The 141327-nt window shown below is 42.6% G+C and overlaps 10 protein-coding genes across 13 annotated transcripts; 3 read left to right on the forward strand and 7 right to left on the reverse strand.

Moving 5' to 3' along the window:
* The first annotated feature begins 1874 nt into the window (after nucleotides 1–1874).
* On the forward strand, nucleotides 1875–17180 carry hook2 (hook microtubule-tethering protein 2). Its single transcript, XM_080044495.1, has 22 exons — nucleotides 1875–2045; nucleotides 2924–3006; nucleotides 3499–3571; nucleotides 3715–3765; nucleotides 3873–4005; nucleotides 4493–4560; nucleotides 4885–4950; nucleotides 5071–5151; nucleotides 7819–7976; nucleotides 8207–8347; nucleotides 9821–10022; nucleotides 10208–10318; nucleotides 11099–11186; nucleotides 11493–11559; nucleotides 11938–12075; nucleotides 13094–13181; nucleotides 13783–13817; nucleotides 13909–13991; nucleotides 14087–14190; nucleotides 14775–14882; nucleotides 14980–15051; nucleotides 15260–17180. Exons 1-22 carry the CDS (start codon nucleotides 2001–2003, stop codon nucleotides 15386–15388), a joined length of 2124 nt encoding a protein of 707 aa, XP_079900621.1. The 5' UTR covers nucleotides 1875–2000; the 3' UTR covers nucleotides 15389–17180.
* Nucleotides 17181–18706: 1526 nt separating this feature from the next.
* On the forward strand, nucleotides 18707–20494 carry trir (telomerase RNA component interacting RNase). Its single transcript, XM_080044796.1, has 3 exons — nucleotides 18707–19511; nucleotides 19895–19963; nucleotides 20047–20494. The coding sequence occupies exons 1-3, from the start codon at nucleotides 19224–19226 to the stop codon at nucleotides 20155–20157; spliced, it is 468 nt and encodes a 155-aa protein (XP_079900922.1). The 5' UTR covers nucleotides 18707–19223; the 3' UTR covers nucleotides 20158–20494.
* A 148-nt stretch (nucleotides 20495–20642) lies between these two features.
* ubn2b (ubinuclein 2b) lies at nucleotides 20643–31295 on the reverse strand. Of its 3 annotated transcripts, none has more exons than XM_080044332.1 (17): nucleotides 30664–31295; nucleotides 29146–29277; nucleotides 28919–29020; nucleotides 28026–28157; nucleotides 27769–27872; nucleotides 27123–27609; nucleotides 26535–26605; nucleotides 26314–26443; nucleotides 25678–25784; nucleotides 25479–25589; nucleotides 25217–25360; nucleotides 24996–25046; nucleotides 24841–24883; nucleotides 23393–24679; nucleotides 22008–22209; nucleotides 21475–21543; nucleotides 20643–21241 (listed from the first exon to the last, which is right to left on the reverse strand). In XM_080044332.1, the coding sequence occupies exons 1-17, from the start codon at nucleotides 30988–30990 to the stop codon at nucleotides 21195–21197; spliced, it is 3546 nt and encodes a 1181-aa protein (XP_079900458.1). In that variant the 5' UTR covers nucleotides 30991–31295; the 3' UTR covers nucleotides 20643–21194. The 3 variants fall into 3 exon arrangements, with proteins under 3 accessions (XP_079900458.1, XP_079900457.1, XP_079900459.1); XM_080044331.1 differs by having other exon boundaries at nucleotides 27769–27875; XM_080044333.1 differs by lacking the exon at nucleotides 21475–21543 and having other exon boundaries at nucleotides 27769–27875.
* A 3584-nt stretch (nucleotides 31296–34879) lies between these two features.
* Nucleotides 34880–37509, reverse strand: rpsa (ribosomal protein SA). Its single transcript, XM_080044445.1, has 8 exons — nucleotides 37455–37509; nucleotides 36723–36894; nucleotides 36497–36615; nucleotides 35965–36210; nucleotides 35511–35639; nucleotides 35260–35419; nucleotides 35130–35153; nucleotides 34880–35022 (listed from the first exon to the last, which is right to left on the reverse strand). The coding sequence occupies exons 2-8, from the start codon at nucleotides 36853–36855 to the stop codon at nucleotides 34925–34927; spliced, it is 909 nt and encodes a 302-aa protein (XP_079900571.1). The 5' UTR covers nucleotides 36856–36894; nucleotides 37455–37509; the 3' UTR covers nucleotides 34880–34924.
* Nucleotides 37510–38942: 1433 nt separating this feature from the next.
* LOC307263502 (mitochondrial glycine transporter B-like) lies at nucleotides 38943–43209 on the reverse strand. Its single transcript, XM_080044650.1, has 8 exons — nucleotides 42836–43209; nucleotides 42378–42471; nucleotides 41506–41630; nucleotides 41224–41308; nucleotides 40780–40959; nucleotides 40344–40512; nucleotides 40034–40194; nucleotides 38943–39856 (listed from the first exon to the last, which is right to left on the reverse strand). The coding sequence occupies exons 2-8, from the start codon at nucleotides 42390–42392 to the stop codon at nucleotides 39734–39736; spliced, it is 858 nt and encodes a 285-aa protein (XP_079900776.1). The 5' UTR covers nucleotides 42393–42471; nucleotides 42836–43209; the 3' UTR covers nucleotides 38943–39733.
* A 1246-nt stretch (nucleotides 43210–44455) lies between these two features.
* On the reverse strand, nucleotides 44456–79850 carry LOC307263076 (myosin-9-like). 2 transcript variants are annotated; one of them, XM_080044114.1, is made up of 41 exons: nucleotides 79616–79850; nucleotides 65966–66297; nucleotides 63462–63618; nucleotides 62201–62228; nucleotides 61963–62056; nucleotides 61277–61297; nucleotides 59761–59853; nucleotides 59584–59647; nucleotides 59369–59467; nucleotides 59115–59258; nucleotides 58893–58988; nucleotides 58468–58739; nucleotides 58141–58314; nucleotides 57788–57961; nucleotides 57483–57597; nucleotides 56135–56322; nucleotides 55445–55566; nucleotides 55280–55349; nucleotides 55028–55188; nucleotides 54405–54513; nucleotides 54154–54285; nucleotides 53747–53953; nucleotides 53488–53625; nucleotides 52893–53016; nucleotides 52579–52750; nucleotides 52177–52389; nucleotides 51930–52074; nucleotides 51615–51821; nucleotides 51243–51347; nucleotides 50688–50840; nucleotides 49543–49791; nucleotides 49229–49441; nucleotides 48925–49137; nucleotides 48289–48450; nucleotides 48019–48147; nucleotides 47838–47926; nucleotides 47597–47720; nucleotides 47181–47389; nucleotides 46659–46767; nucleotides 46255–46427; nucleotides 44456–46154 (listed from the first exon to the last, which is right to left on the reverse strand). In XM_080044114.1, exons 2-41 carry the CDS (start codon nucleotides 66290–66292, stop codon nucleotides 46037–46039), a joined length of 5892 nt encoding a protein of 1963 aa, XP_079900240.1. In that variant the 5' UTR covers nucleotides 66293–66297; nucleotides 79616–79850; the 3' UTR covers nucleotides 44456–46036. The 2 variants fall into 2 exon arrangements, with proteins under 2 accessions (XP_079900240.1, XP_079900241.1); XM_080044115.1 differs by lacking the exon at nucleotides 61277–61297.
* Nucleotides 79851–87528: 7678 nt separating this feature from the next.
* On the reverse strand, nucleotides 87529–92232 carry txn2 (thioredoxin 2). Its single transcript, XM_080044387.1, has 4 exons — nucleotides 92167–92232; nucleotides 90548–90828; nucleotides 88506–88629; nucleotides 87529–88411 (listed from the first exon to the last, which is right to left on the reverse strand). The coding sequence occupies exons 2-4, from the start codon at nucleotides 90826–90828 to the stop codon at nucleotides 88295–88297; spliced, it is 522 nt and encodes a 173-aa protein (XP_079900513.1). The 5' UTR covers nucleotides 92167–92232; the 3' UTR covers nucleotides 87529–88294.
* Nucleotides 92233–100674: 8442 nt separating this feature from the next.
* Nucleotides 100675–108896, forward strand: LOC307263308 (CCN family member 1). The gene is made up of 5 exons (XM_080044436.1): nucleotides 100675–100783; nucleotides 102102–102315; nucleotides 103338–103781; nucleotides 104735–104913; nucleotides 106350–108896. Exons 1-5 carry the CDS (start codon nucleotides 100733–100735, stop codon nucleotides 106653–106655), a joined length of 1194 nt encoding a protein of 397 aa, XP_079900562.1. The 5' UTR covers nucleotides 100675–100732; the 3' UTR covers nucleotides 106656–108896.
* Nucleotides 108897–109653: 757 nt separating this feature from the next.
* On the reverse strand, nucleotides 109654–116297 carry LOC307262479 (ATP-dependent RNA helicase DDX39A-like). The gene is made up of 10 exons (XM_080043369.1): nucleotides 116183–116297; nucleotides 115040–115256; nucleotides 114712–114839; nucleotides 112503–112779; nucleotides 112274–112392; nucleotides 112008–112139; nucleotides 111364–111473; nucleotides 111014–111158; nucleotides 110657–110804; nucleotides 109654–109882 (listed from the first exon to the last, which is right to left on the reverse strand). The coding sequence occupies exons 2-10, from the start codon at nucleotides 115245–115247 to the stop codon at nucleotides 109866–109868; spliced, it is 1284 nt and encodes a 427-aa protein (XP_079899495.1). The 5' UTR covers nucleotides 115248–115256; nucleotides 116183–116297; the 3' UTR covers nucleotides 109654–109865.
* A 3588-nt stretch (nucleotides 116298–119885) lies between these two features.
* On the reverse strand, nucleotides 119886–124919 carry LOC307262384 (volume-regulated anion channel subunit LRRC8D; the record flags this gene model as incomplete). The annotated part of the gene is made up of 5 exons (XM_080043249.1): nucleotides 119886–121008; nucleotides 122047–122424; nucleotides 123155–123405; nucleotides 123530–124105; nucleotides 124569–124919. The coding sequence occupies 5 exons, from the start codon at nucleotides 124917–124919 to the stop codon at nucleotides 119886–119888; spliced, it is 2679 nt and encodes an 892-aa protein (XP_079899375.1).
* Between the last annotated feature and the right edge of the window lie 16408 nt (nucleotides 124920–141327).

A 141327-nucleotide genomic window follows, 5' to 3' on the forward strand; every position in this document is an offset into this window, starting at 1 on the left:
CTAACTTCACCACTGAGCCCCCCTACCCCCCTGGAGTCATGAACCTCACTTCCTCCCAGGTGTCTTAATCCGGGTATAGTAAACTTGAGATACGACGTCGTCCAACTTTTTCTCTCCTGAAGCAAATATGTAAACAACCATCCTCAAGGGGCCGCTGATATCGATATTTACCTCAATAAAAAACAGTGTTTCCACTGGCAGGTTGTGTGGGGCTCGAGACATGTACAGACAACTGCAACTACAATTAACTGAGAGATAACAGGAGCCAGTGTGATTGAGGTGTGAGTTAGTATTAACAGCCATTGGAGAGGAAATGGGTAAACATGTGCTTTCCTCCGGCAAGGAAGACATCTAGAAAAACAGGAACTCTGGTCAGACAAATATGGTTAAGCCAGATGTAAGGAGGTGTTGTAACCCGACTGGTTTTGGAATGGCCGGAAGCATAGCACATATTTCATCTTGTGCAGGTGTTCAATGAGCACAGTGGGCAGTGGCACACAGTCACTGGTAAAGGTTTGCCAGAGCAAACAGGAAGCAGTGGGCAGGGTGCTGCTATGATTGGTTGCTGTAGTTTGATTTGCGACGGCGACAAAGGCCGCAGGAAGGAGACTTATGTGGACGGGGAGATATGCAAGTTACAAGGGAAAGGGAGTAGGCTACGTGCGTAACTTCATGTCAATAGTACGAGAGGGAGGCCTCTGGCAGAAACGTGCATGCTAGAGTTATGTCGAAGCTGCAAATGACAAGAAAGTGTGAACTGGTCAGGATGGTCAAACTGTGGAGACGCTCTGGTAGTCCCTATTATAAGGGGGTGGGGGGAGGGGGCGGCAGACAGAGCAACATCATATTAGAAGTTGTTACACACATTCAATTAAAAAAACAGCCAACTGTAAACTAAAAAAAATTATGTAGGCATATTTGCTGTGTATGCCATTGTTGCTATTTCAAAATTTACATTGTTGCTCTTCAGAGAATGTCTCTTGAAAAGTTTGACCAAACACCTGTCATGCTTTGTATGGTTTGTGACAGCCAGTTGTGCGTCAAACTGTTGTCTGTGGCTATTTGTTAACTAGAGCCATCCAGTGGTGCTTTCAGGAACTTTGAGCAAAGTGCAAAGAAAACATGGGGCCTTCAACAGAAATATATTATTGGCCAACATTGATTGTTGGGAAATTAGGACTCTTTTTCTGTAGTCATAGCCTATAGGAAATAATTATGATTGATTTAGCCAATTCATCAAAACCTGTAGGCCTAATCAAAACATAAAACACATTCCTCAAAAATGTAAGCTGTTTCCTTTAGCCTATATCCTATATCCACACATAAAGTAGAAACTCGGTGCTGTCTCTGCTGTCTGTCTGTTTTTTTTAGGGTAGGCTATAGGCTAATTGTTTTTAAATATAGGCCTAGATTTTTTATTTTTTTATTTGAATTGCTCGTATTTGGGCATTCTATATGCCTAGCTCTTGGCATGTTTGAAAGTGCCATTTGGAGATGTTTAGGATCAAAGAAAATGGGAACAAAACAAGTAGGCTAAGCCTACTAGTCTGTCTACCCTACCCTTAGCCTAGCCTACTTTTTTTGTTTCCAATTTATTTATTTCTGATTTTTGTGTTTTATATTTTATGTTTTTAACTCCGTTGTTGGTGCTTTTAAAACAGTGATTTTCGCAATAGAGATGGTTAATTTACGGGCAAATATGCAAAATGAGAACAATGAGAGGGATCATGATCATCACTGTTATTGTTATTTATTTCCCATGACCCAGTAACATAATCCGTTTCCATGGGAGCGCTCTTAATACGGAAGCCCGCTCGCATAACAAGAGCTGTAACGCGAAGGGAGCAGGAGCAGTAGTCAGCAGGAGGCCCGGACAATGACTGACGTGGAGAGTGCCAGGAGGTACTAGAGTCAGTAACTTCAGGGGGAAAAAGAAGTGCAGAGGGCCAAATCCTTTCGCTCCCGTGTTAGCTGCTGAGGGGTTCGCTTGACACAGCAATATGAGTCTGGACAAAGCAAACCTCTGTGACTCTCTGTTGACCTGGGTAAGTTTGGTGCTAGCCAGGCTAACCGCCCGGCTAACAGGTGACAGCAGGTGTCGGCAAAGTAGGAAGAAAAATATGGTCGCTTTGTAACTCAACGCCTTGAGTTATAGAAGAACATATACTTTTATGAATAAGTAGGTTGACGAGTAAGCTGTCGGCAGGTGTGCAAATTGTGCGACTTGTCTGGAAGCTAACTGTTACTAGCGTGCCAAGCTAACTAAACTAACTAAGTAGCTAGGTAAACATATTGGACGTTGGCTCCTGGTGGTCTGTTTCACCTTGTTATCTGCACCACACTGAATGCGCTGTCAGCGTAAGTGGACTGCCGGAGAAGAAAAAAAACAACAACCCAAAGAGCGAAGTGTAAACTGAGAGACTTATGCACTTCCATAGTAACTTCTCAAGCCCAGGGAAAGTCCACATGATTGGCACTTTCCCCGACAGTGCCAAGTGTAGGACTAAACTAAGACACCAACTTATATTATTAGCTCACTTAGTAGGACAGTAATCCCTTACAACTGCTTACCATCTGTCTGTTAAGTAATTAACATGCACCATCTGTAAGTGGTTTAGTAGATATTAAGATAACTTTAAAATAGTTTTTTACTTTAGGTGCCAAATGGCTTTATAACATTATAGATGTTTCTTCCATTTCGCAAGGTGTGTTCTTTGCCAAGAAAGTATGCACTTGTTACGATTATTTATTCTGAAGGAGGATTTTTACGCATACTCGCAGATTAAACTCATGGTAACCTTTTCTTTAAATTAGCAGTCTGGTTTAGTAATCAAATATATCTTTGCATCAAGCTTCTGCTATATATTTTTTTCAATCGAAGGATACTTTCTTGATGATTTAATCTTCATGTCTTCATTTTCAGTTGCAGACGTTTCAGGTGCCATCATGCAACAGCAAGCAGGACCTCACAAGCGGAGTGGCCATTGCACACGTGCTGCACAGAATGTAAGAGGCATAGCTACAAGTGGCAAGCGTTTAGATGTATTGTGCCATATTGATTGTCTAGTGCCCGAAATAAAAAAAGCAGAAGACACAGCTGGTAAAACACATTCAGATTTGCTTATCTGCGTCAGATTTGCACAAGGCCACTACATATGCAAAAATGTAAGAGTAGAGTCTAGATTTGTGCGGTCACCTTTTTTTTTTCTTTTCTTTTTTTTTTTAAACATGGCTGCTATTTTGTGTAAACCTCTCTGTCCAGTCCTCATGACCTTTTGTAGCTTGTGGGATATTTTAAGTCAAACCCCACAGGTAAAAAAGACAACAGAACTATTTTTTAATCAACACAAAGGTCACTTTCAACAAGAACCCCACTGCTGCGGCACATGAGTTTTCTGCCCACATGTGACTGTTATGAACTCCTATCTAATTTCTTGATGTCGGGAGATGTGTCATCCTTGTCCTAACTAGAGTTCTCTCTTGTGCTCTCATTAACAGAGACCCCTTTTGGTTTAATGAGACATGGCTCGGCAGGATCAAGGAGGAGAGCGGGGCCAACTGGCGCCTCAAGGTAATTTAGTAGAACAGCGGGACAGAATACCCTGTGGTAACCCGAATGAGCAAGAATCTTCAGGCGTTTCTTCTGTGCCTTCTTTTTCTCTGAAATAAAATGAGGATTGAGATTGTACCTCCTGGTCTGTTTTGTTCTTTCAGGTCAGCAACTTAAAAAAGATTCTCAAGAGCATGATGGAATATTATCATGACGTAAGAATACTTCAATATTTCTACAAACTTTGGCACTTCTGTGACAACTTTCTCAATTTGTGTAAAGGTTCGATCCTAATGTCTCCCCCTTGTTCTCCTTTGCACAGGTACTGGGTCACCAAGTGTCAGATGATCACATGCCAGACGTGAACCTCATAGGAGAGATGGGAGAGGTCACTGAACTGGGCAAGCTGATACAGCTCGTATTGGGCTGTGCTGTCAGTTGCGAGAAGAAGCAAGGTAAACTGTGAACTCTGAAAGAAAGAAAAAAACATTTGGATTCAGCCATCCGTGACAGCAGAAAAAGACAGGATTAAAACCAAGTCAAATCACATGGTTCTTGGCCTGATCATCACAAGTTGATAAACTGACCACATGCTCCCCCCCTCCACACACACACACACACACACACACACACACACACACACACACACACACACACACACACACACACACACACACACACACACACACACACACACACACACACACACACACACACACACACACACACACACACACACACACACACACACACACACTTTAGAGCGTTTTACAAATTAAATTTCAGAAGAAAAACTTTCATTTAACATCAGCTTAAAGAGCACTGTTTCTCTGAAAATACTGGTAAATCCAGTGTCTGTTTGATTTTTTTTAGAAGGGTATTTGTGTTAATCTGCATTTGGCTGCCCCTTCACAGCTTTATGTTGTCTTCTCCCGAACACAGAGCAAATCCAGCAGATAATGACACTTGAGGAATCAGTCCAGCACGTTGTGATGACAGCCATTCAGGAGGTGAGTGAGCCCACTGGTTCTCCCTGCTTTGAATTAATCCCAGCTCTTAGTCATGGTTAATTCACAATCAAAGAAATCCGCATAAGCCTTAAGACTGAACAGAGTCCCAGAAACCCTGCTCTGAGATATTTCAAGGATATCTTTAGTGTTTCATTGGCACCCTTGGGACTGGAGAATACAAATTCTAACTCTAATTAAAACTCTTCCAGGTGTTTCCAAACAAAGTTATTCAGAAAACCCCAATAAACCTACTATTTAAAACACATTCTTGTGCTTTTCCTGTTTAAAAAAAAACTGTCTGTCTTCATTATGGCTTTGTTTTAGCTCTTAGCAAAGGACCCTTCGTCTGAGCCAGGAAGCCCAGAGACCTATGGGGACTTTGACTACCAGGTGAGGCCTGAAACACATTCATTGTGTACTGTTCTTGGCACAGCAGCCCTGTTACATCCTTCTTTTGTGTTTGCCCTCACCCTTTCATTAAATTGTTCTGTGTCTGTTCCGTGTCTGCAGTCCAGGAAGTATTATTTTCTAAGTGAGGAGGCAGACGAGAAGGAGGACCTGAGCCAGCGCTGTCGAGACCTGCAGCATCAGGTTGGTACACCAAATGGAGTCTACGCCTCACTTTGCAAACTTTTCCTCAGACCTTTTTAAAAGTAAAGAGTCCTCTAGGTTTCAGTCCAGGTTGAATTGGCAACAACTCTCATTTCTGGCAGTAACATTAAGTGCATTTTAATAATACTGATGAATACCCAGAATTCTAGGGCCAGCAAATATTCCTTTTGAACAGAAAACAATAGCGATGGCACCACTGGTCGTTTTCAGTGCAGTGACATTGGTTTAATAAAGAAGTCAGTCTATAGTTGGCCTTTTCCCCCATAATTTCTTCAACAGCGACAATTTGATTTTATGCTGCACAGTTTAGAAGTAGCTTTCCACACAACTGCAGAAGGGCAAAGTAAAGTTGGTTGTATGGCTGTTTATTTATTGTTTATTTGATCATGGTGACAACAACTGCACTGAGTTACCTGTGATTGCTCTTCAATAAAAGCCACAGCGTGTTCTGCGTGCTGAGCTCTTAACATGAAGAAGTAGTAAATAAATGTTGGCTTAGCATTAGCAGTAACTAAAAACTGCTTAGACATACTGTTGGTAGGGTGAATAGCACAGTGACGCTGATTACATGTGGATTTGTTTCCTGTGAAACCCTTGAGTGCATGTAGAATAGTCAATCCAGCGTAACGGCCTCCACACACATCCTACCTCTACTACGCGTCTACCTCGCGTCTGCGTCTGACTTTTTGTCACTGACCGTGTAATCAACCTAGAGTGGGCTGGGCACACATCCAACCTCAGACGCACTGCTGATGCGCGTCGGAGGCACGTCTGCAGCGACGCTCCCCTTTACCTCAGGAGGCTCGCCAATTTTTTTCTGAGAGCCGCGCGTCTCTCTCGGGTCTCTCTGCTTTAACTGATAGAGAAATACTCTGCTGAGAGTCATATTGACTTCATACCGGCAGCTTTCGCTGTAGTTTCACCATTTCCTGGTGGGTCCCTTTCAAAATAAAACTTCCAACAAGCGAAAATGTGGCAAAAAAAAAAGGCAATGGGGCGCACGGATTACTGTCCAGACTCAATATTAGACTCAATATAAATCATATGCATCATAAATTACACGAAAGAACATCATTTTTAATGGGAATTATCTATGAAAACTCTATGTAGAAAGATAGGGCTTTTAGAAGCAGCGCTGCAGCAGCAGCTGCTGAGACGTTCCATGTGTGTCCGAGAAAAGTCCGAGAGACGCAGCAGTAAGGTAAGGCGACGCGCTCCAGAGGTAGACGCAGGATGTGTGCAGAGGCCGTAAGAATGGTGGACAATGAAAACTACTATACACTATAGGGAAGTAATGCGTTAAATATAAACATTGAATCGCTGTTCCTTAAAAACCATAAATATTATCGAACACAGTTTGATTTCATGAGAAGCTTGAGAATTGTACTTTAAGATGACATTCTGGGGGTTGGGTTTGTCTAACAGAGCCGTTAGCAATGTGTCAAAAAGCAAACTTTTGTGTTGTTTCGGAGTAGTACAAAACAATATCCTTGTATCTACCCGAGTTTCAGATTCATTGAGGTCTAGTTTGGCTGTACTGTGGTTGCATGTTGTGTGTGTGTGTGTGTGTGTGTGTGTGTGTGTGTGTGTGTGTGTGTGTGCCTGCCTGCTGCTTTTGTAGTCCGTCCCTTATTGATTATTCTGCCTGAAACTTTGTGTTCCCATGGCTTGTTGCCGACTACTAACTGAGAGGGCACTCATTTTGTATTTTTTTTAAGATACATTTTAGTCAATAATTGCATAACATCAAAATAAAACCGACACATTGCCTTGGGACAGAGCGGTAGCCAACAATAATTTGCACTGCTCTCAGCCCACCTGTTCGTTTACTTACTAAGCCCACGCATAAAGCATTAGTCATTTGTGTTGTTTTGAAAGCTATTTACTGTTCCTGGTCCTGTGCTAAAGCATGCAATCTGTCCTTAAAGTTCAGTGTAGGGTTTTGCTGTATGCAAACTGGAAAGATGTCCAGCAGGTAAGAATACACTCCCCCCCCCCTTTTTTTTTTTTTTAAATACTGGAATGCCAGCTTGTCTAACTGTAACTTCACTTAAGCCTCACAAACATTTTGTGAGCACATTGTTGCAACTCTAAACTGTCTCTTTCTCAATCCGACCTACTAAATCGGCTCCCGCTGAAATATAACATCATAACCGATGTAGTCCTGCTGCATATTCATCCATTTATATTGTAAGAATCCCGCTTTGACCCTGAGGGTAATGCTAACAACTTCACCATTGAGAAAGTTCCATTCGCCCGAGACCATTGCACACCAGCTGACTAACTAGCTTTGACGACTTGAGCATGTGAAGTGAGAACAAAAGCATGTGTTCGAGGTCCTCTTTAAGCATGAAAAGTGGTGAGTTTGTCGCTGCATTTCTGTGAATCTGTTGTACGCCAGAAAGATGCCAGTTTCTTCAACTTTCTTGACATGTTCTTTAAATCCTTTGTCAAGAGACTTTTCTTATTAGCTATTTGTCTCCTCTCTGCTTCCCTCCCCTTTAAACAGCTGTAGATGTGTCACTTTGTGCATATTGCTCACACCTCTCTCAGCAGTTCATTTACTCGTATCTCATTCTTTTACGATGTTTGTCCTCTGTTCTTCTTCTGTCTCTGTCTCTCTGTCTCTCTCTCTCTCTCCTGCAGCTGTCAGTGGCTCTTGAGGAGAAGTCTTCCCTACAGGCAGAGACTCGCTCCCTGAAGGACAAGCTGGGCCGCTGCGACTTTCTGGACACCGCCATCACTGGCAAGAAGCTGCTGCTGCTGCAGAGTCAGATGGAGCAGCTTCAAGAGGAGAACTATAGGTACAACTGGCGCACACACACACACACATAAAGAGTGTGAGCCTTAACATTATGGACATGTTGCCATTTACGTTGTATGCTACATTTAGATGGAGATTTTCTAAATATTTAGAAGTGATGTTTGAGTTAAATCCATGTACATTTGGGAATCGGATGTTGTTGAGCCTTCTTGTTGTCTCACAATGAGTCCATTCAGTTTACTCCACTGCACTTCCTCATGTACATCTCAGACTGGATAACAGCAGAGATGACATGCGCGTGCGGGGAGAGATCCTGGAGCGCGAGGTGACGGAGCTGCAGCTACGCAACGAAGAGCTGACCAGCCTGGCACATGAGGCCCAGAACCTCAAAGACGAGATGGACATTCTCAGGTGAGGCATGCGCTATCATTCTTTTCAAAACGCCTAACTGGAATGTTATTTTGGAGGACAAAACGCTGCAGGCCTTCTCACAAGAAGAACCTCAGCGTTTATGCTTAGCTTAACTGCAGAATGTCGAGTTCGGTTAGCATTAAATCACATGGACACTGAGGCTTTGTGTTCTCTGCTTTGTAGCTTTCCAACAGAGCATTTGTCCATACCATGTGTGTATGCTGAAAAACAAATCTGGTGTTAATTCACAACCTAGGCTCTGTAAATGGGCATGTTGCTAGCGAAGGTGGGCCTCCTTTGTTTACACACCAGATCGTGAGGAGATATTCACTGCTTCTTACAAAGTGGTTTTGACAACAAGCATGGAATTGCTGATTCCACTTAACAGTGTCTTGCATTCAAAGACTTTCCCTTTGTCAAAATGTGAACTATATTGTAAAAACTGTCTGATAATTCCTAATGTGCCACTTGTTTAATACTTATGGAATTGTTGTAAATAAAACAACTAGATTACTTTTCAATGACACAGGTCTATAAATCACGATTATGTGTGAATGTTTATGTTTGTCTCCTTAAAGGATATGTATGATAACTTTTTGGAACCTTAAACGAATATCCCATGAAAAGGCCCAAACCCACAATGAATTGATTCCTCTAAGTATTGTTTGTGTAGCCATAGCCCACTGTAGGATATTCCTCTGTGCCATAGAGCTACATTGTTACACTGGGTTGCATGATCCCTGGTCACCATGAACTCAGTTTATATTGCCAATCAGTCCTCAATATATTGTTTGGAAATAGGCAGCGCATATTTGTTACTTTTTAATAGTAACAAAAAAATGCATTGTGACAAATTTCACTCCCAGCTGTTTTCCTTTCTGGAAGTGTGTGTGTGTGTGTGTGTGTGTGTGTGTGTGTGTGTGTGTGTGTGTGTGTGTGTGTGTGTGTGTGTGTGTGTGTGTGTGTGTGTGTGTGTGTGTGTGTGTGTGTGTGTGTGTGTGTGTGTGTGTGTGTGTGTGTGTGTGTGTGTGTGTGTGTGTGTGTGTGTGTGTGTGTGTGTGTGTGTGTGTGTGTGTGTGTGTGTGTGTGTGTGTGTGTGTGTGTGTTCTATTTAAAGGGAAGTTGAAAAGTATTTAGAGACAAACTTAACATAACGTTAATTTTGATATTTTCTAGGGACTTTTTAACCATCCCCAGCCTTTTTCCTTTTTAAAGCAGTGGTTCATCTTTATTATCACTTTAGCCTGACAGAAACAACTCTCACACTGCCCACACACAGACGTCCATTCAGCTCCTCTCTCTGACATCTGTGATGGTAATGTGAATTTCATGCGTTGACAGTGGCTTGCGTCAGAGAGTTGTCGCTGTTCAGTAGTTAAGTACATAATATCCACATGGACGTATTGTGCGTTGTGTGCGTGTGCTGGTACAACAACGCGTCCCACAGTGTCCCTGCCTCCTCCTCCCCCTCAGGCACTCGTCAGACCGGGTGAACCAGCTGGAGATGCTGGTGGAGACGTACAAGAGGAAGCTGGAGGATCTGGGAGACCTGCGCAGACAGGTGCGCCTCCTGGAGGAGCGCAACACCGTGTACATGCAACGCACCTGTGAGCTGGAGGAGGAGCTCCGCAGGGCCAACGCCGTCCGCAATCAGCTGGACACCTACAAGAGACAGGCAAGCTGTGGGATGACATAGTGAGGGAGAGTGAGACAGGCAAGCTGTGGGATGACATAGTGAGGGAGAGTGAGACATTGTGATGTTAAACACAGTCTGGCTCGCGCACGTGTTTTGGAAAACTTTTCAATTTTTATTGAGCGCTCTCGCCAACGCACACTGTCGCTATGCTCTCTGACTTGCAGGCTCACGAGCTTCACACCAAGCACTCTTCCGAGGCCATGAAAGCTGAGAAATGGCAGTTTGAGTACAAGAACCTTCACGACAAGTTTGACGCGCTGCTGAAGGAGAAGGAAGTGAGTTGGCGACGATTGTCGGGAAGTAAAAGTTAAACCGAGGTGTGGAAAGAATGAGTTCAAAAAGAGATGCATCAAGATACAAACATAGAAAAAGTATCGCACAGTCATGGAAGCTCCATACATTTATTTTTTTCACTCGACAGGATTCGACACATTGGGAAAGAATGAGCACATTCAAAGTTTTTTCTTTGCGGTTTTATTATCTTTTTAAGCGGTTATGTCTCCTGTCAAGTTGACACATAAAGCCCTGTCACATTACTAGAAATGATGCAGTAATATATCATATTTTACTCCAGAGTTGGCAGTCCTGTGGGGATCAACACTTGTTCTAATTTTTTCTGGACAACCAACATCCTTGCAGGAGGAATGGTTGTCAGGCATATAGAGTACTATTATTCAAACACCCACGTCCTGTGTCAATTCTAGCACCTTCTGCAATCTGACAGGAGTGATTCATGTCCTCGCTGAATTGTGGGAGTAATTAAGAAATACATACTGTACTGACATGAAGTGTACATTGACTTAACGCAACTTCTAGGCACTGTGTCCGAGGCTGTTCTAATGAAGGGTTAGGGTTAGTTAAAAATTTGCATTTATTTGAGAATCAATTAAGACAGAATAAGCAAATGTAGAGAGGGAGTGGATATGAGTAATGCAACTTACCTTTCCCACATTTTTACAGATTCCATCAGTAACCGAACAATTTTTTCAACACATAAACTAAAGCAGTGTGAACTGAAGCTGAAGTGTGTGTTGCGTTGTGCTTTTGTGCTTTAGCGTCTGATCTCGGAAAGAGACACACTGCGGGAGACGAATGATGAGCTCCGGTGTGCACAGGTCCAACAGAGGTGTCTCAGTGGAGCTGGTGAGTTGGAGATGGAAGTCAATCTAGAAACAAACGACTCAACTGGAATAAATACAAATCCCAGTTATCACATTTATTTATTTATTTATTTATTTAATTAATTAATTAATTAATTAATTATTCATTTATTGGGAACACAGTTGGTGATGGACCATTAATCAGCCACATATGTTTACATGTAAAGATGTTCTGGGAATGTGAGATATGTTTTTTTTCTCAGATAAACAAAAATGACACAAATCGGTCCGTTTAGAATAATATGTAAAGTTCTTAGGTGACACTTAATCTCGCCCTCTCTCTCTGCAGGAGGCTTGTGCGACAATGGTGTCACAGTGGGGAACCTGGCTTCAGAGATCATGCCTACGGAGCTCAAGTACGTCTTATTATGCTGTATCTGTGTGTATAAGCCTTGGTGTGTGTGTGTGTGTGGGTTCATGTGTGCTTAGTGGCCAAATGGAACCGTAACAGATGAGATTTTCCTTTTTATAAACCTGCAACAGACGAGCATTGGTGTCACTATCAGTATCCCACTTGTGCCCTATAATAATCTTGTATTGTATAAGGCCCAATCGGCGCCTGAAATAGCGATGCATACCAGTGCTGCACATTTGGCCGGGGCGTTGTCAGAAAGGAGGCTTGGCCAACTGGGCAGACTATTTTTTACCCACGCCACTCGTTGACCCATTTCATGTCCTCCACTTGTCTTGCTCCCCCCTCACATCTCTTCACATGGTTCTTTCCCTCTGGACAGGGAGACAGTGGTGCGTCTTCAGAGTGAGAACAAGATGCTGTGTGTCCAGGAGGAGGCCTACAGGCAGAATCTAGTGGAGGTGCAGGCTGAGCTGGAGGAGGCTCAGCGCAGCAAGAACGCCCTGGAAACACAGAACAGGTAGGGCTGTGAGAACTAGGTTGCATTTACGCCAGCATTGTTTAGTATGGTTAAATAGAACCCTGGTTCGTTTAACCCCTTGATGCGGTTTGTTTGGGTTGGTTTAACCACAGCCTGAGACCACTGGTGCGAACTGAACTAAACCGGACTCTGGTACGCTTGAAAGGGCTGGTCACCAGCCACTTGCAAGTGAACTGTGGAGTGTGTCATCTCTGGTGTGAACCCCATCGATGTAGGCTATGGTAGAATTTGTAATGGGATTTTGCCTTTTTACCCACTTTACTGTCTGACCAAACCATCTGAAAACCGAAACAATGGATTTAACTCACATCTGGTTGCACCAAAGAAGTGGACTATTAGGTGTGAACACGACCTTAACTTACAGACCCAGTATTAAGTAATGGTTCCCATTCTAGGTCACCATACTGTGTGTTCCTGGACACTAAGCTGCTTGTTTAGCTGACGGTAGGAGTGATATCTGCCTAAATGTCAACTCACCCTCTGGACTGTGTGCTCAACTAAGCTGTGTGGGCGGGGCTGGAGGACAGACAGCAGAAAAGCCAGATTGTCCCTTGACTGACTGTGTGTGTGTGTGTGTGTGTGTGTGTGTGTGTGTGTTTACATGCCTTTGGACATTTGGACATGTGGGTGGACTGCGTGTGTGTCCATGCAACACCAGGCCCAGGGTGTGGGAAGCATCCTCAGCAACAATAACAGGAGGAGAGGAGCGCAGTGAGCATGCTCAGTGGAGTGGAAGCCATGAATGGCCGGCCAGCTATGAGTGAACACTCCCTGAAGCAGATGTACACTGATCCACATAACACTTTGTAAACATCTTCCACCCACAGTGTCAACTTAATAACCTCGTGTTTGAACTTCACCCTCTGCCTCCGTGTTCTTTGCTGCTCTGTCCACAACGTTCCTTAAGCCTTTTCATTTTCTCTCTGTAATTGGTAACTTTTTTTTCTCTTTCGCTACATAACTTTACTTCTTGTCTCTTCCCTATTCCATTTCCAAGATTAAACGAGCAGCAGATCTCAGAGTTGCGTGCTCAGGTAGAAGAACTCCAGAAAGCACTCCAGGAGCAGGACAGCAAGACTGAGGATGTGAGTGGAGACTTGGTGACATTTTTGTTATAACATCCCCCGATCTTGAGACAAAGCTGGGCGAAATCAACATTTCTGGGCATATTTTTTATTATTTCAAATTTGTTTTACTATTATTCATTAGTGTTCATTGTTTTCCCATGAAAACGTATGGCTAATGTATATCTCTGACACTGTGAATTTGTCTCATTCATAGAACTGATGAAGTCAAAATAATCCTAATCATTTGAGGCTGTAACATTTCACATTGCCCTGCCTCTGTGTAAAAGCAATGTTTGCGTGGTGCACTGAGAATGTTGAGATTACCGTTGAAACACTTTGCTGTGGAGGACTGCAGTGTTGGTTGTTGTGTGATTTGATGTTTTAACCCATGTTTGCCGTCGTTAACGCCTGTTTGTGTCTGTCTCTCTCTGCCTGCCCCCGTCGACCAACCCTGCCAAAATCAGGCCATCGTAAGTTGCTCACCCTCTGTGTAACTGGCCTTTTGATTTAACTTCTTTGATCGCTTCAATTTCACAGCATTCACTGTGTTTTGCGTGTGCAATTTAAAAAAAATAAATAAAATAAAAATTTAAATGTGTTTTTTTTTTCTGCCTTGAAGTCCTCCTTACTGAAGAAAAAGCTTGAAGAGCACTTGTAAGTACTCAACTGCTGCTTGCTGATTTATTTATTCATGTGGGCTACATGCAAAAGTGGATTTAGACTCTTTGATATGTGGTGATTGCAGAGAGAAGCTCCATGAAGCCCAGTCAGATCTCCAAAAGAAAAAAGAGGACATCGATGACCTGGAGCCCAAAGAGGACAGCAACAGTAAGTTTTAAACATAAGTCATTCTGAGCTCTCTTGTACAGTGTCCACTCCTCTTTCTCTCTTCTCAACACTTTCTCTACCTCTGTCCCTCTCAGTGGCAAAGAAGGTAGACGAACTCCAGGAGATCCTGCGCAAGAAAGATGAGGACATGAAGCAGATGGAGGATCGATACAAACGCTATGTGGAGAAGTACAGAACGGTCAGTCCTCGTAAACAAAACGTGTTGTCCTCGTAAACGGAACATGTTGTCCTCAGCATAAAAAAGGGTTGTTTCCACTGCTTAAAGGGGAACTCCGCCCACTTTAACAACATCAATGTTTGTATTCAGGTCTCGGGGAGTACCACTGCATATGTGAATAAGTTGTAAAAAGCCTTTTTGTGACTTTAGATGGAACTGTTTGAAGTCTGATAATTTGCCTCAAGTGAAGTAATTTGAGTTAGTCAGTTCGAAATGAAAAAAAAAAAATGCTGACATGGAGTTGGAAAGAAGTCAAGCTTACCAGCCCTCTGTAGCCCCTTCTTATGTCTGCTTGAGTCTATATAAAAGACACCGTTAGTCTCCAAATCATCTCTTGGTAGTCAAATTGCATTGTGGGTATTTTAGTCAGAATATGTTGAAAGGAGGAGGTGTGAAATAAGAAAGATGATACCTCTGGTTCTACTGCTTCGGTTTGATCTTTTTCTTTTTTGACTGGCTACCATGAATCTGACACTGATATATTAGAGAAATGCTATATCAGTGGAGCTTTTCTTTTTAAACTAAATGTCCTTGTGTATGTGCAGGTGGTCAAAACCCTGGATCCCAAGCAGCTTCCGGTGACTGCGAGCCCGGACATCCAGGCGCTGAAGAACCAGCTGACGGAGAAGCAGAGGAAAATCCAGCACCTGGAGGTATGAGCATTTTGACATGAGGAAGTCACGTCGGGTCACTGTAGCTCCTTTTTTAAATCATCTCACTAATGCATGGTGACCTGTTCCTCTTGTGCAGCATGACTACGAGAAGAGCAGAGCCAGACATGACCAGGAGGAGAAACTCATCATTAGTGCATGGTACAACATGGTGAGTGACTGTACAAATGCATAAAGATCAGTTTGAAACGCCTGATGGCCTTTTTATGTGATCCTAGTGACTTGCATGATCGTCTGTTTCTACCATATGCCATTTTATTTTTTTTTATTTTTTTTAACTGGATGGAGACTATTTACCCGAGACATAAGCCCTTAATCTACACATTCACACCTGATCGTTCACTCGTCTTTCTTTTAAGGGGATGGCGTTCCATCAGAAAGTGTCTGGCGACCGGCTGGGTCCCTCTAACCAGGCCATGTCCTTCCTGGCCCAGCAGAGACAGTCCACCAACGCCAGGAAAGGCCTGACCAGACACCATCCAAGATGAGAGGTCCAGGTGGGACAACAAGTCTCCTGAAAAGAAAGCATAGAGAAGATTGAGGTGATCTATGGTGGCCTCCATCTGAACTGGCTGGACCTTTTTTTTTTTTTTTTGGTTGCCTTTTTATGCCTTCACTGGATCGCTGCACCTCAAGAGAGCAATCCTCAAGCTGCTACTGCCCCCTGCTGGCTCTTGATGGTACAATAATGTTTCCTATCTCCGTGGCGCCCCTGGGGAGAGAGAGCCAGATACTACTGTGTTAAACTCTGTTGATTGGATTCAGAGTTAACCCATACAAACAGAAATGAACGGAGTAGAAGGAGTTGTCGGGCCTGAAATGACTCACCTTTTAAGGTGACTTTTATTGTATTTTCTCTTAAGCCCTTTTTGACTCTGTCCCATTTCTTTTTAATATCTATTTTAAACCTTTTTTTTATCTACTTCTCGTTATACAGTTGGATGAAATGTGAACTAGTTTTTCTCAAGGCTACCGTAGAGGAATTATTAGAGGTAATATAATTGCTATTGGAAGTGCTTAAGAAAGCCCAGAAGCTAACACAGGCCATTGAATGTAAACGGATTATCACATTCAGTCTTTAGTGCATCTCCTTGGGTTTTTTTTCATTTGCTTAGAATTTTTTCAAAGCTCTTCATTTCTGTCTTCTCGATCATGTGTTTTGAGGTGAGTTCTTTACTTTTTTTTAGTTTGAAAAACCTCAAAAATATGTGAAGACCATAAGGGTGTGTTAATGGCCTATTTTTTTTTTTTTTTTCAGTTCAATAATTTCTCTGAACTTAATATTCATAATAATAATTAGTTAGAAGTTTCTCAAGAGGCACCAAAGCACTTTCCATAAAGGGTGGGTTTGTTCAGTACCTCGCAGAATATACATTAAAGAAAAGAAAACTCTACAGATAAAACTACAAAGTTCAGTGTCTGTCCCTTTTCCCCGTCTCAATTGACGCTCATAGATTTTTACTTAAAGTAATTATGACATTTTCTTATGGCTGGTGATAACTTGATTTCGATACATGGTTTTGCTAAACAATGTTCTCATTTATTGTTGATAATGTCATTTAATTATTACTTAAGGATTTTTTATTTTTTTTTCATTTCCCTCTGCCTTCCCAAAGATTGAAACAGGGTTGGTTGTGGTTAGGACCTAATTGCACTCCCCACTTTAAACTCCTAACGGATGTGAATATAGGCCTCCTAGTTTATCACAAAGACTGGAAAAACAAATACACAATATGACAACGCTAAAAATAATAACACTGGCTATTTACCTGCCTCTGCTCAACCTCATTCAGAGTTTAACTCAACTGGAATGTAATGTATTAATCGATAAGCTGGAATTGTGTTTGTTGGAGGTGGGTGTAAAGGGTTGAGCCTTTAATAGACGGCGCAATTGATCAACACTACATCTGCCTTTTATTTAGGCCTACTACTGGGTCATTTTCCTTTTAAACAGATGTAGTCATTTTAGTCTTTCCCAGAGCTGCTGTCTTCTGACTTGTCCTTGGTCCCAGTGAATATTTGTGCTAGAGTCTACGCAGACCAGAATCCTGCTGTGGTGTTCACGTTATTATTTTTTACCGATGTTTCATTATTTGAGTTGATATTTATGGTGTTGTGTTTCTATCTATTCTGCACATTTGCATGGCTTGAAGGTGTTAACTTTTAGGTTGTCAGTGTTTGTATCATGTAATGGTCTACTAGATTACAGCATAGTGTACTTCACACAGGGATCTGAGGCAAGTTTCAAGATTTGTAGTACTGTCCTGCTCCACTTTTGCACTACAAATAAATGGGATTGTAAAATATAAGTCTTATGTCCTTTTTTTTTTTTTTTTAGATTAATTTTCAGGTAACATAAGAACCACTTTACAGTCCGTACTGACTAAAGCATGTATACATACTTGTCCAAGAGGAAGATCCAGGAGACCGATGACTGACCCATGTTTTATCATCATGGTCCTCCTTCTGGCTTCCTTTTCATGTCATGATCTAAAGGCCAAACTGACTAGTCAGACTTCTCACGTCCTCTGTGCAACAGCTTGAGCAGTTAAGTGAAATGCCAGAAGCATTGTCTCAAATACTTCTTAACACAAATACCTAACCTAAACAAAATCATGTAAACTTCTTTGGCTGACTAACGGTATGCTTAAGACAAATACACTGCACACTTTATTTTCATAATTGTATACATTTATTTTGCCTTTGTTCTAGTGAAATGATCAGAATTAGAAGTGTAGTTCTTCTAGCTTTAAAATACCTGAAATACTCTGAGGGATATTATACACCCCCTATACACAAGTCTACCATACCTTATTATTCTCGGCACCTGTAATCCCCCCCAAAAAAACAGGGACAAATAAACATAATCAAAGATTCATAATGGAGCGATCTTTAGCTTTCACACATTCGGAATGGTCTTTCCAAATGTGGGACAGCAGGATGTACCTAATTTGGGACAGTCATTTAAATTGGGGAAATACAAATGTAGGAACATTTAATGTGCAATATGAACCGTATTCAAGATATATTAGTCAAATAGTGTTATAAAGAAAGCAATCTGAAAGCAAATTAAATTTAGCTCAATTCCGTAAATAGGATATAGTAATTTTCTCATATCCTATATTAACTGAATGCAATGTATAACTGGTAAGGTGAAAATGGCAAAGCGCAGAGCAGGGAGAGGAAGCCAGGGCAAGGAAAATATTGTTCTAGTTGAAACCATCAAAACGGAGTATGCACATTTGACCATGTGTGTTTATGAGCAAATAAGTTTGCCTTGCAATTTTGTTTTTTCTATGCATAATAAAGACTGTCCCAGATTAAACTGCACACTGTCACAGTTTAGAGCAAACGCATTTTCTTTAGCAATTTTGCACATGACACACTAATAAATGTGCCATTTATTCTCTTAGTATGATATCTGAATTATTTCTTCTTTTTTCATTAGCCGACATCTTGGAGATTTCAGGATGGTATCAGATATGGGTCAAATGTTTTGGCTTCATATGGTAATATAATATCGTACATATTTGCCATTGCAATTATTGTCCAACATTAGGGCAATTCACCCTATATATTATTGGTGTGCATTGTGAAGGACAACGCTGAGTTTATATTTCAATGTATGAAGTTCATCATGCTTTAACGTTTTAACCTTGTTTCCGAATCGATAAGGTAGGCTATTTCGGATTCTGATATTAAACCGTGCAGGCACAGCATGTTCTTTTAATATCAGTCCCTGCTGTGTCAATTCCGGCAAAGCAGGGGGCGCCATAGGCGCGACGTCATCAGGGCGTAATCAAACATGGCCGACGGCAACTGCTGATGGATGGCGAAAGTTAGCGAAAAGCGTTGGTAAAATCCGCGATTTCCCTCTCTGTGCTACAGGTATTCATACTTTTTTGGGCATTTAAATTGTATCATTATATGTGGATACATCTCGCACATTAACCGGAGGTTCAAGTTGAGGTTCCTCGTCCGTGAAGGCCTTTAACAATCCAAGCCCGAAGTGTTAGCCGCGTTAGCAGCCAGACCAGCGCCTGCTTTTGTTTTTGTATGGGGCTATGCGCTACACGGCAGACGGTGAGAGGCAGTTTTTAACCTTTTTATTTCGCCTTTTTTCCTAATTTTCCTTCAATTCGGCACTGGACTGTGTTAACTGCGGAGCTTTTTATATTGTTTTGTCGGTGGCATCCAAGTCTGTCTTGCAGTCTTGAAAGCCAACTTCGCAACCTAGCCATACGTTTTCAGTCAAAGGACACACACTGCCTCTGAGCGACTGGACTTTTCCGTTTACAACCTTGAACATTGCGCCCAGGAAACATGGATTCCAAGCGCTCGCACAGTAAACCTCAAACAAGCGGCGGCGGGGGTAGCAGCAGCGACTCCAGCTGCGGCAGCCCCGCGTCCCCCTCCAGCAGCCCGGCGTGCAAAGCCTTGGTGCCCGGGGCCAACGCGTTCGCTAACGACGGCAGCTTCATGGAGATGTTCAAGAAGAAGATGGAGGAGGAGCAGAGGAAAAAGGAGACTCAGCAAACAGGTGGAGACGCGACAGCCACCGAGCAAGGACAGACACCAGTGGAAAAGAAGCCCCCTCCCGTGACAAGCTTTGTAAGGGGTTTGGCAGAGTTAAAGATGAGATAGTAGCTCAACACACATCCAAATTGAACCACCATGCATTGCACTGATTGACAATATTACTCTAACTGGCCCTCAGTTATTGCATCCTTAAATAAGGGCTTTCTTTATTGATTGCCAGTAGCCTTTTACGCACACATATGACAGTGCTGTTTACACTTTCTTTTAAGAGCACATTGTGGGAGTGTGTAGTATTTGTAGCCCAGTCAAGGCTAGGGTTACTCCTCACTGGTGACGGTTTCGCTGGTGTTGCGACAAGAGACTAAATGTAGACCTGCTCTGGTGTAGTCTCCTTCATTGGCATTCCAGCTTCAAGGGCTCCTGTAACGGTTTCAGTATTCTATCCCCTAACCCAGGTGGGGAAGCGGCGAGGCGGGGTGTTCCTAAAGACCGGCATGGTTGCGAAGAAGCTGAAAGATGAAGATGTAAGTGAAGTTGGCGGTGGGTGTCTTTTTGGAGTTGTGTATTTTTTGACATCACTGTTAATTACCTTGAACTTCCTCTACAGGCGCCTGTGCCGGGCAGGAGCGATGCTTGGTCAGCCTACATGGCTGAGGTAAAAAAGTACAAAGCCCACCAGTGTGGCGACGATGATAAGACCAGGCCTCTGGTCAAGTAGGGATTCCGAAAGGCGAAAGGGAAGCAGCAATGTTTTGAGGGGAAACCCATCTGGGAGAAGCTCCGGGAGGGCCGGCCAGTCCTGACCTTCTCATGCTGCCAGTTCGAGTTACCCTCCACATGACTGTCTTTCACAAACTGCTTAGATTGATGCCTTTATTCCTCCTTTTGTATTGTTTTTGTCTTATTTGTTGGACTGTTCATTTGATCTGGTGTCTAAAGGTGTTTCAGAAACTTGGCATTATTGATCGTTTCTGTAAAATATTTTCAATTTTCATGTATGGGTTAAGTTAGGGGTCTTTCATTAAAATTGATTTAATAGCCAAATTAAGGTGTCAATTAAATCTACACTGCCCATTCATGTGTGGTGTTTTGCCTCAGCTATGTTAGATTCTGTTACTCATGTGTTGCAGGGAGTCCAGAGAAACTACACCTTAACGTGAGATCCCATTTAAGTATCATAAACTTATATCAAATGACTTCATCTGAGGGGAAAGATTTTAATTCAAAGTTGGTTCGAATTCTATAAAGACAAATTCATTCAAGAATTCAGGTACAATGAAAAAGTGTACAGCTAAAAAAAAACGCTCAAATTCAATTTGCAGTTTACATTTTTTACAGGTATCAGTGATAATTACATTATGATAAAAACAGCACCAAATAGACAAACTGACCATACATCAGAGAGGGAGACGCACAAAGGCACACTTTCAGTCCCACACATTCAGACCACCAAGCACGCGCACACACACTCACCCATAAATCCCATTTATTCCTTCTCCCTGTCCACAGTGATATAGGTCTATTTTGTAAACATTGACAATCTGTCTTTTGTCATTTCATTTAACAATTCTAAGAATAGTATTTAAAAGTTACCAAAATGTTTCAGAAAAAGGTATATTCAACTGTGGAATTCATGAAAGGTTGAAATGATCTTCTCAGGTCAAGTGTTCTAAGTGTAACCCAGTCCTCTTCTGAGACCACGTCCATCCGTCACGTCCCAGCAGAGCATCGACTGGGAGTTGAAATCCTGCTGTATCATAGCGTCTTCCTCTTAGCGTCTCCTCCCTGGCTTTGACCGACATCTGGACAGGAATAATAAAGTTCATTGAAATGTCAGTGAGATGCATTGGTAGACAAAATGCACATTACGGACAGCTAAAATGACAACATTTAAAAAAGGCATGCTGTCACCAATAGACGAGCAGAGAACAAAAACGGGACCAGACAGAAAAAGGGCAACCCGAGACAAAACATCAGACACTTGAAAAGAGAAAAGGAAGGCGGGGGAACGGGTGGAGGGAGGGGCACATTTTACCTGAGAAAGCGAGCTGCAAGTGAGGAGGCAGAGCAACATGAGACCCTGACTGGAGACTCTTATACAGATCTGAGGAGACAGGACAGGGGAACAGGGAGGGAGGTGGGGAGAGGAGGGACAGATAGCAACAAAACATGGAGGGAGATGAGTAGGATGGAGTATAGGTCATGACAGCCAAACACAAGAGGGGAGATAGAAGTATAAGTGGGGAATGGAAAGGAGAAAAGGATTGGCAACATATATGTAGGAGAGCGGACAAACAGGAAATGGAGAAGTTTGGGGGAAATGGAGCAAACAAAATGAAATAATGTCAAACAGGAGAAAAGTCACGAGTACATCTGACACACAATATGGTGATAAAACAAATGAGACTAACGTACACAACACAAAACAAGGTCTATACAGGAACCCCCTTAACACAGAGCACCTGTCTGATGTCAATGAAAACACATTACATTGTTTAAACTACAGGCCACCAATCTGAAAAGCTACGTGTGGTGCATAGTTCAGGTCAGAGAATCCATGTCACTCACTGTGCGTCAAGGTAGAGAACGCTGCATTGCTACTGGCTGTGGAGGCACCGGGCGCCGTATTGGAGCCTGCTGTACCCAGGGGAGGCAGGTTTAGCAGCTGGGGGAACTGGAAGGGCAAGGACACAGGCACCAGGCCGCCCAGCATCCCAAAGCCCAGAGGGAGAGAGGAGGGCGAGCCGAGCAGACCGCCTGCCGAGGAGACCTGAACACAAACAAGAGGGCTGATGTTGATGGGCCGACACAAACTCAGGACAGCAAAGTGGACAACTGTGTCTCTATGATGCTTTTAGTCTGTTTACTCAGCTTACTTGTTCCCAGCCTTGCCCCATACATGACTTACAATTCACTATCAGATATTTTACTACCGAGCAGAAATGGAGCAACTACTAAGACCATGAATCAAGTAAAAATAGCAACCCCACAAAACAACAAGTTAAAGTCCTGCATTAAAAACTTCACATAAGTAGATGTATCCCCAGTAGTTATAGTATTATTAGCCAAAAGTACTCATTATACAGCAGTAGTATTTGTTCCCCAATTGTGGAAAGGCTGGAACCATTGAATGTTTTTTGCATGAATGATGAAGGGACAGATTAAAAAAGCTTTATCATAATTGTTGCTGAATAATGGACAAATTGTTTCAGCTCTATAATAGTAAAATACAATAAAAATATATAGGTCAATAGTGTTTTAATGCTAATTGAATAACAGTCAAGTAAATGTAGTGCAGTAAAAAAAAAAATCCTCTGAAATGTCATGGTGTAGAAGTATAAAGCAGCATAAAATTTGAAGAAAAAAAAAACACGTCTTTCCATGCAAATCTTTCAAAACTAGATGGCTACACTACTCAGGGCAAATATAAACTAGGGTTGGTCAGTGGTACGGTAATACAGTATACTAGGGTATTTAAAAATAGCAACGTATTCCTTTAATTACAGTAAATAAATAAAAACTGCCGTTTAATGTGGGCATGTTTATTATAAATGCCTTAAGATTGTGTCCTTTACAGCAGAAGTACTTATGCCTGTGTACTATAAAAGTGAACTCCTGTAAATGATGGAGGCCCAACTTGTTAAATAAAGAACCTGCCACATAAGGAAAAAGCTATTTTGAGTCGATCATACTCGCAAGTCATGTGGCAGCTTCTAGGCGGGAAACTTAAATAAATAAGCTAAAGTTGAAGTAGAAATAGGTATTACCCAACAGTACCGGGTACCGGGGGAGAATTATGGGAAAGTTATCAAAAATCAAAAACAGCCTCTTAACAGCTCTATATTCGGAATATTCCTGACACCTGTAATCAATTTACTTCAGTGCATGTGAATGTGCTGATTAGTAAAGCATATAAGATATGTTATCAATCTGGACACACTAGCAGTACAAACCTGTGGCAACTGAGAGGAGACAGAAGAGGATGGGACCGACACGACTGGCTTGGCCCCCTGAGGTGTCCCAGCCCCGGGCCTCTGACGCTGGCCTGGGTTGACCGAGGCCACTGTGGGGGAGGAGGCACTGGAAACTGAATGCTTGCTTATGGATATGGTGTTAATAAGGCTGCTGTTGGTGGTGCTGTGGTTGTTGGGGGTCTTCTGGCTGCCTGGAGAAGTGTAGATGCCTTGGCCCGGCTTTGCCACAACTCCCTGGGCACCTGAGAACGGCGGGCGGAACCCTGCCAGGGTTTTGGGAGAGTACTGGTGTATGGACGGGGGCGCCTGAGACCGGGGGCTTTGACAGATGACGGGGGAGGTCGAGGTTGTCGTGGTAACAGTGGGGTTGGGGGCGCGGGCGGTGAGTTTGACGATGGGTGGGATGCTGCTATGTGTGGACTTGGTGAGCGTGGCGTGCATAGGGGTGATGAAGTTAGACTGCGGCTGGGGCTGGACTCCAGGGAGCATCTGAGAGAGGGAGAGGGAGAGGGAGGGTTTACTCTGCGGGGACTGAAGGCGAGGGGCCTGGAAGGTTTTAAGAGTCATGTGTGACGGGAGGGTGTGTAGCCGAGACTGAGGCGACGTGATGATTAGAGTGTCACCGCTGTTGGCTCTGTTATTATTATTGCTGCCTTTGAGGAGGCCAGACGGGGGAGTGGAAGCCCCCATCTTTGAACCCGGGGCCACCAGGGGTGACGCGGTGGGCGGCGGACGGGGTTTAGGTGATGCTGCCGAGGCAGCCATATTGGATTTAGCCCCAACTACAACCAAAGGTCTCTGAGTGTTCAGCACCGAGTGTCTGTGAACCTGCACCGTGCCCTTAAGAGCCCCCATGCCATCCACCCGCGCCGAGGAAAGAGGAGAGGACGCGATGGACGGAGGCCGAGACAGAGGGGTGGAGGGAGACGAAGAGGTAGAGATGTAGTGAGGTGCGTTGGAGCTTGAGGAGACCCCGGAGTTCTTCTTCTGCTGCGAGAGGAGCGGCGAGGAATGGAGGGAGGCAGGGTTGGTCTTAGGTCTGTCCGGGGACGGGGGACTGTCCCCGTGAGCCAGGCCCTTGGCTGCGTTGCCCAGGATGGCCAGGGCTTGGGAGATCGAGTCTAGGGAGGGAGCAGTCAGGTCCTCATCAAGGGAATCCAGACAGATGGGCTCAGCAGGTGACTGGGGCAGTCGCTTGGCAACCTGGGCCGCGGGGGAGGGCGTGGCACCAGCCGAAGGTGTAGGTCGCTGAACCCACACTGCCTCCTGGAAGTACACGCATAACATTGTTATTAGGCAAGTGTATCTTAAATGACTCACATGTACAACACTTTTTAGTTGCTTTAAACATTCCTCTTTTCCTTACTGCATTCATACACTGAGACAAAGATCAAATCTTTATGGTTGATTTAAAAGTTAAGTCTAACCTTTGGCCTGGCCTTGGGAGTAGAGACCATCTTTTTCTTTGCTCTGGAGCAAAAACAAACAAAAATAAACAAACAGAATTCATTGAGAAACAGCTAGACAAGTCATAGTTAAAAAATGTGTATAAAAAGAATCATAAAAAAGTCATATGACTCACGTGTAGCCTGTGAGGTGACCATGGGCCATGATGCTCTCTTTAAACAGCATCCTGTGAACAGAAAAAAACCAAGGCGGAAATATCAGTTCAGTGAAAATTCATGAAGGAATTCACCATTCAGTGATCATGTTAGTAACTTAGTTAAGTCTATTGTTGGCATACAAGACAGAAAGTAGTTATTTGAAATCCTCTCAAACTAAAGAATCTAGCAACACACACACCTGGCCTGCATCCAGCCTTTAGGCCAGAGAAGTTTAACTTCTGTCTCCATGAAGGCTTTGAGGTAGTCCTCCAGAGACAGCGTGTTCTTTCCCTCCAGCTCGTAGCAGCCTATCTTCACCCGCACCAGGTTACACAGCAACAACCTGCAGAGCACACACAATCTACGGTAAGCTCTTCGTCGCTATTGCGTCCTTTACATTGGTGCATGTACATTTACGGTCTCTTCAAGAGAATGAGTCTCCCCTCCTCTGTAAGACTGACCTGAGTTTGTCGTCCCAGACAAACTTCTTTCGAGGGCCCATCACCCTCTTCCCTGGTTTCTCCTCATCATCGTCCTCCGACCCGTTCTTCTCTCCCTCTTCAGACTGCTGCCTGCAGACAGAGACGTAAAAATCATATATCAAATCAACTTTAGAAATGACAGGGAGAAGAAAAAAGCTTTCTCAAGAAGAGCCCGTACTTTGCCACTTTAGCGATGCAGTCCATGTTGTATCGAGCAATCTGCTCCGGCATCACGCTGCACACTGCCAGTTTCAGCTTCAGCAGCGGTGCTCGCAGGCGGTCGTCCTGCAGCCACCGGGGTACAGCACAGTTAGAAATCACACAAAGATGCAGGGCAGCGCACTCACAAGTTACATATAGTTGGATAACTGGCAGATTGCCAGGAGACACAGCTGTTGTAAAAACAGTGACTTGGCTTTCACACAGTTACATTTAGAGCTGATTACGCATTGGCTCTCACTGCTGAGGTACTGGATGACATAAGCCTTTAGGCATCAGTTTCTGTTGGCCAATTTGAAGGTGGACTAATACACAGCATAGGCTCTGCAAACGGGCATGTTGCTATCTCCGGTGGGTCCCCTTTGTTTCTATAGTAAATAAGTTTACAGAGCCTACGCTGTGTAATAACACCAAATTTGTTTTCAGCGCACACATAGAGATAGGTAGTGGATCGTGAAGAGATTTTAAATGACTAAAAATGATTTGACAACAAGCTTTCATTCAGAATACTGACTCCACCTGCAGTGAAACAAACTTTGCAAAGTGACGAGCAGTAAGTGACCATTTGTTTAAAAATAATATGGCTCCCACTAACCTGTATGTTGAGGCTGAGCTTCTTAAGGCGTTTGAGCAGAGCTTCTTTATTACAGGGCACAAAGGCCTCCAGGTGACAGTAGACAGCTGTACGCACCTCTGCAGGCTGCTCCTGAACCTGCAGCTCAATACTGACACACACACACAAACACACAGATGTAAGAATTACATACATCTAAATTTGCTTTTACACCCGTTTGCAAAAATGCAAATGGTACTCACTCCAACAGGATGTTGTTCATGTCCAATGTGAAGAATTTCTTTCTGCCCTCTTCATCAAACAGGCGGGACGCCTGTGTCAAGAGACAAACATAACACGGACTTAAGCAACGCCTTTGTAAATCTGGTTCAAAGAACCCTTCTAAATGTTTTACTTTTTTGTGCTAAATACTGTCAGGATGCTTTTCTGCAGCAGTTGCATTAGAACAAGCAAATGATTTGTGTCATGAGTCTCCCTAATCAGATTTAATTTCCTCCACAGTTTCAACAATAAGAAATGTCATCTTATATTGTTTTAAAAGTCGAATAATCATTTATCTCTGGTTATTTAAGTACAATGTTTTGGGCTCTAGGAAATACACACATTTCATAGAAAACAAAAACAAACTACCCCTGTGTTGTATTTTGTATTGTCCTGTGAGTTTGTTGTCTTGTGGTATATGTATATGTTGTCTGTGATTGTTTTGTTTAAGAAAATAATACAAATATTATATATAAAAAAAAAAAACTACTCAAAATAGTCTGCGGGTGAATCCTTAATGACCATTCGAATTCTAAACATATAATGCAGTAGAATATTGAAGCTCTTACAGCTCTGAGGTCATCGATGCGTTTTGAGAGCGGTCCTGGGAGTCCATTGGGCAGAGGAGGCGGGGCCATGACGCTGCCCTGTGACACTCTGCTGCCTCCCGCTTTATGTCCAAAGGAGCCGTTCTCTCCCTGCAGCGGGCTGGACGACTGAGGAGAGTCCAGCATTCCAAAGTCCAAGTCGCCCATCATGTCCTGCAGGATGTCGTTATTGGTGGAGCCCAGCAGTGACATCACAGACGGGTCGGCGGACAGGTCGGCGATGTTGCAGTCGCCGGCGGCCTTGGGGTGGGCGTTGAGGAGGCCGCTGTTGTTGGCGTTGGGCACTTTGGCGTTGGGTCGGACCAGACCGGCTGGAACAACGACCTTCTTGCGGATCTCCTCCTTCTCGCGGGTGAAGCGCCGCAGCATGTTGGCCAGGTGGATGGAGTCCTTCATCAGCTTCTTCCTCTTCTTCTTCTCCGGCCGATGGACGCCAAGGGCCAAAGCTCTGTGAGGGACAGGAGACACCATGAGGAAAAGGACATTTAGAGATCACGCGTTGAGTTAACCACACAGACGGAAAAGCGGAAGTTTTGTAAACGTGGAAAATATCTGAGAAACAACAAATCTGAGAGGAACCGCTGAAGCAGACCAATTTAAATCTTACCCGGACTTTGGTACTTTATTCTTTCGGGGCTTCTTCTCCTCCAGAATTCCACCATCTTGCTTTTTCCGACGTCTTTTTATCACTCGCTCTTCACCATCTTTCATCTTCTACGAACAGGTGCAAACAATGTGGTATTAGAGCAGTTGTTGACCAAAACAATTAGAACATTGACACGTTGGACCATTCAGTGTGTACAATCTGGCGGCACATATAACTTTACTACTTCTTTATACAAGCAAAGAGAAGCACAAAGCTACCTTGAAGTGATTATCCTCCTTCCCTGCGTTTTCTCCCTCGGAGTCGGACGCTGCTCTGAACTGCAGTGTGCCTGTGTTGATGTAGAAGCCTCCGTGTTTTGTGGTGAGCGAGGCCGGTACCAGCTCATCGTACTGAGGCCAGGAGAGAAGTATAATTAGGGTTTGTTTTCTTATATTACTGTGTGCTGTGCCAAGCCTTTACCGCTGTTGTTGTCCTAAATATATTCTGTGGAACATATCTGGGACAACATTGTAATCAATATTTAAGGTGTGCCGTTTCTGCAGGTAGGACACATCCTTAAGTTCATTACTTTCTAGTTTACTTATAGAAAATGGTACAAGCCAAACTGTAACTTGTGAAGATGAATGCTAAAATTAAACTAATGACTCTTGAAGACTTAAAACGTTATTCTTTGTTCTAAAAGAACCAGTCTTAATGTTTTAACCAGTGAGCATATCATTTCATTTGCAGATAAAAAAATCCACAATAATAAAAATCTAAAAATACATTATGCAAAACTGACAATTTGGGGTGTATTTCAATGTTTTACTATTCCAGAGCGATCGTATGACAAACTCAAATCAACTTAGAAATTGTATGTAGTAACATGAACACAAAGTGCAACTTTGTGTCAAAGAAAAATGCAGATCAGTGATTATAAGATGAAGTGCATGTGGGCAAAGTAAACAACAGTTTCAACCCAAAACAGAAAACCTAGAGAACATTCTTCAGACTTTCAAAAACAAATTAAACCTCAAAGTAGAGTGACAAGCTTTTAAATTAAAATTATATGTTTTTTTTAAAAGTGTGCGCTGATAAACACAAGGTTAGTATGTCATTAAGTTTGAGTAACCAAAAAGTGTGTCTGCTTTGGCAAAAAAATGGAACTCACAGCCTCTGAATTGTCTATGAAGGGGTCAGTGTCATCATAGCCATAGCCGATGTCGATGAGATCTTGCAATCTGTCCCTTTTCTTTTTCTTTGGGGCTCCACCCTGCAAACAGGGGGGGGGGGAACATTACAAAATATAACAAGAATAGACATCCCTCTGGATGCAAAACATTCACAAACGTACAGCTTGAACAATAGATGTGTATATCTTGAGACTTTAAAACTCACATATTTGTTCTCAAATTTCTTGGCCATCGCTTCCACCTCCCGCCTCTCCCTGTCGTCATCAGCAAAGGGGTCGTTGGGGTCCAGGGGAGGGGCGAGTCCTTTGGGGACTGTTAAAGCTGGAGGACGCTTTACCTGAGGAAAACAAAGAAATTGGCATAAGAAGGAAATGGCGAGCAAGAGGCCTTAAAGGTTTTCCTTCACGAGTGTCTATAAGCACAAATGGGTATGACCCTCAACAGTCATTCTTTAAGGGACAAACTCCCCCGATCCAATTTTACACATACAGGGCCCTGTTTACTTTTAGCCTGTGAAAACAGTAGTAAAATGTTTTCCTTGGCTGTGAGGGCAGCGGATAAAAATCTGAGAAGGTCTGCAGAACAAAATGAAAGGTCTGCAGAACAAAATGAAGCATGACGTTATAATATTGCGAACCGTTCATATCAGAATGATTGTTATAAGATTCCCATCTGTAAACAGGGTTAAAGGAATACTTCACCCATACGGAACAGGCGTTCTATCATTATAAAATCACTATTATAATATAATGAATTAGGTTTTTCTCCCCTCTGTCTTCCCTCAGCCTTCCCTTGGCCCAGCTGTCCTGTTAATCCTAGCCCTTACTGTGATGTCACAGTAAGGAAAATGTAGGGTTAGACAGTGAGACCATAAAACACTCGTTCTGCCTTTTCACACTTATACTAAATATGATCTCAGAATTCAATGCACCTTCATATTCCCACCGGTGAAGTAGGTCTTTAAGTCAATATCCAAATGTAAGAACAGCAGTGAGTGAACCTTTGTACTTTTCTGAAAGTGACAAAGCTACCAACTTGATCAATCAGATAAGATAACTTTATTTATTCTGAAGGAAATTTCTGAATACTTAAGTGCCAGACAATTGAGCAAAGACAGACACTGACATCAGATAAAGTAATATAACATATATTGCTGTAAATGCACAGTACTTATAACTCGCACACAATTCTGTAATCACACAACTGAGTCTCCCAGACTCATGAACTCTTGCAACTTGTACTCTTCCATCTATTATCTATTATCTATTACCTGAACGCATCATTTACATGGCAGTTATCCAGGCAGAGAGGGTCTGCATCCAGTGACTGTGGAGTTTCACTTTCACACGTGACTAAACTTCAGTTTATCTAAGCATCCTTCAGCCTTATCAAATTTCTGTCTGTCTAGAAACGCAGAACCAACATCGCAACTTTTCATCCTAGGCACCGATTAACTTACTGTCTCAATTTACCCGTTTGTTCCAGACTCATTATAAACATACACATAAACTACTCGGCTTAATAATAGTAGTTATTCACAGTCATCGTAGAGTACCTCATTTAACACCCGCACGTGCACAGTTAACAGTTCAGAAAGTAACGGCGGTTTGACAGCTCAGCCTCGCGCACCAAACATTGCAGCGCTCGCGAGGTGATGCCAGGTTAGGCCCCTTCCTGTCGGTGCACAATAGCTTACATGGTGTCTGTCTACTTTTCTCCTAACCTGAGTGATAGTTGAGTGGACCAGCTCGCCGTAGTTGAACTCGGAAGACCCCCGTTCGTTGGGCTCGCTCAGCGGGAGGTTGAGGCGGACGGTGGGCTTCTTCTCCTCGTTGTCGGCGTCGTCTCCTTTCGCGTTACCGAAGAGCCCTCCGCCACCTCCCCCTGACCCCGCAGCTACCGCCACCGCCGCACTTCCACCTTCGTCTTTCCCAAAAGTGATGTCGACGGCCTCATCTTCTCGGCGGCGCTTCTTGCCGGACTCCAGGGTCGTCGGCGAGGTGTTGAAAGATGAGATGGTGACGAACGGCACTTTCCTCGGCTCTGCCATCTGACGTTCTCCGTCCGTCCTGGACCAACGTCCCAACGTCCGAGTCAATGCCGCTGACTGGAGAGCTGAACCTGGAGACGGTCGACAAGTACGGCTAGCGGGAGTGCTCTGCTAGCTAGCTTTGCTTCGGAATGAGTGCTGCGGGCGACACAATCACTTTTATCTCCTCCTAACCCGAGTTAATCCATAAAGTATTCTCCCCGTCACAGACCCCGTCGCCTACGAGGGACTTAAACAGCGGGAAATCGCAGTTTTGAGCGCTTCCATGAAATTGGTGCTTGGCTACCGCAAGGAGGATTCTGTAGTAGCCATCTTGATCATTATTATCATTATTCAGTGGCTGGGCGTGCGTATGAAAAGAAAGCGGAAGCCGGGAGGAAAGGGGACAGCGGTCGTCCAATGGCAGAGCAGAAACACGCCCACCTGACACACAAGCGCGAACGTGCAGGAGATGATTGTTCTGCACGGGCGGGATGCCCGGACCCCCGAGAGTCCGTCCAATGTTTACTACTGACAGGAAAAATACTGTCTGGTGGCTTTTGTACGCTGGCTGCCCGTGAAATATGTAAGGAGAAAAAAAAACATCTTATTTCCCCTGTTCCTATAAAGCTAAATAGGTGCATTTAAAAATTATTGATGAAATTAACTTCCAACCAATCAGAATCAGAAGGTATTTTTATTATTTTAATTAGTAAATGAATTAATTACACACACTAACAGGAAGACAATACACACAGTTAAAACAATACAACACTTTATAAAGTGAATTTTGCTATTTTATTATGCCATCATCATTACCCAAAAAAAAACCTAGGTAAATTGTTTTTATTTAATTTTAAAGTGAGTCCAAGTGGTGTGCACAAAAAATGGTTACTCTTCTCTCTGTATATCAAGTTTCTACAGTTGACACACGACACTATTTTCTGCTGCAAATGCAGTGTTTTAATAGCACTGTAAAGTTAGGTGACAACCCCTTTTTGAATTAGATTAAATACAATGAATCTAATTGACCCATAGTGTCACCACAGCAGAATAATGTCCTTATACCCTGACATTATCCTGACTTTACCCACATGGTCGCCTAGTACTAAGTCAGGGTCAGGAGCGGGGGGTGGGCAAATGTGTTTGTGTGTATGTATGTGAATATGTTTCACACCTACAACCTTCTGCAGTGTGCTGCATGTAAAATTGTAGATTTGGACATTACCCGGTTGAGATCCTCCGGATAATGTCTGGAGTTCATGTCACACATGATTCTGACAAGTGATTCTCAAACTGTGGCCCTTTAAAACAGTAGTCAACTCATGGCCTTCAACACATGTGAATAATGTAAATGAACTGAGTACTTACTTACACAGAGCAATGAGGGATTTACTATTACCTTATCAGGTAATTAGATTCATGAATATGAATATTTGGCTCATGAAAACATTAATGTAAGGAATCAGTGTGACAGTACTTGCATAAATAATGACATCACTTATTCATATAGTCCAAATCATGTATTTCCAACAGAGCTTTAATTAAAAAGAAAAATGCAATATAATTGTTCCATAAAAATCAGCACTTTTGTTCAAACCTTGCAAAGATAAGCTTCTGGCTGGTTCCCCTAACCGTTTAGGTTCTCTACTTACAGTAGCTAGAAGAAACTTTGTTTCTGAAAGTTTTTTTTCCCTCCGATGGTCATAAATGGCCTGTAACAGGAAACAAGACGAGTGCAAAGAATGCTATTTTCATATTGTATTTCTAAAAGCCTTTGTCATGGGTACGCTCACCCAGGAATTACGGCTGGCAAAGTAAAACCACTGCTTTTGTCCAAAGGGGGTGCAAGAATTAACCGAAAGTTCCTCTGAGCACATTTAGGTCAATCTGACATTTAGCAGAAAGTAGGAGTTTGTGTGGACTAATTAACCAGTAATTGAAGACAATTCTGTGTCAAAATAATTCACATTATGCAGCAGCAGCAGCAATTCCAACTTGACATGTAAAATGTTGCAACTAGAACTACAGGTCCTTCTCAAAAAATTAGCATATTGTGATGAAGTTCAATATTTTCTGTAATGTACTGATAAACATTAGACTTTCATATATTTTAGATTCATTACACACAACTGAAGTAGTGCAAGCCTTTTATTGTTTTAATATTGATGATTTTGGCAAAAAAGTAAAGAAAAACCAAAAATCCCTATCTCAAAAAATTTGCATATTTCATCCGACCAATAAAAGAAAAGTGTTTTTAATACAAAAAAGTCAACCTTCAAATAATTATGTTCAGTTATGCACTCAATACTTGGTCGGGAATCCTTTCGCAGAAATGACTGCTTCAATGCGGCGTGGCATGGAGGCAATCAGCCTGTGGCACTGCACTGCTGAGGTGTTATGGAGGCCCAGGATGCTTCGATAGCGGCCTTAAGCTCATCCACAGTGTTGGGTCTGGTGTCTCTCAACTTCCTCTTCACAATATCCCACAGATTCTCTATGGGGTTCAGGTCAGGAGAGTTGGCAGGCCAATTGAGCATAGTAATACCATGGTCACTAAACCATTTACCAGTGGTTTTGGCACTGTGAGCAGGTGCCAGGTCTTGTTGAAAAATGAAATCTTCATCTCCATAAAGCTTTTCAGCAGATGGAAGCATGAAGTGCTCCAAAATCTCCTGATAGCTAGCTGCATTGACCCTGCCTTTGATAAAACACAGTGGACCAACACCAGCAGCTGACATGGCACCCCAGACCATCACTGACTGTGGGTACTTGACACTGGACTTCAGGCATTTCCTTCTCCCCAGTCTTCCTCCAGACTCTGGCACCTTGATTTCCAATGACATGCAAAATTTGCTTTCATCCGAAAAAAGTACTTTGGACCACTGAGCAACAGTCCAGTGCTGCTTCTCTGTAGCCCAGGTCAGGCGCTTCTGCCGCTGTTTCTGGTTCAAAAGTGGCTTGACCTGGGGAATGCGGCACCTGTAGCCCATTTCCTGCACACGCCTGTGCACGGTGGCTCTGGATGTTTCTACTCCAGACTCAGTCCACTGCTTCCGCAGGTCCCCCAAGGTCTGGAATCGGCCCTTCTCCACAATCCTCCTCAGGGTCCGGTCACCTCTTCTGGTTGTGCAGCGTTTTCTGCCACACTTTTTCCTTCCCACAGAGGTGCCTTGATACAGCACTCTGGGAACAGCCTATTCGCTCAGAAATTTCTTTCTGTCTTACCCTCTTGCTTGAGGGTGTCAATGATGGCTTTCTGGACAGCAGTCAGGTCGGCAGTCTTACCCATGATTGCGGTTTTGAGTAATGAACCAGGCTGGGAGTTTTTAAAAGCCTCAGGAATCTTTTGCAGGTGTTTAGAGTTAATTAGTTGATTCAGATGATTAGGTTAAGAGCTCGTTTAGAGTACCTTTTCATGATATGCTAATTTTTAGAGATAGGAATTTGGGGTTTTCATGAGCTGTATGCCAAAATCATCAGTATTAAAACAACAAAAGACCTGAAATATTTCAGTTGGTGTGCAATGAATCTAAAATATATGAAAGTTCAATTATTACTACATTATGGAAAATAATCAACTTTATCACAATATGCTAATTATTTTGAGAAGGACCTGTACATGCATCATGTAACTTCAGTTTCAGCCAACTCCTTCATCCATTGAAACGGCTTGTTACAAAAATGTATTAAAGGTTATAGCCTTGCCAAACTTGTGTACAGAATTTGGTAAAAGATACATTAAATAAAATTGCTAAGCCAGTATGTAAGGCCCTGGGAATATAGAAAGTAATCTACTTAAGGCGCAATAGCGGACTCATGTCATTTTTCCTAGTGTCACAAGTTCCACCTTGTTTCAGAGAAATGTTAGGTACCTTATGTAAATGTGAAATGAACAACAAACACATAGTCAAAGTGTAAAAAACACTGTTTTATTGTTGCCAGAGTCAAAGCTTTAAGACCAGTCTGAAGCAGCGGCACCACCCCAGTCAGATGCCTGGGCAGTGGGGGCAGCGGACCAGTCCTCAGTAGCAGGTGTAGTACTCCAGTCTTCTGCACAAAGGAATAGACATGGACATAGTGAGCAGAGAAACAATTTCATCTTACATGTTCAAGTCAATTTGAGATGACGTTCATGCTAATCAGAAAAAAAAACATACCTGTTTTCACAGCTGGAGCAGCAGCTGTAACAAAGACATGAAACCAAACGTGAGTGCCAAACAATGTACAAAGCTCACTGCAGTTCTGACATCCTTACTTTGAATAAAGTAAACGATCTATTGTTCTTACCTGCAGGGAACTGCTGGATGGGCACAGATGGCACAGCAACACCCTCAGACCAGTCAGCCACCTCAGGCTGGGTGAACTCAGCAGCGGGAGCGCTCCATTCACCCTGGAACTCTTCCTTTCCAACAGCCTTCTCAGCTGCAGCCTGCTCCTCCTTCTCAATCTGCATTGAAAAAGGTATGCATTAGTGTGAAACTATTTAACACAGCAACATGTCATTTTGCATATCTCAAGGTGCACTGCACTCATCTTACCTCTTCAGGGTCCCTGTAGAAGTACAGATCAGGCATGACCTCCCATGGGTGCTCCCTGGAGATGGTTCCCCTCATCCTGAGCACCTCTCTGGCCAACATCCACCACATCAGACCAACAGAGTGGTGACCCTGCAACAGTCACACATTGGTTATGGATAATTACAGTACAATTCCAACTGCAGTGATTGAATCATATCTTGTATGTTCAAAGTCATTTAAATGCATGAAAAGCAATCAGTTTGCGTTTTGTGGCGAGACCTAGACCCCATCCCCCTGTGTGGTTGAGAGCGCGGTTCTAGGCCAGGCACTTTTATTTAGCACATGTCCTACACCCCGCACTGCACTGACAGGATAGCGCCGGGCTCTAACGATGTGCAAACATTTACAGAAGAATCAACACAAAACATCTTGTTGTCACAAATACTCTACAATTCTTTTATGCAGTTGGTCTCACCTTGTTGTTACACGGGATGGCAATGTCCACGTATCTCACTGGGGAGTCGGTGTTGCACAGGGCAATGGTGGGGATGTTGACGTAGGAAGCCTCAGTCAGTGGCTGATGGTCAGCACGGGGGTCTGTCACAAGCAGGAGGCGGGGCTCCCTGAAAGCTGCCTGGATCTGATTGGTGAATGTACCAGGAGTGAACCGACCGTGGAAGGTGGTGGAGCCGGTGGCAGAAGCAAACTTCAGCACAGCTCTCTAAAGTGGCCAGAAAGAACACATTTAACTCAGGATCTGTTAAATTATGACAATTCATTTACAATTGACAAGTTGAACTGTGGCTCAGGTCACTATCAAACCCCAGTCATGGGACAACAGTCCTCATGGTGTTAGCGAAAACCCGGCCAAATCACTCTTGCACCATTCCGACACCTGAACACCGACATCGGTGCCCGGCTTTAATTGAGTGCATATTATATATAATGTACTATTGTCCTGCTCACTACAGAACAGTGGAATTATTCAGACGTCAGTGTTACTTTACCTGTCCAGTGTTCCTGGAGGAGATGACGCAAACATCAGCTGGGTTCTCAATGGCAACGATGGCCCTGGCAGCGAGCAGAAGCTTCTCCCAGGTCTTCTTCAGGTTGATGATGAACACACCTAGTGAGTGAAGGAGAAGCACAAGAGAATTACAGGATATCCTTTAAAAGTCATTTAAAACCTGCATGAGTATGACCATGATGAAGAGAACGCTTTCCAGGACTCACCGTCGCTTTTTCTTTTATAGATATACTGCTCCATCTGGAAGTCCGAGTTGGTTCCTCCCAGATGGGTTCCTGCCGCCAGGAACTTCAGCACATCCTCCTCCTTCATTTGAAGGACATCTAGACCTCCGGACATCGTGACCGCTTTCCCTGAGTTACGACTTAGATGGGAGAGCTGGGAAAAGATCAGAACCAGACATCCACATTAGGTTTCAGAGTGTAGGCAGTTTTGACTAATCGCATAGTAAGGAGTTACGTCATACAGACATCAACGCCATATACCTTAAGTTAAACAGGTGCATAGTTGTCTATACAACCTGAAGCTGGCAATACTCTGTCTACGGGGCACTCCAAAGTAAGATAGCAGGCATCAAAGAACGGCATCCGGCTAATACTATTTAAAGCGAGCATATAACCACGCTGCATAAGTGCGTTTTTTTATTCTGACATGAATAAAGGCAAGTTTGTAATTGTACTTCGTTTGGGTAAGTTTTAAGTCCATGAAGTATTTCTAGTCAGGCGCGAAGGGACCACTGCGCCGTTAGCGCGTGTCATTTGCTAGCAAGTTAGCTATGACGTTAGCATTATCTACATTGAGATTACTTAAGATGTTATGGACGGTACCGACGGTTCATACGATGCCCTACTGCGAGCTTTGTGTGTAGTCTTTCTAAATGTAATCTTGTTGGCGTAATTTTACGGTTTATTTCTATAATATGACCGTTAAAAACTCACCACGAGACAACGCCGTATGGAGATCTGACCACACGGTGAAAAAGAGGGCGCTAGGAGGAAATGACGTAGTATATATACCACATTTCCACGCGCGTGATTGGTTGTTTATTGCGAATGGGGCGGGGCATAATTCTACAGGTTCGCCACTAGGTGGTGCATTTATGCCATTCGCAGGATAGGAAAACAGAGGTAACCAGAGGTCGGAGCACCGTTCGGATGCATGGGTCGGATGGTTATCCCATATTAAGACTTTTGGAATGGAAAGACCATATTAAGACAATGCTGAGACGCTGACTTCTCGGTGAAAGACTGACCGGTGTCGCAACAGTATTTGCTAGAGATAAAGAGTTCCAGGCAACGGGGACAAAGACTAATAAGTAAGCTACACAATGACACAGTGATTTGAGAAATAATTTCAATCAAAAGTGTTAGGCCCTATATGTACACAAAGTGGTGTGTATAGGCTTGTGTGATGCTGAATGTATGCAAATGATTTGGTAGACTGAACAGGCCGCAGGCACAGAGGCAAATGTGTCGGTTTAAAACATGTAGCTACAGGTTTGCAGCAGAGGCGATTGATCTAACAAATAATGTGTGGTGTGTCACATGGTGATGACACATTTTGGAGTTTTCTGGGAACAGCCAGGTTTGTCAACACATGTATGCTTACCTCAGTTGTTCTATTATGCCTACTCAAAGCAAACAGCTGTTAGCTTAATTAGTTTAATAAGTTGCATCTTTTTATCCTCCACAAGTAGGCCTAACAATATAGCCTAATGGAGACCTATGGGGTAGCGAGGGAGGGTTCACCACGGGGTTTTTTTAGCTGTTATTTTTGTTTTTCAGTAGGCCTATTTGTCTTGTCAATGTCCTCTAGTCTTGTTATGTGGTCTTTTCTGTTTGATAATGGAAAATGATAAAAAGTGGATCACAAACAAAACATTTGTTAACATCTTTTCTTAAGAAGACAATCTTAAAATGAATGATTTACTTGACTGTTTCAGCCCAGAATATCCTACACTCTCTGTCCTTATTTCCCATGTCACCACTCCCCCCCTATGCTGCTTATCTCTGGCTCAGCGCGGTGCTAAGTCTTTGGCCTCTATGTCCCAGCAGTCCGCTGCAATATGCAGAGAAGTATGTCTTTCTAATCTTTTGAAAATGCCTGCGATAAAGAAAAATGTTTTACACCGCAGCTGAGTCATTTAGCCATTCCACTGACAGAAAAGTACACATCATGCATTCGCAACAACAAACTATCTCACAAAAACATACGGATAAACTAAAGTTTCTGAATTGTGTCTGTAGATGCTTTTTTAAAATCTTTTATACATACATAGTAGGATACAGATTGAGATAGCTTAATATCAATTATTTTGTCACAGTGAGACCTGCACTGCAGCATGTTATAGGTCAGCTTAGCAGTAATGTCAGGCCGTCACTTTCTGTTGAATCAGTTACACAATCAAGACTCATGCAACACAGATACATTGTACCATGTTTTATTGTCGTAGAGATCCTTAAAGAAAAAAAAAAGGGTAAAACACTGACGGCGGTACACAAAAATATCAAAGCACTACATCATAAAGCAGATGAATGTAATGATTATAATACAAGCACATACGGTTTCTGTTTTTTTAAAAAACAACAGCCTCTCCAAGTTTTAAAACTTTGTCGTGACTGAGCAGCAGGGATTATAGTGCATTATACAGAAGTCTGAGCTGTATCTGGGACACTGTCTTGAGTAACGAACGACGGATTGTGATAACGGCCCTTTCTGAGATTACATAGTATGTTCCACACTCCATAGACACAGGGTTTTCCACTCAGGGATTTCTAAAATGTGGAAAATCTCCGTCATTGTTCGAGTCCACATACACATTTAGGATCAGAATCATTAAGGAGTTGTAGTGCAATAAATAGAACATCATGGCATGCTTGTGTTATTTAAATAAATTTCCTCCAGAGAAAAAAATGTCTACTGATCCTTAAGCCATAACCCACATTTCACAGAGAAAACAAATTCTTGATCTCTTTCTTGTAATGTGCATGTTAGTCATTTAGAACGAGTGTGCTCTTTCTCCGCTCAGGAGTCCACATCTATTGTTGCGGTGAAATTTCTCAAGTCTTTGAAAGCCTTTGACACTTAGCGAAAACATCATCAGGCACATTCTGCACCGAGGCAGCTCCTTCCTGGTCACTCGTTTCTTTCTCCCCTCTGTGACTTGACTTTAAGCTCTTCTCCTTTGTCACCCTCCCTTCATCATCAACTCTCCCCTTCAGGACTTCAGTCCAACGCGAGCCATCATCTGCTCGTACACCGTCCACGCCATGGCGGCTATCATGGTCCTCCTCAGGGCCCGTGGAACTGCCCCTCTAAAGAAGCCCTGCAGTCCATAGTCCTGAGAGAGAGAGAGAGAGGATGAGGTGGTAGAACAAGGAAAGTCATCAGATATAAATATTAATAATAGTATCATGTACTATTAGTACTATCATGTACATAGTAGTCAGTCAACTAATGTAAGCAGAAAACATGTTGTGAGCCGACGATCGGAGTGACAGAGGAGTGAGATAGTTACCGTATAGATGTATCTGATAGCCTCTGCTGTCCTCAGCTGTGGATTGACTTGGACGTGTGTTTTCACCACATCAGCGGGCTGAGTGATCAGGGAGGCCAGTGTTCCCGCCAGGATCCCACAGCCAAAGTTAGCCAGGGGGGCCGAAGCTGACGTGCTGATTTCTTAAAAAAGGAAGACAGACAATAGGTCAAATTAAACGAGGAACAACAGTTAAGGTTTATTTTTGTGTCTTTCAAATTGTAATATAAAAAATATATATATATTTAGATGCTGCTGGTTATTTCTGGGTGACCTTGGGGTGTGAACTTACCTTTGGGCAGCGAGGCCTTGGTCTGGCTGTAGAACATGACGTAGAGCCCAGAGAAAGGAACGTCTCTGAGGAGAGTGGCCGTCAGACCGGAGAACAGAGCTGCAGGACCTTCAGTCCTAAACACACTGCGCAGAGCCCCGGCAACGCTCCCATAGTTGTACCGGCCACACTGAAACACAAAAACAATAAAGAGTTTGGTTTAGTTTTATACACCTGTCCAACTACTGACAACACACACAACTAAAAATTAGTATTGAGTCTCAAAAGACACAATATTTAAGTTTTCCAATATTAAAAATGGATGTCAGTGGCATAATAGCAGCTCTGCAGAAGGTAAATACATATTTAAGCAAAGTATGGACCCATTTTTCCTCTGCTCAAAAAAAACAAACAAACACAACCACATACAAATGCACACACGTCTGCCAGTGCTTACTTCAAAGCGTGTCTTGATGACAGTGACCGGCAGCATGAAGACCCCGGCCACGGTCCGGGCCCCGCCACCCAGCAGCACGGCCCCCATGGCCCCGGGGCTGCCGTCCTGGAAGAAGTGCTGCGTCAGAGAGTAGTAGGTGCTGAAGTAGATCCCCACTCCTGGGATGGTCCGAACAAAGGACTAGAGAGGGGGAGATGGAGTAGAGAGCCAGAGTAAGAAAATAGAATAGAATCCAGTGAACATTTCACACACACACACACACACACACACACACACACACACACACACACACACACACACACACACACACACACACACACACACACACACACACACACACACACACACACACACACACACACACACACACACACACACACACACACACACACACACACACACACACACACACACACACACACACACACATAAAGATGATCTAACCGGGGAGATTCCCTTCCAAAGTCCCAGCAGCCTCTCTGTCCGCACCACGTTTAGGAGCACGGTCACCATCCCCACTCTGCTCGAACTGAAAGAGGAACATACAGGCAAGATGAGATGACGGTAAATAATGAACGCTGATTTCATGTGCTGTACATTTGATACAAGTTTCCGCTATTGAGTACTACTAGTCAATAAAGCAGTTTGTGGAACACATGAGGCAAGATAGCATTGAGATGCAACTTGGTGATTGTGATAACTTTGTGTGTGTACATATGGACTCACCCAGGCTGCATGCTGCTCTGTACGGTCTGTAGACGCGTCTTGATCAGGTCCAGAGGCTGGAAGAGCAGCGTGGAGCAGGTCCCGCTGAAGGAGCCACACATGAAGGCTTTGATAGCTGGGTGAGCCTATAAGTGTGGAGAGATTGCAATATTAGTGACCCAAGCAAGTGTTTTCTTGTTATATTTTCTGCATAAAAGTTCTAATGTGCTAAAATAATTAGAAATGCACTTTTTTCCACAGTTTTGATCCGATTCTGATACCTGGATTTGGATATCTGCCGATAGCTGAGCTCTTTTTTTTTCTTGATCATTATTATCATTATTAGTGTTGCTGTTGCTGGTATTATGTGTAAGGTTTCATGAGGCTTTAGTAAACCACACAGCACTTTAAATTGCATCAAATTTAAATTAATTCTGAAGCCATTTATTCGAACTGTTTCCATCATGGAGTGTAAAAGCCTAATTAGATCATTTCAGAAGCTGCGATGGCAAATGCACAACTCCTTCATGAGGTTCCCATGGAGAATATTAAGTATTACAACAGTGAACCCTGATATCCGTCTGCCATTCTTCTTCTTCTTATTATTATTCAGCTGCGATTCAAACAAACAGTTTGCCTCCATAATAACCGAACAGCCTTTCAACTGCCGCCCTCCTTCACTTTATCTTGACCCTGCTGCTCTACATCCACCTCTGGACTAGAAAGGTGGAGAAGTTTATCATTATGTCAGACTGCTGTTATCCGTCAGACAGGGTAACTCTGGCTGAAAGTTTATTGCAAAAGGTGCAACAGACAAGGCTGTCTCAAACCCTTTTCACTTCAGACAAATATCAGGTTTAAAAAAGTATAATTGTGTCTGCTGGAAAACTCACCAGAGACAGCTCCATTATTCTTCTTTCTGGTTTTTCCTCCTTTTGTCAATGTTTCACTCTGCCTCCGTCTGTCCGCTCTGAATCTTTCACTCACCTAAAGAGAGGAGACATGAGAAGTGGCCTTTGAGTCGCTTAAACAAGTCATAGTACCACCTCTTATATAATGGAGCATGTGTGTGCACTGTCCTCCTGACAGGCACCATGTTTCCCATTTGTAAACACGGGACACACATCTACTCATTAACTGATCACAGATGACTGCACTGATACATGTTAAGATGGATTTGGAGTAGGTTTTTTCACGTGAGTCAAAATTAAGTAGGCTAAGTTCAATGTGCACCAATACAATTGCACAATACACCCATATGATGCACAGCTGACCCAGGAAGAAGCCAAAGATAGCATAGGACAAACAGCATAGAAATAGGCTACTACAGGTGTGTTCCTCTGTTGCTTACCCTCTAGTCTGCCTCTTCAAATGGGTTGCATTGTGTGCGGCGTGTAGCACTTGATATCAGAGGTCCGAAGCAAATGGCTTGCCACTAACTTCATTTTCAAACGCGTTTAAGAAATAGGTTACATGAAGGACACAAGTAAAAGTCGAAGGTGTTGATACATGGACCTCCCGTGATTGTAAAGTTGCTCTTTTTCTTCTTGTTGGTCCACTAACAGCGCACCGGCTAGGGCCCGAACAAAATAACACGAACCAAGTAAGACGTGAGCGTAAATCCCTCTGGCCGACTGAAATAGCTGAAGCCCACCTTGCCGCGAGAGTGCCGTGCTAAAGTGAAAGGTGTCACCCTCAAACCAAACCGGCTGCTACTTTTTTGACTCGTCTGACTCACTGACCTAAGTAGAAAGGTTTGACTACGAGCTGCGTCGTAACTTCCCATGGATGTAACTGCCCATCCGTGAAGCTGCTGGTTTCTGATTGGCTGAACAGGGGGCTCGTGACGGAAAATGAGAAATTAAATCAGTTTACTTGGATACAAATGTAGCCTACACTCGGTACTTTGCGAAAGAGGGATGTTCTGACAATGCAAATATCCCGAACATCTTAAAGCACTGCTTTACAACTAACTGCAATTTAATTAAATTCTCTGACTGGACTAGGCCTATTTATATTCTTAGGGTTCTTGTTTTTTACCCATTTTCCTTCATGTTAGTTGTAATCCTTTTCATGTTAATCGTTTCAACATACCACGGTAAATACTTGGCAATAAACTTGATTCTGGTTCTGCACTTTAGATCAACACCAAAGACTATAATCAGTGCTGAAGAAAGTATTCAAATTTAAATTAATTCAATTTAAAATGAACAAAACAAAAACCCACAAAACATTACTTCCCATACAAATACATCATAAGAATCATAGAAGCAATTTTAAAAGTACATTGTGATTATTTCCAGAGTGCGTTAATCTACTATAATTAAAAGAGTATTAGTATTGACACATTTATTTACTGTATGCTTTGTATGTATGCATATAGCCTATATAATAAAACATAATTGGTATTTATTAGCAACTAGGTGTCGAGTAAATGTATAGGAGTAAACAAGAAAATATTCCATATATAGTAAAAAATAAATTCTTATATACTTAATGTCTTTCACTGATCATTATATACCCAGCATTTCTATCCTTATGTCAAAAATATAGTTCTTATAACAGAAAATAAAATATTTTAATAAAAACATTATTTAAGCCATCGTGTAATGAGTACAAGTTTAAAAGTGAAGGCTGTCATATATAAACAAAAACATGCAAACACTACGAAATAATAGTTCTCACCCAAATGTCCTTGTTTACTACTAAACTCTGTTACTCTGTGGTGAAATCCATGGACCTATGATGAAACCAGTTCTGACTTGCTAGTCCTTTAGAAAAGTTAAAAAATAAACCTGACTGCCCTCTTCTGGTGATACGTCTTCATTTCACAAACAACTTCAGCCTCTGAGGAGCCCTGTCCTGGACTTCAAACCTGATGTTAACCCCTAACCCCTCAAAGTGTTGACTTAAGAGCTTTGGAAAATAAATATTTTAAGTGATTAAAAAAAGGACACAGACAGTCAACATGTAGCAGTTTAGAAAGCCTCTTTAATTGATATAATACCAACATTTCACAACATGATTTCCATTCCAGAGGTGCAGACAGACAAACATTAGAGGAATAGTTGGAGATGCATTTTTTTCTTCTTTTGGATTTCCTTCTTTCCTTCCTTCCTTCCTTCCTTCTTTTTTTAATTAATAAGTGCGATAGAGTGATCCTTTTAATTCTGAGCCGTTATTCTTAAGTAACAACACATTCCTCTCACTTCCCAGCAGTGTGAGCCAAAAGCCGCGCCCTAAGCACAGCCTGCGAGGGGTTCACGTCACCTTGACACTAAGAGCTTGTGTCTCTTTATTTAACCGTTCATCTGGTACATCTTCTCAATACCTGGCTACACATTCACCACCCTCACCCTCTGTCAAATATGAAGCCCTGTCTGCAAGATGAGAAGTGTGCATAGGTAACAGGAGAATAGTACGTCCATGCCTCCTGAATCAGCCCCTCGTCAGGCTTTGCTCTGAGAATACAGTGTGCTGCGAGTAATAAACTACCCCACCACCCCATTTATACGTTACCTTGAACAATACCAAAAACACTGATAGCGATAAATGTAAAAATCAATGCACGTCCAGAAGAAAACTCCAACCACCCCCGCCCAATAGAATTTAGAGGCACTTTGGGGCCTTAGTGTGTGTTGGCAGTCTGTGAACTTACTGAACGAGCATGTGCACCGGCTTTCCAAAACTTGAATGTTTTAATGAAGATAGCAAATGCAGTGGTTTATAATGTCTAGGCTTAAGTTTTTTTTTCTTCTTCTTCTTCTTCTTCTTTATCTCAGTGCAAAATTACGAAAATTTCAGCACAGTCACAATCAAATGCTTTCAATATACGTACGTCTCCAATTGCTTCTCAATATATCTGCCTCCAATTTTGTGTTTCTGCATGAAACGTGTTTGCATCACATTATTAAGCCCAAAAGCGTCACGAGTACTTACTGCAGCTAAATCGATAGAATACATTTCAGCATTTAAACCTTCATCATAAACCGAGGCGAGAGCGCGAGCATAATAAACATGAAGCACTTCCATTTTTAACCATTATAAAAACTGGTGCATAAAATACAATTCTATAGATTGAGATATTACTTTGGTCCCCTTCCAGTAATCTGTCTTCATTTATGTATACTTCTTTCTTTGTCTTCTCTTTCCTCAATTAGAAAAATAGATCCTGAATCAGGACTATTCGTAATTGGAATGTTTCCTTATAAAAATATTTCATTTTGTTCCCAGAGAATTAAAAATGAAGCAAATGAAAAATTTGGCCCAAAAAAGAAAAAAATAAGGTGTATTTGTCAGCATGGTGATTGTCCGAGTTTACTGGCTACGTCTGTATGTGTTAAGAATGCATAGATTGTCAATGTTGACGAGATCAGACTGTCACAGGACTAAACTTGTAAGGAATTGGCCGAATCCCTGTCTCTTGTTTGGACAACATGCTTGCGTTTGTGTCCCTCTCCATTTAGTATGTACAGTAATACGTGTTCATATGTAAATTTGGGTCTGTCTATTTATGATGCAGTTCTAAAGGAGTCAGTGGCACTGTGGCTGTTCACTCAGGCTTGGGCTCTGCGGCGGCGGGCTCGCTCTTCGGCTCACTCTCCTCGTCGCTTTCCAGGGTCCCAACACGGGGAATAGCGCGGCGCACGGTGAAGGGGAGGTCGCCACGCCTGAGACAGAAATAAATGAAAATGAATGAATAAAAGTGATCCATCCCAACAACATTAATATGCAGCCAGACTGTGTAAACTGCGGTCCCCTTCCCCCCACCTGAGCTTGTTCTTGAGGGTGGTGACTTCACGGTTCATGGAGTCAGCAGACTCTGAGGCGTCCTCCAGCTCTCTCTGCAGTTTCCTTCGGTTGGCATTGGCCCTCTGAGCTTCCTCCTCAGCCTCCTCCAGCTGACGCTTCAGCTGCTTCATGCGAGAGTTCAACTTGTCGGCCTAGGATTCAACACGGATAAAGATGGGTGTTTAGGAAGAGTACTTTATGACCTTTATGATATACAAACAAGAAGCGTGTTGATCACCACTTCTGGCAATTCCATTTATATACAGCTGTTGATCAGAATACACATTACATTGATAATAGAAATAAGAACATGGTGATAGAAAGCCAGTATAAAGCTCGAGTGAGGATTATTGCTTTTCAGTGGTGATGGAAAACCCTCTGACCTGGTCCTTTTGCTGCTCGGCGTTGCGTCGCTCGTCGTCCACCTGCAGAATGACTTCCTTCAGTTTCTTCTCGGTGCGTCTCACCAGCTTGGTGGCACCCTGCCTCTCCCTGAGTCAAGAGCAAAACATCGGTCAGACTAAAAAACACTACGTCACACACTGTATGCTACTGTAGCCCGGTCGCTGAGGAACTATTTAGATCCTCGACTTGTGTAATTAGCATAAACCTATAAAAGAAAATGCATGGAAAATATCGCCAAGTACAAACGTATTATCAATAAGAAAGCAGTGCTCAAAATGCAGAGAAATGACCCCTGTGAGTGTTATACTATTGTATGTACCCCCTAGACAGCTCTACCATGTGTGAGGTCTAGTATATAGAACACGGTAGTAGCATTTTACTGTTGTAGGCGCTTCAGGTGGAACTAGTTGGGTACATCCATCTATTGCAGTATATCATAAAATACTCAAAATCTTCATCTGTATTGTAGCTTAAGGCTTCATGTTGAGCGAGGCTTTCACCTGGTCTCCATGTCCAGCTGTTCCTCCAGTTGGGCGATCTTTGCCTCCAGGGCGGCCATGTTGGCCTTGTACTTGGACTTGACGGTTCCCTCCAGCTCCTGCAGCTTCAGTTTCAGCTCCTTGTTCTGACGCTCCAGCTGGGCACGAGCACCTTCCACACGCTGAGAGCTGCTGCGCTCGGCCGTCAGCTCCACATTCATCTGGTCGGTCTGGAAAAGAAAAAGAAAAAGAAAATCCATTTTAGGTCGACATTCAAGTGTTTAAAATCAAACCGTTTTAATTTTATAAATGGCAATCAATGCTCAATATGAAATTACACTATTAAGTGTTAAATCAAACCCTCTACAGATCAAATGCATATGTGCAAACAACTCTTGACGAGCATGTGCCTGTAATCTATTGTCATGTGGACAGACCTGTAGCATTGCTTTCTTCAGCCTGTCGTTGATCAGCTCGGTGTTGCACTGCTCCTCCTCCAGCTCCTCCTCCAGCTGAGCGATACGAGCCTCCAGTCGTCTCCTCTCCTCTGCCACCTGAGCACTGAGAGACGGACAGAAGACAGACAGGTGGTGAGACACAAACGGACACGGGCAGCGACACAACAGAAGCTGATGCACACAGCGGTCAGTTTCTCTGCAGTGTGATAGATGCTCTTACTTCTTGGTGGCCTGGCTGTTGATCTCATCCTGTAGTTCGTCTCTCTCCTGCTGGGCCTGTCTCTTCATTCGCTCGGCAGCTGCCAATTCCTGCACAGGGACCAATGGAGAAAAGAGAAATGAGTGTGAATCCGAAGCTGGGGGGATTGAACATCGGGAGGTCAAGAGGTGTGAATGCCGACCTCCTGCATCTGGAGCATCTCAGCCTCCATGCTCTTCAGCTTCTTCTCCGTCTCCTTGCTCAGAGCAAGGATCTCCTCCCGGGACATGCGAGTGTCCTCCAACTCCCGGAACAGGTCCTTCATCTGGGCCTGTAGAGAGAGAGAGAGAGCGAGAGAGTGAGTGAGTGAGTGAGTGAGTAGTTGCACACTTCATATCTTAACACTTCATTGAGTTGTCTTGGGGCACCGTATCTTTTGTTGTCCTGGAAGATATTTCTAGAGCTGACTTACCTGGAGTTTCTTGAGCTGCTTGAGGGCCTCATCGCGGTTCTTGTTGGCCATGTCGATGCCGGCCTCCAGCTCCTTCAGGTCCAGCTCCAGCTTCTTGCGAGCGGCTACGGCAGCAGAGCGCTGCTTCCTCTCATCCTCCAGCTCCAGCTCCATCTCACGCACCTGAAGGAGGCACATTTCATTTCAGTCGCGTCCGGTTACACAGAACCAGGAAACTGCCCCTGCATGCTTACAGAGTTAATGTCCATGACCTTCCTAAAGCACTTAACACTCACCAGCTCAACTTTCTATAATCCTTCTTAACAATATTCTGAGGTTATTTCAGAAGGAAAGAAGGTTCATGTTGTAAATATTCTTATTTATGATACATTTTTTAAAAGACCTCTACATATTATTTTTAAATGTATAAAATAAGAAAAGGGCTGTATCCAAAATTGTAAAAACTTGACACAAATATGTCGTAAACATTAAATAAAGATTTTAACTCTGGCTTGATCAACATCGAGATTTTTGTTTCTTAAAGAGATGCAAAAATCAAAATCAAATCAAAAATGATCTACATGGGCTCAATAAATCAGATAGTGAGACAGCTTTCCACAGGAAGCAGAATTTATAATTTTTTGAAGCCATCAGTACCTGTTTGACCAGTGACCTCTTCTTCTCCTCTCCCATCTCATCGCGTCCTGCCAGGTCTCGCTCATACTGGGCCTTCATGGCCTGCATGTTGACCTCCAGACGCAGCTTGGCGTCCTCTGTGGCCTGCAGCTCATCCTCCAGCTCCTCCAGCTGGGTCTTCATCTCCTCCAGCTGCTGCTCCATGGTGCGCTTGGACTTCTCCAAGTCGTGGACCTGCGGGGACAGGGAAGTGGGAATTGCAACGAGGACGCCGGTACAAAAGGACCAAATGGGGACAAAAGTGACAAATTTTTTCCTGACTTACATTCTTGCCAACATCGTCCTTAGATGAGACAAGGTCTTCCATTTCAGCCCGCAGCAGTTTGTTGTTGCGGTCCAGTTCGTCCTTGTTATCCATCAGAGACTCCAGCTCGCGGGTCAAAGCCAGGGCGCGGGTTTCCTTTTCACGGGCCTCTGCTTCCGCTTTATCACGCTCCTCTGCATAGCGGGCGGATATGTTCTTCTCCTCTGCCAGCATCTAGTGAAAGAAGTGATAATAGTGTCATATCTCAATCCTTACATTTTAAACCTAGAAAAATTATTCTATCTCTGATGTATATCCATTTCTCTCTCTCACACCTGGTCAAACTTTTTCTGCTTCTTCTCTAGGTTGGAGACGATCTGTCGGAGATGGTCCTGGTCCACCACCATGTCGTCCAGCTCCTGCTGGAGACGCGTCTTGGTTTTGTCCAGCTTCTCGAAGGCGGCACATTTCTCTTCCATACGCTGGTTGGTTCCCTCCAGGTCCCTCTGAATCCTCTTCCTTCCCTCCTCGGCCGTCTCCAGGCAACCCGCATCCTGCTCCAACTTCTTCTTCATCTCAGCAAGCTGCAATGGAAGGAAACGGTGGTGTCACTCAAACATTCAGTGAAGTGAGGTAGAGGTGTATTTGTTCAAATGACAAGTAAGGTGAACCAATTATTTGTTACTGTGAGGGAATTTTGGGTCTTTAGTTGTAATATTAATGGTAAAGATTAATAGTTCATATACACCTATCTTGTGTGTCTGTCTCACAGACTCTAGGTCAGCCTTGGAGCCTGTTAGGAGACACTTATGTCAGTTGTATAGATAAAGTCTCATCTCCTTCTACTCCAGAATGTTATGGTTCACTGTGTTCAGCTCTGAACCAAAACATTGGTACGCTTGGAGCCCGAGCCGGGGAGGTGTTAGAGGTAGCGCGAGGTTAAGACACAGCTCTAAGCATGAGTCTGGCAGAATTCAAGTGCAAGTCACGAGAGTTGCAGTCCGGTTCTCCTTGGCCAAGTCTGTAATAAATATTGCTTCATAATTCATCCAAGTCTCCTGAAATATTCTTCCACCTGAGTTGACCTCCAACCTTAACAAAACTTCCTTCACAAATTGGCGTCACGAACAGGATCTCAAGATAACATCGACCTGGTAAGTGCACTAAATTTGATTTATGCCTTACCGTGTCTTTGTTTGATGAGATCAGAAAAGAATATATGTGATAGTTCTAAAACTTGGCCTTAAGAAATGAAATTGAAAATAAATGGTCAGCTTATGGTAGAAAGATAGTCCTCTTTACAGCAAAGTAGGTTTGATGCCTGTTTGACAAACAGCTATTGAGTCCTTTTTGGTTCTTCCACCTGAGTTGACCTCCAACCTTAACAGAACTTCCTTCACAGTTACTACTATGCTACTGGTGGTGTGAATGTAATTAGTGATGAGCAGACGTGCTCAGGGACACTGTTCTTTCTTCTTACCTGAGCATGCACTTGTAGAAGCTGCTTCTCCACATTCCTCTTTGCCTCCTCTTCTTCCTCCAGCTGTTCCTTCAGGTTGTTCTGTTCCTCCTCCAGCTGGCGCAGACGCGAGCTCTGGGACAGTTTCTGGCGTGTCTCCTCCTGGAGTAGCTCCTGTTGTGAACATGGGCATGCAAAGCTGAATTATATGAAGAAATCATTGTCATCTTTTAATGTTAAGATTTTAATTTGTAAAGATGAAAGCAGTTTCCTAAAATCAATCTGAAATATCTCAGATTAATAAAAATATTGATTAAAGCCTTTGTGCTTTTTCAACGTTAATCTTCTGAGGGAAGAAAGGTTCCCTGATGTGCACATACAAGCAGTATTTTGTGATGTAGATAATCTTTTGAAATTAAAAGATATTTATACAATATATTCATCTGCAATTTTGATTTTTTCCATAGGATTAAATCTTTTTAAATCAAGCTAATTATTATTTGACTTTATTATTACATATATTAGATCCCACCAGGAAGCAGAGATAGTATATAAGCAGCATGTATGATTGCATACCTGGACATCCTGCAGCTGGGACTCCACAGCAGAGCAGTCTTTTGTTGCCTTGATGGACTTGCTCTCAATATCATTCAGCACGCCGCTTACATTCTCCAGTTCAGCCTGTGGAAAAAAGGACAACAGATGAGCCACTGAACAGGAAAAACCTATCATCTCCTCAAGTGTTCAATTTGTCTGGATATAGAGTAGCAAGTTCATAGAGACTCGGATTTATCATTGAGCAAAGTCTTCACATTAAAAAGGAAATCATTTTAAAATCACAGATGTGACAAACAGAAAACAGTTTATCAATGGAATAGTTGTAGGTACAAGGAGCTCTGTCAAAAACCCTTTGTCACATCAATGCAGACGTGTTTTAAAGAATTTTACCTGAACTTTGGACAGTTTCTCGGCCAGCTCCAGCCTCTGGCGCTCGCTCTCTGAGTGTTTGAGCTGCAGCTCTTGGACCGAGCCTTCAGCCTTCTTCCTGCGCTGCTCCGACTCTGTCCTCCCCTGCATCAGTGTCTGCATCTCGATGGCCAGCTCGTTCCTCTCGGACTCCAACACCTGCTTGGCCTTCTCTGTGGACACTTTGTTCTACATGGAAGGACAAATGTTTGTGTAGTCAGGAAACAAACAGGTGCAAAGGGGAGAAGTCAATGCATTGAGACAAAGAAACTGAATATGATTTTTTTTTTTAAATACCCTCTTAGCCTGCTCCAGCTGCTCGTTGAGCTCGTCGAAGGCCTGGCCGTGTTTGTGTCTCATCTCGACCAGTAGCTGTTCGTGGACCTTGGCCTCATCATCCAGAGTCTTTTTAAGTTGGGCCACCTCTGTCTCACGCTTGCTCCTGAGAATGGGGGGGGAGCAGAGGTTAATGTACTTGTGTCCTGTATGTAAATCTCTCGAATTGGCTGATCTGTTGTAGCCATCCCTAGACTGTGATCTGTACCTGAGCTCTTGCTGAGCAGCGGTGGAGTCCTGAGTGTCCTCCAGCTCAGTCTTGAGGGCCTCCAGCTCTTCCCCGAGGTCCCTGCGGTGTTTATCGGCCTTGGTGCGGGCCTGCCTCTCCAGCTCCAGATCCTCCTGCAGTTCAGAGAGCTGAGCCTCCATCTCACGGATCTTTTTCTGAGCCAGGTTCTTCTGCGCCGCCTCTTCCTCAATCCTTAAAGGGAGGACGAGGTCAGCAAAAATAAGTCAATTGAGCTTGTGGGTGGGAAATCTATATCAAATTATCATCCTTCAAATCAGAGGTTTGATTGTTGTAGCGTACAATACTACAACTAACTGATGAGCTCGTTATAGGCAAACAATTAAGTCAAAACACATGCGCTGTAGAGAGTTCCGTACTAACCTGGCCAGGGCAGCCTGGAGTTCTTCCTCCTTCTTGGCTAGCTGGGCGCGGAGCTCAGCGATCTGGGCCTGCAGCTCAGCGATCTGGTCGTGGACGTCGGTGTAGTCGCCCTCCAGCTTGCGTCGGTTCTTTTCCAGCTCCTGGCGCGATTTCTCCTCTCTGCGCAGGCGGTCTGACGATAAAAAACAAAAACAAGATTATAGGAAGGGTAAAAAAAAGGTGCTCAAAGCTGGAAAGTTTGCTAACACTGTGTCCTGTTTGGAACCATTGTGATCTATAAGTGACTGTATGTCCCTATTGTGTTCTTCTCCTACCCTCTAGGTCTGTGAGCATGGCCTCATGTTTGGTCTTGAGTTTCTGCAGGCTCTTGGACTTCTCCTCCTCCTCTGCCAGGTTGCTGGTGAACTCAGAGATCCTCTCGTCCATCAACTTCTTCTCCTGTATTCACAAGCAAGATAAACAATAAGCCTCAACAGAGATGGAGGAATAGTGTTTCCCATAGGATTTTGTGAGACTGAGGTAGGCGGACCCTCTAGGAGGAACATTTCAAAAAAGGTAAATGCATCAATCTAGTGCACTTTGACAACCAAATGAAGGTGTTAGATATAACAAAAACTTTGTTCTTATAGATCTTAATATCATAATTATTATAACTTTTTGTTTGTGGTGATATTATGTGTAAGGTTATAAAGGATTAAGCAACAACAATTCTATAATTTGTTTTGGAACTGCAGTAGCTATATTTGCAGAATTTTGTCATTACCAAAATGTGGTTTGATATGTGCTGTATATCATGTACCTGTGGTTTCATAATTTAAATAATTATTTACACAAAAACAAAAAAACTTTGGACTATGGATGAAAAAAGAAGGGAGTAGGGAATTAAATAAAAGCTGTTTTCATCCTAACCTTGAGTAGTTTGTTGTTCTGGTCATCTAGAAGCATAACATCCTCTTCCATCTTCTTCATCTTGGACTCAACGGTGACCTTCTCCAGCTGAAGCTTCTGTCTGGCTGCCTCCTCCTCATCCAGCTGCTGCTCCAGGTCCTGTGAACAGAGAAACGACAGGAGGTAAAAATCAAAACCAGAATGACTCAATGAAGGAGTAGATGGTGCATACACGTTGATATACATAGGGGTATGGAGTGAGTGAACTCTTCCTACTTACTGCAATGTTTTGCTGCATCTTCTTTTTCTCTCCTACGAGGTGAGAGGCACGCTCTTCCTCCTCCTCCACACGAGCCTCCAGGTCGTGGAGAATCTCCTCCAGCTCCTGCTTCCTGGCAGCCAGACGGGCTCTCATCTCCTCAGCCTCGGCACAGAGCTCTGTCTCTGCCTGAAGCTGCTCCTGCAGGGCCATCTTCTCCGCACTCAGCTGAAAAATGGCAAAATATTACTTTAATATCTCACAGGGTGAAACTTCAGAGATAAACGGCACTATTCGCATTCAAACAAATAATCCTGGTTAACCGTCCAATAATGAGTATGTTAAGTGAGGGCAGGGTGTCTTTTCTATAGTTCTTAACAATTTCCTTCAAATTGACTTAACAGAGACTGTGATAACTTGAAGTTTACCTGTTGTTGTTTTTCCTCCATATCTTGCATCTGCTGCTCGGCATACGTATGCTTCTCCTTGGCCTTCAGCAGCTCCTCCTCCATGGCGTGTGTTATGTCCTCCTGCCTGCTGACTTGAAGCAGGGGCTTCACCTAAGGACATAATGGTGGAAATAAGAAGAGTGAGACCAGACCAAAGCAAAGTGTGAGCCAAAAATGCAAAAAAATTAAATAAAATGTTGACCAAGACATTTTAGGAGACCGAGGTTCACCTTGGTGAAGAGCCTCCACCACTGCCAGTTCCTGAGTTTGAGATAAGCAGCACAGTTCCTCTGGATCACCTTCATTGCAGTCAGTTGCTGCTGTCTCTTGGCAAAAGCCCTACAAAGAAATATTAGACAGGTCAGACAACTTCCCTTCATATTACCCCGCAGTTCAATGCCACAGCTAACAACAAGTATTATGCAGATAAACAAATTACCTTAGGCTATTGCTTCAGTGTGTGTTAAGTGTTTGAATGTTGTCACTCTAATAATGCCTAAATTATTTTATTCAGCAGCTATTAAACAGGATCCTACAGAAAGGTATAAGGGCCACGGGACACAAAATGAGGAAGTCTCTTTTTCTCATTTTGCAGAAACAAGTGGAAATGTTGAGAATAAAGAGGTTGAAATACTATGTTGAAAAGAACCTCAAGTTCAAGACTGAGAATACACTGTTGAGGTAATTCAACATTGTATTTCGTCTTTGTTCTCGACATTGTGACTGTTTTTCTCAAAATGCACAATCAAATATAACCTCTTATTTTTTTTTATCTCCCATTGTCCCAAGGCTCTTCCATAGGATCCCGAGAAACAGTAGAGTGAAGGAAAGTTGTGACCGAGTCTGTGGTTACCTGCGGGCCACGAAGCCTCTGCACCAGGCCTGGAAACTGATGATGATGTCGGTGATCTTCATGTCCCTCTCCTCCTCCAGGTGAGCCAGGACTCCTGCTCTGAAGAACACTTTGCTCTGGCCGATCCGGTACAGGTTTGGATCCAGCTCCAGGCTCTTGATCTGACCGGGACAAGACAACGCATTGATTAATAAATCACACGCAGACGGTCTAGTAACATGACACTTAGCTAACATTTCGTAGATGCCCTACCATGAGCACGCAGGCCTGCTTTCCATCCATGAAGCCCTTGGGGATGGAATTGGGAGTGAGGATCTCATACCTTGGAGAGGGGCAGACGATAGCATTTTTACTTCTTTCCATACACACATAAACAGAGAACAAGACCTAGCGGGATGAGTGTTAATGTTCCGTTACCTCTGTCTGAACTCCTGGAAGACGATGCGGTTGGGGAAGCCCTGTCTGCAGATACGAATTCCCTCCAGCACACCATTACACCTCAGCTGATCCAGGACCAGGTGGGGGTCCAGTTTACCGGCCTGACAAAAGGGGAACATTTTATTATAAGCAGTGAGGCTAATCTGAATTATCAACGGCTCTATTCTGCACAATGGCTCATGGACTTAAACTAAAAGTCTCAGGAATTATGGAACCAGAGGAACTAAACTCAGAATCATAAAAGATCATTTTGCGTGACTCTACACGTTTACTTTTGCATGACTGATGTTTAAATATTGAATAAAAAAGGAGGTCGAAATCGATTGAAAACTCCACAGCACATCTCTCCACAGAAGAGGATCTTCTAACTGTTTGATAGTCATTTCATCAGTTTAACGATGCAACTGCCATGAAACCATAAGCGTGGGGGCATGACGTGAAACCAGTTACGGTGAAGACACTGGTGTTCTTGTACAAATGGGGACTCCGATTGACCAATCAGTAACAGTCAAGTTAATTTTTGTTTTACGTCTGGAATTATCGTACAGGAACCACGTTTATCCCTTAAGCCAAAACACAGGTTTAGTTCCTGAGCTCCTCAAAATGGTCCTCGTTTTGCCGCAGAAAAGCCAGAGTAGTTTAGTAATAAGATCCGTATTTCTCTGATACCTTTTTCTCGTGGTTGGGGATGATGCAACGAACAAAGTTGGGGTTGGTGTTCCTCAAAGTTGCCATGAGCTTGGAGAGCTGCTCTTTGTACAGCTGGCCCACCGTGCGGAACATGCCCTTGCGTGTCTTGAAAGCGCCGGGCATCTCGGTCATGCCAGACACCTTGTCCAGGCCCACAATACGGTCCACTGCAAGAGGAGACAGTAGAAAGGCAAACGGAAACAGAAATAGAGAGAAGAGACACATTATGTTAGAAGGCCAGTGGGGTTTCATTGACACATTTATAACCAGGCAAACTCAAGACCAAATGCATGTCACAAGGAAGAATGAACATGACCATTGTCTCTCCACTTCCTCTTGGTAAACCAAACACCAGGAGAGAGTAGAGGCGATGCAGAATACCAGGAACCAGTGAAACACCACACAAACAACCAGTGAATGCAGAGGGAAACAGGAATCAGGAGCAGCATGACAAGAGTGGAGTCACAAAAAAGCCAGTGAAGTGTGGAAAGATTACACACACCATAACGGATAAATAAAATAAAAAATGTCAGTGCAGTGAGTGGAGGGATCTGGTCAGCTGTTCATACTGCCAGTTTGTAGATCTGAGTGGAAACTATGTGTGAAGGCTCAGTTACATTAAAATGTTGTGTGTCAGGAAGGTGACAAACTTTGGCAGTTGCAGTGGGCAATGTCATTTTGTGGTGATCAAAAAAACAAACACCAAACCAAACCCATGCAGTATATACCCATTGCTGCAGTACCCATGACCAACACCAGGAGTCCCCAAACAACGCTATTACACAGAGGGAGAGAAGGAGAGTTCAATGACAGAGCATTAAGTGGTAAGTTGACCAGAAGGTTTGGTTACAGCATACATAGCTTAGGCACAGAAATGACTCACAAAATCTTAGGAAAGTTTGAACCTAAAAGCACAAGTTTGGACATTTAGGAAAAATGGATGGACGGCAGAGAGGATTCAGGGTGGAAATAAACACCAAGTAAGAGGGAAAAATCAATGTAAAAGAAACCTTGTCACCTGAGTCCGAGTGTAGAAAAGGAAAACGCTGATAAAAATAGGCTCTCTGACAATTATGTACCTCTGAGACCCAGTAACAGGGGGGAAAAAAGACAGACAAAACGGGGCCGTACAGAGGAATAAATGGATGGAAACAACAAGTGGGATTTAAGAAGGTAGAAACAAAGGTCCACATACCAGACAGTAAAAGAGAGAGAAAAGACTATGAAATACAAAACTGGAACAGAAGGCCAACATGAAATAAATCCCCAAATAAGGCACGACCCACGGAGAGTTTTCCACAACAAGTTAACATCTGCCTCGGCTTACCGTCTTTCCACAGCTCGGAGACAAACTTGTCAGTGGACTGGTTGAGCAGTGAAGCCACGTTGTCGTTCAACGGGTCCATGTTCTTCATGAGCCACTCGTCCGCCTTGTAGTCAACCTGAAGAGGGACATTAGGAAGATATAGTATATTACGTTAAATCACATTTGATATATTACAACAAAAGTTTAAAAACTGGACAAACGCATGACTGTAAAACGCAAGCGCACGTCTTGAAGAGGTTGAATTTCAAACAAATGAGCTCTTCCAATGTTTTAATGACGATGCATTATAATGAATGTATATTTACCTTGCCAGCATAATGGATGATACAGAAGTCTGCCTCATCCTTCAGTTTCTTGGGCTTGAAGAACTTGGGGTGAGTGCCCTGCTCCTGGAGGACCTTCTCCACAAAGCTCTTGTCTGTGGCTTTGGGGAACCAGCACTCCTCGTCCAGCAGAGCGAGGATACCAGGAGGACTGGCCTGCACACACAGACAGAGAGTGCCCATGTTAATGCATGGAAGAAGAAAAAAAGGCCAACAAGAACTAAAACACAAATACGTTTTTCTTTTTATAAAAAATATCGGATCGACTTTTTTAGTTAATATTCTGTCACGCAACAGAATGAAAGTGGACAGGTGGGTAAGGTTTTCACACTCACAGGTTTCTCGATGAGGTCGATGCAGGGCTGCAGGTCGAGGCCAAAGTCGATGAAGCTCCACTCGATGCCCTCCCTCTGGTACTCCTCCTGCTCCAGGATGAACATGGTGTGGTTGAAGAGCTGCTGCAGCTTCTCGTTAGTGTAGTTGATGCACATCTGCTCAAAGGAGTTGAGCTGGGGGACACAGAAGGAAGAAGATTAGGTGCACTGTACAACATGAACAAAGACATGGTGATTTTGGATTATTTCCTTATACATATTACACACCAACAAATGATGGCATATATGCCACACTGTCATGTCATATACAGTTTCTCACGTATTTACCTCAAAGATCTCAAAGCCAGCGATATCCAGGATGCCGATGAAGGAGGCTCCCTGTCTCTTGGTCTTGTCCAGGGCCTTGTTGATCCTCATGACGAGCCAGCGGAACATCCTCTCATACGTGGCCTTGGCCAGGGCCTCCACAGCAAACTCTGCCTGCTCTTGGGTCTGGGCCTTCTGGACGTAGTCCCTGCCCACCTTGATCCTGGGTGACAGGATGGCCCTGGTGAAGTCAGTGACATTCATACCCATGAGGTGGGACACCTTCTGGGCGGCTGGTGACGAGGAAAGAAAGGGAGCAGTAAAGGAAGGGTGGAGAAAAAGGAGAGGAAAAAAAGTTAAAAGTTAATATTTTACTGCATGATCATCAACTGCCTTTGTAAGTTCTCTATGGTGCTGATTAGGACATAGGTAAAGGGCTGACGTACCGGTGTTGTCAGGCATGGAGGCCTGGTCTGTGTGACGCTCCTTCTTGAAGCTCATGTTCCCGAGCTGCAGCACAGAGGCCACCACCTTCAACATGCCTGCACAAAAAGAAAAACGGAATGATAAACGTGGATTTAGGTTACACAGACACTAGAAGGTTAACAAAGGCCCACTTGAAGAATTAAAGAAAGAGCTGTTTTAAAGTAACTTGCTGTCTGCCTTACCTATCTGCTCATCCTCCGGGATACTCATGATTTTAAAGGCCTCCAGTGTCTCTGTAAACAGGTCCTTGTCCTGCTGTCCAGGGATTGTAACGTTCCCGTTGGAAAGGAAACGGTAGTTGTTGTAATTTTCAAGCAGGAGCTCAGCTGAGAAAAAAAAAAGAGGATGTTCAGAGTGAGACAGATGTTAGAAATCTTTAAACGTAGCTCTGCTAGTCAGAATAAAACACAATAATCTTCACTCTTTATTTGCTCACCGCGCAATTTATCCCCAGCCCCTGTAAGCAAGTAGTAGAAGATATGGAAGGTCCTCTCATCTTTGGCCTGGCGAATGGCACGGGATTTCTCCAACAAGTCTAGTGGTCAATCTGTCAAGGATATTTGTATCCGATATTTCCATGACAACATTTCAAAGTCAATATATGAAATGTAGTGTAATAACAGCAACAAACAGTGACAGAATCAAGGATACAAGTTTCAATATTGGCACCGACGATGTAACCATTGACATCGAAGTTGATCCTGATGAATTTTCCCTGGGAGAAAAATAAACAAAAGAATATTTCAGAAAAGGTCTGTGGGGAAGTCCAGTTATAAAACCGGTAGTAAATGAGAGTTCTGAATCACAAGATGTCGGTCTAAGTCTTACGAATCGGGAAGAGTTGTCGTTTTTGACTGTCTTGGCATTTCCAAAGGCTTCAAGGATGGGGTTAGCCTGCAGCAGCTGCTTCTCCAGCTCCCCCTGGTTGAAATGAAGAGAACAGCAACGCAACATATAAAGCACACATTCCATTTTCCCCACAAATACCACCATTAAAATGGGATAGATCCTCAGCCTTATTACTTTGAACAATCGTGAGAACCTTAAATTATGATCTGCAATTATTTTTACTAAAATGTTACTTCATGGAAATAAAATGATTAGTTTGCTTGTTTTAAATCAATGTGCTGATATAGCGGTATGCTTTAACCATGATGTACTTACGTCTGAGGAGAAGGGGGAACATGGAGAATACACATTTAAACAAAGTGATCAAATGGAGGGACACCAAATACACACACCAGAGGTAGACACAAACACACATTGCACCCAAGCTTTTTTTCACCCCACATTTAGCATTGTGTTAGTGCCCAAATCTGAAAACACACAGATACCCATCACCCACAGTGAAATAATCCAGGGAACCCCAAGCACATAGAAAAACAGTCCTTTCAGCTTTAACGTGTTATTATCTTCTTCCTTCAAGCTATAGCAGCTTTCAGTACACACACCTTGTGTTATACAAAATAAAATCATTAGGTGTCGACTCTTTTTGTTATCACTTATATTCATTCAGGTTTTATAAATAAAGCACACGTAGGGATTTAAGAAGGTATGATAATTCAAAGCAATGACATTCAACTGTAAAACTGTGTCAGAGCTAGTACCATAGTTTCAATTAAGTTTTTCAGCTAAACAAAATCACTGATTCAAGGCCTTGGACTATCAGTCATTTCAAACTATATAGAAAATCAGATGCAGGACTATCTTTCTGCCACTGATCCCCTTAAATAAATAATAAGTAAAAAGATAGACTGAGGTGTGTATTAAGGTCACAAAACAGGCCATCTCACAGCATGTGCGCTACATGAAATATCAGTTTGTTCAGAGCAGATTGAATATGATGTTGGTAATGTATTGTATGAACACACACTGCCCGAGTAATTTATTATGCAAAAAGAGAAAAGCACACAGTCAAACTTTGGACTCACACACACACACACACACACACACACAAACAGAGCGATTGGCGATACAAATTATGAAGAATTCAACCAGACGAATAAATAAATCCATGGATCATACTAAAAATTGCTGGGATTTTTTTTTGCAGCAAAAGACCCCTCCCCTCTTATTCTACTATTGTCTGGCTGAATTTTTCACAGGAACACATACGGCTGCCACTGATCGGCAAACAAACTTCCTCCCTACTTCCTATTGGCTGGCAAGACATGTCACCTCTGCCCCTTAATACAAAAGTGACTCCCCACAACGGTGCGCTCCAGCGAGGGGAAAAGGGAGGAGAGGATGTGGGTCAGGGTGGGGGGGAGTGGAGGAGGAGGAGGAATGTGATGACAGAAGCGGGTGGGGAGGAAGAGTGAATGGAGGGAGAGAGTTAACTCACATGTGACAGGATCGAGCTGTTCTGTTGATGGGAAGAGAGAAATACAACAACCTCAACAAGGGATGATAGATGTGGTTTTTCATCAAACCTCTTTTTTCCCCATCTATCATAAAACTTGCAGGCCAAGATAACAGTAGTGCAGGTTTGCCAGTGGAGTCTGACGTTATGTCTGCCTGCTTTGTTTGATTTCTGATAAGATTCAGTTTAAAAAAAAAAAAAAAAAAATCGGAAAAACTGAATAAATCACACATGAAGTCAGGTCTCTGGTCTATATAAAACGCCAGAAGCCTTTAACTCTGCACTACTGTTTTCTGTTCTTGCAAGTCTCTCTTGAATGCCACTCCTTTCCAGTTCTTTGGCAGCTGTACCACAGAGGGAACTTTTTCTACAGCAGAAAATCCGATGCTTTGAATACAACATTGTGATGATGGATAACAATCAGAAACACGTACACACACACTCAGATACAAATCACAGTCAAAGAAAAGGTGGTTGAGTGTGGGGAAATGGTTTTTCTGTAAGATAAAAAGGCACTGGGGGGGATTAGGGATTGTGTCTCACTTGAATGGAATGGAGTGAGAGATAAAAGGGAGTGAGTTGAAAGATTTCAAAAAGACTAAAGGAAATAAGAGTAATGGACGGAAGGTTTTAGGGGATGAACTGTGTGGATGAGAGGCAGGACTGACCTGATCTTTCTTGGCCTTGTGAGAGGAGGCCACGTGAGCCAGATACTGGATGACCTTCTTGGTGTTCTCTGTCTTACCAGCACCAGACTCTCCTCTACAGGACAACAACAAAGACAAACACAGTCAAATGATTTCGACAAGGATGCTCTTAGACACAATAGAGAGAAGATTGATGAAAATAATGTTCCTACATTAGAACTATTGCTACTCTAAGGGGATTTGTACATCTGTAACTCACGTGCACAGAATGGACTGGTCCTCACGATCTGCAGAAAAGATGTTCAAATGTTAACAAGGCTGCATGTTCTAGGTGAGCATGTCATCACCCCAGTGCATATAGTTTGTGTCTGCACATGGGTCACGGACAGGAAATTAACATCCGGCTTCCAGTGAGTAGAGAGCTTTGCTGAAGTGTTTCCGACTAACTGTCGAATGAACCACCGCCTACTGTAATGTGGTTTTTAACACACTTCCAAACATGGAGAAAAAGTCCACCAAAAAATGGGACAGGGGGGAGTGGTTTGGGCTGACAAACAACACAACTCAACAGCAGCACATCAGGAATACTGGCCTAAAAGGAGGCTGTTTTGCTAAGCTAAAAGTGTACAAACAGGGTGTGTGGACTAAAGAAACACATTACAACACAATAGCCCCACAGGAAGTCCAAAATTAAGTGCTGGTAATGTTTAGCCTTTGTTGTAACTGTTGATAGAAGTCACAAAACCTGCATGTTTATGTAATGTGGCAAGGGGGAAACCCCCTAGAAAGCAAGATAGCATAGACAGGAAATCTGCATTACGAAATAAGGAGTACTTTACAGGATATTTTCATGGTCATTGTAAACTATAGACTTAAAAAGTAAATAGAGCTGTATTAGTCTCAATGACAAACCTAACAAAATGAGTATCTGTTGCTGATTTGCTTTTGCATCCCCTGTGTATCCTTCCAATTAAAGTGACAAATGAGCTGCATGCTCACGAGACACACATGCCTCATTTTTGAATACAACCTTCCTCAGCCAAAATGTAGAGCCTCTGGTATTTTCTTAGGCCAGTGGGGCCAGTTAATCATATGAAATACTCTGCTGGCTTCAAATCCAATATTCTGCATTAACTGGTCCCCGCTGGCTGCTATTCGAAGGCCCAACCTCCGAATACAAGCCACTCTAATGCACCTAATTTAAATTTATAGAGAGGGTACTGATGCACATACACTGCCGATGTTACAGTATGTGTGCCTTGGTCTCTTAAGGGCCTTCTTTGTGGAACCACTCTGAGCACAGTGGCTTCATTGACAAGGCCATCTTAAAAAAACAAAAAGAGAGGGACCAATATAACGAGCTTGGAAATAACATAAGCGGGTTTGCATCAAAGCAACAAACATAAGAATAATTACACACGGCTACAGACTGTAAATCCCACTTTATTACTTTCCTCCAATGTTCTCATGCAATACTCATCCAAAACAGCTGCACATGGGGGGGGGGGGGGATGACTTACCCTGCATCATGCTTCTGTAAGCTGTGTCAGTAATGGCATAGATGTGAGGCGGCATTTCGTGCCTCTTCTTGCCCTTGTACATGTCAACAATCTCCTCTGAGTAGATGGGCAGGTTCTTGTAGGGGTTGATGACGACACAGAAGAGACCAGAGTATGTCTGCAGGGAACATAGAAAACATTTTTAAAACTGCCCCTGAACATTGTAGAAGTAGTAGTGAAGGTACCATTGGAAAAGTAGGATCTTGGTGGTGCAGTGTGTAATAAAGCTGTACTTTGGCATTATCTAGTGGGGAAAGTGCCGGGATTGCTACGCTCAGTTTCTACGCTCAGTTTCTACTTAGAATTTACAGACGCTACGGTAGCGTTCAAGGACAAGAAGCTGGTAACTATAGATGGCATTATTCACCACTGCCTCAAGTCTTTCTAAAATATTAAGTGATGAGGTGAGGTGAAGATGTATTTATTTTTTAATTCTATAGTACTTATTTTTTAATTTCCGGCCAACCATTGTATAGCCGTGAGATTTGTCCGTTCTGTGCTACTGTTAAACATGGCAGCACACCACACTCCTGTCTTGAATTCTAAAAAAGGTAATACAAGTAACAACTTTTATTTTATAGCGATCATACAATAGTTAAAACCTACTTATGAATATCATATTCCATATCTAGAAGTCTGTTCTGAAATACACAAATTACTTTTACACACTGCGTCTTTAAATATTTGAGACTGGAAGTGTGAATGTACTATGAAGGAGATTTGCGGAGCAGTTTCAGAATCATTAACTGGGAAACTGGGATGTTATGTACAAAGAAGTTGCACTCTAAAGCAATAATATCCCATCCCCCACCAACCCAGAGCTAAACATTTCTCATGAACTCCGATTTGTTATCCTCCTACATTATGTAATCCCAACCCCACCCTGCGGCAAGTTTGAACTGCTGACTGACCTTTGCATGTAAAACCACAGCTACTCAACAGGTCCATCAAGTCATATTTACATGGTAGAATTGGCTTTTCTGCCCCGAGGACCAACATTTAAAATTGTCCTCCATTCCTGTATATAAACTCCACTAAATCTTGTCTTTTGTGTATCTCTCAACTCATTTCTCCTGCTAACATAAGTCCAGTCCCCCCCCCCCTCCCCCTATGAGCTGCATTCCATTGCTGCCTTCTCAGCATCTCTGTACCAGGCATCTCTCCCTCTGTTATGCGCCCCTTCTTCTCCCTTGAGACTCTCAATCTAAGGCCTCTAGAGCCTGGAGGCTTTCCAACAGACCGTAACGCTGGAACTCTGGAAGGGAGCGAGATAGGGGGACAACAGGCTGTGTTGTTGATATGACCCGGTCACAGCACAGAGACTAAAATTGCTCCCAGCCCGGTTGGGGGATAAATAACATTAATTATGTGACCAGTAATAACAGTTACAACACCATTAACATTCCACGTCCATCCCTGTAAAAACCTCTCTCCTCCCCTTACTCTGTCCTCACGTCTCCCATAACCCGGACTTCATTGTTCACTGCAGCATCCTGTTTACAACAGCACTCCAAACACAAAGATAAGTCAAGAGAGCAAACGAGACCACACTGGAGGGAATAGAGAGAGACACAGGGTGCAGGAAAGGAATACTTTCATACCATGGAGTATGTCGGTAGATTGCATACTTTCTTCGCACTGACAATTTGAAAACAATAGGGCAAACAATAGGGCTTAATGAGATAATTAGGAAGGTTGGACAGAGAGATAGATTAGTTTGGAGACTGGCAATGAAAGATTGTTTTCCCTAAGCCAGTGGGGATTTCATAACAATTCAAAAGAAAACACTTTTAACCGACACCAATGGGAGCACTTTAAGAAAATAGTAGCAACACAATGCAGAGAAAGGGAGGAACGCTGAATTGTACTGTACATACATAAAACAATGTGCTAAATACTTTAATATATGAATCAATTCTTTGTTTCAGGCAAGACAGAGCAGGAAAAAAAAAATCATTGTTTTTCTGGCACTGGTCAATGTTTCGATTTGACTCGGAACCAGAAATCTCAACTAAACTTTCCATAATTATTCCTCGCACTATTCTGAAGGAACGTATGTACATGTTGTTAAATGTGATACATTTTGTTCTTAAAACACGCTGAAAATGCATTTTTAAGACCTGCATGTAGTGTTTTTTTGATTTATAAAAAAGCTTTATCCAAAATCTGTTCTGTAAAAACCTTTAACTCCAATATGTTGTAAAAATTAAAAAAAGTTTTAACCGACTCAAAATCTTTAATTTTTTTTAAGACGTAAATGTATACATTATTAGTTAGATGGTGCCAATTTAGCATATTTATTCAGTCATTTATGGAAAAAATTTAACATAAATTATTGTGTTAATGTAAGTAACCAACTGGCAAAGTTTCATTAGGATATATATCTGTTATTTTTCTTTTACCATATTGAGCTGCCGTGTCTTGCCTCTGCATGTGTGTCAATGAGTGCATCATGGTATACTCACGTATATGAGCCCAGAGTAGTATCTCTCCTTGAGGTTGTGCAGCACAGAGGCTTCGTTCAGGCAGGTGAGCTCGGCCATGTCCTCCACCTTGCTGAACTTGGGCGGGTTCATCTTCTGGATGTCGTCCTTGTTCACTCGGACCTTCTTGCCGTTGTCCGCCAGCTCCACCACGCACTCATCTCCGCGCTCCTCCTTCACCGAGCCGCACTCGAAGCCCAGGCGCTCCGACGGCACCCATACCAGCTTCTTGGTGGCCCAGTCGGCCTGCGCCAGCGGGTTGTTGACCGGATTGCGGTCCACGTACAGGAACTTGTCTGCGGCCGACATGGTAGCTGTTTCAGAGAGGAAAAAAAGAGGTAGGAAGTTGTGTGGTTAGTATTGCTCAAAAAAGTGGTTTACAGTTAAGACATTCAGGTTCAAACTTAGGGTGCAAGATAACAGGAAAAAAACTTGCATTAGTGATAAAAGTGTTGCATATTGCGATGACGTTATCACTTGAGATAGATAAACAAATTCTTAAATATGCGGTTCATTTCCTTCTGCTTTGAGTTCACTGCAAACATAGACCCGAGACAGTAAATAGCATACATACACTGAAAAAAATAATTAAATCCATTATTTGCAGTCCAACAACATGGTTATATTGTTAAATCATTAATTGATGACTAAAGCAAAGCATCGTTGTGCCCTCCTTTACAACATTTCCTGGTAGGCTTCATCTGATTGGCCAAATATATTAAGACATAAAGAGCGTGAAAACAGGGCACATGGAATAATATTGTACAGATCAAACCTCAAATATAAAACAATCATGTGAATGTTTTATAATTCAACGTCAGACTAAAAACAACATATACTTCAACTATATTTAACAGACCGAAGGAAGGGTGGCTGTGTTAAAATGGCTTTGTTTACAAGGACGGAGCTTAAATTGCCACCCTTCCATCTTCACAAGATCTGAGGAATGCAAAGGTCACCACTGATGGGTTGTATGACAGGAAGAGACTGCTCGGTTCGTCATAAAACACAATCATGCCAGACAAGGCTCAGTGTTATTTCTTGGCAAACTGCTGTGAATGACTTATTCATCGCGGACATTTAAGTCCACCTCCCAGCAGACAAGAGTTGCCTCCAGTCGGTCTGAGTGCTCCTGCAAACACAACTGTCCATTTGCTGGTGCAGAATCCTGTGAGGGAGCATGTCTGTGTTATCGTTACTACTGGTCGGCCAGTCTATGTGTGTGAAGACGGGGGAGAATGGTAGCTGACTGTGGGTGATCTTGGAGAGATAGCATTAACCTCAGCATGAGATATAGCCGTTATCTAACAATAGTTCAAGGGACTTAAGCCAGTAAGTACAATAGGAAACAAAAAGTGCCTTTTTACATTCCTGTTTGCATTGTTTCTGCAAGAACAAAGCAGCCCCATGTGCTTTGAATGTAACATTTCTTCTCCAAAGTATTGAGGATCAAGTGAGTGTCACTGAAACAATTAGTAAATAACATTGTGTTTGTCTTGGTTACCTTCTCTTATGGACCTCCACTGCCTAGACTTTGATAAATACGTTCATAGAATAATTTCCAATACTACCAACGTCAATCCATGAGTGGCAGAGGAGGTTTGAGTCTGTCTCCTCAATACCTCAATCTCTGCCTAAAATATTCCTGTGACGTATTATAGTGACATGGACAAATCTGGACTTTGTCTGGTCACTATGTAAGTAGTAGAATTTTCTCTATATCCTAAAATGTGTCCGCAATGGAAATGGTCCAGTATAGAAACTCCTGGGAATCAGCTATAAAATTAGCAATGGAGCCAAACTAATAGTTGACATTATGATTGTCCCTGCAGCATGTAAAAACTATATCATGCCGCTATATAGAAGGCAAGCTCTGCACAAGCTGTTCTAGCTTTGACACACATGTGAAAGCTCACAAATATGTTGTGGTGACAAGGAGTGCTGCGGTGTAACCCATATAGAGAGCGATCAGACTGGTACTACCAGTTTGGAAGCAAATGAAGCCAATGTGCATTGGCTAACCTTCCTAACTAAAAGACACACCGAGCAGGAGCATGACACAGTTTTCCCGAAACCACCAGGGTTGATGGCCTCTTTCAATGTTCCCTCACCGCCGAGGCTTGTTTCTTATATTTATCCTGTCTCTATTTATTTATTTAGCGAATGCAAAGTCCTTTAGCCAAGCAGTTGCCTCTTGCTCTGCTGTATGAAGGGTGACAAGTCCTCCTTTAAGTTTTTGTAGAGGGCATGCTTCAATGATGTGATGCATTGTTTGCAGCTCTCCACAAGCACACTGTGGGGTTGGGCTGCTGCCCCATTTGTGAAGGCTGGCCAAGCAGGGGCCATGTCCAGTCCTGAATCTGTTCAATGTTGTCCACTGCTTCCTTGGGAGATTGGTACCAGGGACCGGTAGGGTGGGGTCTGACACCAGGTGTTCATTTGGGACGTCCTTGGACTCCCGTTCCTTTTTCCAAACTGATTGGATGGTGAGATCAGCTGGTGGTGGGTTCTTCCAAATTGGACGTCTAGATGGAAGTCGAGCAGTGGGTGGATTAAAAATGTCCATGTGAATTGGAAGGTGAGGGGAGTCTTTAGTCTGAAATAGCATCTCCTCCATCAGAGTATTTTATATCAGAACATTACCCAGTGGGATAGGTTCTGATGACAAATGCTCAATATTAACAAAACAGTGCAGACAATGCCTTTAACAATTTAAAAATAAAAGGTTTTAAAAAGCACACGTGCATGTAAACAACTGCGGAAACACATCGATCTTACAAGCTTTGCATTTCCCCATCTTTATGATAGACCAACATTTACAAACTTACTTTGTCATTTCTAAGCTCACTACAGGAGGATCGGCTTCGATCAGAGTATTATAGTTTTAGTTCCATTTCTCAGAACTGCTCAATAAAAAAAGATTAAACATTTATTTTCAATTAACTTTGCTCTACAAAATTCTCCCAACTACTACGCAGCATTCCTCTAACTGTTTTGGGAAAGGCCCTTGAGAAAAAGTTTAGCGGGTCAACGTCGGCCCCGTCTGTTCCAGCACATTAACCCTGATCTGTGAGAAAGAAAGCAGACAAAGCCATTCTTCTCATGACCCCCTGCCTCCCTCCATCCTCCATTAACGCTCGGTCAGGCTAAGCTACAGCTGACATCCATCACCGCTCAAGTCCGTCACCTAAACTCATCCCCTGGTGTACCAACCCCAACCTGTGACAGAACGTGGATCAAATTAGTCCTGCTTTACCTCTCAGCTGGCTCCAACCTCCCTCCTCTGCCTCCCCACAAGCCTAACACCCCCCCGCTGTTTATACAGTCTTTTCAGGGTCACATTCTTCTCATACTAAACCCTTTATCAGGGAGAGACAGCAAGCAAAGGCATTCCACAGATTTCTGTCCTCTATCCTCTCTGACTGGCCCCTTACATCTCTCTCAAGCCTTTTTCTCCTTTTCCTAGCCATTTACTGCCCTCAACATATTTCCATCACATCAGCACAGCGTGTTGTGGCCCTTAAGGAGTTTCATCACTCAGGAGATCAGCATCACCTCGACCGGTAGCAAACCCATTAACTACACAATTCAAATAAACTTGAGCGCTCCCAGTCCCTTTGTGTGCGTGTGTCTGAGAAACCCTGCGGTCCAATCGGTGTTGGGTGTTTTGTGCGCCCAACGGAGCCTTCAAGGCAGCGCTGGTTAAGGTTAGGGGATAGGGCCTTCCAGGCAGCGCTGCCTTGAAGGTTGGAGGCACAACCAAGCCCCAACCACAGCGAGTTCTACCAGCATCCAATAAGGAAGTGACAAACATTGCAATACCTTCCGGTGGCCACGGTGACGTGGTACCAAGACTGAGCAATTTCTCTTTGACTCACTTGTTAAACAGGCCGTTTTCACAGTCTTGTTAAACCTATTTACAGCCTGGTCCACAAAACCAGCTCTCCGCCCATTGTCCCTCACTTTGCCTCGGAGGTATACGTCAGCTAGATGGGCGTATCTCCCTGCCCCCGACGTGAGGCGGAGTAAAAATCTCACAAGATGGCGACGCACATAAGTCAGGAGAACGGGATGCCGTGTGAATAACTGAGGTCAGCCCGGATGCTACATCCATTTTATATACTATCTATTGGCACAACACACCATCAAGCGTTCCAATCCCCATACTTCCCTGCTATTTAGTATATGGTAGAAAAAGATTTAGGATGTCCCAATACATGTTGTCAGGTGTAGCATGCTTAAAAACACCCACGCTTTTTGGGCGATTCTGTGGACACAATCCACGGCACACCAGAAGTTACATCACATCGACACAGTGCCTCCATGTGAAAAACAGTGACGGGACCAAATGCGACCGATAAATAAGCGAGACAAGGAAGTTCAAGGCGCTGTTACGATGAAAAAATAGGTAAAAGTATGTCAGAAATGTGTGCTTACTGCAAGCTAACTACAAACTGATAAGCCGTATAATGTAGAAAAGAAAAAAATAAAGGGTATGCGATTTGGAATGTAGGGAATGTTTCCATGTTAAAATTCGGACAATCGTTACTCACTCCACTACATTGCAGACCTGGGCCCATGCACGGTTTGAATATGAGCCCAGAATGATTAAAATCTCTGTATAGCTTTGTTGTTTGGCAATAACAAGAAGTTAAATAGAACAGGCTGAACACACCCAACACTGCTTGCTTTAGCTTACTGTTTTTCTATACTCAAAGAAGTGCAGGGAAACGTGATGGACACCATGAAAACAAATCTTAAAAGACAGTGGTCAAATGGCTCCAAATGGCTCCATGCGTAAAAAAGGGGAACCTACTAGGTTCTTAAGATGAATGATTTAAACCATAAACCACAAGATATTCAATGTTGCAACAGCCTGCTAATAGATGTGAGCTGCTGACTCATTTGGCCTGGGGACAGTGATAACAACTTCATTTGTCCACACAGGCCTCTGCAACACTTAGATTTCAAGTTAGAAAGTTGAAACTACAGTACAGGTGGTTGCTTGAACAATTACTTGCATGATTTTCACAATTCTCAAAATAGTTGCCTTTTCATTTTCTGACAAGCAGCAAAGTGTTTCAGCTCTAATTTGTACATTAGCTAGTGTCACGTCTGTTGATGTCTGCCTCAGTCCGACTCACATGCTTGCCACAGATATCTCAGTGACACACTTCTAACTAGCTCTCTAGAGAGTGCCATCAGGACTAAAATGACTTCAGAAGCTATTCTAGCTTGACAAGCGCTGCGCTATATTAAAAGCAGCAAGTAGAGGGGAGGGGGGGGGGGTAAAGAACTCCAATCAGACATCTCAGACGTAGGCCTTCCGTTGTGGAGAATGACAGTTCTAGTAGAACATGGATGTTGACTTGACTTTGAGATAAAACATGTGTGCGTTAAAACTGATCACACCCAGGACTTGGCTACGGTCCCTGCTGCCGCCCTGCCTGCCAAATTCTCCATAATCCAGTAAGAATCAAGATTTCCCTGATTTCCCTTGTCACTTTTTATCACGGCTCGGCTATGAAAGTATTCACTATCTGTTCTGTTGGGAGCCATTTATCATGAGATTACATTAGCTTGTCTAGATATTCATCATCAAGGATTAAACATTAAGTGGATTCATGGCAGTGTGTAGAACACAAAATCACCTGGAAGCTTACCCTTGGCAAAAAGCCCTGAACTTTATGAAACCTGACAGAGATACCATTAAAGGATTACATTCTACAAATGAAATGAAAACAGACAGCAATGTGCTGTCAAAGCAGCAGCAGCATACTAAAAGAAGAGGAGCCATTAAACAAATATCTCAAGGAAGAGTCCAGTTTTAGAAACCACCCTCATCACAGAGACCAGAGTGTGGTTACAAGGAGGAAGCCAGGACTTTAAAAAAAACACAGGTGGAGGAGGGAGAGGAGAGGAAAAGGGAGAAGCTACAGAGCATCCTTTCCAGTCCTGCTTGTCCCTCATAGAAAGCAGGTCACCCTTAGTCTTTACAATACTGAGGCCATCTATCCATCAGTCAGAACTCCCACTCATTCCTTTCCACCTCACCGAGTCTCCCCAAGTTGCTGTAAAAAAAAATTAAACGGAGCCGTGACAAACCTCAACGACAGTATTACCATGTACAGTCAAAAAAAACTCCTGCTCAAGGGAAAGCATAAAGCAGCTGTGCTGTGTCGACCACTGCCCCATTGACAGGAATAATAATAGGACAGGAAAAGTCAATAGACACCGACTATACTCCCACCAACTGCATCCCATCACAAATGTCCCAGCCAGCTTAAGCCCAGCCAAATCTGCTCGTCCTCGGCTGTCCTCATGCTGGGGATATATGGGTTTCAACTGTTTCTTAAATACACTTTCCATTAAATACTCCAAACTCTCTAATTCTTCCTTCTGTGCTTTGGCTTTACCCCATGCATCCCCTTCACAGACCAATGATCGACTGAGTGTGAGTTTGATCTCATGAATGTGAGAGAGAGAGGGTGCCAGACAGAGACTGCATAAGGTACTGAGTCGGTCAAAATGCATTATGGGCTCACACTTTGTCTCTTTCTCCTTCTCTCCCCTTCGCCCTCCTTCTCTCAAAGTAGGAAGGGTGGGGCAAGGAGACCAGAGGGGAGGAAAAAGGAAATGACAAACCGAGAAAACTATTTTGCCATTTGTGGAACTTGTTGTGTGCGCAAGTCTTTCAAAAGCAGATGGAAGGTGGCGTTTTCTTGAGCGCATGCTGACAGGCTCCAAGGACTGAAGTAAATTAAGCCCTTGCTGGAAAATAACCGCACTGCATGACAGATCTACATCACTTTCCACATTACTTTTCACATTCCTGCCCCAACCGGGATCCAATTTCACTCTCAACTGCAGGCTGGCCAATGCCTACCTACCATTTACAACTATAGAGGCCCAAACTAGGTCTTACTCAAGCCCTCGGCACATAACCACACCAGCGGTTCACATCAAATGAACCCAAAAACCTCTTCATCAACACCACCAGTCATGTATTAAATGTGTTTTACTAAAACGGATGAACTATTTAGGATATTATTCATAGGCAGGGAATGTTACAATCATCCTTTGTATAACTAAACTGCTAATGTATAGGTCAGTTTGCATTCCTACTGCTAGTTCCATATACATTTATGGATTACTTTAGCCATTTCAACAATCCATTTCTTTGAGCTGAGACAATGTGACTGAGGATGATCCCAATGTTAAAAAAACATTTGATGACGCGATCAAATGTGATGAGTCATAAATGGACACGTAAAAATATTTTATTCAACTTAATTTATTTACACATTTAGGCTATTTAATTTATGCAAAGGTCAAAACATTGGCTAAATACAGTAAGTAAATAAATAAATTTAAAAAAAACACGTTGGTGTTCAACCGTCGTCCAGGTTTCTTAAATGTGACTTTCTTTTTTAAATACATAATTTCTATGTTATCAAATAGGCTGAGCCACTCCAGTCTTCCACAAACCCCATGGGGTGCAACACCCCTGGGTGAGAATCACTGACATACACAACTGCTTTCACTGATAGTGTTTAAATTTGGTATAATGTCACCTCTGCAATGGTAGTTAATAGGTAGAAACCTTTTGGACCTTTAAACTAAATGACAGGGAGGAGACATAATAGGAAAGAGGGTGTTCTGATAAGCACGTCATTTTCAGGGTCATAGAACAAATTCCACATCCATCATTCAAACAGCTCTCCTATTACACAATTGAATGCACAATTGACTGGTTATTTGACCAAACAGAGCAGATAGGGCACTGCACCAGTTCCCCCTTTACCGAAACACTCTGTAAACACTCGCAGTATTGACCATTAGATAAATAGATAAATGGTTACGTAAGCCTTCCAACAGACGGTGAAAGAATGCGAAGGGGAGTTAAGATCCACATTTCAATTTGTCAGCAACACTCTATTCTGTGGAATGCTACACTGGCACTGCTAGGTATTTTATTAAGGACAGACAGTAAAAAATAAAAATAAAAAAAAACATGGAAAAAAATTGGATGATATTACTACTTGACTTCTGCTTATGTGTATTTATAGTCTTCATTCAGTCACCAGGCCGACCTCCCTACCTCACCCTTTTAGATTTTAGTATGGCCCTTATTTTGCATTATCACTTGTTATCTCAGCTTTAGGGCACTCCCTTTGAGTCACTTACAGGATATACGAGGCCATCCCGTTTTAAAAATCATCTCATCAAACAATGCATTCACAGCCCTTGGGGAGCCACACGACAGCTTCAATAGCTGGACATCTGGTGTGCAAGACGATTTGGATTGACATGGGAATAAAACGTCCAACAGCAGACAGAAGGTAGACCCATTACGCAGCATGTTTCAAAGTTCACAGTGAAAGTGACTCTAAAGTGTCTGTGGTGAAAGTGTTGTGCAATCGCCAAAGTACTAACCACTTCAGTTCTCTCTGGAGTCACACACCAGGTGTGCAGGCCACCCCCCACACACACACACACACACACACACACGTGGACAAGTGTATTTAGTGTCAGGTACAGTTATACAACTGCTTTACCACAATCACAACCGAATAGATTCCTTTTCCGTTATAGTGTTAGGTGCTCTTTACATTCACATCGCATGTACCGTTTTGTAAACAACAAGTAAAATATGTTGCACAGTGTTAAGAATATGACTTAAAAGTCTGCCAACCACAATAACCTTACAAATACTTTTCAACATGAAAGCTGTTTATTGGGAATTGGGACAGCCAGGCGCTGACCATCACTCACCCATCGGGCTAGGTATCGAACCAACACTTTTTGGCACGGACCTCCATACCATTGAGTATCAAAAAATGTCTTGTCGTTCATTAGCAAATTTAAGTACTTAAAAAGGGGTTAATCTCGTCAACGTTGGCTGTGTCTAGGCATCCAAGAAGATACAACATGGGTTCCGCCAGGCCATTTATCGATATTAAATAAAAATGCCAAGGAGCTGAAACATTTAACTTTACCATAATGTGTAATGTCATCTTGTCAAAATGGATTTGATAAAATTGCTATTGAAAAAAATATTGTTCAGGAGTCAAGGTATCAGTATCTGTATCCAACTTTTTGAACGATTGGATACCCAGCCCAGTTACCAAATCATTGAAACTGGCACTCCATAAAAGGTCAGTAATGTCTGATCAAGCATTACCTCATCACCACATACCAGAAAGCAGTATTATCTACTGATCTACAAGTAATAATCACAAGAGACATGGTCGAAGTCCCAATAGTCAGAGTGCTAGCATTTCCTGGTATTGTTCTGTTGAAACCTTACAGGTGCACGCTGTGAGGGGGAGGATGAGGAAATGATTGGGGGGGGGGGGAGGGGGGGACACACAAACAGAGGAAAAGAGGCATGGGAGGGGAAATGTAGCAGAGCAGAGAGAAAGGTCTGGTGAGAAGACAAATAGGAAATGTAAGAAATAAGCAGCAGAGAAAGGAAATAGTAAACCCACAGCAGACACTACTGTCGATATAGCTTCCAGAACAGCAGTCCAACTATTCAGACTAACGCAACTTAATTATGCTGTTCATGTCAACCAGAAGAAATACATTCGGCAGAGCAAATATAGAAGAACTTTTTTTTTTTAAAGGATTGATTTAAAAAAAAGTCACCATTAGTGTCAGTGATATACGACAAATATGTATAACATATTACACAGAAGTATGTGTACAAGGCAAGCAAGCTGACGTCTGCATAAAACAGTCTTTTCGTAATAATAAAAAAACATGTCCATTTCTGGATACGTCTCAGAGACTTTCACCAAGTGAAACAGCACAGAGCGAGTATATAACTACATACTGAGAAATGGCATGATCAGCTCTGCCATGGTTAACAGAGAATCTCAACAGTCTCCGCTCCGACTGGGATGTTTTGACCGCATGAATGAATCTCAGCTGACTGTAGGAAACTAGGATATGTATGACCTTTTACGGCCCTACCAATCATTGACAACATCCATTACTAGTCACAAGTAAAACTAGTAAATTGCACTAATAATGTACTTAGGGAAGAAAATCTCTCCATCCGACAGCCTCTTCGTCAACATTCAAGACATGACGTTAAATCATCGTTAATTATAGCAGAAGGATTTGACTCAGAAATGAGATGCAAATAACAATCATTTTCTTTGTTGATTTCGTCATCGGAATGTTTCTCTGGTTTGAATCAATTTCTGGTTAACTTGACAAAAGGTCACAAAAAATGGTGAAGAACACTTGATTGACCGTATGACTAATCATTTAAACTCTAGCTCAAATACAGCCGTTTTGTATTAGCTTTTGAAGCCCCTGTCAAGCATTTTTCTAATCTTAGCCAGACAACTAAAGGCTTTAAGGGCTAATTGAGCCAATGACTGCAGTCAGAAGGTCACATACAACAGATAAAATATTAGAAATACAACACATTTGTTAAAAGAACCATGGGACTGTGTCATACTGCCCTCCCTGCTCGTGCTGCACTCATTTGCAAGGAGACCTGCAGGTAATCTGTCTCAGCCAGGACGACCGTCCTTCAATGAAATCTAAACATCCAAACATAGACTTTATCATTTTGAGAGGATTGAACAGCTTTTTGCTCCCGGTACCACATCATAAGATGCCTGTGTGTAATTTGGTCCAGCCTACAGTACATAACTCTCCAGGGGGGCCGCGAGCACGGACCCTTTTGCTGACACACGAATGATGGAATGTAACGATCTCCGTGGGGGGCTCCACAACAACACTGAAACTAGCAATAAGGGAGAGCAAAAGAGGCCAATGCAAAAGTCATTGTCTGGGCTTAATTCATGACTCAAGTGCAACAACAGGAAATGACATACTATATGTTGTCGGCCATGAGAGATGACTTTGATAAAACAAGACACATATGACTACACACACACACACTATTGTTTTCTCCACTGCTCTAATTAAAACTTCAGCATGAACCATTAGGCTATTTACACAAATCATTTCAACTCCCCAATATCAAAAAACTATTTAATGAGTTAACTTCCCACACTGTGGTTTTATAGTTCTTGGCAGAAACAGCATCTTGGAGTGTGTGGTTCTGATTAGTACAAAGGTGCTGCTCCAACTCTCCGAGTCTCCACTAACACTTTGAACAATATGAGGCTTGAGTGATGGAAGGCCATAGTCAGGAAAGCTTTTAAACTTGGTCTGACTTGAGGTTGAGTCCCCATAAATCTCTTATTTAGCATATACTCACCCAAGTACACAACTTGTCATGCTCAACAGCAGTGGGGCGTGCAAACATACCAGAGTGTTTGCTTCCCAGCACACACACACACACACGCCATCTAACAGAGCAAACAAATTGTACCGACAAGTAGGGCTGTGTCAAAAAATCGAAATATCGATATATCGCGATACTTAGTTTCCCGATATCAGTATCGATTTTTATATCAAAATATCGATTTTTTTTTAATTAATTTTTTTATGATTTTTTTTTTTTTTTTTTTTTTTTTTTGCTTTTCATGGCTTTATTGACAGTGCAGAGATACAGATATGAAGTGGGGCAGAGAGGGAATGAAACAACCACGGGTCAGATTCAAACCCATGTCTGCTGTCAGGCCTGAGCCTCTAGGATACTGACTATTGAAGTTAGATCAGTTTTGTTTATAAAAATACTCAAGATTCACTGTGTCACAAAAGCACACTGATGTGTTTTCATTTTCATTGTGTCCTGTACAGTTAGTACAAGAGTGAATTGGATTTGTTATTTTGATGTTATGGCAGCTGCAGCAGTGTTTGATCATTTGCCAAAACCAAAAAAAAGGAAGAAAAATAGTAAAGGAAGTTGTGAATGAAATAGTTTTGACTTCATTTGTCTGTACAATTATCACTATATTGTGCTGTTGTGTTTGACAAGGCAACTTGTTTATGGAATATCGCAATATATCGTGATATATCAAGATACGCAATATATCGTGATATATCGTGATATATCGTATCGTGACCAGTGTATCGTGATACGTATCGTATCGCGAAGTCCTTGACGATACCCAGCCCTACCGACAAGCGCACAAGACTAAATGTACTGTAGGTGCACAGTTAGTGACACAACCTGATGAAACATGACATTTTCACAGATGTGATAATCGAAGATTGCAAAAACCTTTAAGTGAATTAAATATAAAAACGGCACTTGTTTTAGTTGGTCCTGGGAGAAATATTCCTGCTGTTCCTCTTCCTGAAGTTTTTCCCTAACAATTTTTTTGTTTCTGAACCAAAGGTTGGTCAATTTGTAATATATTGTGAAGCCATCCAAGCCAATTCATAAATTATTTGAGACAATAGACTATAATAAATCTGCCTTAAGTTTGAGGTCATATCGATATATCCAATAAAAATCAGCACGGAAAATTGTTACGTTGCCCATTAATGTTCATCACAGTGGACCAACGCTGCAATTATAATTCAAAACTGATCATTTACAGATGGTGAAGGAATCCTTCTGGCTAAACCTTAGCTCCTTTATATTTTAAAAAAAAAATTAAATTACATTTTGTGGCATACACCCATGCTTGGAGTAGGCCTAACTTACAGGCTAAAACTCATTTGGAAACACTGGCTTCATATGAAGCACTTGAAATGCTATCCAAAAAAAACTGAAGAACGCAAATGTTTAAAATAAGTCAAGCTTTTATTATTCATACCAGGTCCTATACTGTGCTAAAATTAAAATTAAAATGTTTCGGATGATTTATCTATTGTAGGCCTACACTCCAATTATCAAAATACTCCAAATAACTTAAACTCATGTGATTGCACAATGGAGACCCTTCTACAAAATGTCGAGGGACAAGTCAACTATGATGAAGCTAATAAACTGTTACCTCTAGCGCACTAAATCCTGGTTAAAGTGTAATCCTCAACATATAGCCAACCGGGCCCCTTAAAAAAACTCAAGGGCCTCTTGAGGTGTGCACGCAGTATACAAAAAGAGACAATTAGTGCAGACGGCAGATGATATGCTTGATTGAGGTCGAGTTGGTCGGTGGACCAGTGACGTCATGCCGCGAGCCAGACATATTACCGGCCACACACGGCGTCCGCTCTTGACCGCAATTGTGTTAGCCAGCCTACACCGAAAGGTTCAACACTACACAGCCACTGAGTAATTAAAACACATCCATCTGTCCCAGTTGTACATGTATTCTTTAAGGTTCACTCTTTGAGCTCAAACTCTTCACCGGCCTGTTTTTTTGTTTTTTCCCCCTGCAACTCATTCAAGTGAATCACTTCCTGCCTGTTACCGTTATGGCTTTTAGCTTCTCGCGCGCTGCCGCAATGCTAAAGCCGTGTTTGACGAACGTTGCACACTAGTAGGTGTGTCGAAGCTTCGAAGAGAAGGACACAATGGGCTCGAGCGCTGGAAAAGTTTGAAAATTCCTCTGTTTCAAATCTGTGAAGGAGGTCCCACACTCCACCCCAGCACGGCTGCTGCTGCTGAACTAGCCGCCGCGCTTCCTGGTTCACTGCACTTGCCAGAGTGACGGGCACACTGAATGAGTCACGAAAAGAGTAGGCTACGTAGAGGCAGCATGGCAGACAATGAGACAAAGGTGCTCAAGTTCAAAAATATTGGCCTACCTGCTTTTTTGGGGGTGCGGGACACCTTTCTGAGGGTGGCTAACAACAACCGGGTGGCTCAGTCAGCGTCGCCTTGAGTCAAACTTCTTTTCCTGTCGACAGCAGCTTCGTGGAGAGTTCAGGCTAAACTATAGTGCTCGCTTCCTCCCTCTCTTTCTCTACTCCAGTCACCCTTTCTATCTTTTTTTTTCTCTCCCTCTTCCTTCTGCCCTCCCTCCTCCACTTGCTGCTCACTGGTTCGCGTAATTTCAGTCAGTACACAGCCAGCAGGAACCGGGGTGCGGTCCAGGACGAGGCATGCATGCACCGCCCCTCTGACCAATGGCAGCTGCGCTCTCATAATCCACAAACACTTTGGACCAATCATGTCACCGGTGTGACAGCCACTGAACAGGGCGGAGAGCACAGAAAAAAATGAACTTGAAAGAGTTGAGGAGAGGGGCGGTGGGAGGGGGATACAGATAAAGCCGTGTTTAAGGAGAAAGGTATGTGCATACTAAGGATTTTTATGACCATATAAGTACCAGGCACTCTCAGGATGGACTGCATCATCCTGCTAGGGTTTCTCTCATATGTCAACAAGGTCTGCTCTGACCACTGTCTGCTTTTGAAAACAAGTAACCTAGCAGAGATGGCTCCAACTGTTTGATACTATTTCTGATCCCACGCACACAGACCCGTCTGGGCCATACTGATACTGACACTGACTAAATGTTTTGTTTCATGCCAGATAGGCCTACTTTGACTCTACTGATAAAACTGATTTATTTCAATCTTAACAAAAAATCTTGCTGCTATACACTTGCCTCTGCACAATATCAAATTACAAATGTTCTTAGGTAGGCTATTAGCCTAAGAACATTTTGCCATTATTCATTCATTCAAAATAAGGTCAGAGGTCAGCAGCAGAACAGGGTCAATGGAGCTGATAAGGATATATTAGCCCTATTTTGGTAGAACTCACTTTGACAGGGTGCAAAGTGGCCTGTAGGGCCTTGAACCTCTCACTGTTGAACCACTTTAAAATCATGTCACTGTTACAAATAAATCGTTTCACTTGCTGGCCCCTGTTTCCACCATGGGAATTCAAATATTTAGTATGTCATCAATTAATCTTGCTTGCCTCAGTCTTGGATGCAAGTGAAAAACAAAAAAAATATTAGATACAAATATTTATCAAACTTTCTAGAGATGGTTAACGTATATTTAACATGTAAATGTCAAGTAAAATGAGTTTAAAAAAACTAATCTACAACTCAGATATATGATAAATTGTCATGATATTTCAACATTGATTTGGTTACTCTAGTTTCGTCATGACAGATTTCCCCCCTACATCTCTATTGAAATAGAAGAGATTTGTCTTTCCTTTTAATGTTCCAAAATGTTACTTTTTTATTATACTTTTTAAACTGTTCTGTCAATGCTTACGTACTTGAATTAAAGGTGGAGTCAGCGTTTTTGGAGAATGCTTGTCAGTGAAAATCAACTGACGATCCGCTAGCTGAACGTACTGTGTTTACGCTGAAAAAAATCTGGTGTTTATAGACAGTCTAGGCTCCGTAAACAGGAATGTAAACAAAGGGGCCCACCGTCACTGGCATCATGCTTGTCACTGATTTTGATAAAAAGTGATTTTGACAACATGCGTTCTCTAGAATGTATGACTCCACCTTTAAGTATGGGGTTCTTTGTGTGTGTTTTTTTTAAGTGCACCATGAGACAAAGGATCAAATCAAGTGGACACGATGTAAAATGCAGAACAGTTGTGAGATTTACCCTCACAGGTTCCCATAACTTAAACAGGAAAGCCTACATTTGTGCCCAGACATGACTTGCAACTAACCGCTGCAGGTGATTCTCTAATTAATCTCAGGTAGGGAAACACTTGTATAAATCACTCCTGACATGTGTTCTCCTTCGCTACCCAAAAGAGGTGAGATATGTTCTTGTAAAGTGTAGGCAAGACAAGAGATAACTCGTTTATGGAGGTGAAATCAAGTGCAAAGCAACAGACACCTGTATAAAATGAGGAATAATAAATAGAGAGGACCTTTGCGCTGGTAGGAAGGAAGAATAGTTTGGCGGGACATTGCAAGAAAACTGAACAAAAAAACAAATGAAAGGAAATGATGAACGTTGAGTGGAAAGTTCTGCGGTGTCAAACACAGAAAAATGGGACATCTCTCCAGTGACTCAGGTTGGGTGATCTGAGCCCAGTTTGCTGAGGGAAATCAGAGGCACACAGCCAATGCACATGCCACAACCAGCAGGGAGACATTAGCAATGGAAAACAAATATCTTTGACTTGCTCAGCGTGAAACCAGGATCGAAAAATTAGCAGCTTTGATCAGTATAATCACAAACTGAGATAGAGCATGTTTCAGGGGAACAGCTGCCAGGGGGTACCTCGAAAGAGTGTGGAGCCTCTCAGCAAATTTGAAAAGAAATGAAGTTATGATTTGATTTGATTAAAAAATGAATATGCTGCGTGCTTATTGAGCTGGCTGTGACCATAGGCTGTGACACAAGAACACCACAGGTTGTTATGAGTGTGTGGACATAAGAGTTGTCAAGATAGTCAGTGCAAGCATCCGTTACGCAAAGCCTATCCCAGATTGTTATATTAAAAAGCAAATAATAGTAATGGAGTATTAGTTAAAATAGCTTGCTAATGGATAAACAGTTTGAATAATTAGCTAAAAGTAATGGATACATTGAGTAATGAGTTATCAGATTGATACATTGTAAATAAAAAGCTAGTTTACAGATAAGTGGGCTAGGCCTATAGATTAAATAGTTAGCTTAAAGTAATGGATAAATTGTCAAACATAAAGATCAAAATTGATAAATGCTTAAAAAAAGATAAACAGTTTGAACATTTAGCAAAAAGTTATAGATAAAGTGATGAAATGGCTCAGAGATAAACAATTTAAATACATAGGCTAGCTCACAGATAGATGAACACCTGATAAACCACGAAATGCCTAGCTTCTGCCACTTATAGTGAAAAATGCTAACCGGCTCAAACCAGTCGAATTTATTTGTATGAAACAAATATTGTATAGTTTGTATCGTTAATAGTGCTACGGTCCAGTTTAAAATGAGCACATTTGGAACACGACGGGTGGTGCTGATAAACAGGTTCATATCTGACAGGGCTGTGTACCCCAGAGGAGTCGTGAAGATAATTTAGTCAGCCATGTGAAAGCTGGAGCGCTTTGTGTTTTGTCTTCCCTCATACAGTTACGGGGTGATACCAGACAAGAAGCAGGGTTATGAAACAGACAATGCTGTTCTGAGGTCGAGGGATAAACTACTTTTGAAGACCTGATGCATATAGGCTATTTCCCTCTATACATTTGTGTCACCAACACACAAAGGCTACTCTTATGTCGAATTTACCCAAGAAGTCACATCATATCAAGGCCTTAAGCACAGCTGGCATCCCCTGACAAACACAGGAAACCCAACATTTTTTGTTCAATGTGTGATTTATGTTCGCTGCATGTCATTATGAGAGGAATGTGTCTGTGTGTTTTCCTATTTGTGAGGTGGCTGGGCAACACATGTGTGTAGAGCAAAACATTGAGCGTTCAGCATGCATGTCTGCCCCGGAAAATTCAATACATCTCACACTCTTCTCTCTGTCTCTCTCTGGGATGGATGGGAAATATCCGAAACTTCAGCGGAGAGGTCAAAGGTCACCTTGTCGACCGCCACTTGAGCAGGACCAGATGCCGGGAAAGGAGAGAGTCTTACTGGAGGAGAATGAGGGTTAGTAGAAGAAAGAGGGAACCTTTACACAGAGAAGAAAATAGGATAATAACCACATTTTAATTCAAAGCAAATTTCCAAGATCACCGAATAAAAGCCTTGTGCCAATAAAGCACCTGGACTGCACAACAATGGCACTAAACACAAAACAAACAGAACTTAGAACAGAATGAAATGCTGGAGCTGGGCATGAATTACCAAATATGGAAACTTCTGACCCTCCCTCTCGCTGCCTCCCGCTCTCCTTTTCAGCCTGACCTAGTCTCTCTCTCTCTTTTTTTACTTCCTTCAGTTGGTTGTAACAGCAGCAGGGTGTGTCTGTAATTCAGGGTGTGTAAGGCCATTATATCATCCAGTCAGAAAGAAAGGGACCCATTCAGTGACAGCATGTTAAAAGGGCGGCATGTTAACTCACTGACCACTGTGTAATTACTGGTGTGCATTCATGTGTGTGGGCATTCACGCTTCGGTGTCTCTGTGAGAAAGTGTGTGTGTCTGCGTCTTTGTGTATGAAACACACATATATTCATACAAAAACATATATATACAAACACACACATATGAATGACACATAAGCTCAGATCTGTGTCACCTCTTAAATAGGTTGTTCTAATGCTCACGTTTGACCCAGATCCTTTTACCTGACAGACACAGAGAAAAACAAACACACAAACTTGACTTCAAGCCCAGTGTAAACACATGGCCGTTCATTCCAGCAACTTACCCTTGTGTTTTTTTAACACCCTTTCCGTCATGTACTACTATCCTCTGCCAAGACTGCTAACGCAACTTGCCATACAGCCCGTTTACATGATAACGCAAGTGTTTTTTGTGTGTGTGTGTGTGTGTGTGTGGTCCTAACAGTCCAGAACCACAACGAATAATCAAGAATGCTCCTGGCTTTTTAAGACAATGCAATTATGGCAGAGTGACCGCTTATTTATTCTCTCCTTTTTAGTGTTGTCCTGTTTCCACGGCCCCCATCCTCCTCCTTTCCTCAGTAATTAGTGCACAGGAAGGACTGATAAGACACATGTTGACTCACAAAAGTCAGGAATGTGGAGTAAGGGGAAAACATGCAAAGCCTTCCCTCCCTTTTATCAATGTGTCTTTTTGCCCATGTATCTCCTGTTCTGATTTGACGGCACCTATAAGGCACATTAAGTCCCTATGGTACTGTAAGGCATGTGTTTGTTGCCTGGTAAAAAATATATAACAGCATAATAAAGTATTAAGAGCAACAGTGCTCTCTTTGTCTGTGTCACGTTGGTATTTCTCTGGAACAGAATGGTGATCTTACAAGGAGGAGGACAACATGTGTTTTAAATATAAATACAGCTATGTATTTACTACAAACAGAGTGCTCTGAGGCCGTGCCAGATCTGGTTGTTGTTACAGAGACGCTCGCTCTCTCACTCAAGTTTCAACACACAACCACGCACCTTACACACGCACGCACAGCTAAGGCACTTGGATCAGTGACAGGCAGCTTTATGTCAAACAAACACACAGCAAACTGTTTCAGGCTGTGAGAAAAGTGGGCAAATAGGGACAGAGTTGCCTGAAGAAATCTGCAAGTATGCCTCTCGGCCCAGTCTGTTCAGCAGCAGCAGCAGCAGCCGCCTCTGGCTTCCCATGTCTTTTTTCTTTGCCTTATATGGTCACAAGAGTGGTTGAGTAAAAGAGAGAGACAGCGGGAGCGCAGAGGGAGGTGTGGTCTATTGTTTGTGGCGAAAGAGGTGTAGGGTTACGTGCTGTTCTTGAACCTTTGGAGCTTGTCGTCATCTATTCAGTCACCTCTTTCCTCTGTCCAAAGGCAGACAAAAGAGGATGGGCAGGCAGGCAGGCAGGCAGGCAGGCAGGCAGCATGGGGAGGCAAGGGTTTTTGAAATAGGGGGGTCAAGCTAGGCCTATAGAGACCAGTCACCAGGTTTCTGGGAAGCAGAGAAGCAGAAAGTGGTTGAAATGGCAGATCCTTAACAAAAGGTGCAGCCCCAGACGTCTGATAGCTATGCAGGAATGCTTTTCATCCAGCACACAACAATTGTGTTTGTACATCTGGACCACTTTACTCACACTCACACCTGCTTATGTAATGCCAATGGAATTCCCCCGTTCATAAAACGTCAGCTCCCTGCCTCTGGTTGCTACCGAGCTTGAACACATCCCAAAAGGGCCTATCTGCGATGATCTAATCCAAGCCCGGACGGCTCAAAGTGCAGACGGATCATGTCAAACGATGTGCGCCAAATAAGCAGTCTGGAGGCCCCTCGGCACCATGCTGTCAGCTGTGGGCTCTGTGAAGACATGCCAGGCACGGTTGAGAATGTTATTTTTGTCTAGTGAGTCGTGAGATTACGATGACTTCAGGTGCTCTCCTGTCTCATGCCGTATCAACTGAAATCATTTACTCACATCACATAAGTGTTTCTAGGTGGCAATGACACAGAAAGCTTCAATCCTACAATTTAAACATGCCCACAGTCCTAACGGGAAGGGGGTCCTACATATGGGCTCGGAGATCAGCAAAACTTCTTTGAAAAAAAAAGTTGCCCTACCAACTGAGCTAAGGGCGCCCCCCCGACAATGTACATATTGTTGAAAGATTTTACACAGATACACGTTAAATCAATGGTGTGCACAGACTCTCCAAGGGGCAGGGGTGAAAAATGTAAAAGGTGTTAGGGTCAATATATTAGTGACACAATGACCTATGCCACTCCAAAGCCCCTTTGATGTGATCTCAGGGAAACAACAGAGCGTGGAAGTGTCCCATTACGGTGCCTCTTCAGACGAAAGAAAAGGAAGGGGCTCATATGCTGCTAGGGTGCCGCTAGAATAAGAAAACAATTGTCATTTTTGAGCTGGCTTAATGCCCCTTGTATAACCTTCTTAGGGCAAGCGTAGAAGTCCCATTAGCAGACAGGTTAAATACACTAGTTGGAATCAGGATTTTAAAAAGGGCCTTTTGTCATTCTGAACAAAGAGGGCAGGGAAGGAGTATGATTACAATGTACAGTATGTTGACTCTGACACTCACGTAGACAAGAGAGCTGGTTTGGTGCAGTATGCTTGGTCAGGTGTGAAACTAAAGAGGTCGTAAAGTGAAGATGAGTGAGGAAGACAAGGCAGACACTGTTGATTCGGAGGGGATGGCAGAAGGCCGGTATTTTAAAGGGGGCAGCAGTAAGTAGAGGGTGGCACGTGGGCGTTCCAGTTCGGCTGATGAGAGGGTTGTGACGGCGTGAGTAACACCTGCATGTTTAGACAGAAAGCGAAGAGATGAGGCACACTGAACACTGTGCACATATAGCAAAACAGAAATAATTGAGAGCAGGGGCGATTCTAGGAGCAGAACTTTAGGAGTGCCTGGGACCTTTTTTTTTTTTTAAATATATTTTTGGGGCATTTTTATGCTTTATTGATAGTGCAGAGAGACACAGGTGAAATGGGGCAGAGAGGGGAGTGACATGCAGAGAACGACCGCGGGCGGGAATCGAACCCGGGTCTGCTGCTGGGCCCGGCCCGGGGGGGAGGGGGGGGACACGCCCTACCAACTGAGCTAAGGGTGCCCTGTGCCTGGGACCTTTTTAACGTAAATTACACTTTAAATCTTTTTTTAAATTTTTTTATGTGTACGTAATGTGCACTATTTTCTGAAAATGGCTCAAAATTTAGTTCGGAATGGTTTAAGTCTTGATTCTAGGACTAGTTTCATGAGGCTGTGATTAGCATGGCTCCTTCGCTCTCAATAGATTAGCCCAGGGGCAATTTTACCAAACCGGTGTTTGACTAGCTCCCCCTGAGTTTTTAGAGGTGCCTCAGATTGCCCTTGATTGAGAGTAACTTCAAGTCCCTTACGCCACCAACATCTCAGGATTTGTGAAAACCATGATCCATTCCCCTAGTGATAAAATCCAAAACTGGGTAGAGTCTGTTTGTTAAAATCTCCATTCTCCCCTTATATCCCAAAAGCAACACCAACATCCCACCAGCAGCTATTACTGCCTCAGTCCAGGGAAAGTTGTGTGCATAACTTTAAAACTACATTAGTGAGTGTCAATTGGGACTTGTCTTGTGTTTGTTTTTCGAAACCACAGACAAATACACAGTTCAAATACAGGCTTTCTTCTGACTCCTTTATTATGTTTCTTCTTGGTCATGTTTCTGGTACACAGAGTTTTTTTCAGTAATAATCTAAATCAAACTCATATTTGCAATTCCCACTTGACTTAAGTTTCACAGTCAGGACCCAGAGACAGACAGACACATACAACACACACATACAACACACACACACACATCTTCCTTTCTCACATTATTAGGCATAATGGTGTAAAATGACCATGTGTGGCTTTTGCGATGTTAGAGAAATGCCACCCTCGTGTGGGCCAAAGCAGGAATTACAGATAACACTGTCACAAACCTCATTCAGTATTGTCAGGATTTCTCCCTGCTAAAACTAGAAAAATGTTCATCCCTCATGTTATACAGTTTAAGTGCATTACAGTTGTGTTTACCATTCTAAAGCCTTTTTACAGCAAACTGTTACACACCAGCTCATCACTGAGCCATCACATTATACAAGACATATCGTACTGCTGTGAATTGGAGCGCCGCATGAACTAAATGGTTGATGGAGGCACACACCCATCCCTTGACAAAAGAAATGAAGCAAGACAGAAAGACAGACATAAATTGCAAAGCTGAAGCAGTGTGTCTTGGGATGGGTGTGAGCATTTGAGTTTTCCAGCTGGGATTGTGGCAAGGTTCTGATTCATTTGTTGGCTGCTTCTAAAAAAAAAGGGGCTTAAAATAGCGAACCGAGGTTTTGCCGACCGTGCCACAATCATATGCCACAGCACCATGATGGTGGTGTATGGCAGGGCGGGAACAGATGGTTTATTGTCCAATGGCTTTGCTGACAAATGAGTCCAGCTGATCATCATCTTTGATCCCCACAAAACGGTCGACGACGTCGCCTCCCCGTATGGCGATGACTGTCGGGACGGCTGACACCTGGAGGCAGACCGAGTTAACCGTGTTAAAAGACCACAAATATTTAGACTCAAAACACGTGCCCATTATAGCAGACTCACTAAGAATTTCTCACCCCATATTCAATAGCCAGGTCCGTGTGATCGTCGATGTCAACTTTTGCCATGGCAACACGGCCTTTATGTTTTGCCACCGCCTTCTCCAACCTTGGCCCTAGGATCTTACAGGGACCACACCATCTGAAAAACAAACACACAAGCAGAACCTGCGTCAAAGTGTTGTAAAGACATGAGCATAGGGGAGTACATGACTATAAGTTACTGAAGAGTTTACATCTCTGAGTTCAAATGCACTTTGTGATTTAATTAGCTTTTAGGCTTTAATACAGTATAACAATATTTAAAGTAAGCATTACATAATATTTCAATAGCCCCTGTGAAACATTTTTAAAGTGCTAAACAACTACAGAGAACTTATTCACAGCAGGCATTTTGACTTTTATCATAACTAGTGTCCTAGTTATGATAGAAGGGCGTACCATGAGGCGAGATTAACGGATTAGCAAGGTATGATGAGGCTCATGTCACAGTTGTCAGTGTCACAAAGGTATCTCCCTATTAACCTGGCTAGATCACCACAAGAAAACTGTACGCAGCGCTGTTTGGAAAAGTCATTCTTGCTCTAACTGGACTACTGAAGGTTTGTAAAGTTCCCTGGCCATTTACACACCGGGAGTGACAGAAGCCTTCTATAAAATCACAGGTTGCAACATGAGTTCACGAGAGGCTATACCAGCAACAGGCTATGACGTTTACTTGGAAATGAAATGCGATAGGCCGTGAAATACTTTATATATATAAATATATATAAAGAAACTTGTGAGAAGTTAGTAATTGCCCTTGCGCAAGGATGTCCCGTGTTTGGTAAATACAATAACACAAATGTTTTCTGTTAAAAAAGCCTATGAGATAGAAAAAATAAAACATGTTAACAATGATGAAGAGGGATTTATACCAGTAGCTATTTCCTTCTTCTTATATATATTGTCAATATGGAAATAATGAATGAATTATGAAACCCATCCAAAACATTTATAAAAAATTGACTGAACTACTTTCTCAGAAACCTGTGAGTAAACACTACACAAAACGGTACACTTCTGTAATAATTACCATGAATTAATAATTGAATCAGAGATTAAGTGTCCATTAAATTAGGAAATTGAATGCAGTCACATCAGAGTGCATCTCAAACTGAATTTGCGTCAAATAATCTGCAAGTGTCGGAGGTGAAGACCCCTCTTTAGGACACAGTATATCCAGTGGCTGTCTGTCAGAAGCTGTTGTGTAACCTGACATGACTGCCGAGTACTGAATGTATTTTTAACAGCAAGACACACACACACACAGTGCTATATGTAACACACGTTACATACAGCATTTTAAAGAGGCAGGGCAGCTGTGAAATGAGGTCATTACCAAGGTCAGTGCCTGAAACCCTAAGTAGAGTCACACATCAGTGTTAAAACTGGTTCTTTAATTATCACTAACACACCATGATGGAAAGTGAATGCTCCAACCAGCTACAACAACAACAATAATAATAATAATAATAATAATAATAATAATAATAATAATTACTTTAAACTTAACATTTTAAGGCAAAATCTTTAAAATCAAATCTAAATGTTTTTTTTTGTGATTCTGACTCTTTTAACTGATTTATTCCTTTAGTAATATGAAGTAAAGTAAGTTAGTTGTACTCGAGGAAAAGAGTTGACCACTCTTCTTTATTTCCTTAAACTATCTTCACTCTTCAGAATTGATTCACTAAGCTCCTCTTTATGAAATAGACAATTGCACATATTTCTCTCTTATACATTTTCATTGTAAATATTATATTCTATTAACATCCTTTATCAATATTATCTTGGTTCATGTTAATTCTTTGTTTATCGTGTTCACGGACTGACCACGGAAAATTCCTCCGTGTATGCGTGTAAAAAATCATTGCAGATTCTGATTCACATAATTAGATATATTTTTAAACCCCAAAATAATATAATCCCACACTATCGACCACCTTCATGCGTCTATATATATACCTTCATATTGTCACTCTGTAAGGCCACCCTCCCTTCTCTGGGATACTACTCACTGGGCATGGAAGTCTACTAGCACGGGCAGTTCGCTGTTGATGACCCGGTCTGTGAAGTCCTCGTGGTCCTGAACGTTAAAGGAGACTCCCCTGCGTGAGGTGTGTGCGAGGGGGCGGACCAAAGTGCGTGCGGGGGACAGGAGGGAGACGCGGGCCGCGGTGGACAGCAGGGATGTGGAATAGGAAGGAGAGGAGGCTGTGGCGGCGGTCACTGGGATGCAGCGGATATCTTTCTTTGTGGAGAGGGTCCAAATCCTACGCACTAGCAGCCTGTGCGCCATCTGTGCGGGATAGACAAATAATAAAAAAAGGAAGAAAAGTGTGGATTTAAAGAATTCTTTGTGACATTGTTGTGGTGGTTGAGGTAAGAGCAGAGGGAATGCACAATGCTTCCCCTGTTGCATACAAGAGGACACTTACATAAAGGCCAGCATGTGTTTACAGTCATTCTCCACATGCACGGTGTCCCAAGGGTGGGTGGGGTTTTCCCTGTATGATTTACGTTTGTTTAGCTGAAGCCCAGAATAGATTCTCCCATGAATATACACACCACGGTAGCAAAAGCCAACATAGCTATCTACCAAAAACTGCAACCAGTATTATCTAGTTTAAACGAATATGGTCTGGAATCCCCTGTAAGTAGACCAAACAGGGTTACAAGTTGGTACCAGTTATTTGCAAGGGCTATGATTCGAGGTTGAAGTAATCAAAGCCGTTGTTTCCACCCACCAACATTCATAAGCCCCAAAAATGTTTAGTTCATTAACATTGAACACACAGATAGTCAGAAAACACTGTCAAATGACAAGCTCACACTGCTGACTTTTTTTTATTATTTCTGATTGGACCAAAAGACACAAGCTATTATTCGATCATCAAACTTGTTGCAGAAATATCCTGCTTTCAAAACCAGTTCCCTTGCCCAGATATTATCACTGCTTGGCAAATACAATCCTGCAGTACATCCCTGGGCACCATTAAACACCATCAACATTTGTAGGCTATTATCCATATTATACATTACATTGCCATTTTAAGCTGAGGCTTTCCCCATTACTTCAGCTACCTGCACTCCAAAGTACTGGTTTTGTGATGTTGTCGATATAGAAGGCTATGTCTGTGGCTGCAGAGGTGAATTTCTCTTGTCAAACACTTTGGCAGCGATAGCAACGGATAGCTGCACCCATTAGCTGGCATTTCACTAGTGAATCGGGCTGGTACAGAGTTAAATGAGATTAAGACCTTCTTCACACAGCCATGTTGCTTCGCTGTTAACACACCAACACAGCTAAGACGAAGTAATAACCTTCACGTTTGTTCTTGAGAAATATTTCCTCCCTAAAAACTCGTCCGTTCACCGGAGGGGTATCCCCGGCGTCCTGTGTACTCTTTGCTGGTTACCTACCGACACCAGCTCGTTACCTCCTTTAACCTACTACGTTACGTATGACTTTGCCCTATTTGTCCTCCCCCTCTTCCTAAGCGTACCCACCGCCTCTTCCTCTCGTCGTGAAACACACACAGACACCTTAAACACCGGACAGATTCCCAACACCCGTTTTCAAATGTCACACGCGGCACACGAATTAAAGCCAATACCAAACGTTTTCAATGTTTACCTTGCTGTGCGGTAATAGCGTTGGATGATCTTGGCCGCGCGGACCAAGGAAGTGCTTCCGCTCCGGGGCTGCAGATGAAAACGAACACAGACCGAGATGCGTTTCATCACTACTTGAGTAGCGCCACCGCATGGCTGGGATGAGAAGTACAAGGTGGGGAAAATCAACTAGGACCTGGATGGACAATATTGAATGACATATTTGACGGGCATGTTCAACAAATGTTGTAAGGGAAGAACTTAGTTTTGTGAAATTATTTGTATTGAATTTTTTCATTCTTCCACGATAAGGATTAACATGGAATATACAGATTCCAAACCAATACATAATACCTCGATGTAGGCTATAGGCCTCCTATTCCAGAACGGTGTCAAGCCCACATTAAAGTTAATCATCAAAACCAATATCCCAAAATAACATATGGGATGTTTGGAACTTAGACAGGTGTCATTCAAGGCTCAGTGAAAAAAGTCAGACTCAAACAGTCGGATCCGCACACATCAAACTACGCTATCCATCACACCTCTGCTCCCTTTCCTTTACCTACATCACCAGATCTGTGCAACGTTTTGTCAGTGCAAAAACACAACTACCTTAACAAAGGCTACTTCATATTATTTTTCTCAGTCATTACTGAAGTGGAGCTATACGGCAGAATAATTTGATATTAATCAGTGCAAGTTGTTTCTGGTCAGCCTCACTCTGGGCTGCTGTGTATGTGGGACAGTATCTGAATTGTTTTGAACAGGATGCCCAGATGCTTCGAGTGGAAAGTTGGAAATTGGAGACTCACTTCCAGTCTTGTTTCCCTGCGACAAGAAGGACCCTGTCACTACAAGCAACCAGCAGCGGCTCTTTACGTCCAGGTGCAATGGGGCGAGCCACCGGAGACGCCCCCATTGCCTGCCTGTCAGCCAGAATCCCTCCTACATGTGGTACTGCTTCCTGCAAACTCACCCAGGAACTACCACCTGGCGGTTATATGCCTCCATGAGGCATACACTTGCTGAACAGTGAATTTACAGTGATCGTAGACAAAGATTTGAAGAAGGTAAAGCTCCTAAGAAGCTGCAATATGGTACTAGGTCACTGGGACCTCACAATATGTAAGGTCTAAATAGCTTTGACTTCCAAAATCTAATCAGTTCATCTTTGAGTCAGAGTCAATATTTGAGCAAACTTTGAGGAAATTCCCTCATAGAGTTCTTGAGATTTACAACAGATACAACAACGAGGTCTCATTGACCTTTGACTTTGATCTTCAAAATGTTATCAGTTATCCTCACACTCAAAGTGTGAGTTTGTGCCGAATCCCTAAAAGCGTTCTTGAGATATTGCATTCATGAGGCATGAGGTCACAGTGAACTTGACCTTTGATCAATTGATCCTTAAATTAAAGTTGACATTTGTGAAAAGTTTGAAGAAAATCCCTCTAAGTGTTCATGAGATATCAAGTTCACAAGAATTGCCCCGGAAGGACGAAAGGATGGACAGAAGAATGGATAACCCGAAAACACAATGCCTCCGGCTCTTCAGCTGTCGCTGGCGCATAGGAATAAAAACCCTGCTTGCTGGGAAGGAGAGGGAGAGGGAGCAATTTAAAAAGAGGGGCTGTACAATCGTGCAGAGTGAACAATATCAAAAGTGTGCATGAAATACGAATTGAGATATGAATCTGTGTTCATTTAACACATTTTAACAAGTGAATGTAATATCGAGTTTATGGGAGGGGATAAAAGTCTGAGTCAATGGGTGACCGGGGCCTTGTTGATGAGACTTGCTGAGAGAAGAAGGTGCCTCTTTTAGAGTCAAAACGACTCTAAGAGGCACCTTGATTAACCTTGAACCTATAAAATGGCAGTTTAAATGTATAAAAAATATTGGAACAACAACACCATTTTGTTATTTGTATTTTGGTAACATTTAGTCTAAAATCAATTCAAATGAACACATTGGGACCATGATGGGGGTTATATGTGGAAAACCAGTGTAGGAGTGTTCCTTGCGATTCAGCCATCCATCCCCTGTATTTACTATGGTGCGTGAAATTACTTAACAAGTTCCACTTTTCAAGTAATTACAGCATTGAAAGTTTTGTTTATTTCAGGCTCTTGTGTGTTTGTTCTATACCCTGTTTTTCTGAGTCACTGACACCTTTCTCCAGCAGAGGGCGCTCTCCACAGAACACATAGGAGGTGGTTGGGGGGGGGGGATGTTTATTAGACTGTGGCCGTTAGGCCCTGAACAGAGCCTTGCTCTGTGTCCTTGCTGAGGTGGGATCTGTGTGTCGGGACCAGAACACATGGGCCTCAGTCCTTCTTACCGCTCGCCTAGGACACACACACAAACACCCCTCCTGCACATGTTTACCCTAAAACGCAGCCCAAACTGTTTGTGAGTGAGGCTCCTTTTTCAAGGCAGCTCACCGCCCCCCTTCCCCTCCAGGCCTCTTTCCGTCAAATAAACATTGCACCGGAAATTGCAGGGATATCTGGGATTTTTGAGGGGTCCCGGTGGAGAGGAGGAGAGGGCTGGAACAAGGGTGCTCTCTGTGACACCTCGGAGGTGAGGGGAGGGCGAAGACGCAGATGGAGGTGCGGAGGAGATCCAGTACGGGAAGGCACTGACCTTGGCCTTGGGTGATTGGCGGGGTGGGCAGCATCAATGAGATGCACATCCACTGACACACAGGTAAAGGTGACCCAGTTTCCTTTGACCCCATCAGGAGCGCCAGGGCCCCATCAGCTAGTGCATGCTTAGGCTGACCTCGCTCGTGACAGAGAGGGGCTAAAGTTCACTAGGAAATGATACTCTGTGACGCAGAGCAAACTGCATGGCATGTCTCCTGACCTAACACATAACGACCTCCTGGGATGGTTGCAACTGCTGCACCTGATTGCCTATATTCTCTGGTGGCTGTTTATTCCCACTCCTATACCTTCTGCACAAGCCTGCATACGGGGGAATACAACAGCCATTGATGAAGCAGAGGTTTCATAACAGCCCCTGACAAAGCATGCATGAATGGCAGGGTGTGTGCTCTTCGCGTACACAGTATACTACACAAACACCCCCACCCCCACCTCCACCCCGCCCCAGCCTTTGTGTGTGTGAGTTTTGTCCCAGCTCCCTCCCCATAAACCCAGACGACTTTATTTGATAATGACAGCCTGGTGGCAAAAAACCCTGTGGAAAAGCATACAGTGTAAAGCCTGTTGTTGAGCTAGTCGCGCCAAGAGGATGATTACAGTTGATGACCTTGTATTTACTTCACTTAGTGTGAAACTTTATACGCCGCCATTTTTCAGACTACTCATATCATGTCCCATAGCTGGCCATATATATTTTTTTAAATGTTGTGACTCCTCTCCTTCTGTCTGCACTCACCACTGGCCTGTAATTGAGATATTTTGACTGTCTGTTCCATATGTAGGCTACACCATGTCATGATTGTAGTCAATTAGGCCAAATGCATAGATATATTCGGAAAACAAGATGTACAAAATAGAAGTTCAAACGAGTGCCTTTCACAGATGTCCTTGAAAAGTTTGAAGGTGTGAATATCTGAAAACAGAGAGCTTTACGCTGTATTTACATTACGATGAGTGTGCAGCCACATGTCCAGATGAGAGTGTGAATTTGTGAGCCTGTAATGCTGCAAATGTTGACAGGAATGTGTTTGGACGTGGACACACATATGGGATGACACACCTGACAGCTGTACGAGCCCTAGTGTGTGTGTGTGTGTGTGTGTGAATGCATGCATGCCCTCCTGCCTGTCTCCTTTTCCCAGCACGACTCCTCTACCGACCCATGTTTTCGGTGGTCGGGGAGTCAACAGAAGAGTTCCTGTTCTAGGTTTAAAAATAACTTTGGGACTTAAATTCTTGCCCCCCTCCTCTCATCCTTTCTTACTGGCACTCAGTGAACCTCTCCCTTTTGCTTGTTTTTCTTTCCCCTTTCTTCTGGTTGGGAACAGGCGGCACACTCTGCGTCTTTTATTTTCGGTCACGTTATATCTACCCATGCTGCACACGCACACACACACACACACACACACACACACACACACACACACGCGCACACACACACACACACACACACACACACACACACACACACACACACACACACACACACACACACACACACACACACACACACACACACACACACACACACACACACACACACACACACACACACACATTTACAAACATACGACATAATAAAAGAATACTAATGGCAATAATATATGTGGTTTGATATGGGTAACAGAGTGACACATTTACTCATCCCATGAACAGTCCATACATAATTTTGAGTATAACAGGCAACTTTAGATTTTCTACCTCTTGAGCTCACTTAGGCTCACCCAGGATAAACATTCTGAAGTCAGTTTGAGGGATCAAATCAAGAAACCTCCTCCCAACAAAAAAAATCGTCATGGATCCTCTCATTTGAATGGCACTCCCTTTGCAAAACAACCCAAACATTACAGACATACAGTATGTAATCCATATATCTGTAATGTTAGGGTATGAAAAAGCAACACAAATAGCACATTCTCTACTTATACATTTATAGTGTAAATCAATAGTTTTGAATGGCTATTCCCTGTTTGAGTTTGGCCTTTCGGTCAGGTTCTATTGCAAATCACTTCTCCAAACCTGTAGGATATTGTTAGGGGGCTGAAAATTATATTTTATTACGTAAAAAAGCAAGAAGCCTATTCAGGGCTATTATTGTTGCATGCTACTCCCCAAAACATGTCAAATGATATCAGTGCAAATAATGCTATTTTTATATAGTTTTTATTTATGCCTTTGTCATTGGTACGCTCACCCAGGAACAACAGCTGGCGTAGTAAAAACACTACCGCTTTTGTCCAAAGAGGGAATTAACACAAACTGAAAGTGCCTCAGAGCACCTTTAATTAGACAGCACTATTGTCCTAAACAAATGGCAAAATTCACTTCTACGAAACAGGCCAATCAATGCCACATAACTCCTTATGTATCTATTATATTGCAAAGGAAGAAATTCAATAGATTATTATTCATTTAGATAGGTAATCATTTAATTTGATGACAAATACAGAATAAGAGACCCTCAGCCCTTCCTTAAGATTTAGAATAAGAAAAAATACAATTCTAACCCTTTTGTATTATTTATAAAAACACCTCCCGAAAGGGAGGGGTAGATAACGAGGGTTGCAATCTACAACTTTCACCACTTGTTTAAAACACAGTTTTTGTCTAAAACACATCTTTAATATACACTATACCTTTAAAGATGTATACTTTTTTTGTGTGGGAAAATAATGTAAACTTTTACCAGGTAATTGTTTAAATCCTGAAGGAAAATACAACCTGCTTGTGAGTGTGTGTGTGTGTGTGTGTGTGTGTGCTTGTGTGTAGCCCGTACCAAGTGAAGAGTGAGACGAGGATCACTCAGCAGCTGTAGCAGCAGCTCTCCTCCTGAGCAAACACTCAACACCTGTCTTCCACATCCACTTCCCTCACCGTCACACAAAGCGCTCCTCTTGGTCAAACCGCTACTTTTCTTCTTTCTTCGCTGCGTAGTTCTCCAAGGGATCAGACGTGAAACGCTTTTGTTCCGCTGACCTCAACCTACCATCTACTTTTTCGGCGCCTAAGGATTTCAATGCTCCATGCATGTGCCTCATCTCTCCAGCCTGCCTGTCTGTCTTTTTACCCCCCCCCCCCCCGTGACTTGTTTTGGAAGGTTTGATCCGTTTCTCACCTGCCACTGCTAGCCTCTTTCACCATCTCCCTCCATTAACCATTCCTTTGACTACTTTAAGTGAGGTTTTCCAGTGAACTTTCAAAGCAGACATTGACGGTAATATTAGGTCAAAGTGCAGGGCAAGTTCCCATGCAGCGTCCAGTATCCCCAAGAGCTCATGAATGCCTCCAATGTTGGAAGCTGTGCACGTTTGTTTGTTATGTCTGAGTATGGAAGCCACTCAGACCAAAGTGGAAAGGACACATTCTGTGATGAGTCACTGGAACTTCAATATGAATACAAATTATACAACAAAAACATATTTCTTTCTGGCCATGGGTGTGTGTTGTGAGGGTTGGAGACACACACACACACACACACACACACACACACACACACACACACACACACAAGCTTCAGAGAATCCAGTTGGATTTTTCTTCTATTGATTTTTTCCTTCTCTCTCTCTCTCCTTCTGCGTGTTGGGCTTGTTTACATGGGCCTGTTACATCACCTCCGCGTGCTGACAGAGAGAGATGGATTGTGTGGGAAGAGGATGGAAGTTTGGTGAATGCTTCATTTTCTCTCTGTGTTCGCATCTGTGTGCTTGTGTGTGTGTGTGTGTGTGTGTGTGTGTGTGTGTGTGTGTGTGAGTGAGCATGTGTGTGTGTCTGTGCTTGTGTTTATATGTCTCTGGAAAATTCAGTGGCATGCACAGACTCAAAGGGTCAAGGGCAAAAAACTGAAAAAAGGGCACCTTCTCCATGTGAACATACGTGGGGCCCAACTGGGGCTTGGGAGTCCTGTGCGTGCTGAGATCGTCAAGAATTGATATTGGGGTGAATTTGTTTATGCTGAATTAGATGACACAATCACCATCAGGGTGCATTGTTGAGCCGTTGAATTGCCTCTTGTATGACCTTAGGGCAAATATGGAAGCCCCATTAGCCGACATTTTAAGTAATTGGTTTGAATAAAATAAAATAAAAACCTTTCCTTTAGCAACATAAGCAGGTTGGAATTTTTTATTGTCATTGTCACTGTGAACACGTTGCCATGCTGATTTTGCACAACTGGATATTTTGTTTGAAATCACACAATAATGGTAACATCAATATGGACAACATAACTATATTTTGTTCTGCTTCTCCTTGTATAAAACAACAATTGGAAAGTGCAACTGGAAAAACTAGTCAAAAAAACAGTTTGTATTTATTGTGTAACAGTCAGGTCCCTGAGGATTCTGTTAGTGCTGTCAGAACAGTCAGTGCCTTCTGGTGTTTGTTTTTCAGACAAAGTGGTTGCCTTGGTCTGCCACTTGAATGTAGTGGTATGGTAATCCAAATAAGAGCTGGATGTGTTTTTGCGTTTTTTTTATGTTGGTTTTAAGTGCTTATGGATTGAATTGCCAATATGCAAATGTGAATATGCTTGAAAAAGGTTTATACAAGTGTAGTGTGTATTTGTTGAGCAAAAGCCATACTGACTTGCATCCCCCTCTGTGACCATTATGTGAAGTGCAGGGTTACATTTAGGCCAATTCTAAGGGAACACAACAATTTAGCCACCCACAATCCCTCTCAGTGAATTTCAACAAGCATCCCACAGCGCATGCCTGTGTCCCCGGTAAAACGTTTAATGCATCGTTTTTGTGTTTAAGGGTGCGTCGATGTGCAGGAATAATCATGTAAACGTCTCACACAGAGTATCAGTGTTTATGTTGTGAGCCATCCGCTCAGGTACTGCAGATGGCTGGTTTCCTGAGTGCGTGTCTGCAGGGATGACGGGAAGATTATCCAGACGGCCCTCACCTCCGCTCTGCAATGAAAACCTTAAAGCAACTGAACTTAATTCTAGCATGTTTACACATGTAGTAGCTGTTACTAGTTTGTGTGTGTGTGTGCGTGTGTGTGTGTGTGTGTCTGGGTGGGTGTGGGTGTGTTGTGTGTGCCTGGGAACCTTTGAGTAGGTAACAGGGATGTGGGGGCTAAAGACAGGATATGGTGGGAGGGAAAGAGAGTGATGAATTGCACAGGAGATTATCATAATCATTTCATCACATCGCTATCATTCAATCATGTACTGTGGGCCTAGTTGTGCCCATCTCCGACGAACACACTTTACATGTAGCCTACTCCCCCTGTACATGTACTTTATTTTTCCAGCTCTTGTCTAAAAGTATTTTTATAAAGTGTGTGTGTGTGTGGTGTGTGTGTGTGTGTGTGTGTGGGGGGGGGGGGATTCCTAGCTGTTTTCCATGGCTTTTCCCCAGTATCAATGTAGCACAGACCAGCAGCTGAGCATATTTATTTTACTTTTCACAAAAGCAGCAGCCGGACAGAGGTATGCGTGTGAAAAGGACTTTAAAGCATCGAAAATATTATTTTCGCTCAAACATAAATAAATAAACACCCAGGAGCCAGGTCCTCTTTGGAATGTAGTAATTCAGAATTTTTATGAATGAGTGCATTCATACTTAGACACGCCCCCCGCCGCAGACCTCCGCTCTCCTTTTTGGAACAGTAAACCCCGCCCCCTCCCTCCTAATTGGTTAAAAGAGTTCAAGGGTGGGCGTGGCTGCCATAAAATGCACGGGGCTCATATAAAAACAAGTCTCAAACTTTGATCGATGAAAGTGTACAACAGGTGATGGGGACACTCGAGGAGCAGCGCGCATGTCGGATTTAATCTTTGTGGACAAAAGCTATTGTTTCTGAGCCTGTGGAGGATTTATTTGCCTGTGACATAGCCTAAGTGGCTGCGTTTTTTTTTTGGCATTGTTTTTTTTTTTTCATAACGTCTCATCTTATTCTACAGCATGGGTCTACTGCTATTATTCGCTGTCTTACAAGCATTGACCGTCGCCTTGGTAAGTTTACTTTTTCCCTCTGCTTCTTGTAAACACTGAGACTCACGTGCCTCTACTCTGCTGTAACAAACGGCGGATTTGAGCCGCAGCCGTCCTGTTCAATTAGGTTACAGCTTAATCTTCCAACATCTCCTTCCGTTCTTGCAGCATATTGCATGCCAAAACAATGGCCTAATGAAATACTATAGCTTACCCCATACAGAGTATAGCCAGCTCCGCACACAAGGGATTAATAACGTTACTACTATACACTTGATATCTCCTCTCTCCACGATCCAGTGTTAATGCTTCTGAGAGCTGTGGTAAGGTTTGCTGGTTTCCAAAATAAGGTACAGGGACCACACGAGGTCCTTGAACTTTACCTAATACTATACTATATGGTTATACTATAATATTGGATTGCTGATGCATTAATGTTTAATTAGCAATTTACTGTTGTTGTTCAAAATGTACCTATCACAATGTTGATAGTTGTATCTGTAACAATGCATCATGTTACATGAAATCTTAATATGTTTGTAGCCTATGTAAAATCGAAATACTTATGTCACATAAGATAGGTGAAGTAAGAAAGTACAATATTTACTGCTGAAATGTACTCAAGTAAAGTACAAGAAGCTCAGGTAATACTTATTCCAATTCAGCCTTTTTCTACCTCCTAAGCTTCAATCTTTTTATAAGTCCAAAATGACTCTACAGTAATATTATCCAACATACAAATGGAGGTAAAAATACACTTGAGGTAAATATGAAAGAACTTGATAATACTAAAAATGGAAAGGTATTGTCACCGCATTCATTTTGTAATGTTATATCCGACCCTCGTCATGCCCCCGAATCCCACAGAGTGAGCTGATGGTGGCAGAGTCAGGAAAGGAACCATTCAGGTTATCTGATTAGGGACAGTCAGACTGCCAGCTCTCTGTGATCTCAGTATCTGGGCTGATGTTGGAGTTGCTCTGGTGTGTGTGTGTGTGTGTGTGTTTAGGGGACGGGGGTGGGGGGACAAGATGTAGAAGCAGGGATGTTGGGCAGGGGGGGATTTTGGGTCAGAGCCTTTCATCCCCGCCCGCCCAGCGAATGCCAAGCGGAAGGCGACAGAGGGTCACAGATATCCCTGTGTGGCCGCTTGGGACAGTGCTGGGTATTCAGCAAATGTTTAAGCCTCACACACTTTGAAAAATGTCTGTGATCTGTGTAACAAGAGTCAAACTTTTGTCCTGCTTGCTTCCAGTGTTGGTCCTACTCCTATGGAAAATGGAAGTAGTTTTGACATTATTCAGGTTAAGCAAAGTGCACACTATGTCCCCTCCTGCAGGTGACGGCTGGCTGTCCTGTGGTGTGCGAGTGTCCAGCAGGGCCTCCGTCCTGCCCCCCCGGGGTCAGCTCGGTCCCGGACGGCTGCGGCTGCTGCAAGGTGTGCGCCTCTCAACTCAACCAGGACTGCCACGAAGGACGGCCCTGTGACCACCACAAAGGCCTGGAGTGCAACTACGGCAACGATGTGGGCCGTACCCATGGCATCTGCAGGGGTACGTAGAGGAAGGAGGTGGCAAGAGGGCAGGAAGGGAGGGGTGGGGTGGGGGGGACGTATTGGTGCAGCCTTTGGGGCACAGAGTTTGGGGTTTAGCTCGGGGTTGAGTGAGGGAATGTGTAACTTCAGGGTGGGGAATCTGGCTTCTGAGCCAAGCAGGCTGGAGTTTCTCTTTGATAGGGGCTTCAGGGTTTTGAAGCCCTTGCCACGATTTTGAAAACAGAGCACCTTCATGAGCTGCGACTGAAAGCCGGCCAACTCCAGGATTTATATAAGTAGTTCAGTGTGTACGCAAACAGTTCCATGAGACGCACAAACACGCACAGTGGTATTTTTATATGTGTGTTTATATGGGAATGTTTCTATATAAAGGGGGGTATCCGGGGTGTTGTGTGGGGAGTCCCGCTGAGGGACCCGGTGGGGAAGGACATTGTAAACAAGTCAAATTCCTCTTGGGTCTAAGAATAGTGCTTGCTTCATAAATCTGGAGATAGTGTGTCTCTCTCCCGCTCTTCTTACCGACCTTCCACGCATATTGAAAGTGCAAATTTACATATTTGCTTCCAACTGTTTGTTTTTCTCTTCCCGTCAAGTTACGCTATAGTGAGTAACTTTTTCATCTAAATGAGTATCGGTTACATTTAAGCCATTGCCAAATGAGTTGACAGAGTTGATTAAGCCCGTCTGCTCCATAAACTCTCTCTGTATTTCTCAGTTTGGCAACGTTTACAAACTAGTGTCGCCCCCGACACTGGTGCAGGAGCTCAGAAAAATCCCAATCCCAATTTCAATCCCAGTTGTTGATTTTACTGCTAAGAAATAACGTGGACGTACAGCAGAAGGTATAAAATCCACGCCCAATCACAGAAGGCATACCTCATGTAGAATCCGCCGACAGTGTTGTTCTCTTTACTCAGAATTACTCATGGGGGCGACAGAAGTTACACACTATAGCTTTAACACGTTTTTGTCTTTCAAAAGTATTTTGACCAAATTTTCTTTCTACTTCCTGTCCCTCAGCCAAGGCAGAGGGCCGCTCGTGCGAATACAACGGCCGGATTTATCAGAACGGTGAAAACTTCAGCGCCGGCTGCAAGCATCAGTGCACCTGTATCGACGGGGCGGTGGGTTGTGTGCCCCTTTGCCCCAGCCACGTGCCCCTGGCGTCCCCTTCCTGTCCCGCCCCCAAGCTGGTGAAGGTTCGGGGCCAGTGCTGCCTCAGCATCGACTGCCACAAGGGAACCACCGTTGTGCCGCCAGTGCTCCGTCGACCCCAGCCTCCGGTTTACCAGCCATACCCCTTCATTCCCTATCCGGCCTACCTCTACCCCAAGCCTTACCCGAAACCCTACCGGAAGCTGTACCCCTACAAACCCAAGAAGCAGAAGGACACCATGGGCAACGAGCTGGTGGAGGTAGGGCGCAAGTGGGACAACAAGCCACGTGGAAACAAGCACCTGGCGGGTAAGAGAGGGCGCCGCCGTGTCGCTTCAGAGTCCCGTCTGTTTCCCCTGCGCAGTAAAGCATCATGTTTATGCTTTGGCCATTTTAGCCTCCTGACGCACAAACGGCCTTACTGTGAGCCTTTCCTCTCTGCATCTGCGTATGTGTGTGTGTGTCAGCATTTATGTGAGGCTTGTTTTCCACTGGCTCCTTGCACACCAGAGGTGCTCTCTCTCTCACACTGCTCTCACACAGCACATACCTCTGTCACCCAGCTTTCCCCTCTCTGTAATCACCCTCTCTATGCGTCAGTGTTGCCTGTTCAGTGAATGAGGCTAGTGTGCTTTGCATCTCTGGACCTCTCCCTCTCTCTCTCTTCCATCGGCCATTTCCCACAGTCTGGTGAGACCAGCCAGATCTTGTGAGTTTCACATTAGTTTCTCTCCCGGAGATCAGTCTAGACTTTCTCCAATCTGTGTGGGAAGGAGTCCTGTCAAGAAATGACCCACCTTCAGACCTATGGTTTGTCCGTTCGCGAAAGGCATCCCCTGATTGGTTCATGTTGTCGTCAATGTAGCCTCCAGTCAGACTGGGCCCTCCCCACTTTCCATCCTGATTTGTTCAATTAGTCGTTGCCGTCTGGTTTCAGCTGGCTAGATTGATGACTTGAACCAATCAGGGACTGTCTTCCACTAACTGACAAACGTTAGGTCTGAACACGGGCGCTGATGCTCCTTCCCACACAGAATGGAGAAAGTCCCGACTGATCTACGGGAGAGTAATTCATGTGAAGCTTGCCAGATTGGGCTGATCTCACCAGGCTACCTTCCCTCCTCCCCCCTCAGTTCTGCTTTTGCTGATCTTGCTCCTATTCCCTTGACTCTCCATATTTTGGATTGTCCATTGTTGTAGTCCCCCCCCCCCCCCCCCCAAAGACTCACACGTCCTCTCTCTCTCTCTCTTGTCTCTCCTAGCCTGGAGGCAGGTTGGAGATCAGTGTGCGGTTCAGACCACTTCCTGGTCCCAGTGTTCTCGGAGCTGCGGGATGGGCGTCTCCTCTCGTGTTACCAACGACAATGCCCGCTGTAAACTGATCAAGGAGACGCGTCTGTGCAACGTCCGGCCCTGCAGCTCCATGTCTATCCCTGTCAAGGTGAGGAATGTGTTCAGTGTTTTTTAGGATTCTCATAAAGGGATGGAGATTGCGCTTCTTTCTCTAATGGTCCACAACCATCCGGTCCAAATAGATTCAGGAAAGGATTGCTGTCAAGGGGTCAGATTGGTATTAATATCGTGGCATGTAAGCAGCCCCCCGCCACTGAATCCCTCTGTAGCCGATAGCCCATCTTGGTCCATTCTGTCTATTCACGGTTCTGTTGCCATGTGCGATGACGCAGGAAGACGACAGAGCTGATTTAGAGCACATTTCAGAGTTGCTTCTAGCCAAGAAATAGTCAGGCAAGTTCATTTCAAATAGCTTAAATCACTGCAACTATACTTGAGAAATTGAGCAAAATGTAGTTTTACACAGGCATTAAATACCACAACTTTTATGGGACGTGACAAATGAAAGGCTCTCCTGTGGTTTGCCTCTGTTGGGTGATTGGTTTGGAGCTGTCCCATGTTGAACCTGCGACACTGTGGCCGTCAGCTGCACTCAGTGGCTCTTTGCTGGGTGTTTTAAAGAGCACTCTATTCGCCCACTGTGTTGCCCCATCACAATTGGTGCACAACACCCCTCCTGCCGTGAGCCACTCATGAGACTGATGGCCTGTTACGCACCTGTTTCTCTGCACTCTCCCAGTGTTTGCAGAGCTGCCGTGGGTGTTAATTTGTGTCAGTGTCAATCCTTAACTATCGTTGGCATGTCCCTCTCCCTGGCACCCATCTGTTGTTCTGACCTTTATCCCCCCCTTCCTCCTTGTCTCTGTACTTAACTGGATTAGCTTTGTTTTTCCTGTCTCAGAGTTTCTGTAATGAGTTATTTCATTTTTGCTGTGTGGTATGGCAGCGCTCAATCCGAGCAAATGGCACTGTGATACTACAAAGCTTTCACTGGAAGGCAGTTTTCAGAATGCTCTACGTTTCTGCAGAAGGTGTAGCCTCAAAGCAGCTCCAAAGAATAGTTTGTTAGCCATGCTAGCTGCCATTATAATGTATCTCAAAGTAGTCTGGAGTGAAGCCCGACAAAAACCTGGACTGCTAGGCAGAGCCAGCAGATATGTCCAGGCAATAAGAGTACCGGTAGGTTTTGGATGCCGGAATGTGATGTGTTGAGATTCTCTGGCCCACCAATTGCGCACGGCTAATCATACTTTCACTTTATGGGTTGGCTTATCATCCTGCGGTCAAAGGTCATAATGAATCAGCATATTGATTGGTTCACCGCGGATTTCAGAGTTTGAGGCCCAGAAGTTCTCTGGGTGGCTATATTGCTTTGAGGGTTTCTAGGTAGGCCTTCTCAGATTAATCTCAAAGAACCACTGTGCATTAGAACGACATGCTAGCTCAACTGTAGACTCTTAAGTCCAGGTAAACTCCTGTTACCTGGAAAACCAAATTCACTCCCTCTTAATTTTTCCTCCACAGAAAGGAAGGAAGTGCTCACGTACCCACAAGGCCCCGGAGCCGCACCGCCTGTCCTATGCTGGCTGCAGGAGCACTCGCCTGTACAGGCCCAACTACTGCGGTGTGTGTAGGGATGGCCGGTGCTGCTCACCCCGCCGTACGCGTACTGCCAGCGTTTCCTTCGCCTGTCCTGATAGGGAACGCTTCAACCGCTCCGTGATGTTCATTCAGTCCTGCAAGTGCAACGACGAGTGCAACCACCTCAACGAGGCGGCTATGCCTCCACAGCGATGGCTCTACGGAGACATGCACAAGTTCATCGACTAGTGGCATCATCCCCCCCTCAACCTACATTCCCTGACAAAAAAAACCCAAAACAAAACATTAACTCCCCCATAGTGATCCCTTTTATAGAATAGCTGTCCTTAGTGTATCTATGAGTAGACATGAGTGAGGTGCACACGTAAAAACATCTTTTCTGGAAGATTATTTGGGGGGGGGGGGAATGGGGAGAAGAAGAATGGATGGGATTAGCGCATCTCCAACTTTGAAAGAGCAAAGTGACCAGTACCTGCTTTAGTGTAGATAGAAAGTTATTTTTAGCTGGGCCACACTTCTACAGAATGTGACAGTCTTTGTGGAAAACACAGCTGCAACCAGGCACTGTGTTGCTTCAATGCACCAAAAGTCCCCCGAACACTTGAGACTTTTTTGGGGGAAATTTGGAGCAAGATATGTGTTTCTTTCATTGATAGTGTGGATTCACATCACAGTTGGTGAGCACCAGGTCTGACCAGCCAATGAAAACTGATCTGACCTTGCTTGGAGCCAAATATGAAACCAGCTGGAATTATATATCTGTACACCCTGATAACTCAGTATTGATAAACCAAATGAAGACTCATGGAGAAGACTTGACAGCAAAGACTGTGATCGTGACGGCAGAGGATGGAGGAGCATCTCAGACGTCCCGAAAGGAGGACAGCTTGTGTCTTTTCATGGTATTTATTCACTGGTATTTATTGAGACAGACATGGTGACACAGTGGCCACGGTGCTGCTATGTTTGGAGCCTCAGCACTGTTGAAGACAGATCTGAGGAGGACAAAAAAAGCTGAGATCTGACAGCAATGAGAGAGGGACATGGACTCCCGTTGATCTGGGGCTTGACCTATGGGTCGCATCAGTCAGAAAGCCATATCTAATGATGGACGATGAAGGAAACCGAAGAAGAGGAGGTATGCACGAGAAAAAGACAAGGGCAGAAGCTGACGGGTTGAGGCTTGGTACGGATTAGTGGGGAATATGTCAAAGGTTGTTTACACAGCTGGACTTGTCCCCTTGCCTTCGCAAGAAACCGAGACATTTAGCAAGCACCAGAAGAACAAGCCTGGGATTCTGGCGCCGAGGAGGCGACCGCCTAATTCAGTGCAAATTACAATCTTGACTCTGTGGGGCAGTGAGGGGGAAAAAAAGCTCTCTCGTTGGCTATAAAAATAAAATTTGAAAATTGCGAGTACTGATGTAAACATGTAATTTGTGAGGAGCGGGTGGAACCGCTCTGGTGCCCAATGTGGCCCTTTAATCGTGCAGAATGTCACAGAATGCTCGCTGAAAAAAGACAATAACTCATGCTTCTTCATGTTTAGGCAGCGTCGTTTCTGGGAAACAGTTCTTGAAGGCTGTGTTGTTGGTTGACATCACCGTCATGTGGGGGGCAGAGGGGTTGCTCTTTGGCCCCGGCCCCGCAGAGGACAGGGCCAGGGCTACCAGAGGTCATTAAGAACCTATTTCTGGGGACATTTGTTGCCAAAATAATTTAATGACTGACAAACCCAAGCATTTTGAGACAGATTTGGGTATAAGTTCATGCACCTTACAACCACCTTGATTCATAAGCTTTCATCTCATGCCAGGTAATATAGAGGTCGTTTTATCTTTACTGAATACACATATTACATGGGTGATGTGAAATTCAATGAAGCACCATTTTAGTATTTCACAGATGTTTTTCGTACCATAAAATAGTGGCTTTGACTTTTTTTCCCTTCAGTTTTCTGTTAAAACTGGGAAATGTTTGCATTTTCTACCATCTTGTGGCAACAGTAGGCTTTTCCTAGTTCAGAGCCTTACAAACCTTGTTAGAGGGTTTTAGACTTAACGGATGACCAAAACTAATGTTTTGGCAATTTTTCACAAAGTTGCCATTGCTATTTGCCAATGTAGATGCAGTGGTTTTGGTACCGTTTGTTTAGGTTTGTTACAGGACACTAGAGCAGCTATGTACAGATGCATCGTTACCTTCAATGTTCAATCTGCTGTATAAAGGGCCAATCCTTCAAGTTATACTACGAAGTCCATGTATGGTTTAGCACTGAAAGCTGCAGGATTCAGATCTTACAAGCATAAATGCCAATTTGAAAGCATGATAATTGTATGTCTTCTAGTGAACATTAATGCCATCTGTAATCAGTCATGCTTTTTAAGATATTTTTTTTTAAAGTTCTCAAAGAAGCTTAAATCAATTTCACATTTTGTATTTTTCAATAAAGACATTTTCACTCCTTCACTTGGTGTTGAACATTTCCCAAAGTGGTCATTTACTTATAGTTTAGCCTTGAATGAATGCTGACATTTGCTAATTAGTACTAAACAAATGACAGCAGAGGCCGATAGGAAGGTCATTATTTTTCAGGTCCTTGGTCAAACAAATGTTTTAAAAATGCGTACAGATTGAAGCGCAAATTCAACGCCCGAAGTCACCATGCTTAGCCCTCTGGGGAACAAATGTCTGCAAAAAATGTCATACCAATTTCAATTGCTGAGCTAATCTGGCTGCTTGCAGTGAAACAATCATTGATCTTTCCTAAATCCTCAGTTTACTTTGTTTAACAGGCACATACAACATGACATTGAGATAGTCAAATATTTAAGAACGGAAAGGGGAAAATATTTATTAGGCATCATTTTCTTCTTAAACATACATGCTAATGACATCCTAAAAAGAGCAAATTCTCCACTACGACTCCACTTTTTTTTGTTACTAGAGGCATTCAATTGGTAATTCGAGAGCTGCCATAAATCCCAACATACGTAAGTTTCACTTAACAATCACTGCAGGACTGTTAAGTGCAGTAGGGGCAAAAATAATATGAATCACAAAATGTCCTATACAAACTAATGTGAACATTTAAAAAGGGCTAAAAAACATGTTCCTCAGAACTACCTCTCCAAATGTTTCCCTGAAGCTCTGCTTGAGATTGGAATCAATGAAAATGGGATAGAGACTAGAATAGCCTCACAAGAGACCACAATAGTAAAATTGGCATTTTATAAAAAGTTTTAATTTTCAATAAGCAAAAAACAAACAGTAAAAGACAAATTAAAACCAACCGTACCCCCGCCCCAAAAAACTGACAATAAAAATAAATGTGTGGTGAACATAGGGAACAGAGCAGAGCTTTCAAATGGACAGTGAAGTACGTCTATTTCCAAATTCGACACCCACGTAGAAGAGACTTCTGCTTGGCTGGAGGACTCATCTGGACTGCTCGACTAAAGGGAGGGACAGAGTGGGACAGACAGGAGGTGAGCGTGTGGAAGGATCGGCGTGGTGAGCAACAGCTGAGCATACCAACTTTTCACCAACAGGTTAAACATGTGAAGGCAGTTTCCATTGATGAGTGACATGGCAGCGCCAACTGCTGTCTCTGATTGCCGGGCTGTCACTAAAGTTTTATTACACCCACTGATTATCTGTGCAGCTGACAAGATCTCTCTGGATTAAACAGCTCAGTAAAACACAGAACAAGGAATGATAGTAAACCCATTAATCAACGTATAATCGTTCAAACAAGTCACAGGGTTCATATAACTTTTTGAGAGTAACATTTTATGCAGTAGAATGGAAGTAAAATGTATATTGACTGTCACCTAATAAAGCTATTGAGGAAAAACACATGGAGTTTTCACAAATATTAAATTTAAAATAGAAGTACTAAAAATCCAATGGTTATAATAATTCCTGGAACTGATTTCAAGTCTTAGGGTCACAAAATGTGGAAGCTTTAAAGAAATGATTCAAATATTTGTCATGAATAAATATTTGTCCATAAGTCAGTGTGGTCTATAATTTGAGAAAATGTCAGCATTTTCCAGTAATGTGTTCGGATTTCAAGCACATGTCAAACCTTGAAAACACAATATTTAAAAATTAAGCTTTTTCCAAACATTACGGACTCTGTACAGACCCCGAGTCCAACCTATCAGAACAAACTTTGCTCAGGCCTTCAGGCATCACAGAAGGTGATCAGAAATGGAAAGACTTACTGTAAGAGGAGATGTCAATCTCATCTGGCAGCTCGGCCACGTTGACCTCAAAGCGGTCCTGCACGTCGTTGAGGATCTTGGCGTCGGTCTCGTCAGACACAAAGGTTATAGCCAGGCCTTTGGTTCCAAACCTACCAGCACGGGCCACCTGACGGGAGCAGAGCAGAAACCAGTGAGCTAAGTGCCAAACATGTGTACCAAAAACATTATATGTAACCAATAAGAATCTAACAGAACATTCCAGAGTTAGAGCACCCTGCGCAGGTATTCCCAGAATGTCGCAAAGACGCTACAAAGACCAAACATATGGGGTGAAAAAAAAACAGGTGTACATATTTCCCCCTCTGCAGTTCTCACCCTGTGCAAATAGGTGTCAGAATCTTCTGGCATGTCGTAGTTGAAGACAATGTTGACCCGCTCGATGTCCATGCCACGGCCAAAGAGATTAGTGGCCACCAGGATCCGCCTTTGGAAGTCCTTGAATTGCTGATAGCGAGACAGCCTGTGGGGTAACAGGGAGGGAGGACAGGGGCTCATCAACACAGCTGCTACGTGCATTACAGGACTGTAACCCCCTCTTTGAAGGCAATGATGTGTTGAGTTTACTGGAGAGGCCCCAGGCTCCATAAACATACTCAGCATTCGGAGCTCAATAGAGCATATGTTTATGAGAGAGGCTATGTAAGAGGAAGGTGTGTGAGTCTCACCTCTCCTCCTGAGCCATTCCCCTGTGGATGGCGATGGCAGGGAAATTCTGTTCCACAAGAAGCTGGGACAGAGCGATGCAGCGCTGGATAGACTTGACAAAGATCACAACCTAGAGGAAGAGCAGAGGCACTGACATTCAGTTGCTGGGGAGCATGGATTAGCAACTTTAAGCACAAGTTGGACTTCTGATGAAAGTCCCGCAGATCCTGAATTAGGGATTTTAATTAATTGATCTCAATGACCTGGCCGTTTTAAAATGAATACGGTTAATGTTCTGGCAAGGGATTAGATGGGAAAGCCTGGTACCAATTTCAAGTCTGCCAGTTAGCTTAGCATAAAGACTGGATATTAGTAGAATCTACCTACCAGCACCCCAGCAAATTTTTCTAAATCACCGGTACATTAGTTTTTCAGAAAAAGAAAAACACTTGGAGCTTTGCAATGCAATCTACAGCTTTAGGACTTTCTGTGGAAACCCAAGCAACAGGTTTTAAGGTCACATTTAGTCATCAATTATGGATATTTAAAATATTTGCTTGTATGTTTGATAAATCTTAAGTAGCTATAAATCAAAGCCAACATCATGTCAACCCCTATTGGGACATACATGGGACATACACTAGCAACATCTCCATGGCTTTACCTGGTTGAACTCCAACACGTCGAGCAGGTCGAAGAGCTTGCGGTTCTTCTCGCTGTCCTTCAGCTTGGAGTAGTACTGCTGCAGGCCGTGGAGTGTAAGTTTGGTCTCGTCGTCCACAAATACTTCCATGGGCTGTACAGGAGGTGACAGCATATGAATTAAGTTGACACATTTAGTTAAACATGTGAAATGCACATGCGGCAATTTTTTTTATTATTACTTTCCACGGAAAGTTCGTAAGTAAGAAAACTTCATTGATTACTTACATCCTGCATGAACTTGCGACAGACTGGTCGGATCTCCTTACTCAGTGTTGCACTGAACATCATGACCTGTTTCTCGTGAGGTGTGGCCCTGAAGATGTCTTGTACGTCACGTCTCATGTCTGTTACACAAAAAGGCCAGAGGATTACAAATTATAACGGATATGATACGGAGTAATCCTTGTTTATGTAGAGTGTGATGTGAGATCATCCACATTCATTTAGTACACACCTAGCTGCTCCAACATTTTATCACACTCATCCAAGACAAAATGCTTGACGGTCTTCAGGGCGAGGGTCTTGCTACGGATGAGGGCAAGGATGCGGCCCGGCGTTCCGACGACGATGTGAGGGCAGTTCTTCTTTAAGGTGTCTTCGTCCTTCTTGATGGCCATGCCACCAAAGAATACGGCAGCCTTTACTGTGGGCATGTACTTGGAGAAACGCTCGTACTCTTTGCTGATCTGGAAGGCCAGCTCTCGTGTGTGACACATGACTAAGACAGCCACCTGAGAAGTGGACACACAGACAGAAAATGAGTCTTTCCAGCCTGCTAATTTACTGAGCTCTAATACAGTAAGAATAACAGCAGATCAGACCATTTCGCTATGCAACATGGCTCCTACATAATGCAAGCTTTTGTAATTCCCTGAAACGTAAACATTGCTGCATTGAGGGACATAACCAACAACCACAGTGGAAAGCGATGTGAACAAAAGGTGTTGAATATACATATGCTCTTATTTTGGTTGTGAAGTCAACATTTACAACAAATTCGAAGCCATCACACGGCTTATTTTCTCATGTACTAACTGTTTAAAAAAAGGGGAATTTGGACCATAATTGCACTTTATGTGGGGCACAGACCGTTAAAGGACAAGACAAGACTCTTTTTAGCTTGTTTATTTCAAATGGCTGTAGCTGCTCAGCTTTTAGCACTAGCTTTTATCATCTCTAGTTTGTGTTATTTTTAGGTGAAATTAATAAATGTCTCAAACACTTTGAATGAAAACTTTTCATTCGTTGATTTTTCATAACGTTTATGATTTACTAACAAGTTGGTTACAACCCCCAGTTCTGAGACAAGAGGCTTCTCATGGTTTGACATAACGCATGGCCCGTAGGCCCGGGGCCAGTAAAATCATATGCAGGGCAAGTTGATTGGCCAGTCACTGTCCTGCCCGGGCCAGTAACGGCCAATCACAGTTCAGTATCTTTTTGTAGACTACATCATGGTTTATTGAAATGCGCGTTGAGTCGTAATGAAAGCAGTGTTTATTTAAGACTCAATATAATAAACCTAATATAAAATATATTTTTTAATGAAAGGCCAGTGGACAAACGATGCGTGGGTGTTTTGACAGGGGGAGCAACAAGCGGGCACACTCTCGCTCCGTTGGCAGAGCTGCCTACCGTCCGCCTGCGAGTCGACAAGTCAATCGACTTAAGGGCGCACTCACACTAGGGCCGTTTGCCTGTTCCGTGCTGCAGGAAGATTCAGCACGAAACGCTGCTATGCGCGGACAAAGGCATTGTGTGTTTCTAAGGTGATTTAACATCATAGTCTCAGACGAGCGTTTAACCTTTGCTGCATATTTTGCACTGCATTGTTTTTTATCACTAGTTTGAAAAAATGGTCCCACACCGGACTCTTATGTGAAGCTGACACTTCATGCTGAAGTGACGCTCCTGCAGTGCGCTCACGTCCAGACGTGAACTCGCATAAACGGTGAAATCTCCTATTAAAAAAACAGCATAACCCATTGATTTTCAGATTTCTATTCTATTTTTAAAGTCAACTTGAGCGCAAGTGGAAAACCGGTCATTCGGTCGACACATTCACATCCCTAATGCATATAGAGAAAGTAATAAAAACAGCCTACCACACCACAAAGAATGATCAGACCTTCATCTCTTATTTTTTTTTTTTTGTATGAACATGACTTCTGCAGGTGAACTATTCATTAAACTGCCCAAATTCAAGAATAAAAACAATCAACTATTGGACTTTAAAATACTGGCCGACCCCTTCAACATACTTTCAGTTGTAGGCTTGAAATTCAATATGTTTGCCTGGTTTTATATTATGTGTATGAGCAATATCAATATTTCATATAATTAAATAAAAGAAAAATAACCAAATCTAAAGGGAATATCTATACTGTAACAGTATAGATATTCCCTTTAGATTTGGTTTATTTTTCTAATACAGGTATTATAATTATTGACACTAAATTATGAAGAAAAAAAAGTGTGTGCAGGGCCAGTGAAAATATACAAGGGGCCAGTAAAACTCGGATGCACTGGCCCGGCGGGCCAGTAGGAAAAAAAAGTTATGTTGAACCCTGCTTCTTTAAAGTGTTGGAGACTGGCATTTATTAATTTCCCCCCAAAAATAAGACAATTTTTATATCATTTTGTGAGATGCAAAAGGTACTAACCTGTCCATCAACGGGTTCAATCTGCTGCAGCGTGGCCAGCACAAACACTGCCGTCTTTCCCATACCAGACTTGGCTTGGCACAGGATGTCCATTCCCAGAATGGCTTGTGGGATGCATTCGTGCTGGACTGCAAGAAAAACACACAACAAAGGACTCGTGTCAGAAAGTATTTCAAGCCATTTGCACAGAGCTCCCAGATAGTAAAAAGCACTGTCCTGAAGTGATTTAAGAACTTCCAGAATACCACCCCACTTGGACCGGGGCATTTTTTCACATTCAACAAAAAGGTGCGTACAACAGTTGAGATGACCAAACTATGCCCCTCACCTTCAGACGGATGCTCAAAACCACAGTCGATGATGGCACGGAGCAGCTCAGGTTTGAGCAGGAAGTCTCTGAAGCCGGAGCTGTGGATGGATACGTAGGAACCCTTCACCTCCTTCTTGCCCGCGGGTGTTGCGGTCTCGGGATCTACCTGATGCTCATCGTCTTCTTCATAATCGAGCAGCTCGTTATCGACGTCATTCTCAGCCATTGTGTCTGTCTAGAAAGAAGAAAATATAAGACAGGTAAGCTTCTGCTGAGTGTGTCTCATGGCAAGATCATAAACTTCTATCATGGCTGAGCCCAGCCCCCTTTAGCCGGATACACACCGGGCTTTAGCCCACCTGTAGTTGCTGATCGTTGGGCCAGGTTTTGAAATGAGGCCTACATTTGGAAACGGCTTGGCACAGGTCAAAATGTGCCATTGTGTCCGTGTTTACAAACAGGGGTCGATTTGGTTTCGTGTAAACAGTGATGTAATTGTAAACGCCTCCAATGAACATTAATATTGCTGTGTGCATCCCCCCCAGCGGCATTTAACGTCCGGGAGGCCGGTGAAAGAGATCTGTGAGCTACTTTTTCAAAAAACAACAATACGCATACAAGTCCCAAGTCTAGCCTTAATCAGTGTTCTCTACTCACAAAATATCGTCTAAATCTGTTCAGGCGTAGTAGACCTGAATCCCAACAGAAACGCTTAGATTGACCCAAACCGGTTAGCTTTTGAGCTACTCACAATACTGGAAAGCCATTGTGTTGCATAATCATTGCTAACGTGGCAAGCTAACATGCTACACAAAAACAGCTATAATGTTACTTGACCTGCCTAACTATACGATACATATTTACAGACTAAGTGTACTTTATCATAAAGAATGTGTTACGCGACGAATAAATAAGCTATGCATTTTTTATTTATTATAAAATGTGAAGAGGTTTGCTGGGTTGGCTAAGCTATCAAATGCTAAACTACAACCCGCTAGCTAGCTGAGTCAGTAGGCAAACAATGAAGGAAGCAATTTCAGTCCAGAGATTTCTACTTTCTCACTTTTGGTAAATAAATAGACAACACGAGGTCCTGGACGTCGGTGTAAGTTTTTAAAAGCTCTCCAGTTGCTACAATCAAATCGAAATTTGTGTGCTTACCTTTACGGTGTTAGCTGTGCGTCCAACTACAGATCAAACCGCATGGGGAGGCCTCAGTCAGCTTATACGATTCGTCGGAAGTCCCGCCTCCGCCGAAGGACGCTGACACGATTGGTGGATCAGGACGAGCACCGGCAGAAGCAGACGTTGATTGGACGACACCTGTGCCGCAGTCCAACGCAGTTTGAAAAAGCGGGATACAGAAAAGCGAAATTCTCTGTATGGAAGCCCACAAGGGACAACGAAAATAAATACATATTTAATAATACATTTGCAAAATAAAATGAATGAATACATGCAGTGCTTGTAAAATAATTTAGTATTAGGTAATAAGTCTGAATAAAGATGTTTTAATTTCTAATGCAAATGTATTGAGTTTCTGGATAACAGCAGTTTATTTGACTTGTAACAAGAAAACTGTAACAGTTAGTATTCAATTATACTAGGTTTTCACTTCAGTTCTTCAGGACAAACATTTCATATTTTAATTTTAAAATCTGGGAGCCGTACTTCCAGAAAAAGCACTGCATGTAGGCCTACTTGCGACATATATTATCTGACTTGATTGTGTGATTTATCTTTTATTCATTTACACATTTACACTTTCCTTCCTTCAATGTTAGTGTGGATAGTTGTTTAATATATAAACAGTATGTATTTTTTTATTATGTTGAATTTATTTATTTATTCGTTGATTTTCTTCTTCCTTTCCTCTATCATACCAACATAATACAATTATACATTTTTTTTTATAAATATAGAAGAACTTTCTTTTGTATTTTCTGATTTCTTTGTCATTTGATTTTTTATGGCTGCCTTATTTATCCAACAAAATGCAACATGTAAACAAAACTACTGCTACTTTGTAGCTGTACTGTAGGCTATTGAAGGGGGGTCTTTTGGCGCATATCAGAATCACGGCTGTTCACTGCCCTCTAGTGGTCACAGTGAAGAACTCCAGCAAACAAATAAACAGTCTACCGGTAAATTGATTAATATAGACCAGGGGTATTCAACTAAAATTCAAATAGGTCCAGTTAGAGAAAATGTCCTCAAGAAAAGGTCCGGAACATCATAATGTCTAACTTGCGTTGTGATTCAGTGTGATATATAGTGAAGTAGCCTAGTAGTTGTATCAACGTCTGCATGTAATTAACAACTGACTGTCAGATCAATATAGAAAGAACAATTCAAAAACATTTCAACAATATTTATTCTCACTTTTAAATAATTATAGATATATAATACTGAAGATATATGTATTATTTAAGTGACTCAACTGAAACTAATCTCTTCATAGAGAAGGGCTGCATTTAAAAATAAAATGGTGAAAATAAATATAATAATCTTAAAATAAAGATAAAATATATAATTCATTTTTGAAAAATTAAATAATTTTGAGAAATATTTTCAATGTATCATTTCTAAACTTCACTATACCTACTATGTTTGTTTAACATAGTAATCTCCCACTTTGTCTAATACTGGATTTTTATTTTGCAATTTTGAAAAGCTCTGAAAAAGTGACATGTCAGAAACTAAACCCCTGTAGGGGGTCTGGGGGTTTCCCCCCCAGTAATTTTTTTTTGTGTTTTTATAATGTAATCGGAGCATTCTGGTGCATTCTGGGGAAAATAATAAAAGAAAAGGTCAACATTTAATATAGTTAAGATGAATAGAAAAATTAACAAAACAACATAACTTGCTAGCAGCCAGATAACTGGACTGAGGGACGGATGACCACTAGCTTTCGCTAATGTTAGTGGGGGCTACTGCCAAATATCTTGCTAAAAAATTAACCTGTATTTATAAATTCTGCCATTACTAAGAATATGTAAAACTTAAAATGTAGATAATTGTAACTACATACAATTTTTTTTTTTAAATAATGTTTTTCCTGTTGCTGTTGTGGGCAGTAGATGCAGTGCTGCTGGCGATTGGTGATTATGTCAATCTTATGTCTGTGTCATTCACACATAGGTCTACATCAGGGTAATAGAGAGTCCACATGATTGCACCTTGACCGGTTTTCACCAGTCTTACAAAAGGGGAAAAAACCATAGATAGTAAATAATAGGAAAAAACTCAGCTGTTGATCGCTCGTTAACTCGCTCGCGACACACGGAGCCGGTGAGCGAGCGGGCGAGCGAGAGAGAAAGCTGTCTCTCACTCTCCTCCCGCTGTCTTTCTCACTCTAATCTGACTTATTTCGCTGAAATTCTCGTAATTCTTGCACTTCTCTCTGACATCTCTCGCATGATAGCTCACTGTCTCTGTCTGTGAGCCAGCCTGAGCCGGGAATGCAGATTCGATTGGCTGCCTGAGTAGCAGGAGGCGGGATGGCTTAACTCGAAAGCATTTCCTGATTCGCGAAACCAGTACCGTAAAGTCTAGAAAAGCTGCGCCGGTCAAAATAGAAGCGCCCCGTCAAAATTTTAAATACTTAAATAATTGATTGACTACAGGTCCGGGTCCGTATAGGACGGCGTCTGGGTCCGGACCCGGACCGCGGTCCGCCTGTTAGTGACCCCCGATATAGACCAATCTATGCAAAACTCATAAGCCTATATGATTAAAGCAGACAGCAAAAGAAACATCGGTGTTTATAAAATCTCAGTAAATAAAGTTTTATTTGTATTCGTTTTTTTGGTGTGGAGACAACCTGACCTGCTAGAAACCAGTGTAACCTGTTCATTCCAGATTGAACTGGATGGCATATAAAAGTGAGTATTCCGTGAGTACTTTCAAAATAAAGTGACCAAACCGAAGCGTTCAGAAACAAACAGATCAACAAAAACTATAAAAAATAAAAACAAATAAATGCATATATTATTCTCTAGTGGTTACAGGCAGTTACACAATACAATTGTACATGTATCAGTGGAAACAGATATATTCTGATTTGTATTATTCTTGAGAAGATATGGGGTATTCATATGGTAATTTTCCTATACACTCGTTATATGATATCAACTAACACAAACTTTTGCTCCACGCTTTCAGTGTTAAAGAGTTATTTATTGATATATTATTATATTATTACCATTTAACATGTGAAGAAAGTGTCCTCATCTCTCTGACTGGGCATTCCGGCCGGGAATAACAATATGTCTTCAGAAATTTGGGTTTTTAAATAGCAAATAGGCCAAACACAGCATCTCTACTTAATCTTAACAGTTTACAGAGCATATTGTTTTGTACATTTGTAAATACCTCTCTTTAATCCTATATGGCGCAAGAGGAGGTCGTTTGGGTCAGGTCCTATATGGAGACACTTGAAGTTGTTCAACACAATAATGGATTTCAATTTTCACATATATTTTACAATCTGTATGTAATCATTTTGTCATGGTTCATTCTGTGTGACATCTATTACATATCTGTCCGTCTTAGGTTTGGGATCCCTCCTCTTTACCCTCTTCCTGAGGTTCCTTCCACTTCCTAGCCTTAATCTTGCTCTCCAAATCAAGGGTCTAAAGACAGAGGGTGACATATGCTGCACAGATCGGAATAGTCTATGTGATTTACAGCTGGATTGATCAAATTGGCTTGGCAACTAAAGGTCAACAGGATAACAAAACCCTAATATAATACAAGCAAATCCCATTAAAAAAGTATAAAACATATTTCAGTATACAAAAGGCCTTTCTATCAGGATATTATCAGTGTTAGGATACTGTTAGCAAGAAGATGGCCATAAGTCTTATATCTGTGATTCCAGAGCAGAGGAGAAGCTCCACTGTGTAGGAGAGAAGTACGGGAAGCTGTCGGACTCCGGCCGGGAAAGACCCTCTGAGTATGTAGCAGAGGGGAGGCAAGAGCCACTCAGGAAGTCCCTGACATGGGGAGGCAGAGAAACAAACAGCCAGGCTTCCACCAGGAGACCCCCACCACGCAGCCCCGAGCAGCAGCCCAATTCAGCAGGCAGTGCCTCCAGACTGTTACTGCGCAGGTCCAGCCTCGACAACTGACTTAGAGCTGAGATCCCCCCGGGCAATAAACTAAGAGAGTTGTGAGCCACGTTAAGGGTTCGCATCTCCAAACAGCTATTGAACAGCTCAGGGGGTAGGCTCTCTACCCTGTTCCCACTGACGTCCAGCTCTGTCAGCAGCTGCAGCGCCTTTACCTCCGCAGGCAGCACCTCTATTAAGTTACCGGCCAGCAGAAGCCTACGAAGGCGTCGAAGGGTGAAAAGTGCCGGGGGAAGGCTCTGGAGCTGGTTGTTGGATAGATCGAGCAGCTCCAGCCCTCGCAGCACACCCACACTGACCGGCAGTGCCAGAACACGGTTGTAGGCCAGTCTAAGGCAAGAGAGGCGTCGCAGGTGAGCCAGGCCCAGCAGCTCCTCCAGAGTTCTTATGTTGTTATGCTGGAGGTCGAGTGTGCGCAGGTTGGTGAGAGCCAGCAATGCAGAGGGTAAACGCTCTAGCTGGCAGTCCTGCAGCAGTAGCTCTGTCAGGTCCACCATCCGCTTCAAGCCTGTCAGTACCAGCAGCCGGGTGCCATCGTTGTAGATCTCAAGCCTCGCCAAGCTGCCCGCCACCTCGCAAAGCTCCCCGGGGATGCGCTGCAACATGCCCCGGATCACCAGCATACGGAGGTGACGCAGTTGGCGGAGGCTCCCCAGTGCCCAGCTGCGGCCCACACCACCGTCGCTGCTCAGGCGGCCAGAGAGGTGGAGCTCATGCAGGCTGCGTAGGGACAGGACCCAGCTGGGGATCTCTGAGGCCTGGGTGAAGGTGAGTTGGAGGACCTCCAGACGTTCCTGGAGGACTCCAAGGGCACTGGGGTCCACAGCGGCAGTGCAGTGGTAGAGGTGGAGCTCCCTGTTGTTGGAATCAAATCAAATACTTAAATGTGAAGAAAAAAAGAGAGACAGAATAGTCCATAAACGTCTCATATTATGCACATTTTCAGGTTAAAAATTGTATGTTGGGGTTCTACTCGAAACAGTTTATGGTGTAGGGTCCAAAAAACACTTTATATTTCTCACAGTGCCATTGCTGTATCTCCTCTTTTCGGCCGCTGTTTGAAACGCTCCGTTTTAGAGCCTGTCTCTTCAAGCCCCGCCTTCCAAAAAGCCCATTCTGCTCTGATTGGCCCTGAAACTAACTGCTGGTTTGTACCTAAGTGTAAGTTAGATTCAGCCATGGATATCTGGGGGTGTGTTTATCCCAGGTTAGGTTTACAGGGGTTTTTGAACACAGGTTTTCAGAAAGGTGGCGTTGGAGAAAAAGATACAGGGTAGTGTTTTCATACTTGAGTCTCTATCTCACCGGGACCCATATTAATGTTGAAAAACCACAAAAAAATTGCATTTAGCATAGTTAAGAGTAAGGCACAGTATGTAATAAATAATAACGGTGTACTTTGGCTCTCTACCCCTCCTGTTCGGAGAATTTATAGAAGCTATGGTGACCTTCAAGGACAAGAATCTGGTTACTTTAGGTGGCATCATCCACCACTGCCTCAAGTCTTAACACAATATGAAGTGATGAGGTAAAGAAGTATTTAGTTATTTATTATATAGCACTTCTCCTTCGTCTTCCAGGTGCACTCCCAGCAGACACAGACTATATGGTAAAACGCATGAGGTTTGTATGTTCTGTGCTACTGTAGCAACATGACAGTGCAACATGGTGGCGTGCCACACTCTTAGGTAGATATAAAAGGCCCATTCTAAGGTAATAAAATAAAACAACTTTAATTTTCAAGCGATTATACACTGATAAAAACCTACTGTCTGTTCTGAAATTCATTTTGCACACTGCACATTTAATGCCAACATATGTAGGTGTCACATACAACTTTGAATTTGTTTGTTAAAAATGTGCAAAGCATCATTGCACCACCATTAAACTCACCTGAGTGAGGTCATGTTGGCCACCTGTGCCGTGAACCTGGCGTCTGTGATGAGCTCCAGTTTGAGCACCTGGAGCTGGCTGAGGGTGAAGAGGGCTGGAGGTAGGCGAGGCAGGGCCACCAGCTGCAGCTTGGAGCAGCCATCTGCATCCACAGTGGCCATGGCACGTAGCTTCTCCTCCCCCCAGCGCCTCTCCAGGTTTTCCTCCAGCAGCCTGCTCTCACTGACCGGGGACAAAAAAACAGAAAGCCGCTGGGCCAGCAAAGGGTCATACTGGTCCAACATGTGTAGAAGAAAGGCCAGGTCATTTCTCAGGTCGGGAACATCTCGCAAGGAGCACAACTCCTTCAGCGAGTGAAAGGAATACTGCCGCAGAGAGCTAAGAAGTTAAGAAAATATATGGAAAGAACAGAAAGAGAAATATATCACACAGAATATACTGTTGCTGAAAACACACTCTAATCCTATTATCAGGCCTCTGGTATGCTCAACCTCATGGGCATTATTCTGTTTGAAGGCCCTTGAACAATCACAGCCTGTGTGGTCTGAACCAATGAACCACAGAACGTCTGAACCATTTTACATGTTTTATCTTGTTCCAACAATGTGACCAGTTATACTAAAACCGGGACAAATGAAGTCCAATATTCACTGTCCTTTAAGCTTCGATTTCTGTCTTCGACAACTCCAGAGGGGACTATCTGACTCTTTAAAAGCTAAATGCTTCATAGGTTCACCAGCCAATTACTCACTTTGTTTATATCTTGCTGGTAGTGCGGGTATATCAGAGCTTTAATTGCTAAAAACTGCTGCATGTGGATTGAAAGAAAAATCATAATGGTGAGAGTGATCCAAAACAGTAAAGTAGCAGGCCCAAACAAAACGTTGAAACACTGTACAGTAATAATACTGTAGACATGAGAGATTCTAAGTTGAGCAATAATTCCATGGGTCCATCATTACAAGTGATCCCTTCTGCATTACACATAGATTTTTCTAATGCCTGAGGTTGAAACAATTAAGGCATCTTTAAAGTTCGGATCAAAATATCATGTTTTTTGTGGTGCCAACCCATTTTTTACCAGAAAACTGTGCACAAATGCCCTTACCTGTGTAAAATCCAACTGAGGGTGTAGAAGTTCAGCATGCCGTACAGCCCCAGTAGGGTCAGGTACGCGACCAGCAGCTTGCGTATGAGTGGGGATATGACATGGATACACTCAAAGGTAGTGTAGCTGACCAAGGCCTGCGCCTCAGGATGACAGGTGTGGGTGAAGGAGAGGGAGCTGAGAAGAGGGATGGTGTAACTCACAATCAGCATCACCATCAGCAATTTGAATATCGTCTGAGCCAAGTAGACCTGAATAGATACAGCAAGAGGGGGTATAACGAAGACATCAGCATCGTTCGATCAAGTTTCGGTCAAACATGAACTTCTTTTGTGAGATTAAATGACTTGCTGAAGATACATAAGGATCTCTCACCTTGTAGATAACATCTGAGCTTTCGCAGTGGGACCGGAATTTCCTGACCCTTTCGAACAGCGCCCTGGCCTGTTCCCCATCGCTTTTATCCAGACTGATAACCTGCTGGGGACTATCAACCATGACCATGGGCTTGGAAGAAGGATTGCTGAGCGATACAGACGTCATGGTGGAGTTACAAGAGAGTGTGGACGGGCATGGGGAGGGAGGGGCGGCAGAGGAAGCACTATCTGACCTCTTCAACAGCGGGCTCTCTGCGCCCGAGTCTAGGCTCAGTTGTCTTGTGCGGTTCACTGGGGGAGAAGATCTGGAAGAGGGGGGAGGTTGGGGTGGTCTTCTCTCTTCCACCACTTCCATCTCTTGGATGTTCTCCTGCCGGGCGGCATGAGACAGGGCCTGTGAGGTCCAGGGCGACTCGCAGCACTTTGCCAAGATGGCCAAGAAGTGCTCTATGCGGGCGGAGGTGTGGGGGAAGTGGAGCCAGAAGGAGCCGCTGGCTACCAGCACTAGAGTCTGCAGTAAGGCCATGTAGGGGAAGAAGCGGGAGCACAGTGGCAAAGCCTCATGGTAGCACACCTAGACAGAAAAAAGATAGATTGACGCTTAAACCTGCATTTTTTCTAATTTATTTTATCATTCATTTAGACTTGAGTTTTTTTTCCACCTGATGAATTGTCTAGTATATATACACTCCTTTAGTTGTGATTCTGCGGATAACTTCATCTGTCTGCTATTACAGGTCTGGTGGAATACAGATGAGTTTTGATTTTTTTTACTTCTGTGGGATTGAACCAGAAGAGTAAAATTGAGCGGCCAGAACCAAAACGATTAGGTGAGAGATGCTATAATGCAAGGCAGTGTTAAATGGGGGTCATTTTCTGTGGGTTCATCACTATGAAGTGGTAGACTTAGTAGTATTTATCAATAAAGTTATCATAAGATTATGGCTGATTCAAGGGACTTAATGGTCAATGTTTTACCTGGTTTCACCAGTTTGGTTCTAAATAACAGAAGGCAAGTCATGCTAGTATTACAGTACCTGGCTAATGTAGATGTACTGCTGGTAGACCAGATGTGTGCGTCGACCCTTTGCTGTAGAATGATGATTGGGGCTGATGTTGTGTCGAACGTGGGTTGGGGGCTCTGAAGATGGAGTCAGTGCCACATCCCTTCCAGTTGAAGGACTGGGTTCGCTATAGTTTGCAGAGACAAGACGATCCACGGGAATGCACACCACACGGTCCCTGGATAGCTGCTCAGTACAAGCCAAGACGGATGCCATCAGCATCAGGACCACCAGGTAGTCCATGAATACCTCCCACCAGGGCTTCAACAGCTTAAACCTGCTCTGGTGCTGGTTCAGGGGCACCAGCTCCGACAGGGAAAACATGGCGATCCTCTAGGTCCTACAAGGATGACTGTAATAAAAAAGTGGTGAAGTAACGTCTGCCCCATTTAAACTCTGTCTCTCTAAATTGGTCTGATAAAGTGAAATAAAACGCAGAGAAATAATCCTGAAAAAAAGTTAACTGAATACAGTATACATACTGTATTATGGGACCACCACATGAATTCCATAGAAATAATTACAAACAAAGTTTAGGCCAAAGTTCAAAGTTAGTGAGAGCTTAGTGATATAATTGAAATTCCATGAAGGACACAGTTTTAAAAAGCATTACACGTCAAGATGAAGTTATTAAGAATCTTAAACTTATGATAATAATATAGTAAGAATAGCATGAATTTAATAACAACGCTCAGTCAAATCACATTAAGACTTAACTAAATAATATCGTACACTCATCAGAACAGAAGAATTCCTGTTATTTTTACAGCCCAGGATTAGCTTTCACCTACCGGGGTAAATAGCTTCTGATCAGCTCACAGCCACCTCACAGAGACCTCATTCCGGCGCTGTCTGGTTCTGCTGTGAAAAAAACCTCCTGAAACTTACAACAAACTCCTCCTCGGCCGACACACAGCTTTTCAGCCGTTTCCATGGCAGTGGAGGATGTGGCTGAAGAATCTAATTCAGCACCAGATCAAGACCCAGCTGGTTCAAGACCCGAGGGGGGCCTAAACTCTTTAACTCCTTCATATCTGACTGTGAGGGGAAACAACAGAGCAATACTGGACAATTATCCTTGTCACAAGGACATATTTTTCATTTATATCAAAAAGTAAAAATATTCTTTATGCAGAATGGCCCCTGCAGCTCGTTACAGTTTTTGCCAATTGCTTACACACATGTTTCAGACTTTGCCCCTCTGTGTCAAAACTTAACACACAGGCCGAATGAGGCAAAGCACATGGAGATAAACTTCTAACTTATAGGGCAAAATGAAACTCTTGAAACAAAACCTAACAATCCCATTTCAAAACAGTTTTTAGCATCAAAACAATACACACATTCACCTTTGAATTACTCTTTCCTAGCAGCAACAACACACAGATCAGGGCTTTATGCAAATCACAGCTGTATTCAGTACTTTGGATGGTTTTTGACTTTACAAGTTTCATACAGATTTGTTTTTGTGAAAGATTGATTCACTACAGTTCTTCTAGACACATGAAAATAAAAATAAAAAAGCTCCTGAAAAAAAAGTGTATTTTGTAATGTCATTGTTTTGGGAAACAAAAAAACGAATAGGTATTGCAGTTCAACAAGTTTTTCAATATTAACTCTGAAACAATTACAGTAAAATTAGAAAAAAAGTGTTGTAAGGAATGGGGTGGGTAGATTATGAATCCTTTTGCGTTTCCGTTTGCGCCTGGCCACATCGCCTCATCGACATCACATGCAATGTCATCTTTTGAGAAGCAACAGCGTAAATATTCCTCATATCCAGTATAAATGTTCTAATTATGGGGCTACTGTGTAGTTGGGCTGCACTCTCTGCCCAGGCTCCTATATTGTTAGGCCATGATCTATAACATGGACCACCATAGTGTCCCTGTTGTATGTGTCTCCGTCTGTTGCCTTCTTTGTTCTTGTCCTCCTGCCACTCTCTCTCCTCCTCTTCCCCTGACTCTTACTGTCTTACAAGGAAGCTGAGCTCACCTGAAGTCTATTTGTAATGCTAAGGCTCATACTGATTGGTATTCAATTAGCTTTATTTTTTATTTATTTTAATGTGTGTGAGTCTGTGTGCTATTCCAATTTTAGTTGTGTTTTGAATTATAAATAGATGTGTTTTTCCAATGATTGCAGGAGATTTCCTTTTTGAACAATGTGTCTTGTGTAAAAAACAGTGTGTAGTGTTTTGCAAGAAGTGTGTTGCAGAATTTCAAACACAGTGCAAAGCCTATTTTGTGTTTGTGGGGTTGGTGCTTGTGTTTAGGGCATGGTTACCAAAGTTAGAGGTTGTGATGCTGTGGGCATAGCAACCACTATTAGTGTTTAAGCATTAGGCAAAAACTGTAAGATGGAAAAAAAATGTGCCTTCTTTACATAAAGTTTTTGAAGTTTGATCTCAAACATTAAATCATATGAATCCGACTTAATAAGAGTTCCTGTATAACAAAATTGATCAGAGAAGTTTGCTGTTAAATTTTGATTACCACCTCTTTAAGCTCTTTTCATGCCAGTTTGACATTACAGTTTTTGCCGAATGCTTACACACATGTTGCAGACTTTGGCCCACTGTGTCAAAACTTAACACACAGGCCGAATAGGACAAAGCACATGGAGATAAACTTCTAACTTATACGGCAAAACGAAACTCTTGAAACAAAACCTAACAATCCCATTTCAAAACTGTTTTTAGCATCAAAACAATACACACATGCACTTTTGAATTACTCTTTCCTAGCAGCAACAACACACAGATGTGCTTTATGCAAAACACAGCTGTATTCAGTACTTTGGATGGTTTTTGACTTTAAAAGTCTCATACAGATTTTTTTTGTGAAAGACTGATCCACTACAGTTGATCTAGACACATGAAAACAAAATGTAAACGCTTCAGATTTTTTATTTTATTTTGCCATTTCAGGTTTTTGCAAAAGTAAAAAAATAAATGGTACAACTAGAATATTCTACAAAACATAGTGTTCTAAGGGAATGATTGGAAGACATTTAGGCTATGAATCCTGTCTCCTGTTGGCATCTGGCCACATCACCTCATCCATGTCACAGGCAATGTCCTCCCTTGCCAAGCAACGGGGGAAATATCGCCTTGCGTGCCGTATCCAACCTTTTGCAGAATTTTTTGGAAAGATTTATCCACTATATTTTCAATTGGAAAAGAAAACAAGTTTATATTGCAATTTCATGGTTTTGGCCAACAAAAGAAAAAAACACAACGAATAGGTAGGATCGCAGTTCAACAAGCAATTCAGTGTGTCACTATGAACTCTGAAACAATTACAGTAAAAAAAAAAGATGTGTTGTAAGGAATGGGGCGAGTGGATTATGAATCCTTTGGATACCGCCTCCCGTTTGTGTCTGGCTACATCGCCTCATCGACATCACATGCAATGTCATCCTTTGAGAAGCAACAGCTAAAATATTCCTGATATTCAGTCTAAATGTCCTAATTATGAAGCTAGTGTGTTGTTGGGCTGGAATCTCAGACCAGCCTCCTATATTGTTAGGCCATGATCTATAACATGGTCCACTATAGTGACCATGTCTCCGTCTGTTGTCTCCTTTGTCATCGTCCTCCTGCCGCTCTCTTTTGTCCTCTTCCCCTGACTCTTACTGTCTCACAAATGAGCTGAGCTCACCTGAGGTCTATGTGTAATGCTAAGGCTCACACTGATTGGTATTATATTAGCTTTATTTTATATTTTTCATGTGTGTGAATCTGTGTGCTTTTCCAATTTTAGTTGTGTTTTGTATTTTAAATAGATGTGTTTTCCAAAGGATTGCAGGTGATTTCCTTTTTGACCAATGTGTCTTATGTAAAACACTGTGTGTAGTGTTTTGCAAAAAGTGTGTTGGAGAATTTCAAACACAGTGCAAAGCACTTATTGTGTTTGTAGGGTTGGTGCTTGTGTTTAGGGCATGGTCACCAAAGTTAGAGGTTGTGATGCTTTGGGCCTAGCAACCACTATTAGTGTGTAAGCATTAGGTAAAAACTGTAAAGGGAAAAAGACAACATGTGTTCAGCTTTATCCAGTAGGGGCCGCTGAAGTTACTGCACTGTGAGTTGCACTGCAGCAGCTGATGTTGTGCTTCTGCAGAGAAACCAGTGTTATTTCCTATGAGATTAAAGGTTACAGAAGTCTAGTGACCAAGGAAAGTTATTGAATTGATCAAGACCTCCCTTGAGCATGTGTGTGTGTGTGTGTGTTTGTGTGTGAGTGTGTGTGTGTGTGTGTGTGTGTGTGTGTGTGTGTGTGTGCTTGCGTAGGGTCATATGTAACTCAGTGTTGTTACCTTTATATTTAGGCCAAGTAGAATCTGGAACAAAGACACAAACTGACAATGAACCACAACTTGATCTACAGTACACAGCTGGAGTAGTCTGTATTTACTGTGGCTATGCTGTATGCACAAGTGTGAACATGTGCTTGTGTGTGTGTGAAAAACATTTGTGCATGTGAGATTGAGTGAGCTGGGTGCACAGAGTATGGAAAGCAAAATAAAACAAGTGTGGTTGTGTGTGTGTGAAAAACATTTGTGCATGTGAGATTGAGTGAGCTGGGTGCGCAGAGTATGGAAAGCAAAATAAAACAAGTGTGGTTGTGTGTGTGTGAAAAACATTTGTGCATGTGAGATTGAGTGAGCTGGGTGCGCAGAGTATGGAAAGCAAAATAAAACAAGTGTGGTTGCACCACGGTGCAGTGGCAGTGGTTTCAAACAGTACGAGTGAGATTGACATTTACTGTTGCCCTAGAGAAATCACAAGCTAAAGTGTAAAGGTGTGACTGTAAGAGGCAGACTGCGGCTTAGGCTCTAGTTAGGTGCAGTGGTGCTCTTACCTAAATGCTAAAGCCTGACATAAATGACAGAAGCACTAGATATTAGTCAAGGAATCCCTAAAGTTATTACAATGTATCCAAAGGGGGGCATGAATGTCAAATTTCAGGGGACTATATCGATCGTTGTTGAGACATTTTAGTGTGGACCAAAGTGGAGGATGGACCCATACTGGCCACGCAAAAGCCATGCCGATTATATTACTAAAAGCTCAGAATAGGAAACTTCCCTGAAAATTGACAGAAACACTAGGCTGCACATTTAAGTAGTGTTAATCGCCTACAAACATTCATGAAATCACACATCAATAACTACAATCACACTTTGGATTTAGCATTGATTTTTCTTTCTTTCTGTAAACTAATAAAACTAGACTCCAACTCCAACTCTCCACTCGGCAGTGCAACCGGCTATAAACTCAACATCAACATATTATCAGCTTGTTAAATTGTAATAGATAAAGTGCATAGCAACGAAAAAGTAGTCAATTTACACATAGCAGACTTGGAGCTTTTGGTACATGCCATGTCTCTAGCCTGACTAAAACTATTGAATTGAATTGAATACATTTATTTCAGACATATCAAAAATACAAAACAAAGAGTAAAATCAAATCAAATCAGTTTTATTTGCATAGCTCAAAATCACAAATACATTTGTCTCAGTGGGCTTTACATTTCATACAATATGATACAATATGACACCCTGCCCTTACAATCTTAGCTCGGCTGAGAAAAAACTCCTAGTAAAAAAAACCTTTACCGGGATTAAAAAATTTGAAGAAATCTCAGGGAGAGTCGACAAAGTAAGGGATCCCTCTCCCAGGACGGACATACTGCAATAGATGTCATAAGTAGAGAAAATCACGAAGGAATTTGATCATTGACCAGATGTTTACATGGTAATACCAAAGTAAAGTGTGAATAGTGTGGATGCAGGAAGATTTCAGATGCTGCTAGAGGAAAGAGCACAAAATAAACAAAGTTCAAATAATTCCATGGATTAGAAAAATAAAAAACACTTTACATATATTCCAAAATTACGTGCTGTGAATATTTCTACTGCTAGCTAACTCTCTGCATCAAAGTAAAAAAATACCATTCCTTTGAAATAAATTACAAATCATTACATCCTATCAGGGTAAGCTGTAACAACAAGAAACACGATAGCAATAGCAATCACAGATATATCTCATCACTTATATCAAGAGTGCCTGAAGAATCTGTCAGAACATCAAGGTGTTACCATTTCCACCTGCAAAATAGACTTATCAAGCTAAAAGTTTCTTCTACAGGGACATTGAGCATTAAAAATAGACTGCAGGGCTGGGGTTGGGCAAGCCCAACATCGCAGGGGCCGATATCCTAGAAACAGCCTCGGTTTCAGAATTCTGCTGCAACTAAAAAGAGCCTGCGGCTTCACACCTTTTTGTTCGCAATATACAAAGAAACACACACTGACGCCTACACAACCATGCCCATAGGCAGGGATGTTTTGGGTGGGGTTGTTTTATGCGTGTTATCATTCACACATCCATGATGTGAAAAAACATCACAAGCTTGCTACGGACCTCAGCATGTGAAATGGCCAATGACTGAGCAAACTGCTCAGACATTTCACACCCAATATGATGCCACTTCACTGGTTTATGCTCAACATTCTGTAACATTTAGTAGAATGGCTGACTAAAGAGACAAAAAAGGTTATTAATAATAATAATAGATAGTATTTATATAGCGCTTTTTTAGAGGTCACTAAACGACACTTTACATCATACATATAGAAGCAAAATATATAATGGTTGGTTTGTTTTGTCCAAGGAGGGAAGAATTTTGAGAAATTGGTCGGAGAGTTTGTATCGAGAATCAGCTTATTCCCCCAATTTTTTTAATTTCAAATCAAAATTACCGCTTACATTAGCATGGATCTGTACATGAATAAGATAACACAACATCTAGTACTCTGGTGTTCAACACATTTCTCAAAAATGTCTAACTAGGTCTTTAAACATGGTTTATCAGGTGACATAGCTTCAAGCTTAACTTTTACAATTGACGAAAATAGTCACTAGAAAAATTATTTTATGCTCTACCGGATTGATATTGAGAAAAAACATACAATTACTTCCTTACTTTGTAGAATAATGTATGCTTGGATTTGCCAACAATGTTTTTCTGTATGACTTTGTTTTGTCAGTTTCAGGGCCCCCAGTGTGACAACGCAGTTGTCCTCATTGAATTGAATAAGGGGGGCTGCATACCTCCCGAGAGCAGTAGTTGTTGTTGTAGTAGACTGTCTTGGGCACTGTCTTGAGGTTCGCTTTGAGCATGACAGACAGATTACCAAGATTGTTTAGTGCCAATTGGAAAACTGTTAGCATGCTAGTATGCTAAAGTACAAAAGACATGGTAAACATATATACCGTAGTCTATACCAGATAAACATCAACATGTTGGCATTCTAGGAACGTCTACAGGAGGCCCCTGTTCGAGAGATCTTCAACTCATACCTCCGGCGGAGTTTTTCTGGCATCCCTGTGGAGGTTGGGGGAATTGTTTCCATTAGTGAAAGCAATGGGTTTAGAGGAACTGTCTTGGTGATGTCTCTTCAACATTGTGTGGAAGTCGGGTACAGTGCCGAAGGAGTAGCAGACAGGGGTGGTGGTTTGCCTGTTCTAAAAGGGGGACCAGGGAGTGTGGGCCAACTACCGGGGTATCACACTTCTCAGCCCCCCGGGCAAAGTCTACTCCAAGCTGCTGGAAAGGTGGGTTCGTCCGATAGTCGAACCTCAGATTGAAGAGGAACAATGCGGATGTTCCTCTTCAATCTGGCCGTGGAACAATGGACCAGCTTTTCACTCTTGCAAGGATCCTATGGTTCGCAGCCGAGTGCGAAGCAGTTGGGATGATGATCAGCTCCTCTAAATCTGAGGTCATGGTTCTCAGCAGGAAACAGATGGATTGTGTTCTCCAGGTAGGGAAATATTCCTTACCCCAAGTGAAGGAGTTCACTCGGGGTCTTATTAACGAGTGAGGGAACAATGGAGCGTGAGAAAGAGAAAGAGAAGTTTGGTGTCCCCTACTTGAGCTGCTGCCCCCACCACCCAAACCCTGATAAGCGGTTGAAGATGAGATGAGATGTTGGCATTTCTACTGTGAGCAGGAGCATGCTGATTTTAGCATTAGGCTCAAAGTCCCACTGTGTCTATGAACAGCCTCACAAAGCAGCTAGCATGGCTGTAAACTCTCCTAGTTTATTTTTTGATAGTGCTATTGTTGTTCATGAATGTAAACATGACAATTAAGTATACAATTATATATAATCATATTTATTTACTCTTTAGGCTTGTAATTGTTTAAGCTCTCTCACTATATACCACCGTCTATTTTGAAGACGTAGGCAGTTTCTCTCTTGGGTACCATGTCATTTTGGAGTTCTCACGCCCCCTTACCTTTCTGTAACCTTGCATCATCGTCAGAGTGATACAAATCCCAGAGAGTTGGCTGCATGTGTGGGAGTGGGGATGTCCACATTTGTGGCTGAATTTGAGAAGATGTTGTCATCTTATAAATATCCCCACCGTCACTATGGTTTAAACTCCATATATGTTGTTCTGACAGGCACATCATCTAACCACAAAATGCTGTTTGTCAGAAATTCCTTAGAGGGAAAACACAAGAGTTGACTTTAATTTGAATCTGTGATCTTTAAAATCTGACAGCACTTGATTGAAAAGAGTAGGAGGATGTGATAAGCAATAGAAAGAAAAATACCTCAGCAAAATACTTGTTTCCTGTTCAGTGGGTGGCGTAGGCTAAGTTGACAGTGGTGTGGCTTTGTGACTTAAGTACATGGCCATGTGATACAGTATAGTGTGATATTGAGTCAGTACAGTTCCCGTCACTATAATACATATAGGGGAGAGTGGCCTAAGTTGTGCAACTTTTCACTCAAAGTGACTTTAAAGTAAGGCCTTGACAGTAAAGTCTCCAACTCAGATATGTACATATATTTCAGGGTGTTGTGCATCCCTGGCAATAAAAACTTTGGATCTGGAATAAACTGTTGAAGAAATATAGCTTTCGGAAAAAAAGTTGTCTTGATGCACAACTTGCCCCCGGTGTGGTGTAAGTTGTGCGGTTGGAGAGAATACCATGGGGTGAATTGTGCCATTGATATATATCTCATAAACTGTAATGCAAGACAAATCCATTAGACAATCACTTATTTAAAGGTGTATTTAAAGTAAATAAAGTAAATAGTTGACAAAGATTGAAGGACAATTTTCTTAAACAAGGCCTAGCAGATCTAATGGTTTTACCTGCAAAGCTCACAATGAAAAAGTCACCATCATCATCTTTCTGGCCATCTGAACTCTCATCAGTGGTGTCGTTAAGTGGAATTGAGATGTCACTCTCTTCTGAGCTACTGTAGACAATCACTTTCTTTTGGTGACCAGCGTATACAGCCATGCCACTGGCACAACTCTCAGAAATGTACTTTGCACTAGTTGCTCCGTGCTTGTGGAACCAACTGCCACCTGACAAATGTGATTCCCCTACATTTCTGCCTTTAAATCAAGGCTCAAAACCCATATGTACACCCTGGTGTTTCCTCCCCATTAACTATCTTACCTCTGCCCTACTATCTGTGTTTATGTGGATGTATGGGCTTTACGTCTTTTATTTTGGTTATTGTTATTTTACCTTCATTGTTTACCTACTGAATGCACTATGTACAGCACTTTGGACAGTGCAAACTGTCATAAATGTGCTTTTATAAATACATTTTACTTACTTACTTACTTACTTATAACTCACCCAGGCCCTTTGGCACAAATCACCCCAATCCCAGAAATTTGGATAATAAGCATGATGCAGCAATTTAGGGCTGACATCGTGCTAACTGTATAGACTCAAAAATGTAGCATACCAAAGCACTAAAACATGTGTCAAATGTTTTCAAACTTGTCTATAATTGTTCAGACACAATAATCAAAAAACCTTGATCATGGAAATTTTACTTTGAAAGGCAAAACACAGTTTTTTGAGTTTAAATGTGCTTATATCTTATTCCTTGTGTCTCCCTTCTTTACAGGATGAGTCAAATGGATGGCTCTTCTTAAATATGTGGTCACATTTCCAATTTCTTCCACGGTTTTCTAGAAACAAGGGGTGGCACAACTTCCAAAATGCACAACTTAGGCCACTCTCCCCTAGATTTGTTCTTGTTACTGTCACAACCGTTTCTATTTTATACGATATTTAGTTTTCGTTTTTGAAGCCCAATGGTTACTCAACACATTAAGCACACGCCTGACAAGGAGAAGAAAGTCCTGCACTGTCCGTAACCTTCGCTCTTTTGCCAACCTGATAGATGAGAGTTTAGAGGAAATGAGTGTAAAATCGGTGGGTGGGGGTAAACTGGTGACAGAGACATAGAGAAGTTGTTGGCCGTGAGAAAGTGGCGCATCACTTCGTTCGCCAACTTCCCTGACTGAAACCACAGACAGCCAGCAGCCACAGCAGCTACACAGATACACACCAAAGAGCTGAGACTGCTGCATGACCCAAAGGCTGCCTGATAATGTGTGTCCTTCTGTGACCATTGACAATTCATTTCATCTAATGATTTCATTTGGACTGCAAAAAAAAAACTATAATGCTGTCACAATTAGCATGTTAAAAAGCACTTATAGATAGAGTATGCAAGATGTTTGCATGTGGCTTGGCCTTATGTGTCCAATATAAAATTATCTTTATGAGCAGCAGTTACATTTTCATTTTAAAATCATATTTTATTTCGTTTTATGTTCCTTGCAATACCTTGGATCAATCAGCTCAATTTAAAAAGGTCAGTAAACACTCAGTTTCTCACTTGATTTCACCTGTTGACCTCTCTAGGGTCATAAAAGATATTATACAACTGTTCCCACAAGCTGAGCACCAAAGATGTGTATTACAAGTCAGCTAGACTCACTAATTCTGTTACTGTATATATCATATAAAGTTCTAGCCTGGAAATCCAGACTCGCCGCTGGCCAATATAAATGTGCTCCGCATACTGGTCTGGGCAAGAACCATTGGAGCTCTTTAACTATGTCTGAAAATCCAGAGCTACCAATCAAATTGTACTATCTGATATGGGCAGGCGTAACCAGATGACGACAGTGCTGCGCATGTGCCGTCAAAGTTGTGATAGTGAACAACAAAGATATGCGGATACGTTGTTTGAAATGGCTTTGGCCTCGACACTCAACGATTTGGAAGACGGCACTCAAATCTTTAATTAGCAAGAAAGATGAATGTTCTGTTTTGCTGGTCGACTGTGGCATAATTTTTATTTACCTGTAAAAGCTGGAGAGGGTAACTTTTTCACTGTAATATTTGGCAAAAATGTCATATTAGCTATTCAGCTATATGTAGGTGAAGTGGTCTGAGAATATCTACTCATCACTTTGCTCTCCCCTGCCTCTGTGTGCTGGCCCCAAAAATTGCCACCGCTCATGTATACTTTAACCAATCAGAGCGAGGCTCCGATTCTCCGTTCTTATTGGCTGTTGGGTCTGTCCATTCACTTTGGCACCAACGTTGTTGTTGTAGAGCGTGTCAGGGAGCGAGGGACCAGAGAGAACACAAGTGGAGCGGTTGAGGTATTTGGATTCGAATCTCTATCCCAACTGCTATTTTCTCCCAAATCATATACCCCAGCTTTAATCCAGCTGTTCGCTAAACGAACAGTGCTGAATACGGCACCTTTGTCATTGCTCTGATTGGTAGTAGTGCTATCCAATCACGTGCAGTGGTATTTGAAATGCATGGGTTGGTGCCGCCCCTTGAGTTGGGAAGGTCTGTTGCTCATCGCCAGACCCTACATCGTTCTAGATGTGGGTCTGGATTTCCAGGCTAATACATTTCAACAACATTGGCTATCTTTAGCCATGCTACTGGTCATACTGACTAGACCAAGTATGGCTGTAACAGTAATACCCCTGAGTGTAGTGAATTGCGCATAGGTTTGTTTTATTACTTATGTATCAAGCGTCCAAGATTTAAAAGGTACAAATGCTTTGTTTCTTCTTTTAAAACTTACTTAGTCTCATTTGAATGTGTAAATAGTCTCACTTTAATTGGTTAATAAAAGAAAAAGAGGCAAGAAACCTCTCAACCATATAGGCCTAGTTAAAAGTGTTGGAAACAGTTGTGAAAACAGATTATGTCTGATGATTGACAAATGTAAAGGAAGCTTATAGTGAATTATAAGTAGCATTTATTTATGTATATATATCCAACACAGGTAACTCAGATCACACATACACAACATTTCTCCCCCGTTTCCATAGAACTCAACCATACATAGAACTCACAACATGGTATAGGTGAACATCAGAAACAAAGCAATGGGGAAATAAGCCTTTGACTTCACTCGCACTCCCTTATTCCCCTCCTCCTCTCCGAGTTTCAGGTTCCTAGAAAGTCAGTTTTCTACCACCATCAGGGGAACAAGAAGCCCCTGAACCCCCCCAGAACATATGAGGCAGAAACCCACCGAACCCACCAGCCCCGTCTCAGCTCCCTGCGCACCTCTCGTCTGCTCTCCTTGACAGCCCCTGGGAGAAGGTTGCAAGCCCCCCACCACAACAACCACAGTGCTCCGACATGCCTCCCTTCATGCACACCAAGGCAAACTCAGCTCCATTTTACACTGCTCACACCAGTAGTCAAACGAGAAGTTTCCATAAAATACAGCCACACTGCAAAATGCCATGGTTTTAAGTTCACATGTGGCCCTTGATGATTTGATTTTAATCTGAGGTTAGATTTAGACCTTGTTACGAGACATTACTTGACAACAGATAATATTTCACGAGAAAAACGTGTATTGTGTATTTTCATGGCTGCCATTTCTCCAAATTGTGTGAAATTGAAAGAATGGCCATCTAGAGAAAGTACTTTGGTACTTTTTCGGAGTGAATGTGAAAGGAAAAGTCTGTATCTTGCCATCCCAACAAAGCCCATATGATTAAATAAAAGATAGCAATCAATTTTTTTTTTAAACTGAGAGTAAACAAAGATACAGCCCAACCTACATATGTCAAGGTTGATGAGGACAAGGAGCATGGACCCTTATGCAGAAATTGAGCAGACAGTTGAATGGAGTGATTAAATGAAAAAGACTGACAAACCAGAATACTGGAACCCTGGAAACAAGCAGGTGAACAAAACTGGGTAACAAGGCAGACGATCCACCACAAATAAAAAGAAGACAATGAATGAAATAGTCTCAGACAGGGGAGCCAATGAGATACAGGTGAAACACATTGGGGCGGGGCCAGTAATCACACAGGAGGAAAACTTCACTTGACAGGACAAGGATCAAACAATGCTTACCAAAGTAAAACAGGAAACACAGGAAAACATGAAAAATACTCACAGAACACAATAACATTGACAGTAATGATAACATAGTGCAGTACATCATGGCAACAATCCTGGAGGCTACATGGATTTGTAAGGTAATGGAGTATGTCATCTGCATATGGACGGATTTTGTGTACTTCTCACTAGTTTAAACCAGTAATTCTTACCTATTGATGAATGTTCCTGCAATGGGAACGATATCGCAAGCAAAGAAGAGATTGTGAAGATTATATAAATCTATCATTTGGCAATCTTAATCTTCATCTTGTTTATCAATTTGTCTGAGTAGGGGTTCTTCGTTCTGCTGCTTGTGTCAGTTCAGAGTGTTTTTTTATTGATTTTAATTTTTTTATTCAAGTTTTTCTTTAATAATTCTGAATTATCTTTCCGTGTATGTCTTCCATACTAGGGGTTATTTTGGTTAATTATCCATTTCTACAATGATACCCTACTGAGTTGTGTTATAATGGTGACAGAGAGTTATGATTAATCATTTTACATGAAGTGTCATGACTCACGGCTCGGCAGCCTCACCTTCTCCTCTGTATGTGTTGTATGTTTTCCCTTGTCTGTCTCTCCCTCTTGTTATTCCATTTGTCTGTCTCCCTGTTGGCATGTGGGCTTGGCGGCACTCCGGGGCAGACTGCTCCAGGTGTGGATCGTTGGCTAATCAGACCTCTCTACTTAAAGGCCTACTTCACCGGTTTGAATATGAAGGTGTATTGAATTCTGAGATCCTATGTAGTATAAATGTGTAAAAAAAATTAAAATCGGTTCATCCTAGCCTGAGAAAAGGCAAAAAGAGTGTTTTTTTAACCCTATATTTCTCTTTCTCGTGACATCACAGAAAGAGAAATATAGGGTTAAAAAAAAACGTACTTTGTAAATATTACTGTGATGTCACAGTAAAAGACATCACAGTAATATTTACAAAGTATAACCCTATATTTCTCTTTCTGTGATGTCACGAGAAAGAGAAATATAGGGTTAAAAAAAACACTCTTTCTGCCTTTTCTCAGGCTAGGATGAACCGATTTCAATTTTTTTCGCACATTTATACTACATAGGATCTCAGAATTCAATACACCTTCATATTCAAACCGGTGAAGTAGGCCTTTAAGCCTGTGGACTCCAGTCATTCGGCGCCAGAGTATACTACGTACTAGAGCGGTAAATTACCCGAGATCAGGATTATCTATGGTTGCGTTCCGAATCGCATACTCTTTCTTTTTTCTATTCTACATACTACATCCGACGATAAAAATAATCTAGTTAGGATGCAGTAGGCATACTATTGGGACATACTTTACTCTCTTATTTCATCATAACATTGCACCTTGATCTTGCCTCTTGCTTTTATATCCGTTGCATCCCCGTTTGTTTTCATATGGAGGCTTTGTCGATGTTACGTCACTTCACGTGCGCACTGGATTGTGGGTCAGAATCGCCCAAATAGGATGCACTTTTCAACACTAACAATCTTGGCCGCATGAAGTTGAACATCCGGGTACTTCTAACCATCCTAAATCTGGCCATAAGAATCGGGACATCCTAAATCTTTTTTCTACATACTATATAGTAGAAAGTATGCGATTCGGAACGCAACCTGCGTTTGGGTCATCCCGAGCTATCATAACATGAAGCCCTGAGTAGCCTTTTATGGTTGATGTCTGGTTGGTTCTGAGAGTTTGGTTCAGTGAAATTAAAAGTTTTTTTGAGAAATATAATTCCACTACTACACACAGTATTATATTATTCCAATCTAAATAAAAATTTGGCTATAAGACTAAATGATTCCATTACTTGATTAAATATAGTAACTTGTGATTTAGATCTGAAAATTGCTTTACAATAAATGACTAATTTATACATTTCCAGATGGTTTGTAACAGTTGAGGAACTGTGTAGATTGTGCGTCATACTTTCATAAATAGTTTGTAAATGATAAAGGTATTTGTGACTCACGTTTACCAAATAATTAACATATAATGTTGATAAAATCTGATAAATAGCTTACAGATCATTTAATAAGGTTTAAGAGCACACTCTAAGGAGTAATCTATCATTTGATGACAGTTATTATTACTTTGGTAGACCCTATTTCTTGTTCTGGGCGTTTTTGGCAAGCAGCCTACACCATTTAAAAGTATGTCTAATGTCAGGCTATAGTAAGATGAGGCAGAAGTAGTTGTTTTCAGTTAGATAGATTGATGCAAGTTAGTGCAGTTAGCTGCTGCTACTGAATAGTCTGTGTAATGTTAAGAGGGCGGATGCTTTATATCTTGTTAGAAAGAAAAAAGGGGAACTCAAAAATTGTATTGACAGGATACAGGCAGCACAATATGACTCGGGTCTTTTTTTCTCTTGGGCATTTTCTCCATTTGCCATGAGAATTAATAAATGAATTATAATTAATAATGTACTCAAATGGCTTTTTGTTTTTTTTGTAGCTATTTTACAAATATACCACTTAGCAAGTTGTAAATATTTTATATCTTAAGAATTTTTAACACACAATAAATCACACACACACACACACACACACACACACACACACACACACACACACACATACAACCACAGGTAAAACAGTGTCATGTGTAAAGGTCCACATGTTCACATGAGAACATTTACATATTCAGACTTTCCAGAGGATGCTCATTGTTTATATTAGTCCACCCACATGAAACCTCGCTTAAGGGGTGAATGCATGACTCAAGCACATTGGTTCAACAGTAAATAAGGCTTAATTTTGACTTTGGTATCACAACATGTTTATTCAGAGATAGTCCCAAACCTTAAAGTGCAAAGTCGATCTTTCGAGAAGACGGAAGAAACAGTGATAGAACATAGGTTAAAACCCCACGCTGTTTGAATCGAGGAGGATATTTAGTAAGTTATTCACTTTCAAGTAGGCCTATTTAAAAAAAATATATAGCCTAGGTATATATTTTTATTTTACGGAACTTATTTGATTCCACCTTATATTCCTCCAGCCCATACAATCTTCAGTGCCCTTTTTCAGAATCAAATCAAATCTCATTGAGTCATGTCATCATTTGATGGGTGTGAGAAAGAGAAAAGAGGACGTTGCCAACGGCGAAGTCACAAGAGGCACTCTCAACATTCAGCTGCGCAATACAGAGGTAAGATCAGCAATTCAGCTGGATTCTCACTGTTATAGTTTCAAGGTTATATTCAATTCATACTCATTTTAGATGTTTTTCCTATTTGTACCTACAACATGGCAATTTCAATCTACAACTTCTCATGTGCTGCTTTAAGTTGTGAAGGATATTATTTTATAGTGTAACATTATTGGGAGGTTAATGGAAAAATCCTCTTTTATTACACTGTCACTCAAACAAAAGTCCATGAAGATTTAGTGGCAAAATATCTGAAAACAAGTTTGTGGAAATGAAGTCACTAGTTATCGTTGTAGTTCACTCAAG

Source organism: Ammodytes marinus, assembly GCF_949987685.1.
Source record: "Ammodytes marinus genome assembly, chromosome: 16".
In the NCBI taxonomy this organism is placed as follows: domain Eukaryota; kingdom Metazoa; phylum Chordata; class Actinopteri; order Uranoscopiformes; family Ammodytidae; genus Ammodytes; species Ammodytes marinus.

Excerpts from the sequence above, each read along its gene's own strand:
- hook2 (XM_080044495.1), top strand. The coding sequence starts at position 2,001 with ATGAGTCTGGACAAAGCAAACCTCTGTGACTCTCTGTTGACCTGG. Across the intron at positions 10,319-11,098 it reads CGCTGCTGAAGGAGAAGGAA|CGTCTGATCTCGGAAAGAGA; the intron begins GTGAGTTGGCGA and ends TTTGTGCTTTAG. Across the intron at positions 13,182-13,782 it reads AGGACAGCAAGACTGAGGAT|TCCTCCTTACTGAAGAAAAA; the intron begins GTGAGTGGAGAC and ends TCTGCCTTGAAG.
- rpsa (XM_080044445.1), bottom strand. The coding sequence starts at position 36,855 with ATGTCCGGAGGTCTAGATGTCCTTCAAATGAAGGAGGAGGATGTGCTG. Across the intron at positions 36,616-36,722 it reads CTATAAAAGAAAAAGCGACG|GTGTGTTCATCATCAACCTG; the intron begins GTGAGTCCTGGA and ends TTCACTCACTAG. Across the intron at positions 35,023-35,129 it reads TGCTCCAGCTGTGAAAACAG|AAGACTGGAGTACTACACCT; the intron begins GTATGTTTTTTT and ends TCCTTTGTGCAG.
- LOC307263076 (XM_080044114.1), bottom strand. The coding sequence starts at position 66,292 with ATGTCGGCCGCAGACAAGTTCCTGTACGTGGACCGCAATCCGGTCAAC. Across the intron at positions 57,598-57,787 it reads TCATCCATTATGCTGGCAAG|GTTGACTACAAGGCGGACGA; the intron begins GTAAATATACAT and ends GTCCCTCTTCAG. Across the intron at positions 48,451-48,924 it reads AGAGGTCACTGGTCAAACAG|GTGCGTGAGATGGAGCTGGA; the intron begins GTACTGATGGCT and ends TGCCTCCTTCAG.
- trir (XM_080044796.1), top strand. The coding sequence starts at position 19,224 with ATGGATTCCAAGCGCTCGCACAGTAAACCTCAAACAAGCGGCGGCGGG. Across the intron at positions 19,512-19,894 it reads CCCCTCCCGTGACAAGCTTT|GTGGGGAAGCGGCGAGGCGG; the intron begins GTAAGGGGTTTG and ends CCCCTAACCCAG. Across the intron at positions 19,964-20,046 it reads AGAAGCTGAAAGATGAAGAT|GCGCCTGTGCCGGGCAGGAG; the intron begins GTAAGTGAAGTT and ends CTTCCTCTACAG.
- ubn2b (XM_080044331.1), bottom strand. The coding sequence starts at position 30,990 with ATGGCAGAGCCGAGGAAAGTGCCGTTCGTCACCATCTCATCTTTCAAC. Across the intron at positions 26,444-26,534 it reads ATGAACAACATCCTGTTGGA|TATTGAGCTGCAGGTTCAGG; the intron begins GTGAGTACCATT and ends TGTGTGTGTCAG. Across the intron at positions 24,884-24,995 it reads GGTCACCTCACAGGCTACAC|AGCAAAGAAAAAGATGGTCT; the intron begins GTGAGTCATATG and ends TTTTTGCTCCAG.
- LOC307263308 (XM_080044436.1), top strand. The coding sequence starts at position 100,733 with ATGGGTCTACTGCTATTATTCGCTGTCTTACAAGCATTGACCGTCGCC. Across the intron at positions 100,784-102,101 it reads AAGCATTGACCGTCGCCTTG|GTGACGGCTGGCTGTCCTGT; the intron begins GTAAGTTTACTT and ends CCCCTCCTGCAG. Across the intron at positions 103,782-104,734 it reads TGGAAACAAGCACCTGGCGG|CCTGGAGGCAGGTTGGAGAT; the intron begins GTAAGAGAGGGC and ends TGTCTCTCCTAG.
- LOC307262479 (XM_080043369.1), bottom strand. The coding sequence starts at position 115,247 with ATGGCTGAGAATGACGTCGATAACGAGCTGCTCGATTATGAAGAAGAC. Across the intron at positions 112,393-112,502 it reads TAAAATGTTGGAGCAGCTAG|ACATGAGACGTGACGTACAA; the intron begins GTGTGTACTAAA and ends TTTGTGTAACAG. Across the intron at positions 112,140-112,273 it reads GTCGCAAGTTCATGCAGGAT|CCCATGGAAGTATTTGTGGA; the intron begins GTAAGTAATCAA and ends CCTCCTGTACAG.
- txn2 (XM_080044387.1), bottom strand. The coding sequence starts at position 90,828 with ATGGCGCACAGGCTGCTAGTGCGTAGGATTTGGACCCTCTCCACAAAG. Across the intron at positions 88,630-90,547 it reads CTAGTAGACTTCCATGCCCA|ATGGTGTGGTCCCTGTAAGA; the intron begins GTGAGTAGTATC and ends TTTGTTTTTCAG. Across the intron at positions 88,412-88,505 it reads ACCTGGCTATTGAATATGGG|GTGTCAGCCGTCCCGACAGT; the intron begins GTGAGAAATTCT and ends GTCTGCCTCCAG.
- LOC307263502 (XM_080044650.1), bottom strand. Across the intron at positions 40,513-40,779 it reads TCATCAAGACACGCTTTGAA|TGTGGCCGGTACAACTATGG; the intron begins GTAAGCACTGGC and ends TTTGTGTTTCAG. Across the intron at positions 39,857-40,033 it reads CTATCAGATACATCTATACG|GACTATGGACTGCAGGGCTT; the intron begins GTAACTATCTCA and ends TCTCTCTCTCAG.